At 43.9% G+C, this 134,333-nt stretch overlaps 2 protein-coding genes across 11 annotated transcripts; one reads left to right on the top strand and one right to left on the bottom strand.

Moving 5' to 3' along the window:
• The first annotated feature begins 13,008 nt into the window (after positions 1 to 13,008).
• HNRNPH1 (heterogeneous nuclear ribonucleoprotein H1) lies at positions 13,009 to 22,332 on the top strand. Of its 6 annotated transcripts, none has more exons than XM_058547991.1 (14): positions 13,009 to 13,027; positions 13,510 to 13,635; positions 14,890 to 15,045; positions 15,257 to 15,400; positions 16,910 to 17,048; positions 18,001 to 18,179; positions 18,266 to 18,337; positions 18,394 to 18,527; positions 18,689 to 18,824; positions 19,477 to 19,536; positions 19,628 to 19,687; positions 20,383 to 20,475; positions 20,938 to 20,987; positions 21,583 to 21,670. In XM_058547991.1, the coding sequence occupies exons 2-13, from the start codon at positions 13,539 to 13,541 to the stop codon at positions 20,985 to 20,987; spliced, it is 1,320 nt and encodes a 439-aa protein (XP_058403974.1). In that variant the 5' UTR covers positions 13,009 to 13,027; positions 13,510 to 13,538; the 3' UTR covers positions 21,583 to 21,670. The 6 variants fall into 6 exon arrangements, with proteins under 6 accessions (XP_058403974.1, XP_058403946.1, XP_058403938.1 ...); XM_058547982.1 differs by having other exon boundaries at positions 13,010 to 13,027; positions 19,628 to 19,717; XM_058547963.1 differs by lacking the exon at positions 20,938 to 20,987 and having other exon boundaries at positions 21,583 to 22,332.
• A 3,707-nt stretch (positions 22,333 to 26,039) lies between these two features.
• RUFY1 (RUN and FYVE domain containing 1) lies at positions 26,040 to 75,398 on the bottom strand. Of its 5 annotated transcripts, none has more exons than XM_058547825.1 (18): positions 75,113 to 75,398; positions 66,854 to 67,027; positions 65,447 to 65,564; positions 61,767 to 61,868; positions 60,215 to 60,338; positions 55,153 to 55,214; positions 52,996 to 53,061; positions 50,745 to 50,814; positions 48,227 to 48,328; positions 47,334 to 47,450; positions 46,343 to 46,510; positions 38,932 to 39,029; positions 36,636 to 36,755; positions 35,855 to 35,984; positions 32,983 to 33,077; positions 29,805 to 29,853; positions 27,968 to 28,045; positions 26,040 to 26,673 (listed from the first exon to the last, which is right to left on the bottom strand). In XM_058547825.1, exons 1-18 carry the CDS (start codon positions 75,396 to 75,398, stop codon positions 26,530 to 26,532), a joined length of 2,103 nt encoding a protein of 700 aa, XP_058403808.1. In that variant the 3' UTR covers positions 26,040 to 26,529. The 5 variants fall into 5 exon arrangements, with proteins under 5 accessions (XP_058403808.1, XP_058403832.1, XP_058403825.1 ...); XM_058547849.1 differs by lacking the exon at positions 75,113 to 75,398 and adding an exon at positions 67,637 to 67,743; XM_058547842.1 differs by lacking the exon at positions 36,636 to 36,755.
• Positions 75,399 to 134,333: the final 58,935 nt, after the last annotated feature.

Below are 134,333 nucleotides of genomic sequence, written 5' to 3'. Positions count from 1 at the left end.
CCCGGCTGAATCACCTCCCCAGGCCCAGCCCACCCGCCCGCCTGCTCCAGGGTTCGAGTGGGAGCACAGAGATTGGGCGCCCCCTTCTGGTCACGCGGAGACCCGCGCGGGTTGTGCCTCCTGGAGGGGGCGGCACCTGCCTTGCGCTGGTAGAGCTCCTGAGGCTGCTTTGAGTTTCTGGGAGACTTCTCTCCCCATGGTGCCTCACCAGCCAGGAGCCCAGGCTTCTCCCCCAGCTGCAGCCCTGGAGTGCAGGCCCACCTTCCTGGCTGGAGCTTGCAATTCTTCTCGAGTTCCTTTTGGCCAGGTGCCCTTGGCTCTCTGACTGGCTGGTGTGGTGGAAGGGGCACTGGGTTTGAACATGGCCTAGAGTCTAGTTCCGCTCTGCCCACTCTCTGGATCTCTGACTGTGCACCTCTCTGAGCCTGTTTCTTGGAAGTTTGGGATTGCTGAGAGGCCCCAATGAGACAGAGATGGTGAAGCACTCAGCAATGGCGTCTGGCCCTGAGATAGTCATTGAACCCAACTGCCTGAACTTGGGTATGTTCCCCCCTCTCGCTGTCAACCTTGGCCTCTCAGCTCATGACTGTCCCTCCCAATAGTGATCCCTTGTGCTCAGCTGGAAGGTACCCCAAGCACAGCCTCCCACAGCACTCTGAGTGACTCTTCCCCGCCCTTGGGCCTGACCCTGGGCTTCCCTGTATCTTTTACAGCAGTTCAGACTCTGGACTCAGTAGTAACTCAACTCTAAAATAATTATTTGTCAAAGTCCAGGACCAAAACACTAGGTCTTATCGGGTGACAGACTCAGCCCTGAATGGGAAAAACCCCAGGAGGGAAGGGTGTGGAAGGTGAGAAACACATTGGTGCAGCAGGGATGTTACTGATAAGGCCAGGCTCTCTGGGGACGCTGCCTCGTCTCCTGACTAATTGACTGATTGGGCGGGTATTGACTGGGGTCAATCGTTCAAAGGCTAAATGAAACTCAGCGGTGCTGCCAAGCAGGTGCTCTGTCTTTACTGCGGGAGGGGATGCCCCACCCAGGGTGGTCATTCCAATTGTTCACTGACACATCTGGTTCTTCTCCTTTCAGGCCCCCAGGAGGCTTTCACTTCCTGGCCTCCTGAGGAAAGGTTTGGCCATGTGACTTATTTGGTTAATGAACTGTTGGCAGAAGTACATGTGTCACTTCTGGGCAGAAGCCCCTAAGGGCCATAGTGGTGGTTCCAGATGGTGGAGGCTCCATCAGCCTGAGCCCTTGAGGGAGGCAAGATGGAGGAGCAGAGCCCCCCGACCTAAGGCGGACATGTGGTTTGAGCAGTAAGAAATCAACTTTGTCATGTAAAGCCACTGAGATTTTGGTTTGTTATTGGAGCATAATCTGGCCCATCTTGACTAATGCATCCTAAATCCTTTCTGAAACCAAACACGGTGCAAGCAAACTAGCGAATGAGTGGGTAGGCAGATTATTTCTCTTGAGACTGTGAGCCCTGAGAACCCATAATTCATTCCTGAACAATAGATGGCAAGTCAAAGTGTCCTCAAATCCAAGCCCTTCCTGCTCTGAGTCCCATTCCTCCTGAAGGGAAACAGAGCACACTTGCTCTGTAATGGTGGCAGTCTCTCTGGATTTAACTTAGTCTTTTGGGTAATTCCTCAGTGTTTCAAAATTTCTTCCTTTCCCCCTTCTCATTCTGTAGCAGACACTGGGTTGTCTGCATAATCCCTATTCCCCCCTTCTCTGCCAACAGAACTCTGACTGTTTGGGTTCCACCCTAGGAGAAGGTGCCCCTTGTCCTGGTTCAGGGATAAATCCTGTCTTGTCTAAACCAATCACGGCAGAGCCACCACCCTGCCCTTGGTTGGCTGGGGCTGAGCACGTGACCAAGATCTGACCATGGAGGCAGATGTGGGGGTATTTGCTGTGGGGCTTGTTGTTCAAAAGAAACACAGGTAAAGAAACTGAATTTGTTATCCAAACCTTCCCCAAAAGAAAAATCCAAGCCCATTGGTTTCACTGGTCAATTTTATCAAACAGAAATAAACACCAATCTTGTACAAACACTTGCAGAAAATAGAGGAGGGAGGAACACTGACAACTCCTTTTCTGAGGCCAGCATTACCTAGGACAGAAGCCTGGGAGGTCATTACCAAAAGAAAATTGCAGACGATACCCTGGTGAATACAGACCTAAACATGCTTACAAAATACCAGCAAATCAAATCCAACGTTACATAAAAAGATAACACATCATGACTGAGTAGGGTTTATCCCTGGGATGCAAGGTTGTTTTAATATTTGAAAATCAGTCAATGCATGGTTCTCTCCTTCTGCATCATTGCCAGCCCTGGAGACTACAGATCTACGAGCTCTTATTCAAAATCTTTACATGTTTCAGAATGCAGATTTACCTGGATTTTAGGAAATTATATGACACCTCCCTTGGACTCTGAGGCAGCACCTCCTAATCAAACAAATTAATTAATGGTTCTGCAGCAGAATATAGAAAATATTCTCACCAAGATAGGTGATTCAAGACTGCAAATAGTCCCGGATGGGTTCAAGCTAAGTCTTAATGCTAAATGAAATGGCCTCAAAATTAGCAAAGCCAAAACGTCTTTCTGGTCTTCAGAACTTTATGAATTTTGGGTTGAGGAGAGGGATTGTGGACACCAGTCATTCTTCAATACTTTCATCTGCATTTCCCCAACTCTTAAGAGGCTGAAGCACTCGCTATTCATAAGGTTTATGTCATTCATGTGTCCTGTTTTCTTATTGGTCTGTTAAAGTTGTAGGTACCATTGCATGTTAGGGCTTTTGACCCTTGTTTTTCACATATTTGGTAAATATTGTCTCAGTCTTCATTTGCTTATATGTTTTCTTATTATATCTTTTTCTAGGAAAACTTAAAATTTGTACATAGTCAAATATGTATTTTTCTTTTAGGCTTCTTGGTTTCCAGGCTTATGTAGGGAGGTTTTTGCCACCCCACAGTTATATATTCTTCTGTTTTTCCTTCTACTATCTTAATTGTTTTATATTTAGGTATTTATGATGAAATCTTTAACACATTAGAAAGGTATTCTGGTGTTTTGCATTATTTTAGAGCAGAGTTTCTCAACATGGCACTACTGACGTTTGGGGCCAGGTAATTCTCTGTTGTGGGGCCTGTCCTGTGCATTGTAGGACGTTTAGCAGCATGCTTGGCTTCTACCCACTAGATACCAATAGCACCCCCCAGTTGTGACAACCAAAATGCCCCCTAGTTGAGGACCACTGAGTTAGAGTCCAGCTTTTGTTTTTTTTCTATAAGCATGGCCAACAATATCAGCACCATCCATCCAATAAGTCATCTCTTTTTCCACTCAACAGAAGTGTCACCTGAGTCATATATTGATTCCCCACATATATCTACCACTATTTCTAAATTCTACTTGTCTGTTTCTTGGTCAGTTCCCCACCACCGCCTCCCCACCCCACGCCATTTTTCTATTCAGAAAGTTCTGGGATCTACTCAGGCATTTGTTATTCCCATTGAACTTTAAAATCATTTAAACCAGTTCTAATTGAATTGTCCAGCTAGACTCTCCAAAACAGTCTTAAACTGTAGTGGGAATCCCTGTCTTGATCTGGATTTTAGTGGAAACAACTTTGATATTCCCTTTTAGTTTCCTTTATCCTTTCGGGTTTTGGTGAATAGTCTTTATCATATTTAATTATTTTCCTTCTATTCCTATTTAACTTATGATTTTATTAGGAATAGATAGAGAATTCTATCAAGTGCCTTTTTTGAGTATCCATGGACATAATCACGATTTTTCTTTTTTTTTATAATTTTATTTATTTATTTTTTCCCCCAAAGGCCCAGTAGATAGTTGTATGTCATAGCTGCACATCCTTCTAGTTGCTGTATGTGGGACGCGGCCTCAGCATGGACGGAGAAGCGGTACGTTGGTGTGCACCCGGGATCCGAACCCGGGCCGCCAGCAGCGGAGCGCGCACACTTAACCACTAAGCCACCGGGCCGGCCCACGATTTTTCTTAATTTGTGAGAAAATGAACCATCCTTTTTATTTCCTGGAATAAACCCTGCATTAGTTTCCTGTTTCTGCTGTTCTGACTGGCTCTACTGACATGCCCCCACCTTCTGCCTGCCCCCAGCTCTCCCCATATTCATCCACTCCATCCACTCCATCCACTCCAAGGCACCGACCTTCACGTGACCTTCTCCCTCCTTCCCTTACTTCTCCTCTCATCTGACACGTACTTGTTTTTTGGTTTTTATTTTCTTTTGTGAGGAAGATTAGCCCTGAGCTAACATCTGTTGCCAATCCTCCTCTTTTTGCTGAGGATGACTGGCCTTGAGCTAACATCTGTGCCCATCTTCCTCCACTTTATATGGGAGGCTGCCACAGCATGGCTTGATGACCGGTGTGTAGGTCCCTCCCACCCTGCCAATCCGGGATCTGAACCGGGAACCCCAGGCTGCCGAAGCGGAGCACTCGAACTTAACCGCTACACCACCCGGCCGGCCCCTGACACTTACTTGTTGATGCCTACTGCAGGCCAGGCACTCTGTCCAGTGCTAGTGATTTAACTGACATTCTAGTGTGGGGAACAGGCAATAAAAAGTAATCACATAAATAAACAAGATAATCACAGAGTGTAGAAACACTATGAAGGAAATGAATAGAGAAATTTAATAGAGAGAGACCTGAAGAAGGAACGGGTGATTAGGAGCATTTGGGGAGAGTGCTCCAGGCAGAGGAAACACCAATTGCAAAGGCCAGTGGGTGGAAAAGAGCAGCAAGGAGGTCAGTGTGGCTGCCCCATAGAGAAGGGGGTGGACAACCAGAAGAAGATAATGAGAAGAAGATGGGTCGGTACGGAGGAGTCACATCATGCAGGACCTTGTAGACCATGACCAAGAAATGACTTAATTGGGGCCAGCCTGGTGGCCCAGGGTTCGCAGGTTCGAATCCTGGATATGGACCAATGCATGGCTTGTCAAGGCACGCTGTGGCGGTGTCCCATATACAAAATAGAGGAAGATGGGCACAGATGTTACCTCAGGGCTGATCTTCCTCACCAAAAAAAAAAAAAAAAGAAGAAATGACTTAATTTGAAGTTGGTGAGAGCCACTGAGGGATGTTAAGCAGGGAAGTTACTCGATCTGATGTGCAGTTTTGAAAGATCACTCTGGACTGATAATGGGCATAGGGTTTCTTTTCGTGAGTGATGAAAATGTTCTAAACTTGGAGTGTGGTGATGGTTGCACAACTCTGTGAATATACAAAAAAATTGTATGATATGTGAATAATATCTTAGTAAATCTGTTAGCAGGAAAAAAAAATCACTCTGACTGTGATGAGAGTGACCAGGCAGAGGACAAGAGTACAGCCAGGGAGATCAATGGCACTCATCAGATGCCAGAGGGGTGACGGAGCGGGGTCCAGAGTGGTGCCTGTGCATACGAGGCCAGATGTGGTGAGTGCAGGGGAGTGTGGTGTGGAGGGGGCAGAAAGGAGGACTCCTGATCAAACTATTCTTGGCACAGCAGCAAGAGCAATCTTTGAAGGAGGTAAAGTGGATCATGTCACAGGGCAGCTTGAGCCTTCAGTGGTTCCTGCTGCAAGTAGAGCCAGACCGTCCCGCCCATCTGCCCTTGGGCCTCCCAGCCTCAAAGCTGGATTCCCTCCGCCAAATCTCTCTACCTTAACCTGGCCGTGTCACCAGTCAAATCCCAGGTTAAGCACCACTTTCTCAGTGACTTTCTCCAACCCCCAAATTATGTTAGGGGCTCTTGCTATCCTGCACAGCACTTGCCCAAACCTGTAGTCATCGACTGACTTGCATATTTATTTGTTTTTGTTCCCCTCCCGCTCTAGACTGCAAGCTCCTCTGGGGCAGGGATCTTTTCTCCTTTGATCATCCCTCTAGTGCTCAGCCCCGACCATAGCACACCAAATGCACTAGAACATCTGGTGAGTGAATGAATGCATGAAGCTGCCTGTTTTTTTTGTGTGTGTGTGTGAGGAAGATTGCCCTGAGCTAACATCCGTTGCCAATCTTCCTCTTTTTTGGGATGCTGCCACAGCATGGCCTTAATGAGTCGTGTGCAGGTCTGCGTCCAGGATCCGAACCTGCCAACCCCGGGCTGCCAAAGCGGGGCAGACGAACCTAACCACTACGCCACGGGGCTGGCCCCTGAATGAATGCATGAAATGAATGCATATATGAGAAGCTAGTAAACAGTGGGTCAAGGAAACTTCCAAAAGGAGACTGAAATTACAAAGACTCAAAAATATAAGGAACAACCCAGAGAGTGAGAGAAAATATCTGAAAATCATATATCTAATAAGAGACTAATATCCAGAATATATAAACAACTCCTCAACAACAAAAAAACATACAACCCAATTAAAAACTGGACAAAGGACTTGAATAGACATTTCTCTAAAGAAGATATACAAATGGCCAAGAAGCACATGAAAAAATGCTCAAATCACTAATCATTAGGGAAATGCAAATCAAAACCACAGTGAGATACCACTTCACACTCATTAGGATAGCTACTATCAAAAAATCCAGAAAATAACAAATGTTAATGAGGATGTGGAGAAGTTGGAAGCCTCGTGTGCATTGTTGGTGGGAATGTAAAATGGTTCCACCTCTGTGGAAGACAGTTTGGCGGTGCTTCAGAAAGTTAAACATAGAATTACCATATGATCCAGCAATTCCACTCCTGGATATATACCTGAAAGAATGGAAAGCAGGGGTTCAAACAGATACTTGTACATCAAAGTTCAAAGCAGCATTCTTCACAGTAGCTAAAAGGTGGAACCAACCCAAACGTCCATCAACAGATGAATAGATAAACAAAATGTAGTATATGCATACAACAGAATATCACTCAGCTTTAAAAAGGAAGGAAATACTGACACGTGCTACTACATGAATAGACCTTGAAAACGTTGTGTTAAGTGAAATAAATCATACACAGAAAGGACAAATATTGTACGGTTCCACTTATATCAGGAACCTAGAATAGGCAAATTCCTAGAGACAGAAAGAATAGAGGTTCCCAGGGGCTGGGAGAGGGCGACTGGGGAGTTAGTGTTTAATGGCAACTGGGGAGTTAGTGTTTAATGGGTAGGGAGTTTCAGTTAGAGAAGATGAAAAGGTTCTGGGGATGGATGGTGGTGATGCTTGCACAAAACTCTGAATGTACTTAATACCACTGAATTGTACACTTAAAAACGGTTACAATGATAACTTTTATGTTACGTATATTTTACCATAATAAAAAAAATTGTTTTAGTGTAAGGAATGACATTAGACACCAATACATTCTGAACGCATGCCTGAAGAATTCAACCACAGTGAGCAACCCTGCTGAAGCCTTGGGAAGCCAGGGCCAATACCTAGAGGGTTCGGAACCAGCGGCTGTCGCACTCCGGCTAGAGGAGGTGCGCTGAGCGGACCCACCAGGGCGTGTTAGGATGCCCTGTCCAGGTCGCCGTCAGCGGCAGACCCCTGTCCGGGAGCGCCGGCCCATCCCCGCGACGCTCCGCCTCCAGCGCGGGCGGGCTACGGGGACGCCTTTGTCTGCTTTCACACGGAGTGGGCTCAGTGGTCACAGAGCCCTCGCGAGGCGTTGGCCCAGCTCTCTTATTTCACACAATCGTGATCACACAGCTGGAAGGCACAGCCGCGCTGCACCGGCCGGGGTGGGCTTGGGACCCGGGCTCTCCCCCGAGCCGCTGCGGCTCTCTTTCCAGTCTCCAGCTTCAAAACGAGCAGGTTCCAGAGGCGACTGGTGCTACGGTGCTAGGAGGGTGGGAGGAAACTCCCGCTCTGACGTTCTCAATCCTTACTACTCAGAGAATTGTCAAGTTTTATATCTGCAGGTAATGCGTATTCATCATTAAAACAATTGGAAATGAGAAGCCAAAAAAAAAAAATTCACCCATACTCCCACCACCTAAATATACAAGTCCCTGTAAACATGTTGGATTATATCTTTTCCAGATATATATAAGTTTTCTATGCATGTGTGTAATTATACATATTTCAGAAAACTTAGCCATACCATGTTGTTGTTTTGTAAATTGTTTTTTTCCACTCAAGGAATATTGTAAACATCTTTCCAGTCAAAAATATACTTCTATGTCAACATTTTTAATAACTGCTGAGTAATCCATCATATAGACCAGATTTTCCCAACTTTTTGTTTCGTGATTGCCACCCAAAGGAGGCTTTTTAGACAATTTTTTCCCTAATCTCTCCCCCCTCCCCATGAAATTTGTATTTCTTCTTTGGTTAACACCAAGGAGATACTTTTTTTTTTAATAATAATTTTATTTATTTATTTATTTTTCCCCCAAAGCCCCAGTGGATAGTTGTATGTCATAACTGCACATCCTTCTAGTTGCTGTATGTGGGACACGGCCTCAGCATGGCCGGAGAAGCGGTGCGTCGGTGCGCGCCCGGAATCTGAACTCAGGCTGCCAGCAGCAGAGCCAGAGCACTTAACCGCTAAGTTATGGGCCAGCCCAAGGAGATACTTTTCATGTATACTGATCATTTGCATTTCTTCTTTTGCAAATTCTATTCCTCTGAGGCTTTATGGTCTGGGATTCCTAGCAGACCAGTGGATCAATCTCCATTCCACGGGGCCGGCCCCGTGGCATAGCGGTTAAGTGCACGCACTCCACTGCTGTTGGCTGGGGTTCCGATCCCAGGAGCCCACCGACGCACCGCTTGTCAGCCCATGCTGTGGTGGCGTCCCACATAAAGTGGAGGAAGATCGCTACAGATGTTAACTCAGGGCCCGTCTTCCTTGGCAAAAAGAGGAGGATTGGCATGGATGTTAGCTCAGGGCTGATCTTCCTCACAAAAAAAAAAAAAAAAATCCCCATTCCACTGTTTACCAGCTGTGCAGCAGGAGCAAATTTCTCTAATCTCTCTTTAAGCTACAGTTTGCCTATTTGTAAAATGGGGATAATAATAGTACATATCTCCCATTGGGTTATTTAGATGAGATACTGTATGTAACACACTAGGACAGAGTGAACATTTCCTGTCTATTTATGTACATATGTATATATTTACGTGTGTATATATTTCACACACTGTGTGCATGCACACACATACATTCTTTGTGTTTCAAATGTGTTGCAAATTGTCAATTTATTTGTCTTTCAATTCTCTCGCTTTATTCAATACAGAATTTTAAAAATTATTTTTCTGTAGCCAATGTACCAGTCTTTCCCTTTGTGGTTATGTCTTTGATTTCACACTTAGAAATGCCTTCCTCATCTCAAAAATTTATAAACACATACATTTTATTTTAGTACCTTTAGCTTTACATACTTCAAGTTTAAATCTTTTTTTTAATTTTATTTATTTATTTTTTCCCCCAAAGCCCCAGTAGATAGTTGTACATCATAGCTGCACATCTTTCTAGTTGCTGTATGTGGGACCCGGCCTCAGCGTGGCCGGAGAAGCGGTGCGTCGGTGCGCGTCCGGGATTGAACCTGGGCCGCCAGCATCGGAGCGCACGCACTTAACCGCTAAGCCATGGCGCCGGCCCATAAATCTTTCTAATCTATTTAGAGTTTATTTTGATGTATAGTGTGAATACTATTTTTTCCCAAATTTCTAGTCATTGGATTTAACACCATTTTTAGAAAATTCTTTTCATTCTGATGTGACATATCACCTCATTGAATGCTGAATTCCCAAATACACCTTGGACCTGTTTCTAGATTTTGTCCCACTGAGCTGTTTCTTTCTGTGCTGGGGCTACAGTGCTTTAATATAACATTGACAGAGTTTTACATGGTTGATATACCACTTTTTAATTTTGTATTCTGCTTTTTTCCCCACAAACCATTATATCACAAACATTTCTTCACACCATTTAAAAAAAATCTATAAAACATAATTTTAATGGCTGTAATCTGTCATCAAAAAAATTAAAGAAAAAAGTAGACTATAACAGTTTCCATCAAGTCTAAGGTATCATCAATCTTAAGACACACCATTATTTGTGTACCACTAAGAAAAAAATGCTGCCAATTAAACTATGATATGCCATTGGTTTTTAAGACATATTGCTATTTTAGAGAGGTTAAACTGTGAGAAAATGTGTGTTTTAGAATTGATAAAAAAGATAATGAATAAATATGTGCTTTATCTCTGTATAGGGAAGGGTTTTCTGAGCTTAAAGACAGACTCAGAGGAAAGCACCCATGGCTTCATCAAAATTAAAAACTTCTGGGGCCAGGCCTGCTGGCCTAGTGGTTAAGTTCAGCATGCTCCACTTCATTGGCCCAGGTTAGGCTCCTCAGCTCGGACCTACACCATTCATCTATCAGTGGCCATGCTGTGGCGGCAGCTCACATACAAAACAGAGGAAGACTGGCAACTGGGCAAATCTTCCTCAGCAAAACAACAAAAAACTTCTGTATGTCTAAACATAAAAACCAATAACAACAACAACAATTAAAAGGCAAGCAAACAAAAACATTTGGGGCAACTATGGCCAAGGGTTAATAGCTTTAATAAAAACCAAAGATCACTGGAGAAAGAAGTCAAACTGACAGTTTATATAAGAGGGAATTGGCTATAAGTGTATAAAATTTACTTTACCTTGCTAGTAATAAACAGATGCAAATTAGAGATACGAGTCTTCTCAGTATTAAATTAGCAGAGATTAAAGGAAAGGAAATTTTCAGTGTCAGCAAAACAAGGGGATATGGAACACTCACACACCACAGAGAGGGTTGTCAAGTGCCATAACCTTTTTTTATTAGTAGTCCTAAAAATACTCAGACCTCCCATTGAATAATTTTACTTCTAGAAATCTATCCTAAGGATATGATCTAATCTTTCTATGATGATTATACATGACATTTACTCTTATTAAGGAAGAAAATCCGAGAAAACTTTAGAAAAAAATTAGGAAAAATAAACACTTTAGAAATGTGGCCTTGTTGTTACAAAAGGTAAAAATATGATTTTTTATGCACTACCAAGGGGATCAGGGTTTTTCCCTCATATAATCAGAAACTAGTGTTCTTAGGTCATTTAATAAGACCAGAACTCTCAAATGCTGTCACCTATTAAGAAGACACACCAGGAGGTGTCTTGGTGATGTCCTGGAAAGAGAGTATCCAAGAGCAAAAAGTGTTCTCCTTGCTTTTTCTTTCCCTTTTTTTTTTTTTGTGAGGAAGATCAGTCCTGAGCTACCATCTGATGCCAATCCTCCTCTTTTTGCTGAGGAAGATTGGCCCTAGGCTAACACCCGTGCCCATCTTCTTCTACTTTATATGGGATGCCACCACAGCACGGCTTGACAAGCGGTGCGTCATGTGCGCGAGGGATCCGAACCTGCGAACCCCAGGCCGCGGCAGCGGAGCGCGCACACTTAACCGCTGTGCCATGGGGCAGGCCCCTCTCCTTGGTTTTGAATCACCCAGAGACAGACCTCCTGTTTGGAAGACTTGGGAGTCCACATTTTGGTGACATCAGTCAAAAGGCCTTCCATTTCCTCCAGCTCCGTTTGCAGTTGAGGGCAGGCAGCGTCCTTCACCCTGCCTGTTCCATCTGTGTCCCCCTCACTCCCAGCAACTGCGTTTTCCTTTACAAACAGCTCCTCTCGCTCTCTGCTGAAGACCTGCCAATGCCTTCCCGTGCACCGGGAGTTAACACCCTTGCCAAGGCCTAAATGGCATTTCAAGGTCATTTCAAGATCAGGCCTTGCCTAGCTCTGGGATCCTATCTTGGATCACCCTCCCCCTTTATTTCACTGATGTCGTCTCTGTTTTCTCACACCTGTCAAAACCGGATTTGGCCTCCAGACCATTGTGCTTGGGAGGGAACATGCTTTGTCCGCATCTTCCCGTGGTGGCACTCAGAGAGGCCTTCACTAACGTCCAACACTGCCTTATCTTTAATGTGTTTACTGCCTGTGTCCACCGGGCCTGAGGTGGGAAGGACTGGCAGGATCAGAGAAGGGGAGACCTGAGGGGCTGCGGGCATTGTTCCAATTTCCCGCACCTGGAAATCGAGACCATCGCTCGTCTCGTGCAATATGCGCACACGCGGCGACCCTGGGTCACCTCCCAGCGTCTCCACCCGGGAAATGGATGTAACGGTACCTACTTAGTCTTGGGGGAACGAAGCCGGAAAGAGCCGGCGCGCGCCGACGGCTCGCTCGCGCTCCCCCCGCGCGCGGCAGTCGACATCCGGTCCCCGCTCTCTAGGAGCGCCCCGCGGCGTCAGGGCCCACGACCCTGGGGCGGGCGGCGGGGTCGTGGGGGGCGAGTTCCTTAGGGCGAAGGCGGGGTGCGGGACTGAGTCAGAGCACGGGGACCCCGCGCGGGCCGGGCCCAGGCCCGACGGCGGCAGGTAACGGGAAGGTGGAGGCACAGGCCTGCGCGGCCCCGCAGCCCCAAGAGAGGCCCGGTGGTCATCGCCGGGCTCTAGGGAGAAAGGGGGTACAGGTGGCGCGAGGGCGGGGAGCCTGTCCTTTCAGGTCGGCCAAGAGCGCTGATAATAGGCTGCGGGTAGGGGTAGGAAGACGGCCCCCTCGCCACGACCCAGAGCCCGGGACTATCACACTGTCCCCATAGGGAACTGACTGCCGCCATTCCCCTCCCCCACTGTGGCGGGTAGGGCGAGAACCGCTTGAAGGAAGACGCATGCGCATGAAACTAAATGACTGTCTAAACCGCCAAGGCTCGAAGTTCAATAATCGCGACAAGGCGCAGGCGCAAAAAAGCCCGGCGGGTGTAAGGAGGTGGGAGGGGCTGAGCTCAAGACGCATGCGCACAATAACTTGCTGGCTGGAGGTGAGCTTGCTCATGAAATTACGCATGCGCTCTATGTCTGTGTGACGCAAGCGGGCGGTGCGGGCCTCTGGCTGCGCGTGCGCAGAACTTGTTCGAAGGGCCTTATTTAGGTTGCGCAGGCGCTCGCTGGCCATTTCTTCTCAGCCACGCTGAAGTCGTTTGTCTGGGTGAGTGTGTGTCGCTCCGTGTTCGCCCCCCCCCCCCCCGGGGGCCCTCGAGGATGCCGTTTTCGCGAGGAGTGCGTGTCCCTAGACTTCTGTAGAGCCTGGGGGGCCGTGGCGAGGTGCAGGCTGCCCCTGGGAGCCGGGAGCGGCTCGCCGAGCCGCGCAGGGCGGCCGAGGCCTGCAGGCCCCGCCGCCTCTATTGTGTGAGGCGTCGGAGGAGGCGGAGCGGAAGCGGCCGCCGCCATTTCCTCATCTCCACTCTGGCGCCCGGCCGGGGACTCCTCGGTTCGGGGCGCCGGCGCTTGGTGCCCACAGCGGCCTCGGGGGCCCGGTCGCCGGCCGCGGGGTGTTGGGGGGCAGAGTCGCCGGGGTTGGGGCGTGCGCACGGGCTCGGCTCTTCTTGAGGCGCCGGGGCAGCGGGCGCCACTGGGGCGGAGGGCAGTTGGTTTGAGCGCTTCCCGGGCTGACCTCGTCCCGCCCCGCAGTCTGTCGACGCCAGCACCCGCCGGAGACGATGATGTTGGGCACCGAGGGCGGAGAGGGCTTCGTGGTGAAGGTGCGGGGCTTGCCCTGGTCTTGCTCGGCCGACGAAGTGCAGCGGTTCTTCTCTGGTGAGTTTGGAGCGGAGGCGGGAGTTGGCGGCCGGGGCAGCGGGCGGCCGGCGTCCTGGCGGGGCGGACGGGGCGCCCCCTGGCGGGGCGGGCGACCGCTGATCCCGCCGGCCGCCGTTACGCAATGGAAATTGTGAAAGCCCCCCCGCCCTCGGGAGAGCGTGGCCTCTCCGGCGGGCTGTTTTGTTTCCCTACTCTCGAGCACTAGTCCTCCTGTAAATGTGTTTTCCAAAGGATAGATGGGATTTCCTCCTCAATCTTGAGAGAATTGCCCAGTAGCTGCGCGCGTAATAGTGATGTTTTGCAAAGTCTTAAAAGATAGAACGTATACTTTCTAGTTTTCAAAGTATGTTGTCGAAAAGGGGCATTCTGCTTCGGAAAGTTAAAATGTCACTTCTTAATTTCAGACAATTTTCCTAATCAAGATTTAGTAATTGAAGAGTTCTTGCTCATCTAGTTCTTGATCTGGCTCACTTTACATTTGAGGACACGGAAGCCCAGGGAAGTTTGCCTATCTAGTTTTTTCTAGTATCCTGAATAATTTTTACCAAAACGTCCTTGTTCTCATTAGTGTAAGATTAGACTGATAAAGATATTTGGAAGATGGAAGAAATTTCCGGGTTTTGGAAGGACACTTGTAGTATTGACTTACTGTCTGAATTTAGCGTGGGTTACGGAAAACGACCTGTAAAACGAGAACCAAGTACACTGGAAGCCGCCTTGCAGTGGGCAGGACTGGGTCTGGCTTCAGCTGTGCAACTTGGAGCATTTTAGCTTGGTAACATTGATCCCTTTTCAGGTGAGTATTGGCAGTGCGATTTGGATTAGAAAGAAACTATCATGTTGCTAGTAAGGTAAAACGGTCAAATGCCGCAGACGAAAAGTTGCAACTAAGTATATTCAGGAAATGCCACAAAATAACCAAGTCCAGACAATTTGCTGACCAGTTAAAAATGTTGAATGGGAGACACTTGGGTAGTGAGGACTTAGAGATAACTTCATTAGAAACTGCTTTAAATATTGGATTTTTTTGATGGATTGGGAATATATCATCTAGGAAATAAAAGTTTGATGGAGAGAGGATAACTGCTTAATTACTGGACAGAGACATCCTAGAAGTTGGTAATAATTTGGTCATTTTAGGCTTCACAGATGATCTACTTTGTAGTAGGGGCATGAGGAGGCAGTTCATCTGTATCACCCAGAGGTGGTTTTAAGTTTTAAATTCTGTATTAACGGTTGTTTTCTTTCCAGACTGCAAAATTCAAAATGGGGCTCAAGGTATTCGTTTCATCTACACCAGAGAAGGCAGACCGAGTGGCGAGGCTTTTGTTGAACTTGAATCAGAAGATGAAGTCAAATTGGCCCTGAAAAAAGACAGAGAAACTATGGGACACAGATATGTTGAAGGTTTGATTTACGTTGCCCTAGTAACAGTAAATAAAACATTAAACACAGAGAGATCTATCTTACCCCTTCTGAATTTTAGGTATTTGACCGCATGGAAATGGTCATCTAAGGGAGTTTATGGCAGCTCTTCCTAGATTATCTAAAGACCCAGGAAATCTGAACTTTGTTCTCTAACTTTCCAAAATTGACTAATTCTAAGCACCTCTTTCAGTATTCAAGTCAAACAACGTTGAAATGGATTGGGTGTTGAAGCATACTGGTCCAAATAGTCCTGACACGGCCAATGATGGCTTTGTACGGCTTAGAGGACTCCCCTTTGGATGTAGCAAGGAAGAAATTGTTCAGTTCTTCTCAGGTATGTAGTCGTGTTTGTTGCTGAGCAGCGAATTCTGGCTAGCTTCTGGCAACGTGTGATTTAATAGACCTTAAAGTTTAGCAGCTCAGATATTAAAACAGGTTGTGAGTATATGCAGGTGAATTAATGTTTTTTCTTCCTGGAGACCTTCAAATAATTTAAGCCCATCTTAAAGGTGGAAATTAAGTACTTCCAAAATGCTAACTTTGCCTGTATTTAGTATTATAGTGCAGAGTAGATCTTTGAGGATTGTCCTCAACAGCTTAACTCCTTTCCTCACAATGCTGTTCAGCAAAGTACTTCAAGTTAAAGGTAAGATCCCTTCACATTAGATTAGCATGAGTTAGATTGTGATTTCTCCCAAGTGTCTATGTCGTAAGACACATTGGGTCATGGGACTAGAATTGTCTCTGATGCAAAAAAAACTATTTATGGAAGCAACTAGTTTAGTTAGCCAGGGAATTATAAACTTAACTAAAAGTCAGTCTAATGTAAGAGTAGGTGGAATGTAGTCTCAGTATCTGAAATACAGAAAGTGTTTTGAAATTGTTCTGGGCCTAAAGTATTTGAATGTTTTTATGCTGAAGAACTGATAAAATTGCATGTTTAGCAGAATATTACATTGTATATTTTAAGTACTATTACTTAATAATCATGATGTGATAAACTGGAATTAAGAACAAGAAATCCTTTCATGGTTTAGTGTAGTATGTATTAAAATCTTGACTATTAGATATGTATCAAGTCCTAATATTTTGCCAGAATTTTTGAAATCAAGTCTGTTTTGATTGTTTTTGTCTAAATTGGTGAGAATTGAATGCTGTCTGTCAACGTTAAATATGAACATAATTTCATATCTTCTAGGAAAGTGCTTTAAGCCCTTTTTGTAAGCTTGGGAATGTATCCACGGAAAGGATTTTTCATAGACGGAATTTCCAGAAGTGAATCATACTACTGTTAGAGCATAAGAGTGCATGATTGTGCTGTGTAGATCAGTTGTTTGTTGAAAGTTTAGATTGTATGTTTGTCAATGATATGACTTAAGTAATGTTTCACTTTGAATAGAAAATGTTTAAATGTGTAAATTTTTTTTAAACTTTGAAGTTCCACTAACTTAAAACATTGAAATATAAAATGAGGTAAAAGGTGTGTCTTTAATTTCGTAAAACTGTTGTATTTAATGCTTGAAACTTTATTAAATTCTTGTATAATTTTCTACATTAAGTTGCATAGATAAGAGTGTTCTTAATTGTTGAATTCTTAATGCATCCTGTGTTCAGCAAGTTTTTTCTTGTATACTGTGCCATGGGGTGTGTTAAGAATTGAGTTATACTTTGTAATAATGGAACTTCATATTACTGCAATGCATATTTAAAGAGTACTTGTTGAAAGCATACCATTCACCTAAAGTTAAAATTCTGGTTTATTTAAAGCTATAAGAAGAATCATTTCTGGGCTTGTGATGTTAATATTGCCCCCCTACTGGGGTTATTTGTCCTTGGGTTGAAGGGTTGGAAATCGTGCCAAATGGGATAACATTGCCGGTGGACTTCCAGGGGAGGAGTACGGGGGAGGCCTTCGTGCAGTTTGCTTCACAGGAAATAGCTGAAAAGGCTCTAAAGAAACACAAGGAAAGAATAGGGCACAGGTGGGGATGGATGGTTGGTTGGATTTGTCACTTTTCTTATGGTAAACAATTAAATCCATATTCTCTCTGCTTAGAAGGAAGAAATTAATCTTTTTCCTAGTCCTCTTAATTGATGTTTTGCCACAGTTTTCAAATTTTTCCTATGTTGAAGTCCCATAGTGCATTCAGATTAAATTTTAGGTTTTAAAATTGTCCCCAGGTAATTTGGTCTGCTTTACAATTTTGTAAGATTCCTAATTAACCCCAGTCAATGGAGTTGAGAGACTATGGCTTTAAAAAAATGTTAATGCAAACCTGGCTTTAGCTATAACACCCACCTAGTAAATTAATATTACCATAAGAAAATGTGATACTTTCTGATCTTGTTTTTAAAGTTGAAATGCAACAAACTTTCTTGCTGTATAAATATTCTGCATATGTATTAATAAGCATAGCTTTCAAGAAATTGTCACAAAAGGTTTTATTCTCTTTGCTTGTGACTATTTTTCATTGAAGCATGCGCTTACCTATGCTGATTCCTACTAAAAGCATAGGCTGGGGTATTTATTGGCGAAAGGAAATGTGTAGTGTGGGCTAGACTGTTGGTGGAGGCTGGCTTTTTAGCCCACTTGCTATACATGCTGCCAATGGAATTAAGACATGAAATGTTGAAAGTTGAGTGGAATTCTTTCCCTCCTAAAAACATTTATTTACAGTACTCCTCACTACCCCTAAGGTTGGGCTCTCTGCCTCAGAGGAGTGAGTGTTTTTCTGTAAAGTTTACATTAAATAATCTTACAATTGAGTGAATTTCTGGTCATTGCCTATGCAAGTATAAGAAATCTGGCTTTAAATATTAGTCAGTTTCATGGCTATGACTACATTGTTTTCTTGTGTAACTAAATACTTGTATGAAATGAACTAATGTTTTCTCTCCCCTCCCCACCCCCTTCCCTCATGAACAATGCTTTAGGTATATCGAAATCTTTAAGAGCAGTCGAGCTGAAGTTAGAACTCACTATGATCCACCACGAAAGCTTATGGCCATGCAGCGGCCAGGTCCCTATGACAGACCTGGGGCTGGCAGAGGATATAACAGCATTGGCAGGGGAGCTGGCTTTGAAAGGATGAGGCGTGGTGCTTATGGTGGAGGTACGCATAAAGAATATGCAGGTGTCATGAGCTCTTGTCTTTCTGTACATGTTTGCATTTGACTGATTGTATTTTTTTTCTTTTAGGTTATGGAGGCTATGATGATTATAATGGCTATAATGATGGCTATGGATTTGGGTCAGATAGATTTGGAAGAGGTAAGGTAAGAATTGAATTTCTCAACTGAAGGATACTTACACTCTTGTCCATCTAGACCTGAATTATTGTTTTTCAGGAATGTCTGATCACAGATATGGGGATGGTGGTTCTACTTTCCAGAGCACAACAGGACATTGTGTACACATGCGGGGATTACCTTACAGAGCTACTGAGAATGACATTTATAATGTAAGTGTAAGGTAAATTCACAAAAGTCATCTATTTCAGTATAGCCGTAACAACTTCGTTCCTAGCTTACTTAGGTGAAAGAGCATGTTACAAATTTTATAAGTTTTTGTAACAATAGATATTGGACTTGATTCTCTGAAATACCTTGTATTTATATTTAGTTCTTTTCACCGCTTAACCCGGTGAGAGTACATATTGAAATTGGTCCTGATGGCAGAGTAACTGGTGAAGCAGATGTCGAGTTTGCAACTCATGAGGACGCTGTGGCAGCTATGTCAAAAGACAAAGCCAATATGCGTAAGTATGATTTAAGTATCTGGGGAGCTCTGTCTGCAGGTGGTTGTGTGACTAATGTTTGTGAGAGGAATAGTAAGGATGCATGAGAAATTTGTTCCAGGGCCAGCCCTGTGGCGTAGCGGTTAAGTGCTCTCGCTCTGCTGCTGGCGGCCCGGGTTCGGATCCCGGGCGCACACCGATGCACCGCTTGTCAGGCGGTGCTGTGGCAGCGTCTCACATAAAGTGGAGGAAGACAGGCACAGATGTTAGCTCAGGGCCAGTCTTCCTCAGCAAAAAGGGGAGGATTGGCAGATGTTAGCTCAGGGCTCATCTTCCTCACAAAAAAAATTTGTTCTGTGATAGTAGGTTAGTTCTTTGGGATGTGTTTAAAAAGATTGTGGTTTTTAAAATTAGTATGACTGAAAGAGATTTGTGATATGAACATTGATTTGAAGTATATCCTTAATTGACAAATAAAAGCAATTTAGATGAATATTTAAAACAAAAGGCTGTTTTTTGAAATTTGCATAAAGTAAATCACCTGAAAAGTAGCTATAATTTTTTTTTACCACAAGTATTTGAAGGTCACAGATCTACTTGTTTAAGAACTTAAAGTGCTTATCTTGTTTTCTTTCACCAACAAACGTTTTCAAACTTTTTTTTCTCATTTCAGAACACAGATATGTAGAACTCTTCTTGAATTCTACAGCAGGAGCAAGCGGTGGTGCTTACGGTAGCCAAATGCTAGGAGGCGTGGGTTTGTGTAAATATCACTTTAGTGTCTTTTTTTCAGCTAACCTTGTATGCCTTTTCTCTCATTTCAGAACACAGATATGTAGAACTCTTCTTGAATTCTACAGCAGGAGCAAGCGGTGGTGCTTATGGTAGCCAAATGATGGGAGGCATGGGCTTGTGTAAATATCGTTAGTTTTTTTAAAAACCAAAACGTTTATATCTGTATAAGTTGATTATATTAAGTTGTTTTATTTAATGGGTTTAGCATAATTTAAGTTAAGCAAAGAAAAGTTTCGATTTGAATTTTGTGTCTGGCTTACTTAAATCCTTGAGTTACATAAAACTGCTTAGAAAAAATTGAAGTGCTTTTGGGGGAGGGGACTACAGCAAGAAACTAGTTGAATTGTCTTTAAGTATATATAAATCTAAAATTAATACTTAGTAGAAAGCTCAGGATCAGAATAAATTGTTGGGCATAATTAGGTGTTCAGTGATACTTGTGTATTGATACAACCTTAATATATCAAATTAATGGGAAAACCCCCACTAAATCCAGTTAAACAGTTTCATAAGGTCTTAGCAGAATGCTTCTACTTAATGGAATCATGTGGATTTAGTCCTGCTGATGTGTATACTTTTGGCCTTTTGGTTTATAAATGTTTGACTAGCTCAGATGATGGACAGAGAGGTAGTCGGGTCATAGACAATAGGCAGCAGGAGGCAGAGGGTTATAGTAATGTAAGATCAAGAATGGAAAAATCATAGAATTAGAATTACAAGCCCGGTACCACCAGGTACCACGTCACATAAGGAACAAGGTTCTAATGTTCTCTTAACTTAACAGCAAACCAGTCCAGTTATGGTGGCCCAGCCAGCCAGCAGCTGAGTGGTGGTTATGGAGGTGGCTATGGTGGCCAGAGCAGCATGAGTGGATATGGTAAGTGCGCTTTTTTATATACTTAGAATAAGTTGTAGGCAGGTTTCTTTAGTTGGGGAATATGCAGGCTCCTTTTTGTTGAAATTGGGTTATTAAATGTATGCTTTTGATCCTAATGTTATTGTTGATAATAGCTTAATTTTCAGAACCAATCACTGGGAGGGGGAAGTGTTCTAAAAATTAAAAATAGTCATTGTTACAACTTGGAATAATGTTGAGCCAGAAAACATCTGCCTCCATTTAATTAAAACATTAAATAGTTCACTTTTTCTGTCTTTTGGTTGGCATTAAATCCATTTTAGATGGAGGGAGAATTTTGAACAGTAGAATGGTGGTTGGGTTCAGAACCGTATTTACTAGTCAGTTAACCTAGGATTGATTTTATTTATTAACTTTTTTTCAATTGGTCTAAAGAATGGTGATTTTGGTATTATAGTCTTACCCTACAAAATCCTTTTGCAGACCAAGTTTTACAGGAAAACTCCAGTGATTTTCAATCAAACATTGCATAGGTAAATATTTTCTCAAAAAATATAATTTAAATTCCCAATAGCAAATACTGATATGTTGTAATAACACTATTTCTATAGCAGTCAATGGCTCTGACTTAACTCCATGGAGGCTGCCATTTTGGGCACAGTGAGTTTCCTTTAGTCCAACTTTGTCGTCTCACTTCCTGCCCACCATGAATAGGAAAAGCAAGAGACTGCCCCTGTGCTCCCTATTCATATATGCCATTCGATGGACACATTGTGAATGTTTATGGTAAATTTTTTTTTAAAATGCGTTGTTTAGCTTTAAAAACAACATGAAGTAATTTTGCAATTTTTGAAAAACACTAGTTTTCCTTTAAACTTAATTTTCCATGTTGATCCTGAAGCGTCCAATTAAATGGTAGCACAAGAGTCTGGCAAGTTGGTACTGCAGAGAAAAGGGGTTAATTAAGACTTGTTTGGAGTCGGGAGTCCCCTTTCCCAAACATGCTTCTCGCCACTTGGACAGCAGCCATTTGTACTCGTATACTTTTTAAACTTTTTCTTGGAATGCTATATTTTGTTTGATTTTTAATCTGATAACTTCTGACTTGTCAAATGAATCTCTTTGCAGGCAGCCAAGGAGCAGTGAACAGCAGCTACTACAGTAGTGGAAGCCGTGCATCTATGGGAGTGAACGGAATGGGAGGGATGTCTAGCATGTCCAGTATGAGTGGTGGATGGGGAATGTAATTGATCCTGATCACTGACTCTTGGTCAACATTTTTTTAAAGAAAAACTTAAGTTTAACAGTTTTGCAATACAAGCTTGTGATTTATCCTTACTCTAAGTGGAAATCAGGATTGTTTTAAAAACTTAAGGTTCAGTATTTTTGAACACAAACATTCATCTAGGATATAACAACTAAGTTGAGTAAACTATAACTGTTAAACAATTTTCAGCTTTTCTCAAGTTAGTTATATTGTAGGATGTACTTAAGCAGTAAGTGTTTTAGGTTAAAGCAGTTGAATTATGTTAAATGTTGCTCTTATACCACATTACATTGAGCACTGTTTGAATGCATGTTGAGAGACATGCTTTTTTGTAAAACTCAATATAGGAGCTGTGTCTACAATTAAAAGTGAAACATTTGGCATGTTTGTTAATTCTAGTTTCATTTAATAACCTCTAAGGCACGTAAGTTTAAGCTTTTTTAAGTTAATGGGGAAAATTTCAGACGCAATACCAATACTTTAGGATTTCTGGTCTTGGTGTTTGTATGACATTCTGAGGCCTTGATTTAAATTTCATTGTATTGTGATTTCTTTCTAGGTGTATTGCGCTAAGTGAAACTTGTCAAATAAATCTTCTTTTAAAAACTGCACTTTGTCTTGTCTATGCTAAAGTATCATATAGACTGTTTCTTGGTGCTGTATTCCTGCCTGGGGTAGGTGACAGTGGCCCACCTCTCTGCTGTGGCAGAGAGGCTCGGCAGTTGAGTCTGTCATGTGATGTCTTCAGACTTCTCTTCCCTCCAGTGCAACTGAAGGTAAATGTAGCCTTGGGGCCCTTGTGGAAAGGCTGTATGTTTGGCCTGGCTGCACAGGACCTGATCTGAACTGCGTGTGACTTGCTAAGGTTGAAGTGCCCTCACTGCATGCCCTCTGCATGGCCACGGAGCCTTCAGGCATGGCTCAGAAGTACCAGAGGCAAGGGGTGACTGATTAGAAGCTGCCCTTCCCAATCTGATGGTATCGTTTGAATTTTGCTTATATGGAGTGTATTCTAGAAGGAGCTAGCTCATAGCTTTCAAATTGAGGTTTCAATCTTGATATTTTTGCCTCATTCCTAAAGATCAAGCCTATGTGAAAGCAAAATTCATTTCCTTTATAAAGCTCCTAAAGTAGAATACCGAGTAAATAGTCGTCTTTTTTTTTTGCTGGGAAAGATTCGCCCTGAGCTAACATCTGTTGCCAGTCTTTTTTTTTTTTTGCTCCCCAAGTCTCAGTACCTAGTTGTGGATTTTTGTAAGTTCTATGTGAACCGCCACCACAGCATGGCTACTGACAGAGTGGTGTGGTTCCACACTTGGGCATGCTGAACTTGAACCAGTAGGCCATCAGGGCTGGCTCCCAAGTATTTCTGAGAGCAAAAATGACTAGTTTAAATCAGTAATTGAAATCTTATTTCTGTTTTGGCTGATTAGAACTCAAATTACATTTTCTAGGAAAATTCTGAGTTCAGTTGCATTAAGCAGTTCTTAAAAGTGTAGTTCTAGAATTCCCTTCAGTAGCTACACTGCACTTTGGGAACTGCCACTCATTCATCATCCCTCTAGACTTAAAAGTTAGCTGTCTTGAGATTAGAATTTACAATTGGAGCTGCAGATAGAGGTTTATGCTGTTTGAAGCCAGATGTGTGTACATTGTTCATTGCTGTGGCAGTGTTGAAAGTGGTGTTTTATCCTGGGTGAGGTATGGGGAGCGGACTGAAAAATTGCAGAGAACCAGAGCCATTTCTAACTGGATAGATGGCCACGTTGCTGAAAGATGTGCATGATGGTCTGCAGACGCTCCTGCCCTGCTGCATGCTCTGCAAGGACTGAGTGCTCATTTGCTGGCTCATGCTGCTCCACACCATGGAGAGAGGTCTCCAGTTGGGCTGGGGATACGGAAGTGTTGCACTTGGAACACACCATGTAGCTTGTCTTCAGCAGGTTTAGACAGAACTTTCAGAAGAGGTAGTGTTGTTTTCTTTTTGTTTGTTTTTGTAAGATTAGCCCTGAGCTAACATCTGTTGCCAATCCTCCTCTTTTTGCTGAGGAAGACTGGCCCTGGGCTAACATCCATGCCCATCTTTCTCCACTTTATATGGGACGCCACCACAGCATGGCTTGACAAGCGGTGTGTCAGGGCATGCCTGAGATCCGAACCTGCGAACCCTTGGGCCACAAGCACTTAACTGCTGCGCCACCAAGCCAGCCTGCCAGTGTTCTAAACATAGTACTGCCCCTGATCTTGGCTGAGTTACTTGATGTCTGTGGAATCAAGACACCTGGCATTGAGAAGACTCAAGGCGAGTTCCTTCCCTGGGTCCTTCAGTTAAATTGTTTTTACATAAAGAACATCTTTGAAAAACATGGCCTGTTGGAGGAAGAGAAGGGACTAGAACTAGAAACTTAGGAAGTAAGGCTAATCAATAAGCTAATCCAGAACATTTGGTTTTTGACAAGTGAGTCCTAGAATCGTTCCAGTTCTTTGGAATCTTGTGCTCCATTGACCATCACCATCTGGGAGGAGTTTAGGAATGACCAGGACTTCCAGAGGCTGTCAGAGTCTGCATTTTAACTTGAGAATCCTCATCCCTGCCCCCAGGTAATCAACCTGTGCATTCAAGCTTGAGAAGCACTGCTTTTAGACCATCTGTCTCTCATGGCCCAGGTCAGAGGAAGGTTGCCAGACCAGAGAGCGAGGGTTCCAAAGTTCAGGTACATATTTGATGTCGGAGCAGAAAGGTTTTCCACACAGCTAAATATTGGTAACTGGCCCAAGGATCCTTTGTGAATAATGCTTGTTGAATTTGTTGCTTGTGGGGTGGGGAGGTGAGGCTGGGAGAAGGAAATGGATAAAGGAAGAGCACTGAGGGGCAGTCGTGGGTGAGAAGAGTCTTGAAGCAGGGAGGTAGTACCCTGCTTCCTTTTGTGTGTGTGCAGATGAGAGCTAAGGCTCAGAAGTGAAGTGACTTGCCTAAGGCTCCCCAGGAAATTGGAGTCCAAATCGGGTGCACTGAAAACAAGGCACACTATCTAATGCTACTCCAGTTTGGGGGTAGAGCAGCAATACGTAAGCTTTTTGGAAAAAGCTGGTCCCCCCTGAAGGAGATTAAAGAAGCAATTTAGGGGTCGGCCCGGTGGCTTAGCGGTTACGTGCACGTGCTCCGCTACTGGCGGCCTGGGTTTGGATCCTGGGCGCGCACCGACGCACCGCTTGTCGGGCCATGCTGAGGCCGTGTCCCACATACAGCAACTAGAAGGATGTGCAGCTATGACATACAACTATTTACTGGGGCTTTGGGGGAAAAAAAGGAGGAGGATTGGCAATAGATGTTAGCTCAGAGCCGGTCTTCCTCAGCAAAAAGAGGAGGATTAGCATAGATGTTAGCTCAGGGCTTATCTCCCTCACACACACAAAAAATTAGGTTAAGGGAGGGAGGGGGAGGGGGCCCCTTTTGCTGCCATGTGCTTCCTTAATAAATAGGGTTTGAAAACTTGCAGCTTGGAAAGAACGTGGCTTTGGAGCTGGGCACATGATTTTGGAGGCTGACTGCACAGATCCTGGGACCTAACCTCGCTGAACCTCCCTGGTCTCCCAACCATAACATGGATGTGCTTGAGGGAGCAGCAGATGTGGAACCTGAGCCAGGGTGTGGGTGAGCCTTCTGCAGGGAAAGAGTGCAAGAAGGAAGACAGCCAGGCCAGAGGACTGGCGGGGGGAAGTGTGAGTCCACTGAGGGTGGAGAAGGCTGAGGCTCTGCAGACAGATGTACCAACTTGCCTGGACAGCATTACAGTGCTTGTTATGGTTCTTGAACCTCAACGTCAGAGGCCATTCATTGACTCCTGTCTGGGGGGCTGTGAGCATGTGCTCATGTGGGGCTCCGGAGGAGGAAGGCGCTGAGCCTGTTTTCATGGCCCACAATCAGCACCCATCCTAGCACTGCTTTTGAAATTCAAAAATGTGACTGCTGGGCAGGCACTGCCCCACAGGTGTCTCTGTGTGTAATCAACTACATCAGCTCCTTATCGTCTATGTGATAATCCTCTATACTGACTCCCATTATACAAGGGAACAACTTTTGAGCTTTGGTGACAGGCTTAAGGTCACTTCCTCTAAGCCTGTTGATGGACTTAATGGCCCACCTAGTCCTTGGCTCACTTGGGCAGAATGCAGCCTGTACTCCATAACCCAGCGGGCTCACAGCCCTCATGGCAAATGCAGCTGCCCCCGCTGAGGGCCTTCCGTCCTGAAATGGGGGTTGCTCAGAGGCAGCTCCTGTGAAGTGGACACAGGCTCCTTCATTTCTGCACCAGAGTGAAAAATAAGTGATTTTATTGCAGGGCCAATAACAGATATTCACAAGGGTACGAAATGGCAAATCTCTCGACTCTGAAGCAGGGAAGGCGCACTGCGGGGAGAGAAAGGAACGGATTACTCACGATACTAGTGCAACTGCGGCAAAGTAGGTTAACTCTTTGAAAAGTGAAAAATTACAGCAAAATCATGAAGTTACATCTGAGCCAAAGCTAGTGATGTGGCCAAGTGAGAAGAGTTTTAACCCTGAGGAGTTAATTCCATACAATTCGGAAGAGAAAGTGGTGCGGCTTCCAGTTGGGCAGGCTGTGTTCCGAGTACCAGCAGCCCAGCGAGGATCTTACTCTTTCCTTTGATTCTCTTGGGAAACAAACCTCCCAAGTCCTGGTCATGCCCTGAGAGCCAGAGCGTTTGGCACTGATCCAAGGCTGCCCACAGCCCTGGCGAGGACTGCAGTTGGTGCAGAAGGCAGGCTCCGGCGGGCCCCGCCCTCAGGAGCTGGTGGAGGAGCAGCGCTGCAGAAGCAGGGTGTGGCAGCTGTCGCACACTCGCACTGGCCTGGGGTAGGAGGGCAGGGCCAGCTCGTTACCGGAGCAGGTGCTGCAGAAGATGTGGCCACAGTTGCGGCAGTGGTGCTAGAGGATGGAAAAGAGGCAGTCACAGAACACGCTGCGCTCCCTGGCTCTGCACACCCACTGTGTTTTCAACTTGAAAAGTTTATTTAATACTTTAGAACCCCTCCCCCAGAGGCACGTGTCAGTTTGGGAGGGGTTCTTCTAGACGTCCTTTGTTTCTCCACTGATGTTCCTGTGAAACTAGGAGTGTTGGCGGAGGGTGTGCACTTGCATGAGTAAGGTTCTTTTTCTTTAAAATGTGTTACTGGACTTGATAACTAACTCAGTGCGTTGGTAGTCCACACTACATAAAGAGCCCCGGCTCGATCCCTGTAATTGCTGCATTCTGGGGTGGGGACCCCAGGTTTCTTTAGCTGGCCCCTCCTGAGGGGGGGAGTCTTGCTTTGTAAATAGGGCTGCCAAGAACCTGGGGCACACATACACCAAGACAGGGACCTATGCAGCCACTGCTCCTCCTGGCTCTGGACATCACTTCCGCCAACAGGCCCACCCCCATCAGGCTAGACAACCACCTTGAACTGGGTCATTCAGGTGTGGGGACGGCCAGTGGAGCTTCTGGACAAGTGTGATCTCAAAGGCAGCCCCAGGAGGGCTGTTTCTAGCTCTGAACCTATTGCAAGACCCTGACTAGAATTTGGAGAAGTTTTGCTTCCTCTCACAGAAAGGCTGCTAACTGGGGCAGGTGAGAACACATCCATGTGGTAGTGGATAGGATGGTGTTGGCAGTGTGGCAAGCATTTCCCCCTCAGTAAAGGCTTCCAGTTTTCTTGGGATCTAACCCTGGCCCTGTCCTGCCCAACTGGTCAATCAAGGCCCTGTCAACCCTGGACCAAGGGCTGGGCCCAGGACCTTCTGTTTCCAGAACCTGAAGGCAGGCTGCAGAGGCAGATTCACCAGGGACAAGTGCCCTGCCGTAATGCCAGTGAGCTCGTGGTGCCACTTGGATACCTGTCCTGAGACCTGCCACCCAAAGGTTCCCCAGAGTCTGTTTTTGTTTAACTTAGCCAGAAGGTGGTCCTGTTGCTTACAAAGAATTTTCAGTAATGCACTCACCTTGAACAGTTCTGCACACAAGCGGCCCCAACTCCCAAAGAAATTTGTCAATCACTGAAGGGACTGTGGTGGGGACAAGGCTTGTGACCCACTGGCTAGGGTCCCCAGAAAGGGGGCAGGCTGGGAGGCCGTCTGTATGGGCCAGCAGACCACAGTCCTTTCTTGGAAGCAGAGGAGGGGAGGCCCCAGTGGGGCACCAACTCAGCCCTCGGGTGAGCGGGTGGAGGGCCAGCCCACATACCTTTCTCCGGGAAATGGAGAACTCCTTTTCACACTGCTTACACCGCGTGGCTTCATCATCTTTCAGCCAAGTGTGGCCCTGAGAAGGAAAGAACGCTGCAGGATACCATTTCATGGCTTGGCTCCTGATGGACCTTGAGCTGCGTTCTGGCTGCCCAGTGTCCACTGTCCCTTTCCTGACAGTACCTAGTTTCCTTTTGAGGGAATGTCTCTTCACGAGATGTGGCCCCACAGGACTGTCGTGTCTCCCCCCCGGACCACAGCTGGAGCTCACAGGCTGCAGACAGGGCCTGCTCTCTGGCTCTTGCTTCCCAGCCGCTGCAGGCAGAGTCTCCAGACTCCTGTTAGCCCGAGACTCATCCACTCCCTTTCAATAAAGGCCCTTTGGCTGAGGTAACCAGAGTCAGGATTGGGTGTTTGCAACCCCAACTCTGGCTGAGACACTATCCAAAGTGCCTCCTGAACTGGCGGAGGGAGAAGGGCCAACCCTATCAGCCAGACTAGAACAGTTTGTGACAGTGGTCCCTGCGGGGAGACAGAAGGCAAAGTGCCGTGGAGACAGGAAGCCCTCCTCCACACATGCCAAGCCCCCGATCTCCAGAGTGAGGCAGGGAAGCAGATGTCTCTTCTGCAGAGGAGGCAACTGAGGCTTTGAAAGATGCCTTTTTGGAGGTCTTTCTGTGGGAAAACTAGGACATGATTCAGTCAGTCTTAGGGACTGAGGTGTTCAAAGGGGTCACAGGCCTGATGTATTTTTCTGGCTCCTCAGCATCTGTTGGACCTCACTCTCCTCATGACACAGACTGATCTTCTAATCGGGAGCTGCAGCTCCACGCTCAGGGCTTCAGCCGGGGCTCCAGTGGCTCCCAACGGCTCTAGAGTCCCATCTTATGACGTGTACCCTTCCTCTGGTGCTGTGAGCTGTCATTATTTTGTGCAAGCCCTTCTGTGCAGTACAGGGGATATAAAGGTAAGCAGCTCACAGCAATTACATCCAAGAAGCTTCCAGCCTACCAGGAGGATAAAATCAATTGATGTTAACTACAAGTCCAGGCTGCTATTAGCTGCTAGGCCAATGTGCTGCCTCTGACCTGTGGTGCACTTGGGAAGTCAGATGCCCCACCATGCGCTGGACGGTGCCTTGTGGAAGTCGGCTGCCTGGGCACCGCTGCCACGGCAGAGCCGAGGCTGCACAGTGGAAGCTCCCGTCATAGATGGGCCTGCTGCTCTGAGCTGCCCTGGGAGGTGGGCAGTGGCTTGGAGCATCTGCACCCTTCTTACCCACTCTCCCCAACCCAGCAGGCCAGCTCGGCACCTGCACTGGGTCACCTAGTCCACCTACTCCTGCTTCTTAAGCTGTGTGCGTCATTCTGTCCTCCCAAAAATGGTCTAGAAAGTTGGCCCAGCTCAGAAACGGCACAGGGCACTACAGTGGTGCAGGGTGGCCTTCGGCCCCTCACTTGGAAGGAAAGTTCTCACTCTCACTATTTAAAAAAAAAAAAAAAAAAAATCCCTCGATCTCTTTCTGTCACCTTTCACTTCCTTCCTTAGGGCACCTGTGATCTAGGTCTATTGTCAAATGATAGCTGATGGCAGAGGGACCAGAATCAGAAGACCTAGGTTCCCGCTTGGGCCCTGCCACTTATGAGCATCGCCATCTCAGCTGAGTTATGTGGCCCTAGCAGCATTTTATCTGTAGACAAGTGCTAACAACCACTGCCTCAACCACACATTCTCACCTGACTGCTGTGAGAAAACCCAAGAGCACGCAGCCTATTAGCACGAGCTAATAGTGACCAGTAGTGATTCTTATGCTAAAAACGTTAATAATCCAGTACCTTCAGTGCCTTATTTACTTCTTTGATGTCTTCCATCTTCAACTTGGACCTTAAAAAAGAAAAATCATCCATAGCAGTGAGAGAGGCTCCCAAACTCTAACCAAATAACCGCACAGACACTGTGGGGCTCTGTGAGGGTGCCAGACTTGTGAGAGAGGAGTACAATAAGCCGAGTTGTTCTAAAACGCTTTCTTTCCACCTTTTTATAATCCCAGATTCACTGCATCGCACTGGCTCACGTCTGCCCTGGTCTGAGACTGACTGGACTGAATCCCGCCCAAGAACTGTTGAGCCTGTAAGGGTTTAAAAAGACTTTGAAATAGTTGCAATCATCTACAAATTGAGAATTCTCTCACAGAAGCCCAGGTTTCTGGCTTCTCTGGGCAACTCTTCCTGCGTGTGACATGTGCTTGAAGTGGGGGGCTGCTCCTCTCTCCAGTGTGGGCTCCCCCCAGCAGGAGCTGGAATCTGCAGGGATCTCCCTGCCTGCCCTGCTGCATCCACAGTGGTCAGGTGCGGAGGGAGTGGCCACTGCTCTCGCTCCGTTCTCGTGAGTGTGAGAGCGATTCCTCAGTGGTCCATATCAAAGACGGGACTGACCATGGTCTAAACTGCAGAATTCAACCAGGTATGAGGAAACACTATGTATTTGTAACTTGGGGGTAATGGTCTGAGTCCTTTCGTAAAAGCTGAGATTAGTCTAAACTGTCACTGGATTAGCCTAATCTAAGTGTCAGAGTGGCAGGGCTCGGAGACGCAGGCCAGCCTTTGGGGGCAGGATTAGGAAACCAAGCACCAGGGCCTTTAGAAATAAGCCTGTGGCCTCCAGGAGCGACTGCAGGCAGCTCCTTCGCTGTCCCAAGCAGCTGCAGGAAGAGGCCCACAGACTGAGGGACCAGAGGCTGCCCAGGGAGGACAGACCTGGGGAACCCAGATCAGGATGGCAGCCTGAACATACAAGAACTTCCCTGGGAAATATAGCTTGCAAAGAATGCAGATGTTCCCGAGATACACAGGGCAGCTGTGTCTGTGGCTGGTGGAGGGGTCTGAGGACAGGCTTGTCCTCTCTGTCCTCTGGTGTGGGCTTGCAAGGAGAAGAGAGGAAGGGAGAAAGCACAAAGGCAAGTTCTTGGGTAGCCCTGCCCGTGTCGCGTGCCCCCACAGCAACACCCACGCAATCCGGCCGTGAGGCATGTTCTGAAGTTGGGTCGGGCAGTAGCACTAGGAGGCCGTCAAGTGCAGAGGTACGTTCTCAAGACCAGAGCCCACCCACAGTTCTGAGGCCTGTGGCGCACCAGGAGGGTGTTCTCTGACTCTGCTTACTGTCTGTCCAATGCGAAGAGGATGGGCAGGAAAATAATGGTGCTAGCTACCTGAGAAGGGGAGAGGGCATGCGCGGGCCCCCAAGAGACCTTGCCCTGAGGTCTCCTTCTTCTCCCTCTCTCTGAACAACACTGCAAACCCAAGGAGCCAGCTTCATGCCAGCCTCCACATCTGGTTCTCATCAGTCTCAGGGGACGCCCTCAGAGCTGGCCTGTGCTCTGCGCATGGGGCGGACACCTGGCTTTGCCCAACCTCAAGGCGCAACCCTCAGGTGGGCAGTAGCACAGGGCACTCAGCCTGAGGGGGGCAGGCAGGCCTCAGGGCGGAAGGTGCTAGATCAGTAGCCCCGAGCTGGTCTAGAAAGATATGGTGAGTGGGAGAGGATGGCGCATGGGTAGCATCTTCATCTCAAACTATTTGAAAAGACCACATTCCCACCAGTCCTAACATTTCTCTGTCTTATTTTTCTTAATACTTTCGTGGGCTAGCCCAGAACATTGCTGTAGACCTTTTGACTTTCCAGATGGAGAGGAAAATCCTCAGGTTGTACACATCTGTGTATTACTTTATTTAGTGTGTTTCTACTTCCTCTGACATAACTCCCCATCTCTGGACCGTTTCTGGTCACAGTGTACTCAGTGCTGGGCCTGAGCCCAGGCTGTGCTGGTCCCGAGAGCCCCCAGCTTTGGTCACTGCACAGGTGTCAGCACTGGGACTGGCGTCTGCGGGGAGCAGCAAGGCTCAGGGGGAGGGACAGAGAAAGGAACTTGCGTCCCTCTAACAGGTGGCCCTGTGGGGCGCCACGCTACTCTGGTTTGGGCCAGACCCACCTATGAGGTAAGCAACAGACAGGAGGGCAGAGGTGGGAGGCAGAGACTGATTCCTGATGGCTTTCTCTGCTTAAGCCAGTTTGAGGTGGATTTCTGCCACCTGCAACCAAAAGAGTCCCGACTCTAAGGAGAAAAGGCAACCCACTGGGTCTAAAAATGCACTGATACACAAATGGACAAGTTCCACAATCTGCAGTGTGACCTACCAGACTGTCCAGAGCAACCCGGCAAGACTGGGACACTAGGTGGAGAGCTGTCCAGTCAGAGGGGAGACACAACCACCAGGGTCTTTGTGCCTGTAGCATCACTAGCGGAGGCAGACAGACTTGGGTGGATGTGATGTCCAGTCCCAAGAAAGGGAGGTGGTTACTGTGCTTGCTCGTGGCAGGCTTAAATCCTCAAGCCACAGCACTCCCTCAGGTCTGTGCAGGCTGGACAAGCGACCCTCTCTCACTACCCACCTGGTTCCCGAGACCTGGATACTGCATTACTGAACACGAGGGTTCCAGTCACTAGAAAAGGATATATATATATATATTTTTTGTGAGGAAGACCAGCCTTGAACTAACATCTGTTGCCAATACTTCTCTCTCTCTCTCTTTTTTTTTTTTTTTGCTGAGGAAGACTGGCCCTTGGCTAACATCTCTGCCCATCTCCCTCTAGTTTATATGGGACGCTGCCACAGTGTGGCTTGATAAGTGGTGTGTAGGTCTACACCCGGGATCTGAAGCTGCGAACCTCAGGCCGCTGAAATGGAGTGCATGAACTCAACCACTATGCCACCAGGCCGGCCCCAAAAAGGATATTCTTAACGAGTTGACTCAAATCAGCGCTACGTCTCCAAAGCCTGACTTCCGCGGGGTCATCCCTGAACAGCTATCAGGCCTCCATGACCGGCCCTCTCTCCTCTAACAACAGGACACAGGTGTGGGGCTCGAGTAATGCTGGGGGCAGGCTGGTGTGACTCCTTGGGGTGGGAGGCCTGGGGGCCTGTGCAGGTGCAGATGCAGGGAATGGGTTCTTACTGGCTGAGGTGCAGTCCCATTTCCTGGAGGGCTTGTTCCTGCTCGTCACAAACCTTCTGTAAGTCAGCCTTCTCGTCCTGGAGCTCCTGCAGCTCCTAAAATGAACAAACCAGACACCTGACACAGGACTGGAAATCTTTTTTTTAAGGTTTAGTAATCATAGCAACAAGCAGGTCAGGATGCTTTTCAAGAGCAAAAAGCAGTTTTGTTGTATTAACCTCAATCAAGCCAGGGTTATTTCATGGACCACTTCTCACTGGCTTACTGCTCCAGAATGGGCAACCGGAAGGTGAGCACCACCAGAACGGCTCCACAGAGGGGACAGTGACGGGGGACAGGAAGCAGCTACATTCATCAGGCACATTCACAACAGACCCTCACAGGGCAAATGAGGCTTTGCCTATCTGAGTTTCTATGAAAGGACAGACCTGCATCAGCGAAGGCTAGTTTGAATAAACTGTTTTTTGGAAAGGGCTGGTCAAAATTTCCTGATAATGCAAGGAAAATTTGCATTGAGCAAGGCTGATGAAGGCCAAGAGCTGCGGCCTCATTCGTGGCCTGAGTGTGGCCAGACCTTCCAGAGGCTCCCACAGCCCACGTGGAAGCTGTGCGCGCGGGGCGTGAAGCACACTAGGGGACAACGGCGCCGACGGCGGGTTGTAATCTGGGGCCAGCGTCTCCTGAGGACTCAGCCTGGCTAGGCCTAAGACAAAGACTCAGAAACGCAACTCGGGGCTTCAGGCCTGACTGTGGGCAGCAGCAGGGCTGAGGCCCAAGTGGGGGCAGTTCCCCCCAGCTGCGCCTGGACCTTCTGCCCCAGAACTCTTTAACACAGGCTCAAAAGGGCACCCTCAGGCTTACCGGTGGTGATAGACACATCGTTTTGTCTCTTTGGTAGGGGGTGGGGGGAGGGTGGATAATACAAATCTTAAAGTATTTTGAAGTGGAGTAAAGGGGGCATGTTCCTGGATGTGGCAGAACTTTCCAGAAGTCCTCTTCTGTCCTCTGTTTCCTCTCCTCCTCTCTTAGACACTGAGTAGCTCCTGAGGAACCTCTCCCCTCCCCAGGCTTCATGGGCTCTCTGAGGGGCCCTAGGCACTTTCCAACAGGAATCAGAAAGGCCGTTCTCGGCTCACTCAAATTGCACAGCAGTACCCATTACCCTCTTCCCCACAACAAACTCCAGGTCTGGAAGCTGCCCCGGCCCAAGGATCCTCCCTCAAGGAAGGTGTGGTGCCGGGCGGCCACCTGCGGCTTGGCATTCCCCCAAGCCTGGCACCAGCCCCCGAAGCCCCACAGGGAGAAGCCACAGAGGCCAGAGACACGCCCCCAGCTCCTCAGGCTGCTTCACCCAGAACTGCCGGGACCCTCCTACTGTATGGTGATTTCACAGTAGGAGAAATTGTAGACTACCTGAATTTCCCAAGAGCTCTACTTCTGCAACCAGACAAAGGCGCCATGCTGGCCCCCACTTCCTCTCGCTCTCTGAAGATTCACCCAGGCTCCAGGCCACCACTACAGGTGAAGTGAGGCCTCCAGAGGACTGAGGTGACTCCAGGGGTAGACTTGACTCAGGTCTAGTCTTGGGAGATTTACGGCTCTGGTTCAGGTGGCTTCCCAGGGATGACCCAGGACCAGGTAGTTCTTGGGAACCAGGATAGCAGACCCTGGGCAGATTGGCCAACCCATGTCCGGGGTGAAGGTGTGGAAAATGCTGACTGGTTCTCCCGGTTTCCTCTCCTGCAAGCCTACCACCACTCTCCACACAGGAGCTGGTGATGGTCTTAAAATGATTTGGATCATGTCCCTCCAACAGCTTCCTGTTGGGCTTGGAATAAAACCCAAATTCCTTCGCACACCTTCGAGGGCTCATGATCAGCTCTCTGCACACCCAGGCCTCAGCTCAGATGCCTCCTCCCTCTGCTGACCACGCCTCAGCCACGCTGCCCTTCTTTCTGCTCCCTCACCACAGACCCTCACACCTCCTGGTGTCTCTGCCCGAGAGGTTCTTCGCCCAAATCTCTGCGTGGCTGTCCCTTGCTCATCATTCAAGTCTCTGCTTCACTGTCACCCTCTTCCCTGAACACCCTGCCCCGCTGCGGGGATTCTTCCTGTTCTATTTTCTTCATCACTGCGTCTCTCTGGTTTGCTCACTGGCTCACGCTGTGTCTTTGCCTTCCGCTCCTAGAGCAGCAGCTCCGAGACAAAGGAACAGTGTCCCAGACCTGGGAGCAAGCCAGCACGGCAGGGCCTGGCTCTGAGGAAGTGAGAGTCTGCGTGGAGCTCACTCGCCTGTTGGAAGGCTCTTTAGCAGGAGCTTCTGGAGATGCTAGAAGCTCTTTTTGTCCCAAGGACAGTCCACCTTACCTTTTTTTTTTTTTGGTGAGCAAGATTAGCCCTGAGCTAACATCTATTGCCAATCCTCCTCTTTTTGCTGAGGAAGATTGGCCCTGGGCTAAAATCTGTGCCCATCTTCCACCATTTTGTATGTGGGACGCCTGCCACAGCATGGCTTGATAAGCAGTGCATAGGTCCAGGTCTGGGATCTGAACCTGCAAACCCTGGGCCGCTGAAGTGGAGCACGCGAACTTAACCACTCTGCCACTGAGCCGGACCTGACCTTACCTTTTTTTTGTGTGTGTGAGGAGGATCAGCCCTGAGCTAACATCCATGCCAATCCTCCTCTTTTTGCTGAGGAAGACTGGCCCTGGGCTAACATCTGTGCCCATCTTCCTCCACTTTATATGGGACGCCGCCACAGCATGGCCCGACAAGCAGTGCATCTGTGCGCGCCCGGGATCTGAACCCGGGCCGCCAGTAGCGGAGCACACGCACTTAACCGCTACACCACAGGGCCAGCCCCCCACCTTACCTTTTTTAATCCTTCTATTTGTTGTAGCTCTGCTCGGAGTAGAGAGGAGGTATCTTTCTCATGCTGTAATTCTCGCTGAAGAGCTTGTCTTTGCTCTTTTTCTGATTTCAACTCTTTCTCTAGACTTGAGCTGTTTTCCCAAAATGAACTTGAGTTAGTCTTGATGGGATATTTTCATGGAAAATCCACAACCCAAATCAGCACACAAGCAACGGGGAGTTCAAAACTGCTACATGAGCATCTAAACCCTTCAACAAAGCCTGGAAACAAGGCTCTCTCTCCTCCAGGGCCACCTGCACCTCCACACGGAAGCCCAGGATCATGTAAGGGAAAGCAGGTGAAGGCACACCCTGGACAGTCATGCAAATAGAGAGAAAGGAAAAGAGCTATAAAACCCTTAGGACCACACAGTAGACTCCTCTACTGAGATGGAGACCTGAGGGGAAAGAGGAGGCAACATTTATTTGCTTTTTCCAACCCAGAGCCAGCTGACAATGCAGGATACTGGGGGGTTGGGGGTGGGGAGAAAGCTACCGAAGGTTAGGAGTGAGCCTCAGCCTGAATCCTGACTCCCTGTTCCCCAGCTGAGAGTAGCCCTGGGGACGTTACTGAAGCCCCGGAAGCTGGTTTTCTCATTTGTGAAACAAGGAATAAAGACATCTCTTCTCTCGTCCTCATTCTCGCTTTGCAGGGGTAACTCTGCGGTGGGACACCACCTGCTTGAAGCAGGAGATGGCCTCCCCGTCCTTCCTGAGCACACCGGCCGCCCCAGGGCTCCTACCACTGCTGGTGCAGCTCGCAGAGCTGCTGCTGCAGCGCCCCGGTCCTCCCGCCCAGCTCCTGCTGCAGGGCACGGCTCCGCTCCTCCGCCTGCTGCCTCGCCCTTTCTGAGAGCTGCAACCTAGACCAAGGAACCAAGTCTCTGTAAGGAAAGGATCCATCCTCACGATCTACCGTGTTTTTTTTCATATTCTTGCTGGCTTGAATTTTTTGTTTCTAAAATTTATTTTAAAAATTTATTTCTATTTTTAAAATTTATTTTTAAATTAATATGTAGTAAAACTGACTCCTTTGTGTGTAGAGGTCCATGAGTTTAGCTCATGTGTAGATCTGTGTACCCACCACTGCAATTAGCACACAGAACAGTTGCCTCACCCACAAAATCTAGTGCTGCCCCTCTGCAGCCACACCCTCTCCCCACCCCTGGTGTCACACAAATGGAATTATACTTCATATAACCTCTTGAGACTGGCTTCTTTCTCTCAACATCATTTTTTGAGGTCAATCCAAGTTTTTGTGTATATCAATGGTCAGTCCTTTTTATTGCTGAGTAGTATTTCATTGTATAGATACACCAGTTTACCCATTCACCTAATGAAAGCTATTTGAGCTGCTTCTAGTTTTTGGCAATTATGAATAGAGTTGCTATAAACATTTGTGTACAGGTTTTTGTGTGAACATAAGTTTTCATTTCTCTTGGGCAAATAGCCAGCAGTGGGATTGTTGGGTCATATGGTAAGAGTATGTTTTGCTTTTTAAGAAACTGTTTTCCAAAGTGGCTGTACCATTTTGCATTCCCATCAGTAATGTATGAGAGCTGTAGTTGCTCTGTAGCCTCACCAGCACTTGGTATTGTCATTAAAGAAATACTGAGCTGTTCTAAAGGATATGTAGTGGCATCTCTTCGTGATTTTAATGTACACTTCCCTAATGGCTCATGGTGCTGAATATCTTTTTGCGTGCTTATTTGCTACCCATGTGTCCTTTTTGGCGAATTATCTGTTCAAGTCCTTTGCCTGTTTTTAAATTGGACTGTTTGTTGAGTTTCGCGAGTTCTATATATTCTAGGTACAAATCCTTTGCCAGATACGTGATTTGCAAATTTTCTCCCAATGTATATGTCTTTTTTTTTTTTGGTGAGAAAGATTAGCCCAGAGCTAAGATCTGTTGCCAATCCTCCTCTTTTTGCTGAGGAAGATTGGCCCTGGGCTAACATCTGTGCCCATCTTCCTCTACTTTATGTGGGATGCCACCACAGCATGGCTTGACAGTCGGCGCCTACGTCCGTGCCCAGGATCGGAACCTGCGAACCCCGGGCCGCTGAAGCGGTGTGCGCGAACTTAACCACTATGCCACCGGGCTGGCCCACTATAATTTGTCTTTTTATTCTCTTAACCATGTCTTTCACAAAGCAAAAGTTTTAAATTTTGATAAAGTCCAATTAAGTTTTTTTCTCTTATGGATAGTGCTTTTACATCACACCTAAAATCTCTTTGCCCAAACCAAGGTCATGAAGATTTTTTCCTGTTTTCTTCTAAAAGTTTTATAGTTTGGAGGCGGCCTGGTGGTGTAGTGGTTAAGTGCACGTACTCCGCTGCTGGTGGCCCGGGTTTGGATCCCGGGCGCGCACTGATGCACTGCTTGTCAGGCCACGCTGTGGCGGCGTCCCGTATAAAGTGGAGGAAGATGGGCACAGATGTTAGCCCAGGGCCAGTCTTCCTCAGCAAAAAGAGGAGGATTGGCATGGATGCTAGCTCAGGGCTGATCTTCCTCACACAAAAAAAATAAACAAAAGTTTTATAGTTTTTAAGTTTTACATTTAGACTTATGATCCATTTTGAGTCCATTTTTGTACAAGGTGTGAGGTATAGATTGAGGTTCCCTTTTTGCTTATAGATGTCCAATTGTCCCAACATCATTTATTGAAAACACTATCCCTTCTCCATTGAAATGCCTTTGCACTTTCGTAAAAAATCAGTTGCCCATATTTGTGTGGGTTTATTTTCAGACCCTATTCTGATTCACTCACTGACCTGAGATTTAAGTGTGACAGTGACAAGGAGCTCACTGGACAGTTCTGACCCTGAGAGGACAATCTGCTGCAGTAGCCCAAAGGCTGACTGAATACATGTCTAGGCAAGGCTGGAGAATCCAGCCCCTTTGCTGGGCAAGCCTGTGGACCTGAAGGACAGTCATCCTAAGTCATATGTACTTTTGGGAGAGACTCTGAGTAGGTCCCCAGGCCCAGAGGATGCCCAGCACCTTCTAGGGAATATCTGCCAGGGGGGACTAATTACCTTTCTTCTATTTGTTTCATGCTGGACGTTACTTGATTGTTTTTTTCTTCAAAAGATGTGATGACTTCATTCTTCTGCTGTAAACTGTTCTCTGCATTCTATAGACAACAGCAAGGAAAAGCGGTCATATTCTGCCTCTCCCTTATCCCCGTGCCTGGTCTGGATTACAAGTGGGTTTAATTGTTCACCTTGTACGTTTATAACACTTTCAAGAGCGTTTCATTAGTTGCTGCTCCTCCCCAGAGCCCTGGAAGACAAAGGTCAACTGTCAAACCTTGGAGGCCTGGGTCAACCTCCCAGCTTTATCCACAGAAAGAAAGACAAAGAGAGAGGGAATGAAGTCTTTTGTTTTCCTCTACAAATGGTCCAGGCTCCTTTTTGAAAAGGAACGTCGAGTCAGATCTGACTCAGCGTTACTGAGCAGTTCTCACGTGCCAGGCACATCCACGAGTTCATCAGACCCTTGCAGGGTTCTTGTGGTGGGTGTGGTCTCAACTTCTCTGAGCAAGAGAGGGAGGCTCCGACAGAGAAAGCACGTGGGTGAAGGTTAGTGTGCAAATGAGGGACGGAGCTGGGTTCATACACCTGGGTGACTTTCTGAGGCTTTTAACCATGACAGATGCTGAGTGACCAGGAGGGAGCAAAAAAACACTATGTTCCTGTACGTCTACAAGAGACATTCTTAAAATAAAGGATACAGAAAGGCTGAAGACAGAAAGAAATCCTAATAAATTCCTAAGAAACACCATACAGACTGTAATCCTTGACCTTAATGTAATAAAATTAGGCATTAACAACAGAAGAAAATATCTAAAAACACTTCAGACCTGGAAACTACTAGCATATTACTAAAAAACTATTGAGCTACAAAAAATAAACCAGAAGAGAAATTATGAAATACTTAGAGCTAAAAGGCAATGAAAACACTATGCAATATCTCACTGTACTGAAGATGGCAGCGAGTGTAGACGCACCCTCATTCACACCACTAAGAAGGAAGAAACTACTACCTGAAACATGTCATGCCATTGACTATGAGATGCATCTGGAGTTCAGAGATGCTAAACTGTGAAAAATGTGCTTCTCAGATGAAATACTTTTGTCAAAATTGGAGGGACAAAGCTAAAGCAGTACTTGTGGGTAATTTTTAACTTTAAATAAAATTTTTTTATGAAATAAAAAAAGATAAAACAGATAAGCTAAGCATGCATTTCAGAAGTTGAAAAGAAGCTACAGGGCTGGCCCCGTGGCTTAGTGGTTAAGTGCGCGTGCTCCGCTACTGGCGGCCCGGGGTTCGGATCCTGGGCGTGCACCGACGCACCGCTTCTCTGGCCCTGCTGAGGCCGCGTCCCACATACACCAACTAGAAGGATGTGCAGCTATGACATACAACTATCTACTGGGGCTTTGGGGAAAAATAAATAAATAAATAAAATTATAAAAAAAAAAAAAAGAAGAAGCTACAGAGTAAACCTCAAAAAATAAAGAGGAACATAATAAAAAGGAGGGTAGAAATCAATGACATAAGGAACAACAATAATAAACAAAAAATATTAGGAAAAAAAGCTGCTTCTTTGAAAAGATTATTGAAACAGACATACCACTGACAAGACTGAATAAGTAAAAAAGACAGAAAATGCAAACAGATTGAAATGAGATTGAATGAATTGCAAATGAACTGAATGAAAAAGATTAAAAAATTTTATAAAATAATATTATAAACAACTATGAGCTAAAACATTTGAAAACTTAAAATAAGATACATTTTTGGAAAAAATATAAAAATATACCAAAACTGGCATGAGAAGACGTAGAAAACATGAATAGGCCAGTAAGCATTCAATACATTGAAATATTATCAGAGTCTCTCTGCCCAAGAGCCCAGCCCAGACGAATGTGACAACAGAGGTGGGCTCTCAGAACTTTCTGAGAACAGACACTGCCATCTCCTACGAGTTATTCCAGAGAAAGAGAGCAGGAAAGCTGCTTTTATAATGCCAGTCCAACCTTGATTTTGAAGCCAGAAAAGGTTAGTAAAAGGAAAGAAAATTAGAGATCCATCTCATATAAACACATATCATGATATAAAACATTAGCTAACTGAATCAAGAGAATATTTAAATATATCGTAACCAAGTAGGACTCTAGGAATGTAAATCTATCAATATAAATCATAACATAAATAAGGGAGAAAAAGAACATGATTAGCACAATAAAAAAAAATGCAAAGAAAAAGCATTTAATAAAGTTCAACACTCATTTATGATAAAACTTCTCAGCAAAAAGAACTAGAAGGGAACTTTCTGAACTCAGTAAAGATGATACACCAAACACGTAACAAGCATTGTACTTAATGCAGAGACTTATAGATGCACTCCTTTTAAGACCAGGATCAAAGTTTGCTCACCATTTCTACTACCGTTTAATGTAGTCTCGGAGGCTCTGGCCAAAGAAACAAAGAAGAAATAAGAAGTCCAAAATTGAGAGTGGAGAGATTAACTGTCTTCCTTTGCCTGCACGATCAGCGACGTCTAAACCCCCAGGATGAAGAGACAAACTACGAGACTGCGTGTAGCGCAGGCTGTCAGACCGCGCTCCACCAGCAGGCCTGATCGAGGAGGCAGACACACAGGGCACCAGGCACACCAGTAACAAGAATGACACAGACCCAGGAATTCAGCGGGAGAAAAGGCAAGACCCTTATCGGGTAAAAAGGACCAACAAAGAGAAAAAAGAACGCCTGGATAAACGAAGAGCTACCCCATGCTCTTGGATAGAATGACTTCATACTCTACGGAGGTCAATTTTTTCTCAAATTAATGTATAAATTTAGTGTAATCTCCATTTACGAAATTCAGCTGGATTTTTCAAACAGAAATTTATAAACTTATTATAAAACTTTTATCAAGAATAAAGGTTTACAGGGCCGGCTCCGTGGCTTAGTGGTTAAGAGCAGGCGCTCTGCTGCTGGCGGCCCGGGTTCGGATCCTGGGCGCGTACTGACGCACCGCTTCTCCAGTCATGCTGAGGCCACGTCCCACATACAGCAACTAGAAGGATGTGCAGCTATGACATACAACTATCTACTGGGGCTTTGGGGGAAAAAAATAAATAAATAAAGTTAAAAAAGAATAAAGGTTTACAAATAGATAAGTCAACCTTAAAAAAAAAAGAGGGGAAAAAAAGGGCAAGGAGGGCAGGCTTGACCTATGTAATGGGTTGAGTTGTGTCCCTCCCAGTTCTGTAAGTTGAAGTCCTAACCCCCAGTACCACACAATGTGACCTTATTTGGAAAAAGGGTCACTGCAGACCTAATTAGTTAAGATGAGGTCACAGTGGAGTAGGGTGGGCCCTATCCAACATGACTGGTGCCTTATAGAAGGAGGAACTTGCACCAGACACGAACACAGGGAGAAGGCCCCGTGGAGATGGCAGCAGAGACACGGTGATAACTTCTCCAAGTGAAGGAGCGCCAAAGATGGCCAGCAACCACCGGAGCAGGGTGCGGATGGGACAGCTTCTCCCTCACGGCCTTCAGAAGGAGCCAGCCCCGCAGACACCTTCATCTGGGACTTTTGGCCTCCAGAACTGTGCCACTGTATATTTCTGCTAAGCCATTCAGTCTGTGTTAATTTGTTACAGCAGCCCTAGCAAACATACAACCAACCAGACATTAAAACATACTACAAAGCTATGGTCATTAAAACAAATAGACAATCAAGGAGATAGAGGCCTAGAGACAGTTCCATTTTATATAAGAACTTGGTAAGTGAAAAAGGCAGCACCACATATCAATGAGAAAAGAACGGATTAGCTTTTAAATGGCTTACTATATTGAGAAAAATAAAACTGGATCCCTAAGTAAGGCCACATACAAAGGTTAACTTTCTATACCTTAAAAACCTAAATGGAAAGGTCTATAAAAGCAGTGTAGAATATCTTTGACATCTCGGCTTGAGAAAGGGCTTCTAAAACCAACCCCCAAAACTGCAAACCATAATGTGAAAAGTCAGCACACTTGATTACATCAAAAATAAGGAAGTAAGGATACTAGACGACAGACTGGGAGGAGACAGTTACAACACATAAACCAATAGGGGACTAATGTTTAGACTATACCTGGAATTACTACTAATCACGAGGAAAAGATACGAAAGTCAAAGAGAAAAGGACAAAAAATGTGAACGGCCACGTCATAAAGAGGAAACATACATGGCTCACCAACACGTGAAGGGGTGCTCAAACTTACTGGACTGAGGAACAAGCACTAAAACCACTCCACACTCACAACACAGGCACCACCAGACCCGCTGGAGGGGCGTGAGCTGGTGCAGCCCTTCCGGAAGCAACCTGGCTGGTCTTGTGCAAACCAAGGACACAGAACAAGTGTCTGACCACAGGGCAAGTCAACCATGCTGGCCAGAGAGACTCTCCCAGGTCCAGGGGGAGATGTGGACATGCGCCGCAGGTGTTCCTTGTGCTGGTGGACTGGAGGGAAACTGTCGTCCATCACGGAGGAATGGGCAGGAGGACAAGGGGTGCAGACACTAGGAGACTCAACTGTACTCACAAGCCAAAACCAGATATGTGCACAGATGAATGCAGTGCTGGGAGGAAAACGTGAGGAGCACACTGAGACCCACAGCACACACCAGTTCAGAAACTAAAATTCACATACTCAAAATGATACGACATGTTTTATAATGACAAATATAAATAAAAAGAGAAACACTGTAGATTATTGGCCTAGAGGAAAGAGGATGGGAGTGGGGATGGAGGATACAAGGAGATAAAGAAAGAGAACCAGAGAGGCGTTTTATTACAGTGGGCCCTGCCTGAGGGACACCGCCGACTCTACCTTCTGTCTCTGCAGCCCGGAGGGTAGAAGGGTGTGAAGGGAAAACAGGCTGAGAGAATTCCAGCAGGACCAGGGAGGGCTGTGGGGCGTGGAGCCGCCACAGGAAAGCTAACGTGTACAGCACTGACTCAGCAGTCAGGGGTTTGGCACCGTCAAAGCAGATGTTACAAGCTGGAAAGCTGGTGACCCTTACTAGTTACGGCAAACAGTTAGGAAAACTGTCACCTGCCCAAACTTGTAAAACAGAATCCATGCCAATCACGCCAGAGCTCCAGAATGCCGGTACGTGCGGTGGGGCCTCCTGTTTGGACAGGTGCTGTAAGCAAGGGGTCTGCAGAGAGATGGAGAGGAAGAGAGTCCAAAGGTAGGGGCCTCGCAGAGTAGAAAAGCCAACTGGTTCTGGACCCTGAAATAAGTGAGAGAAGACTGAAGACTGGGCAGTGAAGGCCCTTGGATGTCCTGCAGTGAAGATTAGACCGGGGTGCCTCCCTCACACCTCGACCTGTTGTCTCAGATGGCCGCCATTAATATGAGGGAGAGAGACCGACAGAGCAAAGAAATGAAGCAGGCATTCAGAACTGTGTTTAATAAATAAACTAACTGGTCACTGACACACGGATTGAGTGGAAATGAACAGACCAGAGGCTGTGACCAAGAGAACTGTACTGTCAAAGAAACCATGAATCAGGCCTGAAAAATATCTGTGACTATTTGATCCCTAACACAACCCCCAGGCCCCCAAACTGATACCAGCAAGAAGCTGTCCGTGAAGGCTGTGTAGCTGCCAGGAGGGCCACACTCCCTCAGAGCCCACTCTAACGTGCCATAGATGACAGTGGACCTTCCAGGGGCCATGAAGGTCAGCTGACAAAGAAGTTCTTTGGAAGGCAGAAGCAGGGTAGCCAGATGTGCTGAGAAATGGAGGCCCCTGCCCACTGGGCAGCCTTCACACTTCCTGCCTAGAGGATGCAATGACCACCATGGGCTGTTTCCTTGGTTTCCCCTTTCCAAACAGCGTTTTCTCCTGTGCTCTACCATTTTATTCTGGGCAGGACAGGTTAATGTGAGAAAGATGGCAGGTCTTCTGGTTTGAACACAGGCCATGTGGGCTTGATGGAGGGTGCTGCCCATCCCCCAGGGGTTTCAGCCTGGGAGGATGCAGGGACTAGATGGGACTTTGGGTAGCTCTGTGGGGCTGACTGTGGTAGAGACACTACGTCTACTCATCCTCTTCTCCCCTTCAGCAGGGTGTAGCCCAGAAATGACAGGCGTGGCCATGCTGACCAGCCCGTTTCTGTGCAATCGAACGGAGTGATGTGTGCAACTTCTGTCTCACTGCTTGAGAAGAAATCCTGGCTCTGGACTTTTGCTTTTCTCCCTCCTTCCATTGGCAAGAACGGTGACAACTCGAGTGGCCTTGAGAGCTGGAGCTGGACCTGGCATAGCCTGGGTCCCTGAATGACTGTGGGGAGCCAAACTGCTGGTCTGAGATGCTCTCCTTGGAACTATGACACAACAGAAATACAACTTCCATATTTTTAAGCCACTCTATCTTAGGGTCTGCGAAGTTATTATAGCAGTTTTCCCTAACGTGCATTAACATTATGTCTATATACTGACCAAAACCAGAAGAAACCACGAAAAAATTAAAATAGATAATTTGTTAGGAGAGTGAAGCTATTTTCCTCCTTTTCTCTTTTGCTTTACTTCAATTTCATTGTTGCTTTTATAACAATATTGATCATATAATAGTTTAAAAAAGGAGAAATAACAGTTTATTAGTACTGTGTGTCCTCACATTATCTTTGACACAGATATTACTGCAAGTGAGACCGACCCCACATCTATGCACAATGAAGTGGGACTGTTTTGTCAATAAAACAGGAAACAGACCTTCAAAAAAAGAAAAGCTTTGAGAAGGACACAGAATGGTGTCCTTCTGAGCAAGGAAGCTTTATAATTTTAGATGCTATCTTTCAAACTCTGGCATGATGGATTCTTTCTGGCTAGCTCTCCTTGACCACTCTGAAATGACAGGAGAGGCGGCAGCTAGCTGTGCGGCCTTGAGACTCAGCAAGACGTATGTAACGGCAAAGCCTGGAAAGACAATACTGTACCAGCTTATATCCTTCATCCACTTCTCCACTTCTCTGGGCAAACAATTAGTCACCAAAGTAGAGGGAGACAGACAGTAGGGAGACAGTGAAGGTACAGCAGGCCAAGTTCGGGTTTGGATTCAAAGGACACAGTTCAGTTCTCAGCTCTATTTATTAGCTGTGCCACCAGGGGCATGTGATTTAGCCCCTCGGTTCTGCCTTGTCACTTACATTTTCCCCCATTTTAAAAACTTTTCTCAGCAATTGGGAGGCTCAAAGAAAATAAATGCAATGACACATACTAGGGCCAAGGACCAGGTCTGACTTCACAGAGGTGTCTCTTCTCTGCTTCTGCAGGAAGAATGATTGGACTGAAAGGCAGCGTGTGACAAGCTCTATCGCTGTAGACAAGCAGCAGAAAACCAGCTTGTGACATGGACACAAAGCCAATTCCCACCTGAACTTTGTGAAACATCTGTAAATTAATCGCTTTGACTTCTTCCAGCTGCTGGCGGAGGGCGACCAGAGTGTCCTGCTTCTCATGGGTGTCCTTTTCTAGTAACTTCATCGCAATTTCCATTTCGGTTTTCATTCCAATTTGTAACTCCAGTTCTTTTTCTAGTTCCTTAAAAAGATATTAACAAGGAAAATATTATGAAAGTAGATCACAGAAATGTATTTAACTGAGGTTCTATCTTGGTCAATGTCTAAAATACAAACTGAAGGTCAGAATAGGTTGAAGAGATTTAGAAAAGTCTGTCTGGAGCATAACTGGATTAAGTTTTTCCCTTTTTCTCATTTTACAATGAAAACTGGCTCTGCATCAAGTCAACAGAAAGCTGATGGCTGGCAATATGAGCCGAGAGTTTTAGCAACCGTGTTCTTTAAACCCCAAGATCAGAACACGTGGTCTGAAAGCAAGTCTGTCTCGTGTTTGAGTGCTAGAGGAGAGTTGATGTTGCAACGTTAGAATTTCTGGAATGGTTTGCTAGTTTATGGCAACAAAGGTGCAACCATTCTGAAATGGTTCTGTCCTGGATAATTCAGGACACACGTTCCCCACATCCATGCAAAGAAGCAAAGAAATGAAGCAGGCACAAGAGCTGTTTAATAAAAAACACCAGTCACTGGCATGTAGAGTGGGTAGAGTGGGTAGAAATACACAGACCAGAGGTTGTGATGGAGGGAACTGTATTGTCAAAGAAACTACGAGTCTGGTCTCACAGCGATCCCTGAAAAACGTCTACAAAATTGGAAAAAAATATAAGCGACAATACAGAACTGAGTGGTAAAAACAGCCTTTTTTTTTTTAAAAAAAGGACAATTTCTAACTTTGCATGAGTGTCAGCAGTTTTCAGGTTTGAGCACGTATGTGAAAAGTGCTGAAAGAAATAACTTAGAGGGCTATGGGGACTCCTTTCTAAAGACACCCAGGCGTGCACACTCACCAGACGGACCTTCTTCTCCTCCTTCAGCTGCTTCCACACATCACTATACATTTCATCCAGACCTTGCCGGGTTTGCTTGTAAGTCTCCAGCTCAACTTTTGTATCCTGTTTTGTTATCTGTATCAAACAAGAACAACAAGAGGAATGGTTTGTTTATGAAAGCAAGCTAACTACAAAGTATTTTAAAATATACCATGATTTTAAAAAAATGTAGCATAATTTTTATTTTTTAAAAATAGAGAAAGGTTAAAACTTGAAAGATATTCTGAAATATCTCTGAATTTGAAGGATGAGAGTAGGCCAACAGATTTTTTAAAAGAAAAGTTAGGTTCAGAAAACAGTTTATATTTCATTTTCTTTAAAACGAACAATTGTTAGTGGGAAGGGCCCCCATTGAATCCATTATTCAGTATTTATTGAGCATGTGTTTAGCACTAGGTGAATTTCCAGATGAATCAGCTATGGTCTCTACCCTCAAGTCATCAGGCGAGAAAGCTGCAAGCCAGCAAGTCTACAAAACAGCAAATGGATTCTATAAAGGAGGGAGGTGCAAAGCGTACGGGAACACAAGAGAAGGAGGGCCCCGGCCCAGCGATGGTGCCAGGGATGGCATCAGAGGACCTGGCATACGAGCAGAAGTTGAAGAATGAACAGGAACTTTCAAGTGCAAAGGCCCAGAGGCATGTGAACAGTGGGCTTGGGAATCCCCAAGTGGTCCTGGTGGCCTGAGAGTGACATGGGAGGGTACAGCAGCCGGAGGCACTGTCTGACACGAAACAAGGCGTCTTTACATGTTCTGAGGACTGGGTCATTATTAAACTATGCGCTGGAGACTTGTGATGGACATGTGTGTGTGAGAATCAGGCTGTCCAACTGTGAAGTCAATTTCTCACCTCTACGCTCTTTTCACTTCTTTCACGAATCAATTCATTTTGTTCTCTTAATTGTTTCTGTTCTTCTTGAAGTGAACAAATCCGGTCTGTTGCAGCTGAAAGCTGATTAAGAAAGATTTTTATACTTAACATCAAAATGAATCTTACTGTTCAAATTAAAATCTAACATTTGGCATCTTCACAATTGACAATGTATTTTCACATATTTGATATTTTATTTTCTTGTTTTGAATAGGTAATAAATACATTCACATGGTTCAAAATTCCAAAGATATAAAAATGTATATAGTAAAATCTCTCTCCCACCCCTCCCCTCCCCAAATTTTCTCCTTTTACAAAAATGATAGCATATTACTTAACGTGGACAAAGATTTATGGACACAAAACATTAGAAACAGCCTGATGTCCAATATTAGAGAAATGGTTTAATAAATTACAGAGGAAGCAGAAAACAGAAATATGTAGTTATCAAAATGTTTACAAAAGCTTTTAATGACTTGAGAACATATTTATGATATAATACTAAGAGGGAAATAAAGCAGGTTATGCAGTATGTTCTCACCTCTAATTAAAAAAAAAACCTCAACTATGTTAAAAACGCTTAAGAAAAGATGGGCACTATATAGACCAAATGATAAAAATAGCTGTCACTTAGCCAAGGGATTATGGGCTATTTTCTGATTCTTCATTCTTTCCAGTTTTTCTAGCCAATGAACAAAAGGATATTTTACCATTAGAGGGAGAATTAAAGAATTCTGGGGGAGGAATCACAACCAAGCCATTAAAGATGTGTCAGAGGAAGACACTTTCTCTCCTTCAAGGAGTTATCATAGCTTAGGGAAAAGTATACAGCAGCAGGGTGCCTTCACAGCCCTGCGAGGAGAGGCTGTGGGAGAGGCAAGGCAGAGGGCACACAGTACCCGGCCCCCCCGATCCCACTTCTGCACACAGCCTGGAGAGAAAGGACGAAGGAGGAGACGTGTCCTTGGTTCGTGGCTGTGCTCGTAGCATCATTCACTCATGGGGGGCCTTGAACACTCATCTCTTCACCTCCTCTTGGTCAGCAGCATCTAAGTCCACTTAGACTCGGAACCCAGGACTAGGGTTTCTAAACACAGCTGCTGTGCCCAGATAAGAAACTTCAAGGCTTTAAAGAAGGCCTTCCTACAACGGAAGAAACAGGCAAAAACCACAAGCTAATTCCCATCCCACTCTCTGAGGACACAGAGAGCACACCCTGAAGAGAGGTATGCTTTTCTCTAAAGCTCATTTTCTATTACAATCATTTGCCTTTGAAGAAAAATAACTTTGTTTAGTTTCAAAAGCTAAATCAGACCTTCACTCAAAGCATTCTGCCTTGTCTGGGAGAACAAAGAGTGAACCTGCTTGTTCTAAAATCGACCAGTGTCTCTTGGGTGTGAGCCTCCACACACCTGTGCTGTTCGGCACATTCCTATGATATTAATCTAATTTAATCTTTACTGTAAAGCATGGCTTATCATCCAATTTGGAGGTGAGAAGAGTGAGGCTCAAAGACTCTCGCCCGAAGGTCCCCGCCCAGGGAGTGCGAGCCTCCAGTTCTAAGTGAGGTCAGGTCTCCCCGGGACACCATCGACGAATGCCACCTTTGAATTTCCTGCTCCTCACACAAAGCTGAGCTCCTCTCCTGAAGCTTTCCAGAGCTGGCCCTTCAGGAGACAGCAGTTGGTTTAAAGTGAGCCTTAAACTGGGTCCTTTATTACAAAGGCATGCTCTGTGACTCTCCTTTTGGCTGTAACCTGCCTCCACACTGTGGGGCCTTCACTCTCCGCCCCCTCACAGCCCTCTTCCTTCCCAGTGAGAGCAGCCAGGGACCACTACCTGTGGAAAGCCTCAGTAAGGCTGAGCAACCCCCCTCCTGCTAACAGGAGACAAGATGTGTCCACCAAGGAGACTGCCGGGCAGCTGGCAGCAAGCTGTCTTCCTCGGCCTCAGCCCTCCTTCTTCCTGTCCTTTCATCCTCTCTCTTCCTAGTGAGAAAGCAGAGAAAGACCACACTGTGGGGAGACTGGTTCCATGCTCCTGAGAGGCCGAAACACAGAAGGGGTAGGCTACGGTACTTTTACCTCTAACAGAGTCTGTGCCTTCCTGGCAGCGGGGAGACATACTACATCATAGCAAAGGTGGGAACAGAGGAAGAGAACAGCATGTTCACAACAGGAGCTGGGCTTTTCTAATGAGGACTTGTCTTCTACTAGATTACTGTGAGGAAATAAAAACTAAGTCACCTAGAACCGGCTCATGATCAGCCGCACTGGGAGCCAGAGCCAGAGCAAAACACAGACATTCCGAGGATGCAAAATTCTGAGAATGCCTGTCACACGTGCAGCCCTACCCAAGGTCAGCAATTCCCATTCTTACAGCGAGACGCTCTGGTCAGATATACCAACCACCACTTCTCTCTGGTCAGATATACCAACCACATCACTTCTCTTAAACTTGGGTCACTCTGTTTTAAGAATTTCAATAAGTTACAAACCTCTTCTTGAAGCTTTGAATTAGTCTTTTCCAAGCCATCTATCTTGGTTTGAAGATCCCCAACTGTGCAGCTATAGAAAATAAAATATTAAGTAAATGTGAACTTATAAAAGCTGACTGTTTTCCCCACCGATAAACAATGAGAATAGAGATTCCTAGACTTCCTGTAGGAAATGCAGGGTCAAAGGGTCTCCAATAAACTCAGAGATGAGGATTCTGAATATTCTAAATATATGTGTGTGTGGCTATCATTTATAGAAAGTTTTCAATATTTTCTCCCCAAAACATGCTACCCATTTCTTTTTTAGCCAACTGGAAAGAAAACAGTTTTTTCCACAACACAATAGATGGGAACCAAAATGTGTTGGCAGTCATACATCTAAAGTAATATTCACAACAAGATATTGGTACTTTTGGGTAGTAGGATCAAAGGTGATTTTAAAATCTTTTTTATACTTTGCCCCATTTTTCAAATATTCTTTAAGTAATATGTACTACTTTCATACTGAAAAATATGTAAAAAGCTAATGAATACTTGATAAACGACAATAATCATAATAACCACAACAATAACAGTAGGGACTTTCTTTTTGGATGACGTGCCAGGCCCTATTTGTTCAAGGCACTTTAAATGCATCAACTCATATCATCCTCCCCACAATTCTGTGAGGTAAATCTTATTGTTCACGTGTTTTACAGACGAGGGAACCATAACTCTGCACTGAAAAACTCACTCAGTGTCACACCCCTAGAAGTGGAGCCAGGATCTGAGCCCAGGGGGTCTGGCTCCAGAGCCTGTCCCTTTAGGCAAGGGGCCCTATTGCCAAAAATGGTGCCCTTGCAGTGAGGGGGACTAAAAAACAAACCCGGCAAGGCTAATGAGTCAAGGCGCAAGCACTGGGTGGGAAAATAAAATATAATGACACAAAATGAAAAAGGGAACCAAACAAAAGATATGGAGGGAATGAAAAGTTTTAAGAGTACACAATTTCCAATTCTATACCAACTGTATAAGTTAGAAAAATCAACGAAATTTACACTTTTCTTATAAAACATTAATTACCAAAAACGACATATCCTCATAAGGAAGAAACCTAGAAGAACTAATAACTAAGGAAAAACTGAAAATCTGGCAAAGTATTGCCTCCATACAGGCTTCAAGCTTCAAATTTTCAAGGAGCAAATAATTCTCATGAACTAGGAGGTGTTCCCAGGCACAGAAACAAGGTAAAGCTTCCTAATTCATTTTGTGAAGCTGCATAACCCTGATGGCACGCCAGAGGCAAAAAACTACAGAGCAGTTAGGTCAGGTTACATATTAAGAGAACGATTAAATTATTAAAACTATGATCAAATAGAGTTTATTCCTGTGATACAGGAATGGTTCAGTATGAAGAAATCCACTAACAAAATACATCACATCAATAGATTAAGGAGTAAAAGTCATGATTACCTCAACAGACACTAAAAGGCATTTGATAAAATTCAACATCTACTCCTTATAAAAACTCTCAACAAACTAGGAGTCGATTAAGAAACTCTCTCATAACAAGAGCCACTGTCACGTCTAAGGAGACCTCCGAGCAGCATCTCCCTAGGTACACGGTGAGAAACGTGCCGGCTCCTGTGCCGGTGTCACTGGCTTTTGGGGCCAGAAAGGCTGCTCCTGTGGAGCACTGCTACTGTCCATCATGCCCTCTCTAAAAGGGGCTCAGAGAGAGAATAACGTCTCCCAACCACACCAGACCGAGAATCTCTGCCCACTCCCCACCAACACCTCACCAACTAGTGTGTCATGAGACATGCAGCAGCCTTCCAACTGAAACAGAAAATCAAGACAAAGATGCCTGCTATGGCTAGTGAACTGCTCTCGAAGGTCTAGCCCAGTGGTTTTCAACCCTTTCTTCCTGCCCCAACACACTTCAGGGACATGTGCTGACTCCCAGCAGCAACAGTGCTTCCTACGGCAGGATTTCCAACTATGAGGCTGTGGGGCAAGGGGTGGAGACTCATCTACGTACTCTCTAAATTGTATAACTGCACAAAACAAAGAATCAAAGAAATCCGAAAAGCTCTTTATCAAGAAATCATACTTCCCTCCAGTCTGTACACATGACCACTGCATGATAATCTTTTTTCTTGCTTTGGAAACAAGTTAATTATAAATATACAGCAACTTAAAAAAGTTCCATGAAACAATTATCAGGGATACTGAGAATGAACTGTAACACTGAAAAAGGAGGGAGTCCTACCTTAAGTGCCGGTTAAGTTCTTCCACGTAATTTTTTTGATCAAGGACATCAGTAATTCTTTCATGACTTTTAAAAGAGCATAAAAAGAGAGAAATTCTTTTTACTCAGGGTTAATACTTTGTAACTGTCCCCCAACCTTCCAATCACGCTGTAGGAGTGCCAATGTCATCAGGAAACCAAGAGAGAGAGCTTAGTAATGTCTGCACAGTGCCCAGTGAACAGAGAGCAAGGCTGGCTGGGGAGAGAGCAGCCAGAGCCCCGGGAGGCACAGAAATACGCCGCCTGGAAAGTAAGCTCCCTCCAAACACCTACCTGCACCCCCCACCCCTACCCCGGGAAGAGGAGAGAAAGCCATCAGCATGCAAGGTGGATACACCAACAGCCACATGCAAATGGCCCCTCAAGGTGGCCGATGAAGCAGCCCTTGTCATACTGAAGGAAAGGAGGTTGGGTCAGAAAAGGAGCCACGAGGCTTTTTAAAACACAAAGCAGCTGGTCAGTCTGGGTTAAAAAAAAGACTTGAACATTTTCAAGTTAGGCCCCCATTTCCTTACACGTACAGGTACACGCATACATAAATGGCTCATTCTGCACGGGTTCATGCGACAGGAGCTGGCTTTGTTCTTCAGTGCGGCTGTTTTCTTCTTTTACCTGCTCTGCCCTTTCCATGGCCCTCCCAGGTAACCTATATTGATAGCCTACTAAGCAACCTATGTGCATATCATCATAATATCTATCTATAGTACATATATATAGTATATGTAATTACAATATAAAATATATATTAGCAAGTTTTTTGGTTTATAAAAATGGGATATATATACTTCTCAGTATCATACTTTTCTTACTCAATAATACCTTGCAGAAATCCCTCTAAGTCTACCATACCCATAGGCCAAATTTGTTCTTTTTTATGTCTGCATAACATACTACAGTGTGGAATATCTTGGACATTCCATAATTCATCCAATTATTTCCTTAATGGTGGATAATTGGTTTATTCTCAGTTTTTTTTTGACATTAAAAATATATTTTGTTTAAGTTTCAAGTGGGTGAATCCTTGTACTTAGGGTGCATAAAGCATTAATGGGGTTCCCGCTAGTCCTTGGTAAGTTTCACTGCCAGGGCACTGAGACCACGAGAGTTGTCCAGAAGATGTTTAAAAGGCAGGTCACAGATGCATGTTGTAAAATATTCAAACATGATCCAAGGGTTTACATGAAACTCTCCCCCGAGCCTGCCTTCCATCCTCTTCCCCAAGGGCAGCCACGAGGTCTGTGTGCTGCTCTAGAAGTGGTCCGTGCGTATCAAGGACAACAGATAAATATGGACGTATATTCTTTTTTTTTTGGTGAGGAGGACCAGCCCTGAGCTAACATCCAATGCCAATCCTCTTCTTTTTTTTTTTGCTGAGGAAGACTGGCCCTGGGCTAACATCTGTGCCCATCTTCCTCCACTTTATATGAGATGCCACCACAGCATGGCTTAACAAGCGGTGCGTTGGTGCGCGCCCGGGATCCGAATCGGCGAACCCTGGGCCGCCGCAGCGGAGCGCACGCACTTTAACCGCTTGCGCCACCAGGCCGGCCCCGATGTATATTCTTTTTTATCATGACACAAATGGCAGCGTGTTATACACATTATTTGCTTTTCTTCTTTTCTTTCTTTTTCCCTAGGATAATTTCTTTTAAAAGAATGCTGTTGTTCACAAGGATGAGAGAGAGCTACACGTGAGCACGAAAAGATATCCAAGACACACTAGGATCAAAGAACAAGTCCAAGGGCAACTTCTACATATAACAGTACCATCCCATTTACGTTCAAACAGGCCGTAAAGCAAATTACTTCCAACAAACACATACCTGCCAGGCATTAAAAAGGGCTGGGCAGGAGATATAAGTAGCTTCCTCTGAGGGAGGAGTGGGAGTAGGACTGAGATGGAGACAAGGGGACAGTGCAAATGGGAAAATTTCACTTGTACTCTCTATTCTGCAGAGCTTAATTCACGAAACAATGGGAACATTAATGTATTACATCTGTAATTAAAAACAGCTAAATAGAAACTAAAATTTCAAAAAAATCAAAAACAAAAGTAGCATTCTTTGCCAGAACTTCATGAAAAGTGTGAGGAACAATAGCGTACAATGCAGTACTTACTCTTTGCCACCATCAAGATCCTGCACATCCTTAAGGTAGAGGGAAAAATCAATCACTCCAACCTGATTGAAATAAAATGCACAAGTTTAAATAAAAAATAGCTTTTCCCGCTTTCTACAAGCCTTGCAATCTTTAAAATTCAGGGCATTTACATTCCTGTCTCTTTCCTACAAACATTTAGTTAGGCTAACCAGCTCTATAAAAGAACAATCAATTGAACAAACAAACCAAGAGAAAAACAACCCTACCACCTTCTAGAACAAAAACTTACTAAAAATCAGAATTTAGGGGAATCACTCTGAAATTTTACTCTGAAATTTTACGACCTAGTTAATATTAGTTTTCTGTATTTATCCAATAATCAAGTTGTTGACAAAGAGCAGCAAAGTTCTTTGGGTAAAAAGTAATAAAAAAACAAGGAGACCTGGATCTCCAGACTTCAGTGACCTTAACTGACACTCTGACGCCTTCCTTCCCCAAGTGTGCTGACACAGCCCCCTCGGCATTCCAGGGACGATTCTCTGCTGCTGCGGGGAGCCAGGGCAGACCAAGACCCCTCCCACACGGAAACGTCAAGGGTTTTGTCCAGAAATAAAGCATTTGGGAGAGAGTGAGTGAGAGTCCTAGTCTGCCACTGTCCATTCCAATGTAAGTGAGGCCATTCCTATTTGAAATATAGGAAAAGTGGGTCCACCAATAGAGAAATGTTTAAATCACGAATGTTATAACCATACCACAGAACCCTGCTCAGCCATAACAAAGAATGCGGCAGGTGGATTTGTAACGATATGAAGAAAGCTCCAGGATAACATTTTAAGTCAAAGAATAACACGTACAGCATTAACCCTTGATAGTAAGCCCATTTATGTAGTTGCCAAAGCTGTGTGATAGTTTCTGCAACTTCTCTGTCGCACCTCCCACCCATCTACATTCCTGACCCTTGAACCCTGGCAGTCTTGGTGCCTGTCTTGATGAAGAAAAAGCAGCAGAAATGCTGCCGTGACATCTGCAGCCAGGTGAATGAAGGGAATGCCAGCTGCTTCCCGGCTGTTTCCCCTTGGGCATACACCTTTGAAGTCCTCAGCCTCCACGCAAGGAGTCTGGCTGCCCTGAAGCCACCACGCTGAAGACCAAGTGGAGGAACCATACACTGGCAGAGATGCCAGAGAAGCCCCTGCTGTTCCAGCCTCCTGCTCACTGAGCCTTCGCAGCTCAGAAGAGAGACAGGCAAGAGAGCAAGCCTTAAGTGATTCCCGCCCGGCCACCACCTGCCTGCAATCACAGGCACCCTTAATCAAGAAGTGCCTCCCTCTTGAGCCCAGTCAACCCCCAGCTGGGAGAGAGACAGCAACCGTTATTGTTTATGACTATGGATTTGTTACACAGCAATAAAAAAACCACAAAAGAACAAATTTGAAACAAAACCTATGTATACATAAATGCACAGAAGTGGTAGAAACAGTTCTAGAAAGATTTTTCCCCCCAATTTTTACCATTATCTGTGGGGACAAGAGTGGGATTGAGTGGGGAGGAGAGAAGGGAAGTTTGAATTTCACTTTTCATTCTATATGCTTCTGTACTAATTAACTTTTTTAACAAGCATGCATTTCTTTTGTAATAAAATTAAATAATAAAAAAATTAAATAATAAAAAAGAAATATATATATTCAACTGGGAACAAAACAATAGAAAGAATGAGAAAGAATTAACATCCAAAGTAGAAATTGATGGATTAGAAAGCAAATAAAGCCCCTCTCCCAAAGGAGAACTCATCAATAAAAGAAATGGCTGGGTCTTCAAGTTCAAGAAAGTAGACAAATCTCTACCAAGTATGATCAAGATTTAGCAAGTGGACAATACTGTAAATGAGAAAAGTGAGATTTTAAGAAGCTGTAAGAGAACACTCTTATACAACTAATAGACCTGAAAGAAACAAATGATTTCTGGAAAAATATAAATGACTAAAAAATTGTACTAAGGCTGGCCCCGTGGCTTAGCGGTTAAGTGCGCGTGCTCCGCTGCTGGCGGCCTGGGTTCAGATCCCGGGCGCGCACCGACGCACCGCTTCTCCGGCCATGCTGAGGCCGCGTCCCACATACAGCAACTGGAAGGATGTGCAGCTATGACATACAACTATCTACTGGGGCTTTGGGGGGTAAAAAATAAATAAATAAAATTAAAAAAAAAATTGTACTAAGACATAGGAAACCAATAAATTGACCAAAAGCTATGCAAAAAATTAAAGTGGTCAAAGAACTAGGAGCAAAAAAACATAAAGCTGAAGTGGTCATACCGGTGAGTTCTAACAAACCTTCAGAGAGAAAATAATTCCTGCTCTAATAAACTGCTGTAGAAAACAGGAAAAGGAAGAATATTACCCGGCTTATTTTATGAGGTTAAAACAATCCTGACACAGAAAAGTGACAGTATAGAAAAGGAAAATTCAGAGCAGTGTCGTTAATAAGTGGAACACAAAAATTCCAAATAAACCACAGACATATTAAATCTAAGAGTACACTAAAAGAGTAATACATGATGACCAAGTAGGGCTTATTTTAGGAATGCAGGTATAATACCACTATAGGAAACCTACGAATTAATTCAATTATATTTATGGGTTAAAAATGGATATGACATTTCAACAGATGCCAAAAAAGGTATTTGATAGCATTCAACATTCATTTTTAATAAAAATGCAAAGTAAATAAGACTAGAAAGTACTTTCTACACACTAGAGAGAGGATTCCTCAGACATGAACAGCAAGTACTCCCACTTTCTGGTGACGTACGAGAGGCACTGTGTTGAAGATAAAATAGACCAGGGGGCTCAATCACATCTATTGCTTAATAAAAATCCCAATCGAGTTATTATTTTGGAATCTGACAAGATGATGCTCCAGTTCATCAGACAGAATAGACAGCCTGAGCTGTATTTGAAAAAGAAGTCTAATAAAGTAGGCAGGAAGTAGGTGAACTACCAGAGTGTGAAACATGCCATGTGGCACTAGTAATAAAAGACTGTGGTCCTGGCATTAGGAATAAAAAGATCCAGGGACTAGACAGAGTCCAGGAATGAACCTCTGTGCACTCTGGATACTTCACACTCAATGAAGATGGAATTTCAAATTAGTAGGAAAATAACATATTTAATACACGATACTGAGAAAACTGGTTTACTACTTGTAAAAGAAATCTAGAATTCCACTTCACACTATGTCAAAACAAATGACAAGCAGATTATTTAAATGTAAAAAATACACATTTAATTTTAAAAATTAGGTTAATTTTTAGATGGGGAAGGACCTTCTAAGGTCTACTTAGAAGGTATAAGGGAAAAGTCCATTAAATTTGACTCAAAAACAACAAAAAAACTCAACAGGGAAAACCAGCTCTGAGAAAGTAGAAAAAAACATTGTAACAAAGTATTCTGACAAATGGTTAATATCCTTAATCTATAATAAAGGAGCGAAAAAGAAAACTCAGGAAAATGGGCAAAGGATATAAACAGGTAATCACAAAAGCTGAACCACCAATGGCAAATAAAACATAAAAAAAATCCTTGACCTCCCTAGTTCTCAAAAATGTACATTTGAGATGAAGAGTTGTTTTGTTTATCAGATTGAAAAGGCCAAGAACGCTCATCATATCATCACAACACTCAGGTAGAATGTGTGTACTTGGACACAGCAAGCCCCAAATTTATCCTAGGGAAATAAATGGACAAGAGTACAAAGGGATATGAGGATGTTTATAATATCATTGTCATAACATAGAAACAACCTAAGTTCATAAGTATTGGTTAAATAAATTATGGTACATTCATAAAATGGAATACTATGCATTTAAAATGGTTTACACGTCTCGACATCAAGAGCTATGTGGGACATATTGTTGAATAAAAAAATTACAAAATGCTGTGCTTGGAAGAATCATATTTTGGTTAAATAAAAAAGAAAACTCCAAATCTCTCTCTCTAAAATATACAAACACACACACATACACACACACCCTTATTCACGTGCTGGAAGGATATATCCCAAATCGTAACACTGAATTAGCTGTCTCTGAGTAATGGGACTATGTGTGATATTTTGTTTTCTTTCAAAAATACTGCTCTGTACTTTTTGAAAAATTTTCAACACGTAAAAACAACAAAACTATTGAAAGAAAAAAAGGGAGAAGAGGTTACTTGAAATAAAAAAAAGAGCTGACCCAGGCATGGAGGGATTGGGGAAGCTTTAGATTCTTCAGGTCCAAACATGTGGTGGGAAGAAGGCTGGGCAGTGGCCCAGCCACAGCTACAGATGCCTTGAAGAGGGGTGGAGGTGAGGATGGGTCAGGGTGTCTATCCCCCTCAGACACTTCCAGTCCTGCCACCAGGAGTTTAGGCCCTGGTCAACCCTGGTCACCTGCTCCCAAGTGGAGTGGGACAGCCCACTCACAGGGCATTCTGCACCTTACCAGCAACTTTTGTTTGTGCCGCATTTCATCAACCTGACTTCCCAAATCTCTCTTGACTCTATCTTCCCACTCCCCATCCAACCTTTTGGGACTTCTAGACTTGTCTCCTCAATGTTTTTGCTGTCTCTATTCTTGCCCACTTCTAACTCATGACCTGGATGGTTGCTAGACTGACCTTTCTCATACCTCAGCCTGATCATTCCACTGCACTGCTTAAAAACCTCCAACTGCTTCCCAAAGCTCCAGGGACACGTGCTAAACCCTGTAGCATGGCACTGATGGCCTAACAACTGGGCTCAGCCTCCACCTGCACCTTACTCATCCAGCACCCCATGTTCCAGCCACGGAGATCTGTTTCCAGTTCCCAAACTGTGCTTTTCGTGTGTGCCTCTGTGCCTTTGCCCAAGTGATTCCTTCACCTTTCCTTGACACCTTCCCCAGTTGCTCCCGCTCTGCCCCAGCACGGCACCTTGCGCAGCCCTCTGTCAGAGGGCCCTCTGCCATTTGCCCTTTTCTTAGGTTGAGCATATGTCTGCAGATCTTATGTAAAATCCCTGGCCTAAGGAAGGCATTCCATCTAGAGCCCAAATTCCCATTTTACCTGAGAATCCAAGTCTTCTCCTTTTAAGCAGAGATTGGCATCAAGAACATTGAGTCCCACCAGCAGACCGACGATCACCATCCCTTCTTCCTCCATCATTAATGCCTCAGGCTCATAGAACTCACTGAAAGAGATTGACAGGACAGGGGAGCTGCTCAGAAATACCTTCATCATCCCTTCTCCATGACCTGCCCTGCCTTTTCATTTCTCAGCTGATGGCCTGGCTGCCAACTTCACTGGGAGCCAGAAGCTCCCTTATGTGAATTTCCTTCTGTCTTTCATTTCCTTCTCCTGCTTCAAGGGCTGCTATTTCTTCTCTGGCCTCTCCTCTCTTCCTGTGGCTTAGAATGGGCTCCTCCACCTCCTGTCTAAGGTTAACTCCTCCAGTTGGACCCTGGACCCCAGTCCTTCTCACCTCCTCTTGGCTCCTATGTCCCTGACCATCACTCTGCCCCTCCTGTCCCCCTGGCTCCTGCTGTGCTGCTATGAACTACTTCTATGCTTACACTCACGTCAACAGGAAGCAGAATCCCACAGCCCCTCCACATCCAAGAATAAAACTCCTCCCTCTTCCCTGTGTCCCACTGAGCAACACTGGCTGCTTTGACATCCTTACCTCCCAGGCAGTGCAGCCATTTGCAGTGGGGCTCCGCCCCCTGACCATTACTGCTTCTGGTCACCAATGATTTGCTAATTTAACATTACGTGTGTGTGAGTGCATGAGAACTTACTGTCTTAAGAATTAGCTCATTAAAACAAAATCTGTATCTCAAAGTTACTCAGTATAACTGTACTCAAAGTACAGACTGCATGAAATATTTGAAATCAGTATTTATCTTGTAAAGATATGTTCAATAATAAGCCATGATTTGAAAACATGAAAAATTCTGGATGATAGGCAATACTGTAAAAGATATTTTTATTTCAATTAGACAAGAGAATTAACTCTAGAGAGATTCTTCCCTTGTAAATTCTCATATTCTAGAGAAAATGACTTTTATAATGATTATTTTTGCCTATATTGTTATAAATATAAAAAATGAACCAGTCATAAATTTCAGAGATAGCCAGTTAGGTTTTACTGATGCCAGCGGATATAAAATTTTTCAAACTGAATATAGAATCCTAAAATAGGTAATGTAAGTATACTCTCTTCCAAAAAGCAGGGTTCTATACTTTAAAATTGCCTACTGCATCTAGTTCTAAAGTCATTTTTTCCCATTATCATCCAATCTAATAAATACCTTTTCATTGAAACTTAATGGAGTAGCCTGTTAGTTACCTAATCTTAGGTATTGTTGAAGAATTATCTTCAGAATGACTTTCCAAAATGAAAAGTAATACGAATCTTCATTCATAATGACTTTCAGATATCAGTGCTCAAAAAATGAAATGCTATTTTAAAACTAAGCCACAGAATATTTACAATTAATAATAATTTGACTAACAGCTGTGGACATCATACATTCTTATTTTAATTCAAAATGATCTACAGAACTATGTTCTGATTATTTACAAAGCAAAAAACAATCAAAGATAGGTGATGAAATACCTTAAGAGATGTTTATTGTCTATAAGCACTTTCAGATAATCTGCCAGTTTCTTTTGCATAAGTGCAAGATAAAGCCAAGCTCGGCCTTTTCCCGCAGCTGTCCTACAATTCAAACAGAGAATCTAACTGTTAAGGCATAACAACAAAAAACAAAGAAATAAACTCCATTTAGCCAAAGAGATACACACGTTCATACCTACACATGTTTGTGACCTCAGAGAACACTAAGAATAGCTGCTCTGGGGGGTGGGGGGTGCCTCTGCCTGGGAAGCCCGAGACAATGGCTCACTGTGTACCTTTGTGTTCTATTTGAATTCTCTATCACGGGCGTAATTTTTTTTCAACAAAAAAGGAAAAAAAATCTTAAGCCACAAAAATCTGATTTCTGGAACAAATACAATTAGATAAAACTTTGCATATATTCATAAAATTTCACAGGGAGCCAGTAAATATCAGATTAGATTTGTATAATGGATAAACATTCTTTCAAAAGATTAATATATAGAACACAGTGTTTATTGAAGTGTTGAAGTCTCACAAGATTTCTAAGGCATTAGCTCAAAAGTGTTATTTTATTTTTAATTGTGGCAAAATGCACATAAAGTTTACCTTTTTAAGTGTACAGTTCAGTAGCGTTAAGTACATTCACATTGTTGTGCAACCAATCTCAAAGACTCAATTTTGAAAAGGCCTGCTGTAAAAATTAGAAGAAAAATAGCCTCCCAACTATAGACCTAACACGGTTTAAGGAAAAAAAGACTCAGTTCTAGGCAGAGTAAGTGCACCTGTAACCTCCAGGCAAGTCCTGAAGCACTGCTGCCATCAACATCTGCATCAAAGGGAGCTCTGGGCTGGAGGGGTTGCTGTGCCCCTGGGAGGATCTCAGGGCCAGGCCCATCAGGGCTAATCTTTTTTTTTTAATAATTTTATTTATTTATTTATTTTTCCCCAAAGCCCCAGTAGATAGTTGTATGTCGTAGTTGCACATCCTTCTAGTTGCTGTATGTGGGACGTGGCCTCAGCATGGCCGGAGAAGCGGTGTGTCGGTGTGCGCCCGGATCCGAACCCAGGCCGCCAGCTGCAGAGCACGCGCACTTAACTGCTAAGCCATGGGGCCGGCCCTCCATCAGGGCTAATCTAGCCCCAACAAGGCTTTGGAACATGCTGCCTCTCCCCAGTAAATGATGTTAAAACAGAGTGAAAAGGAAATGAAATGAAGTAGAAAAAAAGATATTTAATGTTTGCATGACGTGAAACATGGACACTGACATGTGCAGCTCGGTAGGAGTGTAACTGGATCATCTCTTCCAGCAGGCCGTTTGATGAAAGCAGGTTATCAACACTCTACATCTAGTAATACATCCTAAGGAAATCATCTTAGGATGCATGTTTTGGGGGGATAGTCACCACTGCACTGTCTAGATAATGAGAATTTGGAGACAACCACAAAGCCCAAAGGGGGGGTCATACGGAATGCTATGTGGCCATTTAAAAAATGACGTCGTGGATACATATTTGATACAGAAAGAGGCTTAAAATCTAATATTAAATAGAAAAAGGAAAAAAGTCTATAAAACGGTATGTAAAGCTTAATAATTTTTTTCCCTGTTCCCCCTCCCCATACATTAATATACCACTCTTAGTTTAGGTTTACTTCCAAAACATTTTTATGCATGTGAAAACAAGTACAAATATAAATTCTTGTTTTTCTCTCTCTTTTTTTTTTTTTTTGTGAGGAAGATCAGCACTGAGCTAATATCTGATGCCAATCCTCCTCTTTTTGCTGAGGAAGACTGGCCCTGGGCTAACATCTGTGCCCATCTTCCTCTACTTTATATGGGATGCCTCCATGGTATGGCTCGACAAGCAGTGCGTCGGTGGGCGCCTGGGATCTGAACTGGCAAACCCCAGGCCGCTGCAGCAGAGCACGCACACTTAACTGCTTGCGCCACCGGGCCGGCCCCTTTTTCTCCTCTTTTTACAAAAGAATTAACACGTTAAACATGCTGTTCTGCAACTTGCTTATTTCACCAAATATCTGTCTTCTTGACAATCTTTCTATACACAGGGCATTTCTCATTTGTTTTTTACAGCTTTAGAGTGTTTCATTATTGGACTGCATCATATATTTAGCTGGTTGTTATCTAGGCTGTTTCTAATCCTCTGCTGTTACAAATAATACTGCAATAGATAATTCTGTACATGTGTCACTTTCAGGTGTTAGCTCTGGAGGGTAAAAGGCCGAGAAGTGGGATTGCCGGGTCAGAGGGCGGATGCCTTGGTGATTTTGGTGGATTGGGCCAAACTGCCCTTCACGAGATGAGTGCAGTATGATGCCATGGGGGCAGGAACAAAAACAGAATCTTACCTATTTGTGTAACTATGCGTTGAAAGTGAGACAAGAACCAGCCTAATGAGACAGGGTCGTCCACAAGGCCCTTGGCCTAACAAGATAAGGCCCCTAACCAATCGGCAAGCTAGGAGAATCAGACAGAGACCACCAAGAGCCACATTCCACAGCCTCAAGACTTGCCCTAGAACACACTGGGACACTCACTTGGTCTAGTTTTACTCTAGAGGGCGTGAGCTGGTTGGAAGGGGATGGGCAGTCCCACCACATAGAGAACAAACTGAAGAAACACGGCAGAAGATGGCGGAGGCTCCTAAGAGGTCACCAAGTAAAGATTCAAAAGGTTGCCACATGCAAAAGCCTTTCACCTTATGCGGTATAGGCCCAGAGGGCTGAACTAGGGACAGAGACAGAGGCTTAAATCCTCTCTTGAGAAGAACGTGCAGGGGTCGGCAGCAATGGAGTGTAGTGGGATTTAGGGTGTCTCAGAGTCCAACAGTCCTGTGCTCTCTTCCTGGCTCCACTACTCACTTGCCGAGGGACCCTGAGCAAATTCTTCACCACTTTTGAGTCTCAATTTCCACACTTGCAGATGGAGAGACCAATAGCTATCTTACAGGCTTGGTGTGGAGGATTAAATGAGATAATGAAATGTCCTTAGCACCATGCCATGCCAGGCACATGGCAGGCCCTTAGTAAATGGTGGCAGTTATCATTATTATCTGAAAGTGGATGAAACAGAGGTTAGACAGTTGAGTCCCTTGTAGGAGACTCTGCATGGGGCTCTTTCACATCAACCCAAGGATCTCTAGGGCCCCTTCTAAATGCCATATTCTACAATGACACCTTGTTTGTGTTCTGTGCAGTTTTTGATTTCGAGCCTATGCATAGGGATTCCAAGGGTGAACCCAGACATGGCAAATGACTCATTAGTCCCAGCCTATTCACAAATGTCCCTTGTCCTGGAATCTAAAATCTGGCCCAAACCATATTCAGAAAACAGCCCAGACGTATCCAAAGCAGTGATTCTAGGAGCACAACAATGATTCCTTTTCCTCCTGTAACTGCTCCTCGAGTGACAACACCTTTTCAAACTATGACCTTGTGTGACAAGCAGGAATCACCACAGAAAACTGAGGCTCAGAGAGGGGCAAATCTTGCTCAAGATCACGTGAATTATGAGCAGCAGAGCTGGGACTGAAGTCTGAGTGCGGCTCATGTTACAGTTTGTTCTAAATTAGAAAATATTTTATCAGCAAGGTAATTGAGAAATTGGTAAGTATGAGGGAGTTTTTTAAAACATCAATCAATATAACTACTACTCACTCACTTTAATTCTGGCAGATTTCTGACACTAGTAGCTATATCTGATGCTTCTGGACAAAGTTTCTCCACCAGCTCCAAAGGACCAAAGAAAGATTTATTTTGGCCAATAAAACTCTTCTTAACTAAAAAGGAAAACAAAAGTATTATTCATAAGAACAGGTTGCAGAATGTCTTCAGGGGCCCACAGTCCTCCCAAAAGCCAAAAGCAGATCTCCACCGCTTAAATCCTCCTGATTTAGTCTTGGGGACTGGGAGAGGCCAAGTCACAGGTTAGCTCTCCCTTCCTCTGGTGACAGGGTTTCTCTGATATACCTACTATGCTCTTTCTCCAGGTATTTACTGCCCATGAGATAGAAAAGGTGCCTCATATGATCACCTATGAAATCCTTTCCCTTTCTCCCTCCTACCTGGTGCCAACTCAAGGCTTGATTTCAAATCATCACCGCCATCCCTCATCTGAACTGCCAGTAGTCTCCTAATGGGTCTCTCTGCTCCTAATATCATCACCTCCCCACACTTACAATCTCTTCTCCACAACTGCAAGTTTTTAAAAAAATGTAAGTCAGGTCACGTTATTCCCTTGCTTAATATCCTTCAAATATACTCAGAATAAAATCCAACTCCTCATCCAACCTATAAAGGCCTACACGATACAGCTGCCCCACCTGCCCGACCTCGCCTCCTCCCTCTCAGTGACCTGGCATTTTCCTCAAACCAAGGCTGGCCCCACTCACGACCTTTGCACCACTTTTTTTTTTTTTTTTCCGCTAGGAATGCTCTTGCCCCAGATCTTTGCCTGGCTGACTCCTTCCTCTCCTTCAGGTCTCAGCTCACATTTCACCTCCCCAGAAAGACCTTCCCCTCTCTAGCTGAAAGGTTTCTTACTTGATTCTCTATCTTTAAGCCATTTTGCTTCCTTGAATTTGTAGCGTTTTCTAATTCTGTTTGTTTTTCGTCTATTGTCTGTCTCCTCCTCTAGAACTGTGCTGTTCCAGGCACTCACCAGCCACATGTGCTCCTGAGCACTTGAAATGTAGGTAGTGCATTGAGATGTGCTGTGTAAAACACACAGTGAATTCTTAAGCCTCAGTATAAAAAGAAGAATGTAAAATATCCCACTAATAAAGCTTTTTAATACTAATTATGTGTCAAAATAATATTTTGGGTTCAATAAAATATATTATTAAATTAATTTCATCTGTTTCTTTTCACTTTTTCTAACGTGGCTACTAAAAACATTAAAAACTGCACATGTGGCTTGCACGGGTTGGGCAGCGCCGCTCTGGAGTGTCGCGTCCTGCGGGCAGGGTCCATCGCTGTTATCCTAGCACCCGGAACAATATTTGGCACCGATGAATAACTGAGCAAACAGCTAGCCCGGATTTCCACACGCCGCGCCCCTCAGGCTCACCTTTTAGCCCATGTTTGAGGCAGTGCTCCATCACCACAAAGAACTGCTGCAAGGGAGCATGGTCCGCATCTAGGCTGCGGCCCAGACTCAGGGCCGACTGCAGCAAGACCTTGATGCTGAGTTTCATCATGTGCATCAGGTTGGTACGCTCCTCCATCACCTGGCACTTGGAAGCTGTGGGGCAGAGGCAGGAATAGCTGCGTTAGTGGACTGAGCGCAGTCCGCGGTGAGGAGATCGGACGCGGGGCACGGGAGGGAGGACCGGCCCGGCGGGGGCCAGGCGGTCTGCTCGGAGCGCGGACACGCCGGCGGGCGGACAGCTGACGTTCGCAGTCACCCGGCCCCTGACCCCCTGAGGTCCCAGCCGCAGCTGGACAGCAGGGCCGCGGGTCGGACTCCAGAGGCCTCTCCCAGGCGGCTCCGCACGTTGCTAGGGCGACGGCCCTACCAAGACTTGTCGCGATTGGCCTCTCTCACACCCAGTGTTCCGTCTTCGACCAATGGCAGGGCGCCAACGCCGGGAAGCCCCGCCCCCACCTAGCAAGCGTGCGGGGAGAGCGCTCTGCCCCCAACGTCCCTATTGGGCGAGTCCAGCTCGAGGCCACGCCCACGGCTCGCAGGCGCCATTTCGCGCGTGTGTGCCGACGGCGACCTGAGCTGCGCCTTAGGCCGCGAAACCGGCTCGGTGCCGCCGGGGCAGGGTCTGCCCCTCAGTTTCAGACGCAGGTTCTCCTTGTTGCCTGTCTTTCGTCTACAGTTAGTGGGCGGTTACGAGTTTTATACCTTTTTTGTAAATAAAACCGTGAGACTGAAATCAACTCCGCCGCCTTCCATTTCAGTTCCATTCGTCTTGTCGCTTTGAGAATAAAACAGCTGGACTGCAGTCGTGTCCGAGATCCGGGACGAGTGCTCCCCAGGTTCCCTCACGCCAGGAAGCCGTCATTCTCGAACTTCACGGTGTCCACCCCAAGGAGAGCGGCGTGGCGGGACGAGCCCGGCCAGCGCCCCGGCGGCCGGACGGCCGCTGAGGTGACGCGGCTGGTCGTGTTTTGGTCTCCCACCTCTTCTGTGAACTGCCTGTTGAGTCTTGTCACCTTCTTGTTGAGTTTGCCTTTGTCTGATTCGTATATTCTGGATATCGGTCCTCTGTTTACCGGTCTTATTTCATGGCATTAATTATGCGGACATACAGATAGTTAAAAGAGCGCTCCCCGCGAGCACCCAGGGCCGCAGACGCTCACGTCCCGCTTGAAACGGCAGCAGAGTGAACACAGCCCCCCCACCCCAATTGAGCCACCGGATCACCGCGAAACCCGCGGATACGACGGCCGACGGCGTGTCTGGACACACACAGACACAGCTAAAGCGACAAGAACGGTATTATGACTACGAATTTACCATAAAGGTATTAAGTAAATATTCCTGAGACTTGAGACTGCCTGGGACTAAAAATTCTAAATTCTCTCAGCAAAACCCAAGAACACTGCAGCTGGGAAAGAAAAAATGGCCTAAACATTTCATCTTCGTTGTGGAGAGAGAAATATTGGTTAATTAAAGCATTTGGATGGGGGTGATATAGTTATTTTTAAATTTAAAGAGAATCCTATAATATTTATAGATTTGAAAACTTGAATGAAATGGATGATTGGCAAAGGAAATAAAAATTGTAAAACCTCATCAAGAAGAGAAACCCTTAGACCAATAACCATAGAAGCAATTTGTAAATTTAGCCGTAAAGAAGACACCGAGTCTGGCTCTATAAACTAGTGGCCTTGGAATCGGAATACATATCCAGGAAGTCTTGCCGAGGGCTAGGCAGGCCCAGATGTTTTCAGAAAATCCATTTCCAGTTCCTCAAGTTTCACAGACACTGTCTCTTCCCGGGCTCTACAGAAGAAGGGCAACTCACTCCCTGTCCTGTATCCCTCTCAATGCACTGACCTGGGTGTGGCAAGTCCCACACACGAAATGGAGGCAGGGCCTCCTTTGATGATAATCAAGTCACCAAAAACCTGAGGAGGTTCCAGTCTCCCACTGCGTTATTGTACTTAGTTAAGGTTACCTGGTCTTGGACGTGGGAGGTGGTGTCTAGTCCTCTGCTGGGTATCCTGAATTTAGAGAGCTAGAAATGTATTTTCCTCCCACAAATACAAATATATGTAATTATTTTCAGCTAGTCTCAAAACTCATCCGTAGGATGTGCCATTAACTCAATGGACATCTTCCATAAATTAAATGAGCCAAGACTGTAGTCCAAGTTCTTGATGAAAATGGATTTGAAGTATATGTAAACTAAGCCTTTTTGTCAAAAAATATTGTATTGGCAAAGGAGTAATGAAACAAGCAATATTTAGGTGTCCCCAACCATTCTGAGTGTTCTGGGTTAAACAAGGTAACTAAGTCAAAGAATTACAAATAACAATTATCATTTGATAAGTGTTGGTAAAACCTTTTTTGGGGAGCTTCCCAAAGGTTGAGAAATTTCTTTAATAGGACTAGGTTGCATCCTTTTGCAAGTCAGGTGATTTTCATTTGCTTTGAACAAAAATATAATTTTTGATATTAGATCAGTGTGATTTGGGGCATATAACTTAGAAGGAGTTCAAAGACGAGCAATATGACTAACAAAACTGCATTTCTGTTTCTTATTTATATGAACCAGGTTTCTCAGAGATCCTATCTATAAAAAAACAAAAAACTGGAATAAAATTGATGCTGAATCCTATCACATTTTATCATAAATCATATATATCATCTACACATACATGCTAATGAAAAAACTAACACCATTCAGCTCATTAAGAGAAACAATTCCAAGAAAAAATTATGTATTATTATTTATAAAAATTATATTTATATTCCTTTTATCAACTTAGCATTACTAATGATTTTAATGGTAATTCATTTCAGAAGGAAAAAAAATTTTTTTTTTATTTTTTGTTTATTGCAGTAACATTGGTTTATAACATTGTAAAAATTTCAGGTGTACATCATTGTACTTCTATTTCTGCATAGATTACATCATGTTCACCACCAAAATACTAATTACAACCCCTCACCACACACATGTACCGAATTATCCCTTTCACCCTCCTCCCTCCCCCCTTCCTCTCTGGTAACCACCAATCCAATCTCTGTCCCTATGTGTTTGTTTATTGTTGTTATTATCTACTACTTAATGAAGGAAATCATACGGTATTTGACCTTCTCCCTCTGACTTATTTCACTTTGCATTATACCCTCAATGTCCATCCATGTTGTCACAAATGGCTGGATTTCATCGTTTCTTATGGCTGAGTAGTATTCCATTGTGTATACATACCACATCTTCTTTATCCATTCGTCCCTTGATGGGCACTTAGGTTGCTTCCAAGTCCTGGCTATTGTGAATAACGCTGCAATGAACACAAGGGTGCATGTACCTTTGCAAATTGGTGTTTTCAAGTTCTTTGGATAAATACCCAACAGTGGAATAGCTGGATCATATGGTAGTTCTATCCTTGATTTTTTGAGGAATCTCCATACTGTTTTCCATAGTGGCTGCACCAGTTTGCACTCCCACCAGCAGTGTATGAGAGTTCCCTTCTCTCCACATCCTCTCCAATACTTGTTGTTTCTACTTACTTTCTTTTGCATGTGGCTATCCAGTTTGCTATCCTTTTGCATGTTGCTATCCAGTTTTTTATACACTTAGAGCTTTAGTTACAAGAAAGGTTTATTAAATTTTAATTTATTTACATATTTTTTGCTGAGACAGGATGACCAATAAAAATTTTTAAAACAGAAGTGGAATGGAAATTCAAGTTCATGGAATAAAAGGGAAATAAAATATTTTCAAATATTAACTAACTTGTTATTTATTTTTAAGATGGATGGTAGTGCTTATCAAATCATTAAGGTATTTATATAACCCATGATACATTTAAAAGAATGATGTAAGTTTTATTTTAAAAGGTCTGTATTTATAATAGATCAGAAAATGCATTCTAAACTTCAGAATTATGAAGAATTTTATATGTCATCTTTAAAAGTGGAGGATTTTTTTACGGGGTCATGTGAGCAAAAGTGAAGACTAGTGTTTTAGGCAATCAGAGCTGAGTGGCAGTGGCTCCTACCACCATTTCTGGGAACATGGCAGTGTTCTGCGGCCATCCCCCTGCTCCATTAGTCACCTATTCCCATTCATGGTCAATTTAGAGAGTTACGGAAAATTCGAGCTGGAAGGATCTTTATGCCAGTCCATCTCTCAATTTTACTAGCTTTGTGGCCTTGGTCGAGCTATTCACATCTCTAACCTTCATTAATAACAGTTCAACACAACACGCAGAGTGTCACAAAGTTGTACACTTATTGAGTTGCCAAATAAATGGTCTGATCAGAGATCTCGATCTTGACTGTGGCACGGGGCTGGGCCTGGAATGTGAATGAGTGACGCTCTAGGAGGATGAGCTGGAGGGAGTATGTGCTTCAAGGGAGGCACGCCGCTGAGACCTCTTGTGGAGGAATCTAGTCAGCAGGGCCAGAGCAGGGTTGTCAGGAGAAGCTGGAGCTCTGGGTTTTTATGTAAAACCTGCTAACTGGCTAAAAAATAAAAAAAAAAAGATTTTTATAATGTACAAGATTGAAAAAAAAGCAGCTACCAGCCACCAACAGCTCAAAGAGCTGCCAGTTTGTTGTAACCTTTGGTATAGAGAATAAGTACTCAGGAGGGGGAGTGAGCTGTATGGATTTTTTTGTTAGGTTCTGAATTATAGAGAAGTGACTAGATTCTTTATAAATTTGAGCTTTAGGTTTGAGTAGCCCTTTGGTGTCTTGAAAGATCTTATAATACAGTATGGTGGTGTCCTGTACTGACAGAAGAAAACTGTTCTTAAACTTTCCTAATTTTCACTTATCATCTCCATGGTTAACTTAAGGAGCTCAGCAATATGAAATGGACAAAGTTATTGTGCTTCATTTTGGAAGGAGCTGTACCACTTGTGCAGGAGTGTTTTCACACGTGGAAAATAAAATTTGCCATGGAAGAGAACAGAGAAAGGCATAATACATACCACCTACCTCACTGCAAATATATATCTGAGTAGTTATAAAACTACAGTGATGAGTCCCCAAGTGCAAGATGTTAATTCTTATGAACATGTGTGCTTTGTCATCCATCCTTTAGGAGGCATCAACCTAAAAAGCAGGATGTAGGGGCTGGGCCGGTGGCATAATGGTTAAGTTTGCACGTTCTGCTCTGGCGGCCAGAGGTTTGCAGGTTCGGATCCCGGGCATGGACCTAGGCACTGCTTATCAAAGCCATGCTGTGGTGGGCATCCCACATATAAAGTAGAGGAAGACGGCCATGGATATTAGCCCAGGGCTAATCTTCCTCAGCAAAAAGAGGAGGATTGGCAACAGATGTTAGGGCTAATCTTCTTCACACACACACACACACACACGCACACACAAAAAAGCAGTATGTAGAACCTAGTGTGTCTGTCCTGTGGTTTGTGTGAAACTGGTGGGATGAGACCGTGTGCTCTGTGCACAGACGCTCTCTGACAGATACTATAGGACTAGGGACAGGTTCTGGGAAGGAGGAGTTCCTCTACACTAAATGTCCTTTTGGTTTGGTTTGATTTCTTTTTTTTTTTACCACCTGCATTTATTTCCAAAAAAAAAAAACCAACAACAAACCAAACCAGACAACCACAGAGAACCAATCACCGTGGCATGCTATGCTACCAGACCCCACAGAGGATAATATCTTAAAATGAGTATCAAAGTATTACACAACATTCCACAGCATTTTCCTTAAACGTCTATCACCAAACACATTTTATCTGGCAAGAGCGCTGCTCACATACCATCTCTGCACCCTCACTGCTCCCTCTGAAAAATCTCCGTCCTCACTGCTTGTGTAAGCAGGTCAGTGAAAAGAGATGAGAGCCGGCCCTGTCCTGGCCCCAGCTGAAGTGGTGGCTGCTCCTTCTCCCGACATGTTTTTCTGAGGCCTCTGCAGAGCCTTTCCCACTCCCATCCCCACTCCTCTCCCACTGCTGGCTTCAAATTCTGGTTACCTTCAGGGACTAGCCACACAGCTCATCCCAGCGGTTCCCTACATTTCAGCCCTTAGTAAGCCATGTTCACAAGTTTTGCCAGATCTGAGTGGCAGTTATTTAATATTTTCTTTAAATTGACTAATTAAAAAATCCATATGGTATATATTATGGCATTTTGCTTATAAAGTTATTTAAAGACATCAAGGCTTTGAAGTGTTGTGACTAAGGGCATGGGCTCAAGACGAATACTGTCTTGGTTCAAGTCCTGGCTCGGCCACTTCTAAGTAACTTGGTCAAGTTACTTCTCTTTAATTCAGTTTCCCTCTTTATGGAACGGGGATAATAATGGTGCCTATAACATGGGGCCAGCTTGGAAGTCAATCTCCTCTTCCCACAGTCCTAAGGGACTGCAACTTTTTGCAGGAAGGTAGTCAGTACCTGGTTGGGTGGGCGAGAGGCCTCTGCCCAGTTACCTGCCTAATGTGCTGTGGCAGTGCCAGCCTGGGGCAAGACAGTGGACACCTTGCCCTGCCCTGAGATTCAGAGGGTGTGATCTCAATCCTCCCCCGGCCAGGAGTAGTCACAGAGTGGGGTCAGCGAGGGGTAGGAAGAAGCCCCAGGGCAGTCTGAGTGGGCCAGGGCTGCTGAGAGCTTGTCCCAGGGAGGCAGCGGAAGGTGGCACCACACATGAGCTCCAAGGCCTCCACACATGCTCCTTTGTTCCATAGGACTTCACTTGCAAAACAAATTCACAGATAATAAGAATTTCAAAAGTGGGGCACTTCTGAGTGCCTGGCCCTGGGCGACCACACTGATCATAGCCTGCGTGAACTGCACAACATGAAGCCAGTCCTGCAGTCATCTAAGGTTACTGTGAGGATTAAGTGAATCAGCGTATGTACAGACCTAAGACTAATACCTGGCACCTAGTAAGTGCAATATCAGTGCTGGCTATTATTTATAGCACTACTATAAATGGAAAACAAGTATTTTTCGAATGTGCATTTGTTCAACAATTATTATTCTGTTAGGCACTGTTCTAGGCACTGGCACATTTTATTTATCAGTGAACATCTAACATTTATAATTTCCTTGCTGTGGGCCTCCAGAAGATCCCATGCTTTGACTCTCAGAACTGACCTCCTTGGGGTGGGTATACCATGAAACATCCACTGACACGTGCAAAGGTGGGGAGCTGGTAGGAACTAGATTCCTGGGTTGAACAGGCTTCCTCATTACCTTCTAGTCCTACTTTCTATTGCCAGAATCTCAAAACAAGCCAGTTTTTAAACTTTTCTCTACTCATTAATATTTCTTAACCACCGAAATTCTCACAATCCACTATTCTGGCCTGAGTGATGACTTCTATAGCAAATTCACCAGTGAATAGCAGGGAATCGAGAAACCGCAAAGGCACATGATAATGCTTCTGAGAGAGTACTATAGTCTAGTCAGCTCTGCCCCACAGCGCTTTCTATGAAGATAGAACGGAATCTTTAATTTTAATTTAACATTTAAACATCACACGTGGGTAGTGGCTACTATATTGGTCAGCACAACTCGGCTTTATAAGGCTTTCTAGGCCACGCTCTTAATATCATACCAGTTAATGTTTCCATTCTTCTCACAGATATGCTGAAACTCTATTCTTGATGACAAGGGCTGAAGAGGATTATAAATTTTACAGGCTGGGAAATGTGGCGACTTGTCTGCACCACACAGCGAGTTGGTGGTGAGGCTCGCCCGGAACCCGCACCTCCCGACCTCCGCCTGGGTGCTCTGACCCCGCGCTGAGGCGGGATGCGCGGTTAACCCCCGGAGGTGTGAGCCGGACTGGCATTGTGAGATTAAAGCAGAGACCAGTACTGGATTCATTTCTTAAGTACTTCTGAAATTAATACAGACTACCTAAGCTTAAACTCGTAAATTTTCTTAGTCTACAGCCCGCCACTAAGAATAAGGATGTTGTCTGGGAAACACAGAAGGGAGGGATAAGGTACGAGAGTCGCCCCAATCTCAGGGCAGCCACCCCCACGTTTGCATCTTGGCCTGGCAGCACAGGATAGAGAAAAAGGACGAGCGGTCAGGCGTGCTGACAAGGTGGCCAGCAGCTTCTCCAACCGGCTGAGGCAGCTCACGCCCCTGCCAGCCCGGCTCCCCCTGCGAAACGGCCGCGGTCGCGTGCAGAACACGCGCGCGCCCGGTCGGAGCCTACCTGCGCGCGCCGCACCGTCCGCGCCGCCGTCAGCACCGCCCAGTCCCGCGGCCGCACGCAGCGCGCTGCCGCAGCTCGCCGACAGGTTGCCTGTGGCCTTGCGCGCCAGGGTCAGGATGGGCGCCGACCACCCCTCCGCCGCCGCCCGCGGCCTCGCCGCGCTCCGCAGCTCTGCCGGTCCAGGCAGCTGGCTCCGGTCCACGATCTCGAACTCTTCTCCCGGCCCCGGCCCCAGCTCCGGCACCCGCTCCCGCCCCGCCGGGCAGCCGTCTTCCCCGTCGGCCATCTTGGCCCCGTCACGTGGCTGCAGCCGGGGGCGGACTGGGCGCGGGCGGGCGGGCGCTTTAGCTCCGTGGCGCTCTTTTTTTTTCCCGTTGGCAACGTTCTTTTTCCTGTTCACAGCGCTGCTTTCCTTCCTTTCAATTTGAAAAGGTTCAGGAAAGTACAGATCATACACGCGCGTTCCCACCAGCCTGGAGGACTTGTTTCTATGAAGTTACTCTTGGGCTTTGTCCCGTTACAGTGGCCCACCGGCTTGGCCTGGGACACAGCTCCTATGGCCGCAGTCGTCTTTGTGACACTGTTTCCTCTTTTTAAATTTCATTTCTTGATTTACTTTTCCTACTTCGTCATTTTTCTGCAGCAGTCTTCAGAACAAGCCCTAAAAGGGCTGGCAAGGAAAGTCTGGGACAGGCGAGGCAGGAAAGAAGGATTTTTCTTCTTAATTAAATAAGGAAATGCGATGGCCTGGCAGGAAAGAGCACACTGTGGTGGATGGGGCATCAGAAGGTCGGGGTGTAAAATAGGATTTTGCAGTCAGAGCACGTGGCGGACGTCAGCGATTGTGATGACTCTCTGTCACCCAGCTATGCGGCATGGGCAAGACACCATCCGCTTGTAGGGAATTACTCATAATCTGTTTCCTAGCTTGGAAAAGAAGGGACTTGGCCCAAATAGAAACTCAAATTTCACTTTTTGTTACCAAACCGAAAAGTGGGTTCGCCTCCTGATGAGTTAAAATCAGACTCTTGACCAGAAGTACTTGTCACACAAAGTGGAACTTGTTTGCAGCAGATAGGCATCGTGGAATCATTTCACAAGTCGCGGCTCTCCCTAAGCACAGGAAAGCAGGGACCTTTTATTTTGGATGGGGAATAAACATTCAAAAGAGAGAGGGACATTTGCCTGTCTGGGCTCAGAGGGAAAACATGCTTCCACATATGCTACAGGTTATGGTGATACGCCTGAGAGGAGATCTTAGCATCAAAAATGAGGCAAAGGGGGCAGGCCTATGGCTTAGCGGTTGGGTGCGCGCGCTCCGCTGCTGGCGGCGTGGGTTCGGACCCCAGGCACGCACCAAGGCATCGCTTGTCCTGCCATGCTGTTGCTGCGGCCCACATACAGCAACTAGAAGGATGTGCAGCTATGACAGGACTATCTACTGGGGCTTTGGGGGGGCGGGAATGAGGCAAAAGTCACAGGCGTAGCTCTTGTGGTGGGGCTAGGTCTGGTTCAGGGGTGGCTGGTGATTGCATCTCTTGAACAGTTGAATGCTTCTGAACCCACACTTGAGTTCCTCGGGGCAATTAGTCTGTGACAGTGACACTTGGTTTGCAAAGTGCTGCACTTGGGCCTTGTGAAACTAGGAGAACTGTTTTGTTTGAATCCCAGAGCGTTTAAATTAAAAAAAATTAAGTTGTTGCTGATATTTAGAAATCAAAAGATTTCATATAAAAGTCTGGATTTTGGCCTTCTCTTGAAATATCGGAAGCTTTGGCAACTCAGAGTATATTTCCCTGATGGCTGCCCCTTTAGAAGCCCAGGTTCTCCTGGCATCTTAGTCCACCCTCTTCACAAGTTCTTGTAATCTCAGTTGTTTTCTCTGGGGGGAAGGGGATGGGGAGTGCCTGGGGTGTTTGTGGGGATGGTGTTTGAGTTGTCACAATGATTGAGGGGCTGCTACTCGTCTTACTGGAGTGGGGTGGACAGGGGCGTTAGGTGGCCTGGAATAACAAACAGTTGTCCAGTATCCTTTAGGACTTTCCAATGCCACTGGGCGTTCATGTGGGTGAAAAGCTTGTTTATAATGAGCCTGGAACCTAATTCCATGTTGCATAAAAACATTAACTCTTTTTTTTTTGAATAGTTTTAATATCGTATCAGGCTGGCTTATGCTGCAGTAACCCCCAAATCTCAGTGGCTTAACATAAGAAAAGTTTGTTTCTGGTCATGCTTCACTCTGGGACCCAGGCTGTGGGAGGTTCCATCACTGGGAGCAGAGTTTTGCATCAACACTAAAAGCCCTATCCCTGAAGTGACAAACTTTGCTTTTATACACATTTCATTGGCCAAAGCAAGTCACAGGCCACCTCTAGCTTCAAGAGAGGTAGCAAGTCCAATCTTACAACTGTCTAGGAAAAGGAGAACTGGGAATACTGGTGAGCAGTATAAGGACTACCATAAGTGAACCCTGAATTTTCCCAGAATGCAACTAAATTGATTGTTCAGAACCTAAGAGCTATTAACCATTTCAGAAAACCATACCACCCACAGCAATGCTGCTTCTGGTGTTTAAGACATTGCGACAGTGCCTGGTAGTTGTGTTACTGAACCAAGTGGGCTCACCTCCTGGCAAGTTAAATGAGACTCTATACCAGTGGAAGTTGTCTCACAAAGTAAAGTGTATTTGCAGCAAATAGGAAGCCATGAGGAGTCATTTCCAAAGTCAAGGCTCCCCGAACAAAGGCAAGCAGGGACCTTTGTTTCGGGTGGGAATGAATATTCAAAAGGGAGAGGTGGGTATTAGCTTTTGCAGGCTCAGTAGGAAAACGTGCTTCCACATACACTGCAGGTGGTGGTGATAAGGCCTAAACTCCTCTGGAGAGATCTTAGCATTACAAATGAGGCAAAGGTCCTGGGTGTAGCTCTTGTGGTGAGGCTTGGTCTGGTTCAGGGTGGTTGGTGGTTACACCTCCTTAACATAACAAAAGGGAAAAAAACAACTTGGAAAAACAGTTAAATGCTTTCAAACCCACCCTTGAGTTCCTTGGGACACCTAGTTGGTGACAGTTGTGCCCCATTTACATATTGAAATACGTACTATAGATTTATTTATCTTTTATATTACAGTTAGGACATTATATTAATTTTTTGAAATTTTGAGTGTTGGTAGGTTTATAATCTGTGAATTTCATTTCAGAATAGTGAATAGGGCATTGTACAATAAGTATTCCTGAGCCAGCCCTGATGGCCTAGTGGTTAAAGTTCGGCACGCTCCATTTCGGTGGCCTGGATTCGGTTCCCGGGTGTGGAACCACACCACTTGCCTCTTAGTAGTCATGCTGTTGCTGCGGCTCTCATAGAAGAGCTAGAAGGACTTACAACTAGAATTAACAACCATATACTGGGGCTTTGGGGAGGGAAAAAAGAAAAAAAGAGAGGAAGATTAGCAACAGGTGTTAGCTCAGGGCGAATCTTCCGCAGTGAAAAAAAAGAAAAGAAAAGAAAAAGTCTATGAGACCTATATAACCGTTCTTAAAAAAAGTAATAAAATAAAATAAAACATGTATTCCTGATAGGGTAGGCAATTGAGTTTGCACATATTTATCTTAATTCTCCCAGCAACAAATGTGGCAATTCTAAGTTCTTTCAATTTTTACTTTATATGAGATCAACTCTGGAGAAAACTTGGTAAGAGGGGTTTTGGTGAACAGAGTGTGTGTGATTATTTCAAGTACCTTAACATATTTGTTATGTTATTTTTTGTAATTTTCACATGCTTGAAACGTTCTATAATAATTAAAAAGCCCCTCCCCTCCAAACATGTGGCCCAATCCTCCCTCCCACCCCAGACTTTTTTTACGGATGCCTTCTGTGTGGTTTGTCCCCCAGTCCTTTTCCTCCTCTCTACTCAGGACCTGTTTCTTATGCCTTGGGTTTCAGCTGCCTGCTGCCTCCTGAGGGTGATTCTGCCCTCTGTCTGTTGCCCATCTGTCTCACTTTTCTTTCTAGTCTTTTGGAGGATTCTCACCACGTTTCTTGGACCCTATCTCTCCAATATGGCCCTGCCCTTCTATACCCAGTGCCACTGCCCGCACGGATTCTCACCTGGTTTGTAGTCACTTTCTAGGAGGTCTCTTTGTGTGTCAGGGCTTTACTTCCTCTGTTCTGTTCTAGACACCTCAGCCCGAGGACTTCCCAAGACCCGGGGCTGGTGCTTTCACCTTCCTGCTTGCAGATCTCCCGTGGCTTCCCCATTGCAGGAGGAGTTGTCTTGTCCACATGCTGCAGTGTCAGAGTGCCCATTTTCTCCCTGGTGTGAGCTAGAAACTGAGTAATGCAGTACCCTGGGTTCAGTGACATGCCTGAGCCACAGGCAGTATCCAGAGAGGGATCCTCAGGGCTTCATTGGTGGTGTGAGTTGGCCCACCAGCTGAGAGCACCTGGGGCTGAACTAATTTTATCTTACATGTACACATTTTATACTTTGGTTGGCATTTTATAATCTAGGAGATCCTCACTATCTGGACATCGCTGGTGCCCTGGTGCCAAGAGCAGCCAATTGAGGTCAAATCACTTTTCTGAACAATGCAAAGTGAAGCACCCATTCGTCGGCTATGAAGTCTTCTGCCAAAAATATTTGCCTTCCTGTAAATCAAGACTAGAGCAGTATTGTCCAATAGAACCCTCTGAGGTGATGGAAGTAGTCTAGACCTGTGCTGTCCTGTACGGTGGCCACAAGCCACAGGTGGCACTGAGCACTTGCCATATGGCTCACGTGACTGGGAAATGAAATTTTCACTTTAATTAAATTCATTTAAATTAAACTAGCTCTATGTGGCCAGTGACGACTGTATTGGACAACGCAGCTTTAGATCTGACTTTGAGGTTACAGGAACTAGAGGAGAGACAGGAGGCAGTGGAGCAGTGGCTGCAGTGAACAGGGAGGCGCTCCCAGAGGCAGCATCCCAGGGCCTGGCCGGAAAGGCCACCCCGCTGAGACCGGAGCTACCTGCTGGGACCGGACATTAGATGATATCGTGGAATAATTGATTGTGTTCAGTGTGGTAATGGGTTGTGGGTATGTGGAAAAATGCCTTTATTTTTTCAAGCTCTGTTACAGTGGTAAGTGGTAACAGAGTCTGTAATATACTTTAAAATACTTCAGCAAAACAAAATATTTGATGCAAATATGGCAAGAGCTTGACAGTTTTGAAATCTAGGTAATGAGTATAGGAGAGTTATTATATATTCTCTTACTTTTCTGAATATCTGATTTTTCACAATCACTAAAAAGATATATAAAAAAGTGAATACATACGAAACAGGAGCCAATGTTTCATAAAAAGTGAAAAATCTCCACAAACAGCTTGATTGAAATTTTATTTTGAATAATGAAAACAAAAATTATGAAAATAAGTTTATTTTATCTTATATTTAACAAAATTTAGAATGTGTTTGCAACCATGTGCTAGTTTTCAGAACGAATAATGAACAAGTGCTGATTTTTACACAATTTTTATGAAAAGTTACATGATATCAAGATACAGCATCATTCATTTCACACCTGACTCATGGTTAAGTCGAAAAGAGGGTCCAAAAATATTTAGCCTTCATCTTTTTTCTCAAGGCTTCTTTAATTCCTTGATGGACAAAATCATACCCTTTTTTCTGTGGCTACATTTTTATTTTATTTGTGTCTCTGCATGTAGCTAGTATTCAAGCTAATTGGCCCAAAGTGATGAAGTAATGATCCTATTCACCATGCTCGTCATCCTTCTGGATAGCTTCATGGACGTCTCATAGGAGAAAACAAGCCATTTTTTGATACTGTTCCTCACTCTGTATTTTGAGCCTATCTAAGCTCACTCTTCACTTTCAATACAAGTTTTAAATTTATTATTTTTTTCAACTGTTCTATTTTGAAGCTCCTATTGGATCATCCACACTGATTTTCTTTTCTGCTGACCTCATGCCTCAGTGGCTTTGTGCAGGAACTGAGTGGGAATTGAGCAACACTCTCGTTTACTCCGTGAAATCTTGCATCGTATGCACAATTCACAGTTTCCCTGAACAAGTGATTTGCACTATAGACACCTGACGACACGCTGGAGACCGGCCGGCAGGTGCTGCCACACGTCGGGCACGTGCTCTGGAGCCCAGTGGGAAGTGAGCTTTGAGTAGGGACTGATTTGATAAGCGGGTAATACATTAGTGAATATTTTAACATTCCAAAGACTTCTGCTCTCTAACTGGCCTTGTAACTGCAGGGACATGGGTAAAATAGCCTCAGATAATGAAGACACTGTATATTTTGAGCTTAGAACTTTAGAGCCTGTTGTGGTTGTTATAACTGAATGGATGTAGGTGCTACAGCTGAGAAGGCAACACAGTATGGCAGCTTAAAGGGTAACCAGCTAAAAGGAAAACTCGGTTTTCCTACTCACAACACTTCTGACACTAACTGCCCAGAGTTAATGCAGACCCCACAGGGTAAGGGCTCAGTCCCCCAAGACCATCCCCTCCACTTCAGAGGCCAGATGCTAGTCTGGGTCTCTGCTACTTCTGACCGACTGGCTATACAAGTTGGGGGTTCCCACAACCCCTTCTTTGGGTTAGGTAATTTGCTAGAGGGGCTCACAGAACTTAGGAAAGCACTTTACTTACTATTACCGTTTATTATAAAGGACACAACTCAGGAGCACCCAAATGAAAGAGATGCACAAGGCAAGGTATGTGGGAAGGGGTGCAGAGCTTCCACGTCCTCTCTGGGTGTAGCAACCTCCCAACACCTCACTGTGTTCACCAACCTGGAAGCACCCTCAACCCTGCTGTTTACGGTTCTTATGGATGTTCCAGCATGTACGCACAATTGATTAAATCATCGGCCGTTAGTAATTAAACTCGATCTCCAGCCCGTCTCCCCTCCGTTGAAAGGGCCTTGTTAGAAATAATGAAAGATGCTCTATTGCCCCATCACTCAGGAAATTACAAAGGTTTTAGAAGCTCTCTGCTGGGAACTGGGAACAGAGACCAAATATATCTTTCTTATTATGTCACACAGTTATTTCATGAAGATAATCTTGTATCAATTCAAAAATAGATAGCTCACTTGCAAAAAAATTAACCTGATAATTTGCATAATGAATTTGCATAATATGTCTGTAATAGAGAGATCTCTCATTATGTCAGGTGAGTGACTTGTCCTTTCCCTGCTAGGGACCTCATAGTGGCCATGGGGTGGTGGAGAGAATCTTGAGAGCAGCCCAGCTCATGCTTTTGGGGGAAGTACCATGAGACAGCAGGGCCAGGAAGGTGGGCTCTACAGCCCCTGCCAGTGGCTTCTAGAACAATAGGCTTTCTGATTTGGTAACATTTTTTCCATAACAGGTCATATAAATTTGCCTAGTTCTCCCCCTGTCCCTAACATGTTATAAAAAATTTCAAACATAGAGTACAACATTTACCATGTCTATTCTATGTATTTATCCCTGTATCCGTCCGTTAACCCATCTTATTTTTCTGATGAATTTCAAAGGAAATTCCAGACCCTAAGATTTAAAAAACTTTTTATTTAGAAATAATTTTAAGAGCCTGCCTGGTGGCACAGTGGTTAAGTGAGCTTGCTCCGCTTCGGCAGCCTGGGTTTCACAGGTTCAGATCCGGGGCATGGACTGACTCATTGCTTGTCAAGCCATGCTGTGGCGGTGTCCCATATAAAGTAGAGGAAGATGGGCATGGATGTTCGCCCAGGGCCAATCTTCCTCAGCAAAAAAGAAGAGGATTGGCAACAGATGGTAGCTCAGGGCTAATCTTCCTCACCACAAAAAAAAAAAAAGAAATAATTTTAATCTTACAGAAAAGTTGCAAAGAATAAAGACAGCATAAAGTACAACTGTATACCTTTTACTCGAATTCACCTGTAGTTAACATTTCACTCTGCGTGCTTTATCATTTGCATGTGCTGTCTCTATATCTGTATTTATATCTGTACATTTTCCTCCTGGACTTTTTAAGGGTAAATTACATACATCATGACCCTTTACCCTTAAATCCTGCAAGATATATTTCTTGAGAATTGGGATATTCTCTTACATAACCATGGTAATGTTATCAACTTTAGTACACTGAACATTGAAACATACTTTTTTGTGTGTGTGAGGAAGATTATCCCCGAGCTAACATCCATTGCCAATCCTCCACTTTTTGCTGAGGAAGATGTGTCCTGAGCTAACATCCATGCCCATCTTCCTCTATTTTATATGGGATTCCGCCACAGCATGGCTTGATAAGCAGTGTGTAGGTCTGCACCTGGGATCTGAACTTGTGAACCCCGGGCTGCCAAAGTAGAGCATGCGAACTTAACCACTACGCCTCCGGGCTGGCTCCACATTTGTTATTTTTTGTCTTGTTAATTATAGCTATTCTGACAATTGTAACTACAAATCATTGTAGCTTTGATTTGCATTTCCCTAATAATTAGTGACGTTGAACATCTTTTCATGTGTCTGTTGCCCATCTGTATATCTTCTTTGGAAAAATGTCTGTTCATATCCTCTGCCCATTTTTTGATTGGGTTGTTTGTTTTTTTGGTTGATGAGTTGTATGAGTTCTTCATATATTTTGGTAATTAACCCTTTGTCAGATATATGATTTGCAAGTATATTCTCCCTGTTGGTGGGTTGTCTTTTCATTTTGTTCACAATTTCCTTTGCCTTGCAGAAGCTTTTTTTTGTCTGATGTAGTCCCATTGGCTTATTTCTTCTTTTGTTTCCCTTGCCTGAGTAGACATAGTATTCAACAAGATGCTGCTAAGACTGATGTCAAAGAGTGTACTGCCTATATTTTCTTCTAGGAGTTGTATGGTTTCAGGTCTTACCTTCAAGTCTTTAATCCATTTTGATTTAATTTTTGTGTATGGTGCAAGATAATGGTCTACTTTCATTCTTTTTTTGTTAAATTTATTAATTTTTTGTTTATTGCAGTAACATTGGTTTATAACATTGTATAAATTTCAGGTGTACATCATTCTACTTCTACTTCTGCATAGATTACATCATGTTCACCACCCAAATACTAATTACAACCCATCACCACACACATGTGCCGAATTATCCCTTTCCCCCTCCTCTCTCCCTCCTTCCCCTCTGGTAACCACCAATCCAATCTCTGTCTCTATGTGTTTGTTTGCTGTTGTTATTATCTACTACTTAATGAGTGAGATCATATGGTATTTGACCTTTTCCCTCTGACTTATTTCACTTTGCATAATACCCTCAATATCCATCCATATAGTCACAAATGGCTGGATTTCATCGTTTCTTATGGCCGAGTAGTATTCCATTGTGTGTATATACCACATCTTCTTTATCCATTTGTCCTTTGATGGGCACTTAGGTTGCTTCCAAGTCTTGGCTATTGTGAATAATGCTGCAATGAACACAGGGGTGCATGTATATTTATGCATTGGTGTTTTCATGTTCTTGGGGTAAATACCCAGCAGTGGAATAGCTGGATCGTATGGTAGTTCTATCCTTAATTTTTTGAGGAATCTCCATACTGTTTTTCATAGTGGCTGCACCAGCTGGCACTCCCACTAGCAGTGTATGAGAGTTCCCTTCTCTCCACATCCTCTCTAACACTTGTTGTTTCTACTTACTTTCTTTTGCATGTGGCTATCCAGTTTGCTCAAGACCATTTATTGAAGAGACTTTCCTTTCTCCATTGTGTGTTCTTGGATCCTTTGTCAAAGGTTAGCTGTCCACAGATGTGTGGTTTTATTTCTGGGCTTTCAATTTCTCTTCCATTGATCTGTGTGTCTATTTTTGTGCGAGTACTAGGCTGTTTTGATTACTATAGTGTTGTAGTATATTTTGAAGTCAGGGATTGTGATGCCTCAAACTTTGTTCTTTGTTCTCGGGGTTGCTTTGGCTATTTGGGGTCTTCTGTTGTTCCGTAAACATTTTAGGATTCTTTGTTCTATTTCCCTGAAGAATGTCGTTGGGATTCTGATTGGGATTGCATTGAATCTGTAGATTGCTTTAGGTAATATGGATGTTTTAACTATGTTTATTCTTCCAATGCATGAGGGTGGAATATCTTTCCATTTCTTTACGTCTTCTTCGATTTCTTTCAATAATGTCTTATAGTTTTCAGTGTGTAGGTCTTTCACCTCCTTGGTTAAATTTATTCCTAGGTATTTTATTCTTTGTGTTGTGATTGTAAATGGGATTGTATTCTTGACTTCTCTTTCTGCTAGTTCATTATTAGTGTTTAGAAATGCAACTGATTTTTGTAGGTTGATTTTGTATCTTGCAACTTTACTGTATTCTGTTATTATTTCTAAAAGTTTTTTGGTGGGTTCCTTAGGGTTTTCTATATATAAAATCATGTCATCTGTAAATAGTGACAGTTTCACTTCTTCCTTTCCAATTTGCATCCCTTTTATTTATTTTTCTTGCCTGATAGCTCTGGCTAGGACTTCCAATACTATGTTAAATAAGAGTGGCAAAACTGGCATCCTTGTCTGGTTCCTGTTCTTAGAGGGATAGCTTTCAGGTTTTCTCCATTGAGTATGATATTAGCTGTGAGTTTGTCATATATGGCCTTTATTATGTTGAGGTACTTTCCTTCTGTACCCATTTTATTCAGAGTTTTTATCATAAATGGATGTTGTTTCTTGTCAAATGCTTTCTCTGCATCTATTGAGATGATCGTGTGATTTTTATTTCTCATTTTGTTAATGTGGTGTATGACGTTGATTGTTTTGTGGATGTTGAACCATCCCTGCATCTCTGGAATAAATCCTACTTGATGATGGTGTATGATCTTTGTAATGTATTGTTATATTCACTTTGCCAGTATTTTGTTGAGGATTTTTGCATCGATGTTCATCAGTGATATTGGCCTGTAATTTGCTTTTTCTTTTTTTGTTGTCCATGTCTGGTTTTGGTATCAGGGTAATGTTGACCTCATAGTATGAGTTAGGAAGCAGTCTGTCTTCTTTAATTTTTCGGAATAGTTTGAGAAGGATAGGTATTAAACCTTCTTTGAATGTTTGGTAGAATTCTCCAGAGAAAACATCTGATCCTGGACTTTTTTTTTTTTGTGAGGAAGATCAGCCCTGAGCTAACATCCATGCTAATCCTCCTCTTTTTGCTGAGGACGACCGGCTCTGAGCTAACATCTATTGCCAATCCTCCTCCTTTTTTTTCTCCCCAAAGCCTCAGTAGATAGCTGTATGTCATAGCTGCACATCCTTCTAGTTGCTGTATGTGGGACGCGGCCTCAGCATGGCTGGAGAAACGGTGCATCGGTGTGTGCCCGGGATCCGAACCCAGGCCGCCAGTAGCGGAGTGCACGCACTTAACCGCTAAGCCACGGGGCCGGCCCTGGACTTTTGTTTTTTGGGAGGTTTCTATTTGTGTGTGTGTGTGTGTGTGTGTGTGTGTGTGTGAGGAAGATTAGCCTTGAGCTAACATCTGATGCTAATCCTCCTCTTTTTTTTTTATTTTTTATAATTTTATTTATTTTTTTCCCCCAAAGCCCCAGCAGATAGTTGTACATCATAGTTGCACATCCTTCTAGTTGCTGTATGTGGGACGCGGCCTCAGCATGGCCGGAGAAACGGTGCGTCGGTGCGCGCCCAGGATCCGAACCCGGGCTGCCAGCAGCAGAGCGCAGGTACTTAACTGCTAAGCCACGGGTCTGGCCCTAATCCTCCTCTTTTTGCTGAGGAAGATTGGCCCTGGGCTAACATCCATGCCAGTCTTCCTCTACTTTATATGGGATGCTGCCACAGCATGGCTTGACAAGTGGTGTATCAGTGCGCACTTGGGATCTGAACCTGCGAACCCTGGGCTGCCGAAGTGGAGTGAGTGCACTTAACTACTATGCCACCAGGCCAGCCCCAGGAGGTGTTTGATTTTTGTTTCTATCTCTTTACTTGTGATTGGTCTATTCAGATTCTCTATTTTTTCTTGATTCAGTTTTGGGAGGTTGTATGAGTCTAAGAATTTATCCATTTCTTCTAGGTTATCCAATTTGTTGGCATATAGTTTTTCATAGTATTCTCTTATAATCCTCTGTATTTCTGTGGTATCTGTTGTAATTTCTCCTCTTTCATTTTTAAATTTTTTTTATTTGTGCTTCTCTCTTCTTTTCTTATTGAATCTGGCTAAGGGTTTGTCAATTTTGTTTATCTTCTCAAAGAACCATCTCTTAGTTTCATTGATCTTTTCTATATTTTTTCCATCTCTATTTCATTTATTTCTCCTGTAATTTTATTATTTCCCTGCTTCTGCTGACTTTGGGCTTTGTTTGTTCTTCTTTTTCTAGTTCTGTTAGCTGTAGTTTAAGATTATTTGAGATTTTTCTTGTTTGTTGAGGTAGGCCTGTATTGCAATAAATTTCCCTCTTAGCACCACTTTTGCTGCAACCCATAGGTATGTTGTGTTATCATTTTCATTTGTCTCTAGGTATTTTTTGATTTCTCCTTTGATTTCCTCATTGATCCAATTGTTGTTCAGCAGCATATTGTTTAATCTCCACTTCTTTGTGCCTTTCCTAGCTTTTTTCTTGTAGTTGATTTCTAGTTTCATAGCATTGTGGTCAGAAAAGATGCTTGATATGATTTCAATCTTCTTAAATTTATTGAGGCTTGCCTTGTTTCCCAACATATGGTCTATCTTTGATAATGTTTCATGTACATTCAAAAAGAATGTGTATTCTGCTATTTTTGGATGGAATGTTCTATATATACCTATTAAGTCCATATGGTCTAGTGTTTCATTTAAGGCCACTATTTCCTCGTTGACTTTCTGTCTGGATGATCTATCCATGGATGTAAGTAGGGTGTTGAGGTCCCCTACTATTATTGTGTTGCTGTCAATTTCTCCCTTTAGGTCTGTTAGTAGTTGCTTTATATACTTTGGTGCACCTGTGTTAGGTGCATATATATTCATAAGTGTTATTTCCTCTTGGTGGCTCTCCCTTTTATCATTATATACTGCTCCTCTTTGTCTTTTTTATCTTGAAGTCTGCTTTGTCTAATATAAGTATGGCAACACCTGATTTCTTTTGCTTGGAGTATTGTCTTCCATCTCTTCATTCTGAGCCTATGTTTTCCTTTAGAGCTGAGATGTGTTTCTTGGAGGCAGTATATTGTTGGGTCTTGTTTTTTTTTTTTTTTTTTTTTTGTGAGGAAGATCAGCCCTGAGCTAACATCTGCCAATCCTCCTCTTTTTGCTGAGGAAGACTGGCCCTGGGCTAACATCCGTGCCTATCTTCCTCCACTTTGTATGGGATGCTGCCACAACATGGCTCGACAAGCGGTGTGTCAGTGTATGCCCAGGATCCAAACTGGCGAACCCTGGGCCGCTGCAGTGGAGCACATGCACTTAACCACTTGCACCAATGGGCTGGCCCCCTTGGGTCTTTGTTTTTTAATCCATCCAGCCACTCTGTGTCTTTTGATTGGAGAATCTATTTACATTTAGAGTGATTATTGATACGTGAGGGCTTAATACGATCATTTTATCTCTTGTTTTCCAGTTGTTCTATATTTCCATTGTTTCTTTTCCCTTATATTTCTGACTGCCTTTTCAGTTTGGTGGTTTTCTAAGTTTTCTCTTTATTTATGATTTGTGGCTCTGCTCTGATTTGTTGTTTGGTGGTTACCATGAGGTTTGTATAAAAGATCTCATAGAGGAGATAGTTCATTTTCTGATAGCCTCTTATCTCCATTAGCCTAAGCAGGTTCCATCCTTTTCCTCTTCCCCTTCTGGGTTATTGTTGTCACAAATTCTTCTTTTTTGTGTTGTGAGTTTGTGACTAAATTGAAGTGTTTATAGTTATTTTTGATGTTTTCCTTCCCTTTATCTTTTATGTTTAATTAAGTGTTTTCTAACTTGTTCTTATAGAGAGCTGCAATTTTCTGATCTTGTCCATTTATTTCCTTGCTCAAAGCTTTGTAAACCTTTGCCTTTTTCTTTCAGGAAGGAGAGCTTCCTTCATCATTTCTTGTAAAGGAGGTTTAGTGGTGATGAACTCCCTTAGCTTTTGTTTAGCTGGGAAATATTTTATATCTCCATCATATCTAAAGCATCATTTTGCTGGATAGAGTATTCTTGGCTAAAAGTTTTTTTTTTTTTTTGTGAGGAAGATTCAACCTAAGCTAATATCTGTGCCAATCTTCCTCTATTTTGTATTTGGGTTGCCACCACTGAATGGCCGCCGACGAGTGGTGTAGGTCCGCAGCTGGGAACCGAACCTGAGCCACAGAAGCGGAGCACACCGAACTTAACCAGTAAGCCATGGGGCTGGCCCCCATTCTTAAAAGAAATCTTAGTTCTGTCTCCTCTTCTACCTGAAGTGTTTCTATATTTCTGTCCTCTAATTCACTGATTCTTTCCTCCATAACATAAGCTCTATTTTTTATGGTTTCTAGATTATTTTTTATCTCATTAATTGTGTTATTCATATCCAGAATACCTGTTTTTTTTTTTTAAAGTTTCAATCTCTTTGGTGAAGTATTCTTTCTGCTCATTAGTTTTATTCCTGAGCTCATTGAACTATCTTTCTGAGTTTTCTTGTAACTCATTGAGTTTCTTTATGACAACTATGTGGAATTCTCTGTCATTTAGATTGTAAATTTCTGTGACTTCAGATTGGTTTCTGGAGACATATCATTTTCCTTCTGCTCTGAAGTGTTACTGTAGTTCTTCATGGTATTTGACGATTTGATCCTTTGCCAGCGCATTTATGGTAGTGTCAGGTCACAAATTCCACCTGCCATTGCTGGGAGGGATCAGGAGTCGAGTTTTCTGATCCTGCCCCATCTGCTGAAAGTCATGTGAGTAGGGCTGCTTTGCATTTGCGTGGGCTGGCTGCAGCAGCTCTGCAGGTTGCACTCATGTAGGCAGGGCCTCTGCACTGGGTGGGTGGGTTGTACAACATAGGCAGGGCCTCTGTGCTCAGCGGACAGGTTGCTCTCATGCGGGTGAGGCTGTTGTGATTGGCAGGGGACCAGCTGAGCTGCTGCGCTAGGCAGGAGAGACACATATGGGGCAGCTGAGCTGCCACTTGGTAGGTCCCTCGGGTTGCTGTGCTCCATGGGCAGGGTGCCTTCTGAGTGGGAGGGGCACCTGCGCTGTGCTCAGCGGGAAGGCGCCTTCGTGGGGGCTGAGCTGCCACCACTCAATGTAGAGAGTTCCCACTGGTGGGGCTGTCATGGCATGGTAGGTGCTCCCTCAGGCTGGGAGCACCTGAAAGCGTTTGTGCGGGCTGGGCTGCTCTCACCCCCTCTTACAGTTGCAACACTGTGTGAGGATCTGCTACCTGCCTCACTGCCACCGGGGAGGGGGAAGGGTGTGCTCACCTAGTTCCACTGCTTCCTGGGCATCCAGTCCACCTACTCTCAGTTGCACAGCTGCGTGGATCTCTCAGACGTCCTGTTGTTCTGTGCAGGAAATCTTCTGCTGGTAAGGAATGTCCATTTAGTTGTAACTTAGAGAGGAGAGACAAAGGGAACAACTCACTCTGCCATGATGCTGACGTCACCCTCTAAGATACTTTTAATCTAGACCTACCTTACAAGGGATGCTAAAGAAGGTTCTTCAAGTTGAAATGCAAAGATGTTAATTAATAACATGAAAACATATGAAAGCATAAAACTCACTGGTAAATGTAAATATATAGTCAAATTCAGAATACTCTAATATTATAATCGTGGTGTGTAAATCACTTATAACTCCAGTATAAAGGTTAACAGACAAAAATATTAAAGAAAACTCTAGGGGCTGGGCCAGTGGCTTAGTGGCTAAGTTCATATGCTATGCTTTGGTGGCCCAGGGTTCATGGGTTCAGATCCCAGGCACAGACCTACACACCATGCTGTGGCTGCATCCCACATACAAAATAGAGGAAGATTTGCACAGATGGTTAGCTCAGGGCCACTCTTCGTAAAGTAAAAAGAGGAAGATTGGCAACAGATGTTAGCTCAGGGCCAATCTTCCTCACACACACACACACAAAACCCCTCTAACTACAATAATTTGTTAATAGATACACAATAGAAAAAGATATAAATTGTGACATCAACATGTAAAATGTGGTGGGGGAAAAAGCATAGAGCTTTTGTATGTGATCAAAGTTAAGTTATTATCACCTAAAAATAGAATTTATAACTAAAAGATGTTTTATGTAAGCCTCACGGTAACCACAAAACAAAAACCTGTATTAGTTACACAAAAGAAAAAGATAAAGGAATCAAAGCATACCACTACAGAAAATCATCAAAAAAAAAAAAAAACTTTTAATCTAATCTTGCATTTGTATCAATTCTTATTTTTAAAAAATGTACTACATTGTATAGAGATACCTTCATTTATTTTACCAATTCCCTATTTTGAGACATATGGATAGTTTCCTAATTTTCAATATTCTAAACAACACTATATCTTTGTCCACTTATCTCCTTAGAATAACTTTCTAGGAGTGGAATTGTTGGGTTAAAATATTAGCATTTAAAAAATATCTTGGGGAGAAGTCAAGATGGCGGCGTAGGCAGACTCTCAACTCACCTCCTCCTGCGACACAGCCGATTTACAACTACTCATGGAAAGGATACAAATGCACAAAAAAGAGAGGTTAGATATGATATCAAAAACATAAAGTGTGGGAGGAGGGGAGTTAAAGAGTAGAGCTTTTTGACAGAGGTCAAACTAAAGAGACCATCAACTTAATATAGATTCCTATATACATAGGTTACTGTATATAGACCCCATGGTAATCACAAACCAGAAACCTATAATAAATACACAGAAAACTAAGAGAAAGGAGCCCAAACATAATACTAAAGAAAGCCATCAAACCACAAGGGAAGAGAGTAAGAGAAGAAGAAAGGAACAGAGAAGGACTACTAAAACACCAAGGAAAAAAAGTTAAAAAATGGCAGTAAGTACATACTTATCAGTAGCTACTTTAAATGTCAAGGGACTAAATGCTCCAATTAAAAGGCATAGGGTGGCTGATTGGATAAAAAAACAAGACCTATATATATGCTGCATACAAGAGACACACTTCAGACCTAAAGACACTCACAAACTGAAAGTGAAGGGATGGAAAAAGATACTCCATGCAAATGGCAATGAAAAGAAAGCTGGGGTAGCAATACTCATATCAGACAAAATAGACTTTAAAACAAAAACTGTAAAAAGAGACAAAGAAGGACATTACATAATGGTGAAGGGAACAATCCAACAAGAGTATATAACACTTGTAAATATCTATGCACCCATCGTAGGAGCACCTAAATATATAAAGCAATTATTAACAGACATAAAATGAGAAATAGACAGTAACACAACAATAGTAGGGGACTTTAACACTCCACTTACACCAATGAATAGATCATCCAAACAGAAGATCAATAAGGAAACATTGGCCTTAAATGACACACTAGAACAGATGGACCTAGTAGATATATATAGAACATTCCATCCAAAAACCAAAGAATACACTTTCTTTTCAAGTGCACATGGAACATTTTCCAGGATTGATCACATATTAGGCCACAAAACAAGTCTCCATAAATTTAAGAAGATTGGAATAATACCAAGCATCTTTTCTGACCACAACAGTATGAAACTAGAAATCAACTATAGGAAGAAAATCAGAAAAGCCACAAATATGTGGAGATTAAACAAAATGCTACTGAACAATGATTGGGTCAACGAAGAAATCAAAGGAGAAATCAAAAAATACCTGGAGACAAATGAAAATGAAAATACGGCATGCCAGAATTTATGGGATATGTCAAAAGCGGTTCTAAGAGGGAAGTTTATAGAAATAGAGGTCTATCTCAACAAACAAGAAAAATGTCAAATAAACGATCTAACAATGCACCTAAAGGAACTGGAAAAAGAAGAACAAACAAAGCCGAAAATCAGTAGAGGAAGGGAAATAATAAAAATCAGAGCAGAAATAAATGAAATAGAGACTAAAAAAACAATAGAAAAAATTAATAAAACCAATAGCTGGTTCTTTGAAAAGATAAACAAAACTGACAAATCTTTAGCTAGACTCACCAAGAAAAAAAGAGAGAAGGCTCAAATAAGTAAAATCAGAAATGAAAGAGGAGAAATTACAACAGAAACTTCAGAAATACAAAGAGAATATATAAGAGAATACTATGAAAAGCTATATGCCAACAAATTGGACAATCTGGAAGGAATGGATAAATTCTTAGAATCATACAACCTTCCAAAACTGGATCAAGAAGAAATAGAGAATTTAAATAGACCAATCACCAGTAAGGAGATTGAAACAGTAATCAAAAACCTCCCCAAAAATAAAAGTCCAGGACCAGATGCTTCCCTGGTGAATGCTACCAAACATTCAAAGAAGACTTAATACCTACCCTTCACAAACTCTTCCAAAAAATTGAGGGAGGGGGAAGCTCCCTAACTCATTCTACGAAGACAACATTACCCTGATACTAAAACCAGACAAGGACAACACAGAAACAGAAAATTACAGGCCAACATCACTGATGAACATTGATGCAAAAATCCTCAACAAAATACTAGCAAATCACATACAACAATACATTAAAAAGATTATACACCATGATCAGGTGGGATTTATTCCAGGGATGCAGAGATGGTTCAACATCCACAAATCAATCACCATGATACACCACATTAATAAAATGAAGAATAAAAATCACATGATCATCTCAATAGATGCAGAGAAAGCATTTGACAAGATACAGCATCCATTTATGATAAAAACTCTGAATAAAATGGGTATAGAAGGAAAGTACCTCAACAGAATAAAGGCCATATATGACAAACCCACAGCTAATATCATCCTCAATGCTGAAAAGCTGAAAGCCATCCCTCTAAGAACAGGAACCAGACAAGGATGCCAACTCTCATGTCTCCTATTTAACATAGTATTGGAAGTCCTAGCCAGAGCAAACAGGCAAGAAAAAGAAATAAGAGGGATCCAAATTGGAAAGGAAGAAGTGAAACTGTCACTATTTGCAGATGGCATTATTTTATATATAGAAAATCCTAAAGAATCTACCAAAAAACTTTTAGAAATAATAAACAAATATGGTAAAGTTGTAGGATACAAAATCAACCTACAAAAATCAGTTGCATTTCTATACATTAACAACGAAGTAGCAGAAAGAGAAATTAAGAATACAATCCCATTTACAATTGCAACAAAAAGAATAAAATACCTAGGAATAAACTTAACTAAAGAGGTGAAAGAGCTGTACACTAAAAACTATAAAACATTGCTGAAAGAAATTGAAGAAGACACAAAGAAATGGAAAGATATTCCGTGCTCTTGGATTGGAAGAATTAACATAGTTAAGACGTCCATACTTCCTAAAGCAATCTATAGAGTCAATGCAATCCCTATCAAAGTTCCAACAACATTTTTCACAGAAATAGAACAAAGAATCCTAAAATTTATATGGAACAACAAAAGACCCCGAATAGCTAAAGGAATCGTGAGGAAAAAGAACAAAGCTGGAGGTATCACACTCCCCGATTTCAAGACATACTACAAAGCTGTAGTAACCAAAACAGCATGGTACAGGCACAAAAACAGACACATAGATCAATGGAACAGAATCAAGAGCCCAGAAATAAACCCACACATCTATGGACAGCTAATCTTCGACAAAGGAGCCAAGAACATACAATGGAGAAAGGAAAGTCTCTTCAACAAATGGTGTTGGGAAAACTGGACAGCCAGATGCAAAAAAATGAAAGTAGACCATTACCTTACACCAACACAAAAATTAACTCCAAATGGATTAAAGACTTGAATGTAAGACCTGAAACCGTCAAACTTCTAGAAGAAAACATAGGCAGTACGCTCTTCGACATCAGTCTTAGCAACATATTTTCAAGCACCATGTCTGACTGGGCAAGAGAAACAATAGAAAAAATAAACAAATGGGAATACATCAAACTAAAAAGCTTTTGCACAGCAAAGGAAACCATCAACAAAACGAAAAGAAATTGGGAGAAGATATTTGCAAACCATACATCTGATAAGGGATTAATCTCCAAAATATATAAAGGACACATGCATCTCAACAACAACAAAACTAAAAACTTGATTAAAAAATGGGCAAAAGACCTGAATAGACATTTCTCCAAAGAAGATATACAGATGGCCTACAGGCACATGAAAAGATGTTCAACATCATTAACTATCAGGGAAATGCAAATCAAAACTACAATGAGGGGCGGGCCCCATGGCTTAGCGGTTAAGTGCGCTCACTCCGTTACTGGCCTGGCGGCCCCGGTTTGGATCCTGGGTGCGCACTGACACACCGCTTCTCCAGCCATGCTGAGGCTGTGTCCCACATACAGCAACTAGAAGGATGTGCAACTATGATGTACAACTATCTACTGGGGGGCTTTGGGAGAAAAGAAAAAAGGAGGAGGATTGGCAATGGATGTTAGCTTAAAGCCAGTCTTTCTCGGCAAAAAGAGGAGGATTAGCATGGATGTTAGCTCAGGGCTGATCTTCCTCACACACAAAAAAATAAAAAAACTACAATGAGATATCATCTCATGCCTGTCAGAATGGCTATAATTAACAAGACAGGAAACAACAAGTGTTGGAGAGGATGTGGAGAGAAGGGAACTCTCATACACTGCTGGTGGGAGTGCAAACTGGTGCAACCACTGTGGAAAACAGTATGGAGATTCCTCAAAAAATTAAGGATAGAAATATCATATGATCTAGCATTCCACTGTTGGGTATTTATCCCAAGAACATGAAAACACCAATGCATAAAGATACATGCACCCCTGTGTTCATTGCAGCATTATTCACAATAGCCAAGACTTGGAAGCAAGCTAAGTGCCCATCAAGGGATGAATGGATAAAGAAGATGTGGTATATATACACAATGGAATACTACTCAGCCATAAGAAACGATGAAATTCAGCCATTTGTGACAACATGGATGGACATTGAGGGTATTATGCAAAGTGACATAAGTCAGAAGGAGAAGGTCAAATACCGTATGATCTCACTCATTAAGTAGTAGATAATAACAACAACAAACAAACACATACAGACAGAGATTGGATTGGTGGTTACCAGAGGGGAAGGGGGGAAGGTGGAGGGGGAAAGAGATAATTCGGCACATGTGTGTGGTGATGGATGGTAACTAGTATTTGGGTGATGAACATGAGAACATGATGTAATCCATGCAGAAATAGAAGTATAAAGATGTACACCTGAAATTTATACAATGTTACAAACAAATGTTACCGTGGTTTATAAACAAAACAAAATAGCCCAGACAGCCCCCGGGTGTGAGTTCCCCTCAGCTTACGGCTTGGGTCCCTGGGACCCAGGGTGGAGCTGCCAGTTCTGCTGACAGATATCTCATTTTAATTTGCATGTCTTTGATTATTAGTGTTTGAGACACACTGTTAATTGCATGCCCAATATTAATGCCCTCTTCTTTTTTGCTAATTGAATCCTTATTTTGTTAATAGGCTCAGCCCTAGATGAGATACTCATGTTTACAACCTCCCTGGCAGCCAGGGGTGCCATCTGGTCTAGTTCTGACCAATGAACTGTAACTTGAGGGTGTTAGAGCTTCTGGGAAGTCTTTTGCTTTTCCTAATAAATGGGAAAATACAGGCGATGATTCATGTTCCTTTCCCTTTCTTCCTGCCTTGAATGTAGATGTGATGCCTGGAGCTAGAGCAGCCATTGTGATCATAACGTGACAAGCATGAGGGAATACTCAAGGTAAATAACTCTGTTTGTTTAAGCCACAGTAAATCTCTTACTTGCAACAAGTATTCCTATATGATATACCTCGTGAGGCTGAACTTCATTTTGTGTGCCATTTGGCCACAACATGTATCCTGCTGTATGATAGTCCCTGCTTTTCCTGTCTGGTTCCTCTATAGTGAGAAAATGGACAGCTTGATAATATTACCCACTTCTGTATGGGAGAGCAGACATGGATTGAGTGATCATTAAATGTGTTTTGAAGGAATGAATGACATAATTTAATTCCATATGCAAGTTATTTTTAAAATGGAGAGTCCAGGATGAATATTTACTTTTCCAGGGTCGATGGCTCCTCCAGGTCATTTCCTGATCCAGTATTCTCAAACTTTTTGTTATTTTTGTTCCTTTATCAGAATCAGAGACTCTCATTCTCTAAGGCTGTGCCTCTTAATCTTTTTCACATTATGACCCACGTAAAACATGATAATGTTTGTTGTATAACACAGCATTATAAGTGGACGGAGGTAACACTTGGAGAGTCTGACTTTCCCAGACTTTATAGGGTCACTCCTGGGCTAAGAACATCAGTATATCTGCACAGCTAATAGCCCGGTAGCCTCACTAGTTGAGAAGCTCCGCTCTACTCTGAGTTGAAGGCTTGTCTGCTTCTCATTGAGGAATATCGTGAATACTTTTAAATTTTTGCCTAAAGACAGACAGACGTAACTGTGTAACATATATCAGTGTTTGGCTCCATCTAGTGGTATAACATGGTTTTGGGTTTCTAACCATCCAGGATTTTGACAGTTTCCGTCCATCCATCCATCCATCCATCCAACCACCCACCCACCCACCCACCCATAGATTCATCCATCCTCTCATCCATCCTTCAGTCTATCTATATCCATTTCCCCCATCCATCCCTATCCATCTATTTATCTTTATCCATCCTACAATTCATCCATATCCCTTCTCCTGTCTATCCATCCATCCTCCCATCCATCCATCCATCCGTTCATCCTCCCATCCATCTTCCCATCCATCCATATATATTCTCCCCTCCATGTAGCCATCACAGCCTGCAAGGCCCTATGTGATCTAATCCCTGCCAATCTTTATGACCCCATTTCATATCATTATATGTGGATTTGTTAAGTCCCACATGATTTTTTTCTGTTCCTTAAACACATCAAGCTTATTCTTTGCATATACTTTTTCCCCTCTGCTTGGAATGATTTTCTCTCGGTCTTAGCCTGACCGACCTTTTATCATCATATCCAAGCTCAGTTCACCTTTTCAGCGAGACTGTCCTTAACCACTCTAAAATACCAGCTCTGGTGCCTCTTTGTCACCTCACCCAGTTTTACTTCCTTCATTTCCTCATGTTTTCCTGTTGGGGTTTTCCATGGTATTGTTGCCTCCCCTCACTGGAACGTCTCTCAGAGGAAAGCTTGTCTCTCTTGTTCACTGCTGTATCCCCATTGCTCAGAACAAACTACCCCCATATGTCGGTGACTTTAAACAACAAAAGTTTATTTCATGCTCACACTGCACAGCCACCTTGTTGGTAGAGTTGCTTACCATTCTTCTCCCTTAGAGACCCAGTTGGCCAAGTCCCCTTCCTCTGGAACTTCCTTTATCACCCCAGTAGAGGAAGGAAACAGAGAGAAAAGTGACCTGCTCCTAAAGGCTTCTTCACATAAGTGACCCATGCTTTTATGCTCACATTTCATCGGCCAGAGTGGACACATTGCTATGCCTAACTTCAAGGGGGTGGGAAATGCAATCCTACCAGGTGCCTAGAAGAACCGGAACTGGAAGTGACCAAGACTAGACTTCCACCTCAGTGAGGCAGACACACACGACAAGTGCCATGAGGGTCCAGCTGGACGGGTGGCAGAGCACAATATCTTCTGCTACACAAGGGAGCCAGTGGTGGGTCTTCTTGGGTGGTGGTGGGGAGGTGCTGAAAAGTGTTCCTAGAGAAGTTAACACAGCCTGAGCCTTGAAAGATAAGCAGTTGCTCAACTGGGGGTGGGGTTGGGGGTGGGGAGAGGGCACAGTGGGCGGAGGAAGCAGCCAGAACAAAGCACAGAGACCTAAAATAGCTCCAGGATCTGCACTTGTGCAGAATGGGGTGTGGGCTTTGACTGATGGGATGGGTAACGGTGGGTCTGGAAAACTGTCTGAGTGCAGACGGGGGAGGGTGTCAAATGAGACTCTGAGAAGTCTGGACTTTATCCTGTATGTAACAGGGACAATGAAGCTTGTAAAGTAGGCAGTGATCTGTTCAGAATCATTCTCTAGAAATTAAAATATGGTGGCTGGTGGCATGGTTCAAGGGCATATGAGATCAAAGACAGGTAGGCCAGTTGGGAAACGACTTGCAGTCATCCAGCTGAGAGAAAAAGAGGCCTGAATTGAGGCAGAAACAGTGGGGATTACAAAAAGGAGTCTAATGTCAGAGATGTTTGAGAAGGAGAGTCGAGAAGACTTTGTTGTTGGTGAGACATGGTGGTGAGGGAGAGGGAGAAATGAGGATGTACTCATGGGGAAGGGGGAGAGGAATGTTCAGTGTGGACATCCAGATGGAGCGGTCCAGGATGTGGTGGGATGTGCGGACCCAGAGCAGGAGACCCTGGCCGAGTGTATCTCCTGCCACATGAGTAGGAGTGAAGGAATGCTGGTGTTAAATGTTAACTTCCATTTCCTGTGAAGGAGCTGGACTGGGAAAGATGAAATGAACTCTCCAAGGCCTTTCTATCAAGGCCTCTTTACCTGCAGGAGCACAGGACTGGGTTCTCGTTCCTGATCTCCCACTGCCTCTGGGAACCCTGGAGGGACCACTGCATCCCTCTGGCCCTAGATTTGCTCTTCTGAGGAAGAATGATGTCTGTAGCATGAGTTTGTGGAAGGCTCACATGATTGATTTTTTCTTAAAAGAGTTAACACATGATTACATGTATATACTCTCACTGTGAAAAATCAAAACATGGAAAAGCAAAGTCCCACTTTTTGTCTGTCGTTCCCCCTTCCCCCGATTCTTCTCTTCCCCACAAGTAACCACTGCTAAAAGCTTTCTTTTGTATTTACATTTCCTTTGCATTTACTTATAGACGTGTGGACTGAGATGCACAAATAGTTTGTTTGGGGTGTTTCCCTCCAACATTTTTTTTTTTTTTGTGAGGAAGATCAGCCCTGAGCTAATATCCATGCCAATCCTTCTCTTGTTTTGCTGACGAAGACTGGCCCTGAGCTAACATCTGTGCCCGTCTTCCTCCACTTTATATGGGATGCCACTACAGCATGGCCTGACAAGCGGTGCGTTGGTACGTACCCGGAATCCGAACCCGGGTCACTGGCAGTGGAGTGCGCGCACCTAACCGCTACGCCATGGGGCCGGCTAGCCTTCAACATTTTTTTTTAATTAACTAATTAATTAATTAATTATTTTTCTTGTGAGGAAGATCAGCCCTGAGCTAACATCCATGCCAATCCTCCTCTTTTTGCTGAGGAAAACTGGCCCTGGGCTAACATCTGTGCCCATCTTCCTCCACTTTATATGGGATGCCGCCACAGCATGGCCTGGCAAGTGGTGCATCGGTGTGCGCCCGGGATCCGAACCCAGACCGCCAGCAGCGGAGCTCGCGCACTTAACTCCTATGCCAAGGGGCCGGCCCCCCTCCAACATTTTATTATGAAAAATTTCAAGCATACAGAAAAGTTGAAAGAATTAAACCACCTAGATTCTACAATTCATATTTTTAAAAACGATTTTTTATTTTACATATTTTAATTTATTTTTTACTGAAATATAATTGACATATAACATTATATTAGTTTAAAGTGTACAACATAATGATTAGATATTTGTATATATTGCGAAATGATCATCACAATAAATCTAGTTAACATCTATCACCATACCTAGTTACAAAATTTTTTGTGTGAAATTAAAAAAAAAAGTGATGAGAACTTTTAAGATCTACTCTCTTAGCAACTTTCAAACATACAGTACAGTGTTGTTAACTATAGTCACCGTGCTGTTTTTTACATCCTCAGGACTTATTTTATAACTGGAAGTTTGTATCTTTTGATGACTTTTACTCATTTTGTACCCTGCCTTGCCTCTGGCAACCATCAATCTGTCCTCTCTGAGTTTGACATTTTTTTTGTTTTTTTGTTTTTTTTTTTAGATTCCACATATAAGTGAGAGCATACAGTATCTGTCTTTCTCTGTCTGACTTATTTCGGTTAGCATATGCCCTTAAGGTCTATCCATGTTGTCAAAAATGACAGGATTTCTTTCTTTTTTATGGCTAAATAATATTCCATGGTATATGTCCACCACATTTTCTTTATCCACTTATTCATCAATGGACACTTAGGTTGTTTCCATATCTTGGCTACTGCAATGAATGCTGCAATGAACATGGGCATGCAAATATCTTTTCAAGTTAGTTTTTTTGTTTACTTTGCATAAATACCAAGGAGTAGAATTGCTGGCTCATATGGTAGTTCTATTTTTAATTTTTTGAGGAAACTCTGTACTGTTTTCCATAGTGGCTGCAGCAATTTACCTTCCTGCCAGCAGTACATTCATGTCCCTTTTCTCCACATCCTCTCCAACACTTGTTATTTCTTGTCTTTTTGATAACAGCCATTCTAACGGGTGTGAGGTGTTAGCTCAGTGTGGTTTTGATTTGCATTTCCCTGATGATTAGTGATGTTGAGCACCAGTAGTGATGGACCTGTTGGCCACCTATATGTCTTCTTTGGAAGAATGTCTATTCAGATCCTCTGTTCGTTTTTAAACCAGATTTTTTTTTTTTTTTTGCTATTGAGTTGTATGAGTTCTTTATGTATTTGGATATTAACCAATTATTAGATATATGATTTGCAAATATTTTCTCCCATTCCTTGGTTGCCTTTTCATTTTGTTGATGGTTTCCTTTGCTGTGCAGAAGGTTTTTAGTTTCGTTAATTCCACTTGTTTATTTTTGCTTTTGTTGTCTTTGCTTTTGGTGTCAAATCCAAAAAATCATCTCCAATAGAATTCACATTTTACTGTATTGCTTTATCACGTCTATACATTTATGCATGCTTCCCTTTATTCATCCATCAATTCATCTGTTTAAAAAGTGTATTTTAAAGTAAGTTGTTGACATCAGCACAGTTCACCCCTAAACACCTTAGCATATAGTGAATTGCACCAATCTAGAGTTTTCATTCTGTAAGTTTTGACAAATGAATATACTCATGTAACTCAAACCCCTATTAAGGGTTTATCATCACCTTCATGCCCCTTCCTGGTCAATCCCTGACCCTACACTCCAGGGGCAGCAACCATTGTCCCCTCCTCCCTCTCCTCCTCTTCCTCCCTCTCCTCTTTCTCCTCCTCCTTCTTCTTAGTATAGATTAATTTTTCATGTTCTAGAATTTTACGTAAATAAAATCATACAGCATTTACTCTTTTATGTCTGGCTTCTTTCACTCAGCATGATCTTTTTGTGATTCATCCATGTGTGGCCTATGTCAGTAGTTACTTTTTAAAAAAACAGCTTTATTGAGGTATAATTGACATATAATAGACTGCATATATTTAATTGTACAATATAAGCTTTGACATGTGCAAATACCTGTGAAACTATCACTATGATCAGGATAGTGAACACACCCATCACCCCCTGTTTCCCTATGCCTCGTTACGGTCCCTCCGTCCAGTCCCTCTCGCACCTCCTTCCTCCCCAGGCAACACCTGATCTGCTTTCTGTCACGACAGTTTGCATTTTATAGAGTTTTGTATTCGTGGAATCATACGCTCCATACTTTTTTATGTATGGGTTTTTTCAGTCAGCATCGTTATTTTGAGATTTATCTACGTTGTTGTGTGTATCAATAGTTTCTTCCTTTTTATTGCTGAGCAGTATTCCACTCTGTGGACACACCAAAATTTGTTCCTCCATTCACCCTGCTGACGACACTTGAGTTTTTTCCAGTTTTTGCAAATAAACCTGCTATGAGAAATTCTAGTCGTTTGGATAATTGTTTCTCTTTACATAATGTGTCTTTTTTTGTGGCAACTTAGAAATTTTTCCTTTGTCTTTGATTCCCAGCAGCTGGATCCTGACATTTCTAGGCATGGATTTCTTTGGGTTTATCCTGCTTGGGGTTCATGGAAGTTCTTGGATCAGTAGATTTGTGCCTTTCACCAAATTTGGGAAGTTTTCAACCATTATTTCTTCAAATACTCTTTAAGCAGCACAACTTCTCTCCTCTTGAAATCCAGTGATGTGGATGTTAGACTGTTAGTATTGTCTCACAGGTCTCTGAGGCTCTGTTCATTTTCATCAATCTTTTTAAATCTCTTCTCTTCAGATTGGATAACATCCACTGGTCTAGCTTTAAGTTCATTGACTCTTTCCACTTTCATCTACAGTCTGCTCTTGAGCTCATCCAGTAAATTTTTATTTCAGTAATTATATTTTTCAGTTCTGAAATTTTCACTTGATTTTTTTTTTTTGTGAGGAAGATCAGCCCTGAGCTAACATCTGTTGTCAATCCTCCTCCTTTTGCTGAGGAAGATTGGCCCTGGGCTAACATCCATGCCCATCCTCCTTTACTTTATATGTGGGGCACCACCACAGCATCACTTGATAAGCAGTGCGCATGCCTGCGCCTGGGATCCGAACCTGCAAACCCCAGGCTGCCGAAGCAGAGCACGCGAACTTAACCGCTACGTCACTGGGTTGGCCCCTTGATTTCTTTTTTTAAAACTTCTGTTTATCTGCTGAGATAGGCTACTTCCATTTCTTTCAAGAATGCTTGCCTTTACTTCTTGGAGCATGGTTAAAACAACTGCTTTAAAATCTGATAATTCCAACATCTGGGTCATCATGAAGTTGGGGTGTTAATTGCCTTTTCTTTTGAGAATTGATCACAATTTCCTGGTTCTTTGTATATTAAACAATTTTTAATATCCTGGACATTTTGAATATAATATTCTATGAGACTCTGAGTGTCGTTTAAATCTCGTGGAGAAATTTTTTTTCTTATCAGACAATTCATCCATTCAAGTTTAGGCTACAAGTTCCAACCCGCCCTTTGTGGGCTCTGGGTCCAACACCAAGTTCAGTTTTCAGGGGTCATCTGAGTCCTGGTCACCGGGCTAACATGTCATCCAGTTCTCAGAGCCATTGGTATTCTGCTTAGGGTCAGATCCACACATGTGCACCTTAGGGGGGAGCCCAGGAAGTCATCTACAACTTTATGGGATCTTTTTCTAAGCTCCTCCCTCTTCACAATCTCCTCCACACTCTCTCACTCCCAGGAGCCCCCTTCCTTGTCCGCGGACTAGACAGCTGGGACTGTGGTCTCCCCTCTGCACACTTTCTGTGAAGAGGCCTGCCTTTGTGACGAAGTGGTGGGAGGAGAGAGAGGAATAAACAGCACAGGGCTGCAGCTTCAGGACTGAGCCTGCCTGGGGTCAGGGTCGTGAGACAAAAACAAACAAAGAAACCCAGGGATATTCCCTACTCTTTCTGTCCCTTAGGGATTCCCCTCCTGCTTCTCAGACAAGAGAGGGAGGGCTTCTCTTGGAGCAATTTCTGTTGGTGTCCAGTGTGCAGTTCCAGGATTTGCACTCCTTTGAATCCAGACCAGGAGGTAAGGGAGGAAGAGACCCCAGGCAGCTCACTGCCAGCTGACGTTGTTACCGAATACATACCCAGGTTCTTTACCCGCCACACAAGAGGGGCCAAAAAAAACTAGAACGCCAGGCTTATGGCAAGGAAAGAGTTTTTATTTTGGGTGACGTCAGCCGGGAGACGAGAGAGCGGCCCAAATTTGTCCTGTCTCCATCTCCCTGGTGGATGGTGGATTCCGGCGCCAGGAGGCCAAGGAGCTGAGGTCTGAGAAGGTTTAGCTTCTTGATATCAGTTTCCATGTAACAAACCTCAAGAACTGCTAATTAGCCAAAACATCATTGTGAGCCCAGCTTGCGGCCACCTGGGCTTTTAACTATTTGTAAAACAACCAATATCTACATATGAATGTAACTTAGAGAAACCGGGATAGAGGATGAGTGCTTTTGGTTTTTAACCCCATATATGCTGGGTTTACTACAGGGGAACTGATATCAGGGCTGGTATCAATGTGTACTGTGAGTTCCGGTTTCTTCTCCAATCTGTCTGCTACCATTTGTTTTTCAGACCCTCAGAACCGCTCTGCAGATCGTGTCCAGAGTTTTCAGCTGCATTCAGTGGGAGAGACAGAGTGGACTGTGCTGACTCCACTGTACTTGGAACCAGGATCTCTTAATTGTTTTTAAGAAGACCCAAGAGACATTTTAAACTGCATTTTAGTTTTTCCTGGTGGGAAGCTTTGTTTGGATAAACTAGTCTGTCATTACTAGGATCAGAATATTTCAGAGTAAGTGTATCAAGTTCTGCAATAAATTCAATTGGAATTATAATGGAATTGCATTAAATTTGTGGGTTAATATGAGGGAGAGGTTGGACTGTTTCTCTATTTCTTCAGATGATCTTTTATGTCCTTTAAGAGTGTTTAAATTTTCTTTGTAATCATCTTGTACAAATCGGTTAAGTTAATTTATAAATAACTTTATATATACATATATTTGCCATTGTGTATGGTATCTTATTTAAATTAATTTTGTGTTGGTTTATGCTAGTGTGAATAAATGTAATTAATTTGTATACTTTCATAAGAAATATATGATCTGTATTCAGATTTCATAAATTTATAGTTAAAAAAGTAGATTCACACACCCGAGTTGTTTCAAACATCTGTAAAAGTTTCCTAATATGTACATTCATAGGTTACATACCTTGGTTCTACTTATAGGACATCCTAGAAAAGGCAAAACGATGAGGACAGAGAATAGATCAGTGGTTGCCAGGGGTGAGGGCTGGAGGAAGGGTTTAACTAAAAAGGAGAAGTACGAGGGACATTTTTTGGGGTGAGAGAATTGTTTTATACCCTGACTGTGGTACTGGTTACACGGGTCTATGCATTTATTAGAACTCACAGAACCGTACATCCAAAGCAATGAATTGTAATTTACTTCATGTAAATTAAAAAAAAATTAAAAAGATTCCACAAATGAATAAGTTTAATAAATGCTAAACTTAACAACATTAAAAAGTTTTCTGATAATGGAATTATCAGTTGTTCAATTAAACTTAAAATTAATTAAAATGAAATAAAATAAAACATTCAGTTCCCCAGTCATACTAGGGCTCATAGCCACAAGTGGCTGGTGGCTGCTGTATTGGACAGCGCAGCCCTAGAACAACTAGTGTAAGAGAAGAACTAGTTCTTCCTTGCAAGTTTAGAAAGTCTCACCCGTAATGTATCTGGGCCAGAGCCAGTTTTTTTTTTTTTTCCATCTAGTCTTGGGTGGGAGGAAGTCTTTGATTACCATTTCAATTAAAAAATAATTACTGGGCCGGCCCTGTGGCTTAGCGGTTGAGTGCGTGCGCTCCACTGCTGGCGGCCCGGGTTTGGATCCTGGGCGTGCACGGACGCATCGCTTCTCAGGCCATGCTGAGGCCACGTCCCACATACAGCAACTAGGAGGATGTGCAACTATGACATACAACTATCTACTGGGGCTTTGGGGAGAAAAAGGAGGAGGATTGGCAATAAATGTTAGCTCAGAGCCGGTCTTCCTCAGCAAAAAGAGGAGGATTAGCATGGATGTTAGCTCAGGGCTGATCTTCCTCACACACACACACACACACACACACACACACACACACACACACAAAATTACTAATCTATTCCAATGATCTTTCCCTCTTGTGCAATTTTGGTATTTTAAATTTTGTCTGTGAATTTATCCATTTTGTTTAGGTTTAAAAATTATTCGCATTTTATAATTTATGAATATATGTCATCTTTACTAATCTTTTCTAGTATCTTTTTATCTACAATTATCTTTATTATCGCCCCCTTCTCGTTTCTTTGGATTTGCTCTGCTGCTTCTTTTGCAACTCTTTGAGTTGAATGCTGATCTCATTTATTTTGGACATTTCTGTCTTCCCAATAAATAAATATTATTTATTTGGACATTTCTTTCTTCCCAATAAATAAATAAATATTTAGAGGTATACATTTTCCTTCAAGTATGGTGTTAGTTGAGTCCCACACATTTTACATCTCCATGGTTCAGTTTTAAATATTTCTTAATTTGCTTTCTACTAAGAGTCATTTAGTAATACATTAGTTACTTTCTAATTTTTCTTTTTCCCTTTTTTTCCCCTCTCTTCTCTTCCTCTCTCTCTTTCCATTTCCATTATGGTTGGAGAACATCTTCGGTATTGTACTGATTTTTCGGAATTATTAAAGCTTCCTTTAAGGTACAATGTGTGTTTAATTCTTGTAAATGTTCTGAGTGTGCCTGAGAATATGATTCTCTGTTTATTGTGGATGTATTTACACATGTACACAGGCATATATTCTGTATTGTACAGGCCTTTCACATCTCTGCTTATTTATTTTATTTTATTTTTGTGAGGAAGATTGGCCCTGAGCGAACATCTGTGCCCATCTTCCTCTATTTTTTTTGTATGTGGGACACCTGCCACTGCATGGCTTGATGAGTGGTGAGTAGGTCCACACCTGGGATTCGAACCTGTGAACCCCGGGCCGCTGAAGCGGAGTTCGAGATCTTAACCACTACGCCACTAGGCTGACCCCTCTGCTGATTTTTTATTTGCTTGGTTTATTGGTTTCTGAGAGAGATGTGTTAAAATTGTTGATTAGCTATTACTTCTTACAATTCTCATCAGTTTCTGAGAACATGTGCCAGCATTATCAACTTATTATTTCTCCTAGAAATTCTTCCAGTTGTGGCTTTCCACAATTCGAGATTCTAAGTTTCAGGGCATATATGTTTGCGTGGATGTATTTTTTTCTATTAGGTAAATGTGTACGTGGTTTTGCTAGATATTGTCAATTTCTACTCCATTGCATTGTACCAGGTTGCATTCCTACCCATAGTACTTGAGAGTGACAGTTTCCCCATAACCTTGCCAATAGGGTGTATGGTCAAGTTTTTGGATTTTTATTACTATAATGGGTGAGAAATTATATCTTGATGTAGTTTTAATTTTCATTCCTCTTATTATAAGCTAGGTTGAGCTTTTTTCATAGATTTGAATGACATTTCCATTTCTTTTTTCTGTGATCTGTTTCTTCATTTCTTTTGTCCATTTCTCTATTGGGTTGTTGATTTTTTTTCTTTTCAATATTTAGAAGTTCCCCATATATTAAGCATAATAATCCTTTGTATTATAAGTTGAAAATATTTTTCTCATTATCTTTTAACTTTGTGGTGATTTTGCCATGCAATTTGTACTTTTTATGTAATCAAACATGTAAATCTTTGTCTATTGCTTCTGGATTTTGAGTCATAGTTAAGAAGTCAGAATTGTTTTCGATGAGAGTCATTGTGTGAGAATATCTGAGGACCTGTGTGCCTGAGATGATTTTTTTTAATTACCCTCTCATATTTGAATGAAAATTTGGGTGGATATGAAAGTCTAGGTTTAAGGTTCTTTTACTTCAGTACATTGAAAATTTTACTTGCTTGCTTTATGTCATTCAGTGTTGCCATTGAAATGTCTAATGTCAGTCTGATTCCTATACAGTAATAGGTGAACTGCTCTTTTTCTGGGGGAAGCTTTTAGAATTTTCTCTTTGTCTTTGATCTGCTTAAATTTCACCAAGCTGTATCTACACGCAGTGTTTTCCTTATGTCTCCTCTGTGGCACCCTGTGACTTTCTCAATCTAAGACCTTCCATCCTGCTTTGATTTTGGGAAGTTTATCTCCATTTCTGTCTTCAGGAATTTCTTCTGCTCCCTTTTCATTTTTCTTCGTGGGACTGTTATCATCTAAACATTGACACTTCCAATTCTATCCTCTAAATTTCTTTCCATTCCTTTTAATATTTCCTAACTCAGTACACTTTCCTGATTCCTTTGGGAGAGTCCTCAATCTGATATTCCAGTTTACCAGTTCTCTCTTGAGTTCTACCTCCCCTATTATTTATGTTAGTGAACCCAAACACAGGTTCTTTTACCTGCCACATAGCAGGGCCAATAAAGAAAAATCTGAAACATCAGGCTTGTAGTAAGGAAAGAGGTTTACTATTATCGAAAGGCAGCCAGATGAGGAGATGGGAGTTAGTTAGAACTCAGATCCATCTCTTCGGAGGGATAAAGGTAGGGGTTTTTATCTGGGGGTTTAGGTAGGGGAGTGAGAGCATGTGCTGGGGTTTTAGGTGGAGGAGGGAGTGTGTGCTGGGATCTCATGTAAGGGAGGTGGAGCGTGTGGCCGTGCTGGTTGGCACCTTCCCACCAGCCTGTGTTTGGCCTTGAAGACTGAATTTCTTTTTCCTTGACTGTCTGGACTTTTCGGGTTAGTTTTCATCTTCAGCCTGCATTTGGCTTTGTGAGGCTGAATCTTGATGTCTGGACCTTGACTTCCTGGGAAAGACAGCTCACTCATATACTAAGGAGGGACAGAAAGACCTGGTTAGTTTTAAACAACAGTTGATTATGTTGAATATGCACAGCTGCAGTTAGCAAAGCTTATCTCAAAGTTTTTGTCCTCTTCTTCTAGCCCGGGGAAGATTTTTAAACTTCTTCGTGCTTGGTTTCATTTACACCATCTATTTTGATCTTTATTTCGCCTATCATTTATTTATTTTTTTGGTGAGGAAGATCAGCCCTGAGCTAACATCCATGCCAATCCTCCTCTTTTTGCTGAGGAAGACTGGCCCTGAGCTAACATTTATTGCCAATCCTCTTCCTTTTTTTTTTCCCCTTTTCTCCCCGAAGCCCCAGTAGATAGTTGTACGTCATAGTTGCACATCCCTCTAGTTGCTGTATGTGGGACGCCGCCTCAGCATGGCCGGAGAAGCGGTGCGTCGGTGCGCGCCTGGGATACGAACCCGGGCTGCCAGTAGCGGAGCGCGTGCACTTAACCGCTAAGCCATGGGGCCAGCCCCTCAGTGGCATTAAATACATTCACAACGTTGTCTACTCATCACCACTATCTACCCTCTAAACATTTTTATCTTCCTCAACATAAACTCTGAACCAATTTAATGCTAACTCTCCTTTCCCCTCCCAGATAACACCCACTTGCTAACGGGCAATTTGGTGTAACAATTTCATAAAGCAAGTTATATTGTTATTAGATTTATCATTCACTGGTATTTCTTGTACACTTTGTCTTCTCCTCTCTTGAGGCCGTTGTTCTGATCTAATTTTCATGTTGATGAGAATATCCTTGAATAATTTACCCAGAAAGGATATATTTTTGGTGGACTTTCTGAGAAGTATGTTGAAAGTGTGAATATCCTTCTTCGGTGGAATATTCACCTTCTTTGGTGAATATCCTGTTCTTTCTTCTGGAAGCTTGTAAGATTTTCTTTTAATCATTGTAGTTCCAAAATTTCACAGGAAATGTCTATATTTATGACTTTAAAACTAACTCTGCCTGGTACTTAGCTTGGCATTTTCAATCAGAAAATTCTCGTCTTTTTTCAGACAAGGAACTTCCTTTCCTGTATTTGCATCTTGTCTTATTACTTTTCTCTGCCACTCCTTTGTTTCATTGTGGAGCTCCTATTAATTATTTGTTCTCCACGGTGCTTTTCTTTTCATGAATGGTATCTTTATCTTTTATTGCTTTGGGGGAGTTATTTATTTATGTTTTTATTCAACAAACCTTTTTTTTTTTGATATTTTTGCATCTTTATTTTTTTATTTTTATTGATGTTTTAATGGTTTCTAACATTGTGAAATTTTGGGTTGTGCATTTTTGTTTGTCCATCACCATATATATGACTCCCTTCACCCCTTGTGCCCACCCCCCACCCCCACTGCCCCTGGCAACCACAGTACAGTTTTCTCTGTCCATGTGTTGGTTTATATTCCACATATGAGTGAGATCATACAATGTTTTCAACAAACCTTTTTGAACACCTCTTCTGTGCCCAGATTTGGGCAGTTGGGTTACACCAGTGAACAATATGAAGAGTCCTGCCTTCATGGAACTCTCCTTTTAGTGGGAGGAGACAGATAATAAATAAAGAAGCAGATTCTAATTAACAAACTAGGCAACATTTAATAATTCAAAGTATGCTGATTGGTCCTTCTGGTGCTTTCTTTAAAAATAAACCCATTTTTCAGTTAATAAAAAAGAGTTCTAAGTTTTATAAGTATTGAAATGCAAATATATCAATATTTGCATTAAGTATAAGTACACTAAATGTTCTAATTAAAAGATAAACACTTTGTAGTTGGATTTTTAAAATCCAACTATATAATTACAAGAGTCTTAACTAAAACATATGGATTAAGACAGACTGAAAGTAAAAGGATTAAAAAAATAGAGCATGCAAAGCCTAATCCAAAGAAAATTGGGGAACTATATATTAATATCAGAGGAGACTTTAAAGAAAGAAAGTATAATTGGAAATAAAGAGAGTCAATTCAAAATAAAAGTAAGGTGGTTCAATTCATCTGGAAGATATAATGTAATGACATGAGATCAAAGTAATAAAGCAAAAATTGATAGAATGACAAGCAGTAGTAAAGTCTACAAACAAAGTGAAAAATTTTAACACATCGCTATCAAATACTCAATAGAAACAAATAATGAGAAAAATCAGGAAACAGAAGACTTCAACAGAAGATTAACAAACTTTACCTAATGGACTTACAGAGAACATCATTAACCAACAACTTCATAATACACTCTTTTATAGCATACATGGAACATTTACAAAAATAGACTTTCTCCTGGGCCACAATAAAAAAGAAAAGCAGTAGATTCTGTAATAGATTTGAAGGTGATGAGTACTAAGGAAGAAAGAGGCAGGCAGAATAGGGCCAAGGCCATTGGGAGTGGGGAGACAGGACGTCTGCAAGTAGGTGAGGTTTAAGAAAACAAGGGGAGGAGTGAGCCATGCAGGCCCTGGGGGAGGAAGGTTGTGGGAAGCAGCTGGTGCAGAGGCCCTATGAAGGGGGTATGCCTGGCATGTTGGATGAAGAACAAGGAAGCTCGTGAGACTGGTGCAGAGTGGGTTCGGGGGTTCTGATGAGTAACAGATCTAGAACCTGTAGGATCTTATAGGCCACAGTAAAGACTTTGGCTTTACTTTGCCTAAAATGGGAAGCCTTTGTAGGGTTTTGAGACAGAGAGTGACGTGATCTGACTTAGGTTATACAAGGATCTCTCTGGCTAATGTGTTAGGAATAGACTGTAAAGGGAGAAGCAGGAGACCTAACTGGAGGTGCTGCAGCCATCCAGGGACTAGGTGACAGAGGCTGGGAGCAGGGCGGGAGCAGTGGAGGCTGGTGAGAAATGGTGACTATCTGGATTTGGAGTTGCCACCAGATGAAATGAGAAATGCTATGGGGGTAAAATCAAGAATTTGGTTCTGGATATGTTAAGTTTGAGATGTCTAATGTTCCAAGTGGTCACGTCAAGTAGGCAGTTGGATATTTGAGTCTGGAGTCCAGGAGAAAATTTGGCTGGATCCGTAAATTTGGGAGTTATCGGCATACGGATAGTATTGAAAGATCTAAGACTGGACGAGGTAACAGTATTGGTTAGGCTAGGCTAGGCTTCCGCCTTGGTAACAAATAGCTCCCAAATCCCAGTGGCTGGACACACAGAAGTTTATTGCTCAATCATGTGAAGCCTGATGCAGGTCTGAGCTCATTTCCAGGACATCTGTCTTTCATTGAGTGACTCAGCGATCAGGCTGCTTTGGTTTTTCGGTCCCACACGTCAACATGAGGATGTCTTCAAATAGCTGCAGCAGGAGAAAAGACAGCTGGAGAGTCATGTGCCAGGCTTTGCTGGGAAGTGACCCATCTCTTCTGCTCACAGCCCATTGGCCAGAGCCAGTCACATATGGTCTTCGACTTGCTGGGAAGGGGTGGGAGGAGATATACATGAGTGAAGTCACCAAGGAAGCCAGGGTGGATAAAGGGGAAAAGAAGGTCATCGAGAAGAGGAGGAGCCAGCAAAGGAGACAGAGAAGAAACGTTCAGAGAGAGGAAGGAGGACGAGGACATGGTATCCTGGAACCCAAGGAGGAAAATGTTACAAGGAGGAGGGAGTGATCAAGATGGGCAGTAAGATGAAGATTGAAGACTGGCCATGGGATTTAGGTGGAAATGATCTGTAACCTTGAGAAGAGCAATTTATTAGAGCCATGTGCAAAGCTCTGGTTGAAGTGAGATAAAGAGAGAGGATGCAGGGAGAGGAATTAGAGACAAGTATAGACAAGAAATGAGGCAGACACTGGCAGGGGAAATAGGTTCAAGACACGGGTGTTTTTGTTTGGTCTTTTCAGCTGGGAGAGATAACAGCATTTTTATATGCTGTTGAAGATGACCTAGTAGAGTGAAAACTGATGATGTAGGAGAAAGAGAATGTTGTTGGAGTATTGCCCTTGAATAGATGAGGAGGGACTGGCCGTAGATGGCAGCCTGGAAGGCCCACCTCAGGTAGTGGGTGGAAGGTAGAGAAGTTGGGGCAGATTCTGGTGGAGCGGGGCTGGGGGACAGAGGAGAAAGTGTGAAACAGCCTTCTGGAGAGTTGGGGAGTGGACAGATGAGGGAAGCTCAGTGTGACCTGGGCAGGACAAATCGCCTCTTGAGGTTCATGGTCAGGAACTGAAGCAAGACCTGTCAGGTCCATGTGGCTTGCAATTCTCCCAGCCACCTTCTGCTGGAGGGCTGGATTGAGTCCGGCTGAGATTTTGTCAAGAGAGTACAAGGAAGTGAGAGGGGCAGGAGTTTGGGGTGTATGCAAGCAGTTGATGACGATATGATAATGTTAGCTCTTCTTTTTGATCTTCTGGATCATGAATTATGTTTCCAGCAGCATCCGTTTTATTTTTCACTACCTCTACTGAATTTTATAATCTGAGTATATGTATATACATATATATAATGTATGTTTGTGTACAAAATAAATAACAAAAATAATTAAAAACATAATATAAATATATAAATGATAAATAAAAAATAAATTAAAAATTATAATAAAAGATAACTGTAATGAGAATCCTTAAGGAGAGTTAAGAAGATATCACATAGAATGATAAGAAAAAACAAAAAAGATTTTGGAATAGATCTATTCCAAATCTATCTCTATTTCTATCTCTGTATCTCTCTCCTTAAGGATTCTCATTACAGTTGTTTCTCTCAATGCTGTCTTTTGTTCTCTCCTGAAGTCTGCCTCTCTGGGAGCCACCTGCTCTGATGGCTGGCTCCCTCCCTCATGCCACTGGGTCCTCACACCGATGCTGCTCAGTGTGGTCCCAGACCAGTGGCACTGGCATCACTGGCAGCTTGTTGCTAATGCAGATCCTCAGGCTCCGCCCAGATCCACTCCCCATCAAATCTCTGGGGCTGGGGCCCAGGAATGTGCATACTCATTGGCTCCCCAGGGATTCTGTTGAGAACCGCTGCTTGTATCACCTGTGGCCTTTCTTTTCCTACTTATGTCGGGGACTCGGGCACCTCCAGACCCATGCTGGCTGCACTGGGGAGCTGGCACTAGGCACCGAAGCAAACTGTTCCTTCTTTCCGGGTGGGGGGAAGACAGTGGTGGGCCCTGGCTCTCCATTTCCCAGGGTTCTCCATGTATATGTTTTGGGTTGAACTGGTACCCAGACAGCCCCGTGCATGTTAGTTCCTGTTCTTACCTCACTGTGGTCCCTGTGGACTTTCTCAAGACTCTTCCCAGGCCCAGTGAAGGGAGGATACTGAGATCTCAGACCCAGAGAGAATGCAGAAGCCAGCTGAGTTTCTAAATGGATTTTAGGAACTCATAAGAGAGGAAAGACTTGTTTGAAAATCAAGATATTTTTGATTTGCTTTGGCTGCTGTGGGAGATCTAAATTTGGCCACCCTGAAATATGTCTCTTTACCTTGATTATTTTCTCTGATGGACATTTGACCTCCCCCAAACTGCCTAAAGAATTTAACATAGAAGGCCTGTTCCAGGAAGGAGCCACTACCATATGATGGCTGTAATATAATGTAAAATAGATGTTACAATAGGAAAGGCAACACAAGCCCATCTTAGCAAAAATTCTGTCTCTCCCCGGCCACATTCTCTAGGTGGCCCTGCAAAAGTGTTGTCAGACAAACATTTACATTCGTAAAAGTACCTCACTCTGTGGACTGGGGAGTTGGGGGGATGACCTTATCTCTGGAAACTCTTATCAGGACAGAAGGAGAGGACTTAAATCTACATACCTTTGATTGCTGTGCTTTCTGGTAATCTCTCATAGCTGTCTCCTCCTCCACTCACAACATCCTCCTTTATCTTTAGCTGAAGGTCGTATTTAAGATGAGAATATTCACCATTTTTTGAGAAACTCGGTTTCCCTGGTTTCTCCCATGTATACGTGTTATTAAATTTGGTATTATTTTCTCCTGCTAACCTGTCTTTTAATTATTTGGCCAGCCAGAAGAACCTTAAGGGAAAGGGCAGAGGGGGATTCTCCCTGTTCCCCAACACTGCCCAGAGAAAAATCCTGAAGGACTTCATCTAAACATTTTTCCACACGAAGAACTGAGAGGGGGAAGATGCAGGTTGATGGGAGCTGGGAGATGAGTCTATGGGTCAGGGAAGCCCCCAGAGCTGGGCGGTGTGTGGGGCCGTGTGTGTCCGAGAAGGGCTGTGGGCTGGAGAGCAGGCTGGTCATAGGGGCTGGGGGCCAGGGAAGGCTGCTGCGCATCCTGGGTCTCTTGAGAGAGAACTGGCGAACCTCAGCATCACTTGAAGCTGTGAAGAAAGCATGCAGAGTGCTTCCCTTCCCAGCAGGCGGTCATGGCTGGGGGTGGTGGCTTCAGAGGATGCTGGTGGGCACAGATGCTGGCCTATCATGCTGGCTGGGAGCATGCTGGGGAACTGGGACTGGGCATCAGTCTCCCTGAGGCTGGGGCTCCACCTGCGGAAAGGGGCAGAGGACAGAGTGGGATGAATCTGCCTAAAGTGTCTGAGTGACCATAGATGGGGACCAAAGTGCCTGAGTTTTCCTGGGACTAGATTATGTTTGCAGAAACTGGAATCAGATATAAAATTGAGTTACAAAAAATAGTTACATTTTGGGCCGGCCCTGTGGCTTAGGGGTTAAGTGCATGCACTCCGCTGCTGGCAGCCCGGGTTCGGATCCCAGGCGCGCACCGACACACCACTTCTCCAGCCATGCTGAGGCCGTGTCCCACATACAGCAACTAGAAGGCTGTGCAACTATGACATACAACTATCTACTGGGGCTTTGGGGAAAAAAAAATTAAAAAATAATAGTTACATTTTATACACGTGACTTTTGAGACTGAGGATTTGTACTTGTTCAGTTTATCCTTGAATGTGAGGGTATCTCGCACAGTGACTGGCAGGCAGCTGGTTCCCAGCAGGGGCTGGTTAACATCTCCCCAATTATGCACATAGCCAAAATACGTGCACACACACCAGCAGAGAGGGTAATGGGGCAGAGAGAATGCCCAGATTATGCTGTCATATTATTATTTTTTTAATCTTTTTGTGAGAAGGACTAGCCCTGAGCTAACATCTGATGCCAATTCTCTCCCCTTTTCTTGAGGAAGACTGGCCCTGGGCTAACATCCATCCCCATCCTCCTCCACTTTATATGGGACGCCGCCACAGCATGGCTTAGCAATTGGTGCGTCAGTGCGCGCCTGGGATCCGAACCTGTGAACCTGGGCCACCGCATTGGAGCACGTGCACTTAACTGCTGCGCCACTGGGCTGGCCCCCTGTCATATTATTTTTATTCAGAAATTTGTTTGCCTTTGACACATTTTTGATCATACCATATAAATGAATTTTATATCTTAGAGGTAATCGTTAGAACAGGATGACTCAATTCCTCATTGATGAGAAGACCCAGGTCTGAATCCTGGAGCCACCACTCAGTAGTTGTGGAACTTTGAGTAGGGCACTTCACCTCCAGGAGACTTCCTCGTTAGGTGCAGGTGACGCCTGCTTCACGAAGCTGGTGGAGAGGAGGGCATGTCTCTTGAGGACTTGGACCTGTCTGGCGCTGGGCTGGGCAACTTAATAGACGCTTTCTTAACAGTAAAGCCCCTCGCACAGGGCCAGACACTACACAGAAGGTTTTGAGATAATTCCTTTCTCCCATGTGTAAGTCCTAAACACACCCCCAACACGGGCATGCATATACCACATGCAACACATACACAACACACTGAATGCACACACACGTGCCACACACACGTGTACACACCAAGACATACAACACATGCACACACACCACTTACAATACAACACATGCACACACACCCACCATATGCAAACAACATACATGCACCACATACAGTACACATCACACACACGACCCATGTGAATACACGCATATGCACACACAACACCACACACAGCATGTTCACACACACCACACATACTTGCACACACACTCTAAGTACGCACGTGCGCGCGTGCTCGCACGGACATATGTTTGGTGACCAAGGATTGCAATAATTAGAGGTACCACTAAGTGGCATCATGACACTTTGTTTCAGAAAGTTTTACTTGTCTATTTTTATATAGCTGTGATTATACTCTATGCTATAGTTCTCAGTGTGGCCAAAACTATTTTCATAATAATACTAAGATGTCATTTGCCTTTTTTCACTCTCAGTATACAGTGGAATTTTCCAGAGACTACACGTGTGACATTGCAACAGACTGAAGGCTGCAGCAGATCTGAGAATCTTGCTGTCGTGTAAGCCAGACTTTAAAGACATTTGCAAATGAAGAAACAATGCCACTCTTCTAAATTTTTAGAAGATGTTGTTTTTCATAAAAATTTTATTTATGTTAACATGCAATGGGTTTACTATTGCTATTTTTAAATAAATAGAGATAAATTTATATATTTTGAAATCTCCTCAGTTTTAATTTCCAATACAGTTAAATCGATAGATAGAACTCACATAAACAGAAGTTCTTTAGAGAGTCCGCGATAATTTTTTAAGAGTATAAAGGTATTCTGAGGCCAAAATGTTTGCCAATCACTGTTCTGCATGTAATCACATGTCCATAGATACATTTCAAGGTTTTTCTTTTATTATACGTTTATAAAGAACCAACACGTACAGAGAAGAGGACAACCCCTTACAATCTTATTGCCCAGACTGGAAACGGTCGCTACTGACGTTTGCAGCGTTTTCTCCTGGTTGTGTTTCTGCACATACTTCTCTGCGGTTCCTGCGTCCTGCCCCTAAGCTGTGTCCCAGGCTGCACTGGCTGGCACTCCGAATGAGTCTTGCTGGTGTGGACACGTGAACTTGGTGGTTCTGGGGCTCGTGCCTGCACCTGCTCCCACTACAGCCCAGGCTCCCGGGGGTGGCCCGTCTCCCTCAGTATTTCTCGAGCCTTCTAGGGGTCTTACTTGAGTAACCCCCGTCGCCTGTACCTTGTCACCCTGTGGGGTCTGGCTAAGGTGCGTCCGCAGGTGCCCCTTTCTGCTGTGGAGCCCTCAGCCCTCCCGCTGCGGTCTCTCCTTGTCCCCGGGGGGTGTGGAGGGCGCCTCCATCCCCCTCGAGACGGCCATGGTCTTGCGGTGCCCTGCTCCTGCTCCTGCTCCCCTGACCTCTGCTGGCTCTGCCCTCTGGGTGGCCCCCATGGTGTCCACTTCCTTAGCACCTGTGGCAGGGTGAGACACCTCTGTCTCCGTGACCCAGACCTCCCCATGTGTCTCTATCCTAAGAGAGAGCTGAGAAATGCCTGCCTGGTCCACTTGCAACTCTCAGAGGGACTGTGGACTTATGTAAGACCCCTGGTGAGTCAAGGTGGACGTGGAGGTCCTTGAGCAGAGTGGCCAGCAAAGGGGGGCACTACCCTACCTCCCCAGGGCTCATGGGGACCCGGTGGGGCTTCCCAGGTGGGTTCAGGGCCAACCTCCTGTTGCTTCTGCTCGCCAGCACAGGCTCTGTTGTTCTCTCTGCTCACCTGCCTTCCTCCGCCTTCTTCCCGACCATCCCATAGACAGCTTTAAATGGGATTGTGAGCCAGTTGAAGTTCTTTCCCACCGTGCAGCTGGGGCCTCAGAATGTCTAGAGATGTGGCTAGACCCCGAGCCCCATGAAAAGTGTTCCAGACTCCCCACAAGAGCCCTGAACTCGGTCTGCCCAGAGCCCTCTGGGTCTTGGGGGCTTTCCAACTCCACAGACAGGCCTGTCTGCCCCTTTCTTCAGCCGAACACCGTATGCAACTCCACTCACACACATTTAGAAATTGAGGTACAGTTCGGCAAGTGCACAGATCTTAAATGTATAGTTCAATGATTTTTGACAAATATTTATATATCTGTGTAGCCAACACCACGATCGAGATATAGAACATTGTCATCACCCTAGAAAATTCCCTTCTGCCCCTTTCCAGTCTATCTACCTCCCCCCCACCCCTGCTCTCTAAGCAGCCACTATTCTGATTTCTATTCCAAAAGATTAGGCTCTTTTTCGTTCTGGTTTTGAACTTCATATTAGTGTATCATGAAGTATGTACTCTTCTGGATCTGACTCTTTTAGCTCAAAATACTGGTTTTGAGGTTCTTCCTTGTTTTTGCATATATTAGCAAACCATTTGTTTTTTAACCACTGAGTAGTAATCCTTCGTATGAGTACACCACAGTTTATCCATTTTCCTGTTGAGCATTTGAGTTGTTTTTAATTTTTTCCGTTACAAATAAAGTTGCAGTCAAGATTCTTGTGCAAGGATTTGTGTGGACACACGTTTTCATTTCTCTTGGGTCAATACCCGGGGATGGGATTGTAGGGTCATAAGGTAGGAGAATGTTAACCTTGTAAGAAACTGCCAACAATTTTGACAGCACTTGTATCAGTGTACCTTCCCACTATCGATGTACGAGCATTCCAGCTGCTTGGCGTCCGAGTGGACACTGGTCTTGTCGTCTTTTAATGTGAGCGTCTTAGTGGGGTGTGTAGTAATACCTCATAGTTTTAATTTGCACATGTGTTTGGTTTATATGTATTTATTTTATTTTTACTTATTAGTGTATTTGTCCTCTACCTTATTCTAAGAAGGATTTTAGGTGGTTAATTTGTGTTCTACTTTTTTTCTATACAGCCTTATATCATAATCTATTTTCAAAGTATTTAAAATATGTTTGTGTAGTTTATCTTTAAATGGCTGCATAGCATTCCAGAATGTGAGTGAATCACCTCCCTCCTTTTGGCCGTTTTAGGCAGGATAGCACGGAGGTTAGGACTGTGGGCCCTGGAACTGGAGGTCAGAGTTTGAAGAAAAGGTGACTTAATCTCTCTGGGTCACTGCAAAATCTCACCAGGTGCTGAAAGCATTGAATAAGAAAATGCATGTGAAAACCTTAGAGGAGAAAGTGAGCAGGAAATGCTTCTTTCTATCATAAACCACATCGCCATTGTGCATAAAGCTTTGTTCCTTACTTAGGATTACTCCTTTAGGATCAATATTCCGAAGTGAAATTTCTGGGTCAGTAGATGCAAGCATTTTTCAGAATCTTGCTCTCTAAAACACACCCATTTCCTCTCCCACCAGCAGCATATGAGAGTGCCCATGACACCACATCGTTCCTGGACAGCAGTGACTTTTTACCAGAGTGGAGTGTTCTGTCTACGGTGAGAGAAGCCATGCTGGTGGGTGGTGACTCAGGAATTACTCCTCACGTCTGCTGCAGGGACACCTGGCGCCTGCCCAGTACCAGTTAGCTGTTGCCACAGTGATGCTGCATAACAACCAGCTCTGAACATCAACGACGTGGAATAATGAGCATTTACTTCCTACTCATGACTTTGCAGGTTGGCTGGTGTGGCTGCTTCTTGCTGCAGGTAGGCCAGGCGGCTGTGCTGCACGTGTCTCTCATCCCCCTCTGGGGACTAGCCTGGGAGAGGGCACACCTGATTACACCAACCCATTTCAAGTTTTCACTTGTGTCATATCTGCTAACATCCCCTTGGCCAAGTCAAGGGGTGGGAAAGTGCATCCCACTCACAACGAGGCTGTGGCAAGGGTGTGGGTTCAGGGAAGGGGAAGAATTGGGGTTAATAATTCAGTCTACCACTCCTTGCTTTCTATTGTTGTAAATTAAAAGAAGTTTCTTCTTTTTTTTAAATTGAGATACAATTGACATATAACATATTAGTTTCAGATATACAACATAATCATTCAATATTTGTATATATTGTGAAATGATCACCACAATAAGTCTAGTCAACATCCATCACCACATATAGTTACAAACTTTTTTTTCTCGTGATGAGAACTTTTGAGATTTACTCTCTCAGCAACTTTCAAATATGCAATACAGTATTATTAACTACAGTCACCATGCTGTATATTACATTCCAGGACATATTTATTTTATAACTGGAAGTTTGTACCTTTTGATCCCCTTCTCCCACTTCTCCCACCCCCCATCCACCACTTCTGGCAACCACCAATCTGTTCTCTGCAGTTTCTATGAGCTTGTTTTTTTTAAAATTATTTTTTAGATTCCACATATAAATGAGATCATACAGTATTTGTCTTTCTCTGTCTGACTTATTTCACTTAGCACAATGCCCTCAAGGTCCATCCATGTTGTCACAAAGGGCAAGATTTCATTCTTTTTTATGGCTGAGTAATATTCCATTGTATATCTATATACCACATTTTCTTTACCCATTCATCTGTCAATGGACACTTAGGTTGTTTCCATATGTTGGCTATTGTAAATAACGCTGCGATGAACATAGGAGTGCATGTATCTTTTCAATTAGGGTTTTCGTATTCTTTGGACAAATACCCAGAAGTGGAATTGCTGGATCATATGGTAGTTCTATTTTTAATTTTTTGAGGAACCTCCAAACTGTTTTCTGCAGTGGCTTCAGCAATCTACATTCCCACCAACAGTGCACAAGTGTTCCTTTTTCTTCACATTCTCACCAGCATTTATTATTTCTTGTCTAAAAGAAGGTTCTTTATTGGATTTGAGAGGATGAAAGAGAGATTTCTGTTTAACTTAATATGTTGGTATATTAGGAATTCTTGTTTTTCATATTTCAGCAACTCAGTACTCTTTATAAGAGAACCTGTCAGGATACAGCTTTTTCTGTGCAGTTCCTGATTGTATGTGATCTCTCTGCCACCCCAGGCAGCTCCCACGTAGCATGATCTGATGTTCTGCAGCACAAAGGGCGCTGAAAACCATATGTGATGATTTAAATGGGTCTCTTAGATATGCTCCCCATCCTTCCTCTGCCCTTGAGTGAGTTCAAAACACAAAATTTATAAATTCATTAACTTAAGAAAGGAAAACTAGTTTACTAGTCCAATTATTTAGTGAATCAGTACAGTTTATTAAAAATCCCAAATTAAGTTATTTTCAGAAGTGTGGTAGTTCTAATTGGCTACTTTGCAAGAAAGATCCGCCCTTGCAGTGGGACAGAAACATATGTACTCCGAGTGCGACGTCTCCTCTTTCCCTCCCTGCTGCTCCGTTAACCCTGCAACCAGCTCCTACTGCACTGAGCTCATTTGACATTTTCATTCCAGATTGAAATTTAACTTTTTTTTTTTTGAGGAAGATTGGCCCTGAGCTAACATCTGTCGCCAATCTTCCTCTTTTTTCCTTTTTTTCTCCCTAAAGACCCAGTAGATAGTTGTATGTCGTAGTTGTACATCCTTCTAGTTGCTCTATGCGGAACATTGCCTCAGTGTGGCTTGATGAGCGGTGCGCAAGTCCACTCCCGGGATCTGAACCAGCGAACCCTGAGCCGCCAAAGTGGAGCACGTAAACTTAACCGCTATGCCCCTGGGCCAGCCCCTAACTTTTTTTTAACCTAGTGCATCAACTCTAAGTTTTTACTTTATTTCCTTCTCCATTATTTATTGTATTCTATATCTTCCACTTTCTCAGATTCTTTGGGGGGAGTTTATAGGTGGTATGAACCTACACATGCTTGAAAATATCTTTATTTTGCATCCCACTTGAACGCTAATTTGGCCAGGTATTATATTCTAGGTTAAAGAGACTTTTCCTTCCAAGCATTAGAGAAATTGCTCTATTATCTCCTAGCATGCAGGGTTGGTGATGGAGATGTCAGGTGTCAAGCTGATTCTCGTTCTATGGTGATAACCTCTTCTCTCTTCGGAAGCTAGTAGGAGTTTCCTTTCATCCTTGGTATTCCAAAGTTTTACCACAATGTCTCTAGATTTTTGAAATTCTATTTTACTTTTCATTCACTCTGCTTAGTATTCAATGAACCCTTTCAGTCTGCAGGCTGATGTCTTTCTTCAGCTCCGGAATCCCCACCCACTGTCCCATGATTTCTTTGAGTACTTCTTCACTCCCATTTTACCTGTTCTTTCCTTTTGGAACTCCTATTATGTAGATACTGGAATTTCTGGGTCTATCTTTCTTATCACATAACTTCTAACCCACATTTTCTATTTCCTTGTCTTTTCACACTAAGCTTTAGGATAATTCCTTGGTTTGATGTTCCATGTCACTAATCTCCCCTTAGCTGTGTTTATTTTGGTATTCACTCCATCTATTGAGTGTTTGAAGTTAATCTTCAGTTTTTACTATTTGCAATTAATTTTTATGGATGAAATATCCTCTATTATCTCTCTGAAGATAGAAATTATAGTTACTATAACGTCTCTATTTTTCTCTATTGATTTCCTTTGGTTGTAGTTCTTCTATGTTACGTTTGATGTCTTTTTATCATGGTGTTGGTTTTTCTCAAATGTTTGGAGCTTCTCGGCCATCTGCCCATCTTTACATGTAAGAATTCCTATCAGCTTGCTTATTTTACTTACCATACCTGCCTTTGAGGATTATTGGGGTGGGTCAGGCCCTGTTCTTCAGAGGGTTAGGAGTTCCTTGTCCTTCCTGGGGAGTCAGTAGTCACGGCCTCTTTGGACCATGTCTTGCCCTGTCTTGCCTCTTTGGACCAAGTATTCACAATCTCAGATTTAGCTTGGGGGCAAATGATGTGGTCTAATGATGGTGATCTTTCTTATTTTCCCATAGTATTACGGATTTTTTTTTCCTTTCCTTTTCTTTCCCTTTTGTGCTTCTTCTAATTAAACAAGTCTTTTCTGTCGTTTATGGAATTTTGGTTAGGAGGGAGGTCAAATGGGGGTGCTTGGTCCTCCATCTGGCTCTGATCTGCATTTTTAGCAAAACAACTAAGTTTGGAAGTTTAAAACTAACGACATTAGGGCTGAGAGATTTCTTAATGTAAATATATTTCAGCAGAGTTAATGAAAACTTGGAGTGCTTACAAAGTTGGATATATTACATGTGTGACAAATTATATATAAACCAGATTTCATTTCCTGTTTTTTTTTAATCGGCAAAGGAAAAATGGCAAGAAAACCAAATCTCCTATATTTTAGCTACACATTTTAAGGGATAATGCATATTTAAACATTTTCAGCACTGCTGTTAAAATGAATAAAACTTTGCAATAAGATCCCCCCAAAACTTAAAGTTGTGGACAGTGATGAGCCCCTCATTCTGATATGGTCCAGGCTCTGCCTGAGAGGGCCTGTTGGCCTCTGGCTGCTGCTATTAGCAACCGCAGGGCCGTTTCTCTCACTTGTCTCTCATCACTATGGTGATTCTCGTTAAATAGAGTGAACAGTCCCGATCATGGGCTCTGGCGTCTTATTTGGCATTTTATCTGTGGCTGTCAGTCTCCACAAAACAACAGCCATCCAATCAATAGATATTTGTTGAATGCCTACTACGTGCTGGGTCCTAGAGACACAAAGGACAGATGCTTTCCCTCAAGGAAGAAAAGGCAAAATACGTAGAGTCCGTGGATCATCCAGCATATGGAGCCAAGTTTGACATGTTTTTGTGGTTACTGAATGTAAAAATGTTTTATGTTTGTGTAGATATAATCATTTTAAAAATTATATTTAATTTTCAAATGGGAGATATGTTATGGGGTTCAAAAATCAAAATGGTGTGAAAAGTTGTCCACTTCCACTCCTCCTCTCCCATCCCCCGTAGATAACCATTTTTATTAGATTCTTGTTTATACTTCTAGTGTTTTCTTATGCAATTATATATGGATATGAATTTTAGTTTTCCCTTCCTAAAAAGGGTGGCATGCAGTATCCTTACCAATACATCGTGGAGATCTTTTCATATAGGTCCATAGTGATCTCACTCATTGCCTTTCACAGCTCTTAGTGGTCCCTTAGGCAGATGTATCAGCACAGTAACCAGCCCCCTACTCAGGGCCACTTGAGATGTTCCCAAGCTTTTGCCATTACAGTGAATGTCCCAATGAATAATCTTGTATATCTGCCACTTGTATGCATGCAGGGGTATTTGCAGAACTGACTTCCAGAAGTGGGCTCAGTACATCAAAGGGTACTTGTGTCTATACTTTTGGCAGGTTTTGCCAGCTGTCCCTTTACGGAGGTTAAACCATCTAGCCTTCTCCCAGCCATGTCTGAGAGCGCCTCTTTCTCCTGGGTGAGGGTATTTCTAATCCTCTCTTGTCTTCCAGTACCAATACTACTTCCGCTTTCCTCGCAGCGCTGTCCCTGTTCTGGGGTGTCATCCCGGTTTCTATCAGCACGAGCACAGCTGCTCATCAGTAGATGACGTGTTATCCAGCACTTGTTTTGTGGTGCGCCAGATGAGGAATTGTCGAAGGGAACCCAGAGTGTTTAAGGGACGATGTGGCGCACAGGGTGGCTGGGGTCCAGGTTCAAGCTGCTGAGCAGCGGGAGGGAAGGTCGGGGCAGATGGTGGAGGACTTGGGGAGCCACACATCAAGAGCTTTGGCTTTTTCCTGCAGGCAGTGGACAGCCACTGAAGGTTTCACAGTGGAGGGAGGAGATGGTTAGAGCCGTGTCAAGGCAGATTTTAATTCCAGTGGCCTCAGGATGGGTAAAAGACTAGAGACCATAATTTTTAATTCTTCCATGTACCTGCTGTGGCTTGCCGTGGGAATAAATGTGTAATATTGCTATTTAGCAGTTGTCTGTTACGACACTTAGAGGGGCTCCAGGGGAGAAAGCCTTAGCCAGGAGGGGTAATTTCTTTATTATGCTTTCGGAATGGAAAGAGTGAGGGGCCGCTTTCCACTGGCTCCTCAAGGGTGGTCCTTATCGTTGTCACTCAGTGCACAGTAATCGAAACACTATGAGCCACTTCAAGCTCACAGAGCCGGCTGGTGCCTTTGATCTAAGGTTCTTACCTTCTAATCTTATGATGTCATTCCCACCTTCCAGGGACAAGCAGTCCTTGCGGGGCAATTCCTTGTCCTAGACAGACACCGTGAGGAGCGAGTGGGGGACCTGAGGAAAGAAGGCCAGCCTCCCGAGGTTTTGCTCAGCTGTTTTCTACCCACTGAGTGGCCCTGCCGAACTCTGTCACCTGGCTCCTTGAGGACGTGAGGAGCCGCGATGCCATATGCGGTGTCTATGGCAGTGGGCTGCAGAGACCTGTGGAGACGGCAGCCAGGTGGCTCGCTCGCTTGGCTCAGCACTGGCTCAGCACTGGCCCACCTGCTTTGCTGCTGGCAGCCGTCCCCTTCACTCCTCTTGGTTCCTGGAGCTTTAGAAGGCCTTTTGTTACTCCTTTTACAAGGCTGATCTCCGTGTGAGAGAACCTTAAAGTTCTGAGCTTACATAAAGTGCGACTTTATCTCCAAGCGATTGAATGGAAGGAATTCAGGATGCGAGGGTGGAAAAGTACCGGGAGACAGCACGTCTCTCTGAAGCGAGGCTAGAACTTGGACGTGAGGCCCATTCTGATGGCTGAGCTTCCTGCAAAGGGCGGCAGGAGGATGCCTTCCACAGCGGAGAGGTTCGCCCGTAAAGGGCCACAAGATCCTCTTCACAGATATCCTTGGCAGCCGGCTGTTAGAATGCAGGGTCTGCCCATCTTGTTTCATCTGATCTCGTCCTTTAATGAAGTCCAGAAGACTGTGCATGTTGTATTACTTGCCACAGCCCAGAAATGTCAGTTTAATCACTGTCCGCGGTTTTCCAGCAAGGATACATTACCACAGGATTATTAGGAGTTCAGAGTCATGTGAGGGAAGCGAAGGGTCTCAAATGGAGAAGGGTATCAAAGTCAGGTCCAAGTTCACCAGCACTTTCTCGGCAAGGGCCTCTGGTGTCCGTGCCAGCAGGCTGCAGCTGCTGTCTTTGCAGCCCAGTGGTGTCAGGACCAGCCCGCGCGGCAGGCGTGGGACCCTGTGGGCTCTGCCCAGCGAGCACGCAGGCTCGGGCTCTGCCCTGGGGGCGAGTTGTGCTTAGAAGGATGAGTTAATGCTTAGAATAATTCCATGACAAGGTTGGAGACAAACGCTTGGGGTCAGGGACAAGGACTCTGGCTCGGCAAATGAAGATGCTCTGAGCAGATTCCACCCAATAGTCATGAAGGTGCGCATGGCAGGGACATGGAGCAGGACCAGCTCTTCTCAATTGCTCAAGACTCGGAGGCAGTGGCTCTGAAGCCACATGTTCTTCTTGGACACACTAGAGAATCAACAAACAGAGTAGAACATATTTTAGTATCAAGAGCCATTGGGAAACAAAAAATAAAGCTCAATTTAAGCCCATATATGAGTCAAAGCAGATTTATTTATTTTTATTAAGGGGCAAAACATTCTTTGCCCTAACCATCTGCAGTTAAGTCATGAACAGAGACAATGAAATTCCCTTTGGTAAACCCCCAGACTAATCACATGCATTTCTTTGATTCCGTGTTATGACCAGTAAAAGGAGGAGGGGAGATGGGAGGAGTGGGTAACCCAATCTATTTGATGACTCCTTGGGCAATGATTTTTTAGCACTTAGGACGTTTTTCGGCTCTGAAGTAGGAACTGAGTGAAGACAGACCCAGCCCTCACCCCCAGGGCAGAGTTTGCTGGGGATTCAGGGAAGCCAGCTGCCAGTGAGGGGACAGCTAGAGGCCTGAAGACCTGGGCGTGACAGGTGAAGTGGTTGAGGGGAGGGAAAGCTGAAGAAAAGATGCAGAAGTGAGAGTGGGAGGCCCATTCCAGGCACAAAACTGAGGGGGGCAGCAACCGGAGTGAGAGGTGTGGTAAGAGATGGGTACAGCCCGCAGCTTGGGGGTGTGGGCTCCATGCTTCATAGGGGAGAGGCCTTGAAACAGGGGAGGTGGATTTCTCAGGGATCACGGGGCTGGTGGGTGGAATGGGGAGGACGAGGCTGTGATGGGGACAAGGAGTCCACTGAGACTGTTACTGCTGAAGCTAGAGGGAGAAGAGGTAGGGGCAAGGGGTGGAGGGCTGGGCGCAGATTCAACAGACCCCTGGGATGGGCTGGCTGCCTGGGTGTAGGAGGAGAGAGAGGGAGGAGCCAGGTCACAGCTCTGGGCTTCTGGCTTGGGTAGCGGCAAGGCAGGCCAGACAGTTCACCAGGGTGAGGACTGTGCAGGGGCGCCTGGGTGGGTGCAATGGTGGGGGCAGAGGGAGGGAGAATAAGTTTGAATTTACTTAATGGTATTAGGTAGTGTATCAGTCAGCACTCTACCAGAGAAACAGAACTAGCATCTATATTATACAGAGGGAGAGAGAGAGGGAGAGAGAGAGAAAGTTCTCTTTTGCAAGGCTTATGTGAGTGTAGGGCTCCCTGGGCAAGTCTGAGGTCTGAAGCATGGGCTGTGAGGAAGAGCAGCCTGGAACCATCAGGAGGAGCGACATACAGTTCACAGGTGGGATTTCTTCTTCCTCAGGGAGCCTCAGTTTTGCTGTAAGGCCTTTCATCTGATTGGCTGAGGCCTGCCCAGTTTATCAAGGATTATCCTTTACTTAAAGTCAACTGGTTGTTGTGGTGAATTACATCTGCAAAATGCCTTCACAGCGACATCTAGATAGTGTCGGATTGAATAACTGGGGACTGTGGCCTAGCCATGCTGACACATAAACCTAGCCATCACAGATAGCAAATGACGGGATCATGAAATATTCCAGTAGTAGAGGGTGAGTAAAGTAGAGTGTGTTCCTGTCATCCCAAACTCCCAGAACTTCTCCCCAGAGGAAACCACAGTGAGGAGTTTCTGTGTCTCCATCCACAGATGGGAGAGGGACCTGGACGGGAAACAGGCTCTGAAGGTCTTTAGCTTTTGGGTAGGAGGCAGAGCCAGGGGAAGCGGAGAGAGCAAGAAGCCAGGCTGAGTGAGCAGCAGAGGGACAGATCATGGGGCTGCTGCGAAGATGGTGTTCTTTGTCCCTGGTTGGGCTGGTAAAGTGGGAAGAAACACCTCACCCCACCCACCCTTGAGGTGGGGGCCCTGCTAAGAGCAGACCCAAGGGGTGTTGAGGAAGGAGGGGCCAAAGCCTCTATTCTGTGCTGCTGAGAGCGGAGGTCAAGGTCCTTGCGCTTTGTTTAGGGTTCACCTCAGTGAGTCTGTTGTGTAGAGGTTGTCCTGGGGCCTCATTTTGGATTGTGTACAAGAATGTGAGAACAAGGGGCAGGCGCTGTGGGGGAAGAGAGGAGTAGAGCCAGCCTATGGGGAGAGAAGGCTTGAGGAAGAAAGATGGCCAGTGAGGTGTTCCCAGAGGGGCTTTTGCAGACAGTGTCTACTGTTCAACGCTATGCTGATCCTGTTGTATACAATGCTGGGCAGCATTACTCCGAAACCTGGAGGGGCAGTCAGCACAGCAGGACAAAATGTTTGCTGAGTGCGTGTTGAGGTCTGGGCACTGGGCTGGGCTCCTGTGGGTTGCAGTGACCCTTAGAGACCCTTGGTCCCTTTCCTGGAGCAGGGTCTTTCTTTCAGAGCCCCCAGCACATGCGCGCCCAGAGAACTTGCAGGGATGGCAGTCACTGTTCTCTCAGAGCACTTCAAATGGGAAGAATATTTCCTCTTAACGAGCAGCCTGTCTCCTGGACCTGGAATTGCCTGTTTCTGGTTTGTTTTCTGAGGCGAGAGGAACAAGTCCTATGGCAGCTCTTTATGTAGCTCCTTGTGGAGACAGCTCTCCTGTCTGCCATCCTCTCTTTCCCAGGCCTTCTTTCTTAGTCCCCTCAGCTACTCTGATGACAGGTTTCAGCCTCCCACTGTCTTGGGAACACTTATCCAAAAGTGCTTATGTTCTATAATAAGGAATTTGTCTGTTTTTTGTCTTGGGTTCCTGAGATGAAGCTTCTAAACCCTTGGAATTTTTCAAGTGACAGAAGTGTCTTTGTTGTTCATGGTGGCCTTTGGCCCTCACTTAAGTTTATGCTAATGAGGTGACTCAGGAATGGGCACTGGTCATGCCAGGAAGACCAACCATGTGCAAAGAGAGTTGGGGCTTTGAGCCATGCCATATTAGCCCCACCTCCTGACCTCTGGAGATAGAAGAGGGGCTGGAGATTGAGTTTAATCACATGGCTAATGATTCAATCAATCATGCCTATGTAATGAGACCCCAATAAAAACTCTGGAAACTGAGGCTCGAGGAGCTCTCTGGTTAGTAAACACCTCAATGTGCCAGGAGGGTAATGTGTCCTGATTCTAAACAAAAGGACAGGGAAGCTCTGCGTTTGGTTCTCTCCTAGACATTGCCCTATGTGTCTCTTCGTTTGGCTAGTCCTGAATTGTATCCTTTATAATAAAACTGGAAGTCTAGTACTTTCCTGAGTTCTGTGAGTCATTCTAGTGAATTACTGAACCTGAGGAGGCCATGAGAACCCCCAAATTTGTAGCCAGTTGGTCGGAAGTGCAGGTGGCCTAGGGATTCCTGAACTTGCAGCTGGTGTCTGAACTGCGGGAAGGCTTGTTGGGGTCTGTACTGTAACCTGTAATATTACAGAATCTGATGTAACCCCTGGTGGTTAGCATCAGAACTGAACTGCAGTATTGCGCCCAGGCTCAATAATCCCAGTAAAAATGTGGTACTGAGCATGCAAGGGGACAGTGGCCTCTGCTCCTTGGTGAGGAAGCCACCACTAGTGCAGCCCAGGGGCCTCCCAACACCATAGGCTGGGACAGGCCTTTGTGCCCTCTCATACAAGTTATGGTCAAGACTGGTTACTTGGTGATGAAGCTCTGTGGGGCACCTGGAGGGGCTCAAGCAGGAGCTTGGCAGCAGCTTAGTTCTAGATCTTCCCACTTCTGGTCCTAAGAACCACACAGAGCAACAAAAGTCCTGCATCTACCCTTATACCTCAAGTAATAAAACTGCACCATCAATGAATCTAGGAGACAGAGGAAAGCTCTAAGTCCAAATTACATTTAACTGTAGCCAAAAGCTCTTAAAGCCAGCCACATCTGCACAGGAAGTCACAGTGGGGCAGCAGGACTGGCAGGTAAGAAGGAGGGCATGGGGAGGAGTCTAACAGGCAGGTCCTAGAAAGAGAAGGCCCCTCCCTGAGGAGGAGCTGTTGTAAGCAAAATTGAAAGTTAGCTGGAGGAGGTGGAGAGAAGATGTGAGTGGACCTGGTGGGGTCCAGAAGTGGCTAACCTAGGAAGAACCTCTTTAGGAAGAGAGTGGATCCCTTAGAAGGCAGGTGCAGTATCCTTTGAGAGTAGCAGCTGCTGGTGATGGAACTGGAGGGACTCTGGGCTTGGGAAGGAACCCTCCCTCGGGTTTAGTTTGTCTTCTTTTTCCAGTGTCTTAAGGTAGGTCATTGATTTGAGATCTTTCTTCTTTCTTTTTTATTTTTGTGAGGAAGACCAGCCCTGAGCTAACATCCAATGCCAATCCTCCTCTTTTTTTCTGAGGAAGACTGGCCCTGTTAACATCCATGCCCATCTTCCTCTACTTTATGTGAGACACCGCCACAGCTTGGCCTAACAAGCTGTACATTGGTGCATGCCCAGGATCTGAACCAGCGAACCCTGGGCCACCGCAGCAGAGCATGCGCACCCAACTGCTTGCGCCACTGGGCCGGCCCCTCTTCTTTAATATAGGCATTTACAGCTATAAATTTCCCTCTAAGCACTGTTTTAGCCGCATACCATAAGTTTTGGTATGTTGTGTCTTCATTTTCATTCATCTCAAAGTATTTTCTGATTTCTGTTTTGATTCCTTCTTTCACCCATTGGTCAACTAGGAGTGTGTTGTTTAATTTCCACATATTTGTGAGTTTGAGAGGAGCCCTCCCAGACTGATGTCTTGGCTTTGCAGAGGCATAGGTGAAAGAAGCTGTCCTTCATAGTCACAGAGGAGGGAGCCCTGGAGGCATGTTCCCCAACACCACTGACACCCATGATTCCCTTGCTAATAGCTGGTCCAAGAAAATAAAACTCACTCAAACTTCAGTACAGATATAGTTGCAAATTCGTACAGAATTCCATAAGAAAAATCCTGAAAAGGAACAATAAAATTTTTCTGCAGGTGCAGAAAATACATCAGAAAAATGTTGTAAAAAATGGGGGGAAATTGTACCTGAACTTCCCAACATACATTAATAACGATAAAAAAATCCCTCAATGAAGTAGTTACAGCTATGAAGAAAGATCACAAAGCAGAAATTGAAAACCTTAGGGTAGAAATAGCCAGATGAGAGGAAGAGATGGGCAGATAGTGGGTGGACATTAGGGATTGGTAGAAGTAAGGAAAGAAAAGGAAGATAAAATAATTTTAGAAGTGAACACTAAATTAAAAGAATCTCGAGAGAGAATAGAGCAGAAAGCACAATAAGACATATATAGGTTAGAATTGAAGAAAGAACCTGAAATATAAATAAAGGGATAAAATAGATTAGAGATATCAGGAAAAATTGTGAAAGACTTTGAAATGGACCAAAAGGATTATTGGGTGTCTTCAACGGAAAATTGTGCTTTGGAGTGTAATGGAAAACTAAGCACCAGCTCTGAATTACCCCCTTCTGGGTCTGTTCCTTTCATTGTCTTTGTGTTGTCTTATAATTTTGTAAATTATAGGTAACCAATAGCAGTGCAAATGATTTTTATCTGTACATATGCAAATTAATTCTTTCTGATGGGAAGAATAATTGATCCCCCATTGTGGTAGGCAGAATAATGTCCTTCCAAAGAAGTCCACATCTTAATCCCCGTATCTTATGAATATGTTACATGGCAAAAGGGACTGTGCAGATGTGATTAAGATAAGAATCTTGAGATGAAATTATCCTGAATTATCCAGGAAGGCCCAACGTAAACACAAAGGTCCTTATAAGAAGGAGGCAGGAGGGTCAGAGTTAGAGGAGATGTGACAATGGAAGCAGAGGTCAGAGTGATACACAGTCAAGAGCCAAGGAAAGAGGGCAGCCTCTAGAAGCTGGAAAAGGCAAGGAAATTGATTCTCTCCTAGAGTCTCCAGAAGGAGGCTTTTAGACAATAATTGCTCTACTCCAGCCAAACACCACAGAAAAAATGGTGGCCCCACCCTCACACCCATACAGCATAAGCCATGTGGAAAGACTAGATTTCCATTCTTGCCAGGCTATAATGAGGTACTCCAATCTATGTCCCCATCACAGGGGTGGTGACAGAGAAGGCCAAGTGAGGAGCCAGGACTTCTATCTCTGCTGAATGAAAACAGCATTGTCCTGCCCAACACCCTGCTGTATCAGTGGAGACCATGTGGGGAGCCCAGACTTCCACTTCCACTCAGCAGTAACAAGGTACCGCTTTGCCTCCCTGTTGGGGTGGTGTCAGAGGACGCCTAGGGGAGAGTCAGGAATTTAACCACCACTCAGAAGTAATAGGGCCACTTCCTCAAGGTGTCAGTGGAGGCCACATGGGGAGCAGTAATGAGGCACTCCTCCCCCACTGGCAGGGTGCTGTCACTGGAGGCTTAGGGAGGAGGCTGAACTCCCATACCTACCCAGCAGTAACAAGGATCCCCTTCCACGCGCCTGAGTGTCAATGGAGGCTGGGTGGAGAACCTGGACTTTGACCCCTACCTGGCCTTAATGAGGCAGTGCCCCCCTCCCCTACTGGAGTGATGTAAGAGGAGACCTGCCAAAATATAAGCTTTAAATAAGATCCAGGGCCTTATGGCACAATCACCAAAGTGTCCAGGTTTCAATCAAAGCATACTCATCATACCAAGAAACAGAAAGATCTCAACATGAGTGAGAAAAGACAATCATGAGACATGAATATATATAGGTATCTACACATAGGTTAGAATTATCTGACAAGGATTTTAAAGCAGCCTTCATAAAAATGCTGCAATGTGTAATTTATGAATATTTTTGAAACAAATGAAAAATGGAAGTCTCAGCAGAAAAATAGAAGATATAAAGAAAAACTAAGTGGAAAATTTGGGACTAAAATGCACAGTAACACAATTAAAAACTCAGTGGATGGGCGTAACAGCAGAATGGAGAGGACAGGGGAAAGAATCAGTTAAAGATAGAATGATATGTATTACCTAA

This window comes from Diceros bicornis, chromosome 1 (genome assembly GCF_020826845.1).
Source record: "Diceros bicornis minor isolate mBicDic1 chromosome 1, mDicBic1.mat.cur, whole genome shotgun sequence".
Taxonomy (NCBI): Eukaryota; Metazoa; Chordata; class Mammalia; order Perissodactyla; family Rhinocerotidae; genus Diceros; species Diceros bicornis.
Note: the sequence above shows the minus strand (reverse complement) of the source record. Positions and strands in the feature narration are given on the sequence as shown.

Bases quoted from the DNA above. Each gene is read 5' to 3' on its own strand.
- HNRNPH1 (XM_058547955.1), top strand. From the start codon at position 13,539: ATGATGTTGGGCACCGAGGGCGGAGAGGGCTTCGTGGTGAAGGTGCGG. The intron at 15,401-16,909 runs GTATGTAGTCGT...CTTGGGTTGAAG, and splicing joins AATTGTTCAGTTCTTCTCAG to GGTTGGAAATCGTGCCAAAT. The intron at 19,537-19,627 runs GTAGCCAAATGC...CTCTCATTTCAG, and splicing joins AGCAAGCGGTGGTGCTTACG to AACACAGATATGTAGAACTC.
- RUFY1 (XM_058547825.1), bottom strand. From the start codon at position 75,398: ATGGCCGACGGGGAAGACGGCTGCCCGGCGGGGCGGGAGCGGGTGCCG. The intron at 60,339-61,766 runs GTATTTCATCAC...AATCTCTTTCAG, and splicing joins GACAATAAACATCTCTTAAG to TGAGTTCTATGAGCCTGAGG. The intron at 39,030-46,342 runs GTGGGAATTGGC...TGTTGTCTATAG, and splicing joins AGATGTTTCACAAAGTTCAG to AATGCAGAGAACAGTTTACA.